The following is a 141550-nucleotide window of genomic DNA, read 5'->3' on the forward strand; positions in this document are numbered from 1 at the left end:
CATCTAAGGCAATAGTGCTCACAGGTGTCTTTGGGACATGTGTCCCTACAGATGAGCTGGGGATGTTCACCTTCCACCTCACTGTCTGTTGCCTGTGCACACTTGTTCAGCTCTGAACACTTAGGAAATACTATGAGTTTCTCTGGAGATCAGGGCCAGAGAGGCCAGTGTGGGGCGGATCCTAGACACAAGATTAGGCCCATGATATAGGGGAAGATAGAGGGGAGGCAGAGAGGTTGAAACACCGAGGGCTGACAGAGAGGTGGGAGAGCAGCAGCCCACATGGAAAGACAGCCCCAGGGGAAGATCAAAAGGGACGTTACCCTGGGCCCAGAGAGGAGGGTTTTACTTCGTTGAAAATGAAACACACTCCAGGAGAGCATTCTAAATACCCTTGACTCTCCCATTACTGTAGCCGAGTTGCGTACTGTCAGTTTGTTTGGGATATTCTCTACTCCTTGAAGGTGGGGACTCTGGGAGATGACAGAAAAGCTGAGTTCTCCCAGGGCAGCCAGACATTTGGACAAGTGGCTTATGAGTAAAGCCACTCCTTACCCTTGTATGCTAGGAATTCACTCTTGGATTAATCCCACATGAATTTACTGAATTCCTGAGCAGAGAACAATGAACCCAGTCATTTGTGATGAAGCCACAGAAGGGATCACTGGGACTCCTGCCAGCCAAGTCTATCTGGGGCTGGACTTGAGTGATGAATTGGGGCTCGGAAGACTTCTATTTCATGGATTCTGCATTTGTTTTGTTTGTTTATGGGTGTATCAGTCCGTTTTCATGCTGCTGATAAAGACATACCCAAGACTGGGCAATTTTCAAAAGAAAGAGGTTTATTGGACTCACAGTTCCATGTGGCTTGGGTGGTCTCTCAATCATGGTGGAAGGTGAAAGGCACGTCTCACTTGGTGGCAGACAAGAGAAGAGAATGAGGAAGAAGTGAAAGAAGAAACCCTTTAAAAAACCATCAGATCTCATGATACTTATTTACTACCATGAGTACAGTATGGGGGAAACTGCCCCCATGATTCAGTTATCTCCCACTGGGTCCCTCCCACAACATGTGGGAATTATGGGAGTACAATTCAAGATGAGATTTGAGTGGGGACAGGGAGTCAAACCATATCAAGGGGCTTTGCCTTTTTAAATAGTTTTCTATATAATTCTCTGGAAATAATTCTCTGGAAATTCTAGCCTTAGCTCAGCTAAACCAATGAGGAAATAGGTATAGTCTACACTTGGTCTGGGGCCCCTAGAGGGCAGAATGGGCAGAGGCCAGGCATGAAAGTGATGGTAGCCATCCCAGAGTACCAGGACAGAGGTCAGGTGAGGAGCTGGGACCATTAGCCCTGGCTGGCCTGGAGTCTTTTGCTACACCTCCTGGGTTTGTACCTCCATGCTTTGGATGTTTATACCTCCATGCTTTGTACCTCTGGATGCTTTGTCCAATGGCTGGCAACAGCCCAGAGGGTTGGAACTGGACATAACAGAATGCTGAGTGGTCGTCAAGGACCCCCAGACTCTCTCTGCCTTCAGCGAGACCATCCCTCTCCCAGGCAACACAAGGCTCCCCTATCTCCCATCTGGGATTGGCCACCTTGTCTAAATCCAGGTACATGTGCTGAGTCCTGATGCCTCTGTATCCAGAAGGAAGCTGGGCACAGGGCAGTGCTGAGGCAAAGGAAGGGGGCTGGTGCTGACACCAAAGGGACAGGGAAAGGAGCACATTCATTTGTTCCTATACGACTGAGAGATTTCCCCTGTGGCCCTCCTTCCTATATCCTTGGCCCCTGCGGTGGCAGTTCTTCCCTAACTCCCCTTGACTATACTTGACTTTAGCCCCTAAATATTCCTCTGCACCCCGTTAATAAAATCCAAATTGCCCAAACAATGGCTGATAATCTGCAATACAGTTTCTCCCTCTTCCCAGAGCCATTCTTGACCAATTACTCCTGAAACTAGCTGAACTTGGCTGACCCCCTCTCCTGCTAAAGCCTAGTAGGAAATTCTTCTCTCCTGCCCCAAGTGAGAAGGGAATAAAGGCTCTGCCAACAGTGCTCTGGAAGATTTTCTTCTGCAACGGACTCTGCTGACATGGTGGGTGCAGCATTGCTGTGAGGGTCCATGACTGGCCCTGCTGGCTTCCTTGGGATAACATGGCCCAATCCTGGAGACAGTGTTCTATCTATCCCAAGAAAAATATCCAGGGGGAGAGGGTGGGTGGAAAACATGAAGAGAGAGAAAGGGGAGATCCTTCTGGAACTCTTAGAGGGATCTGAAAGATGTCAGGGAGGGCAATTCTAGAATCGTGGGAGATGGGCCTGCAGTACCACATCCAGGAGCTGCCCAGGATCCTCTCGCAGCTTCCCACCGCTGTGCCCTCACCAGCCCTCTTTAGCCATCCGTACGGAGGTGGCTTCATCTTCAGCATATTGTGCCCGTGTCTCAAGCAAGCGCGCCTTACTCAGTGCCACCATTTTTCTGTAGAGCTGCCCAACATCTGTGTCATTTTCTCTCCTACCTTCTACCTTGGTAAGGCATCTGAAAAAACAAGGGGTTCCCTATTAACTACTGCTTCCTGTTCTTGCTTTCCCTGAATGGAATCCAAGCTTATCTGCACAGAGGAAGAGTGTGCCAAGGCCAAGGTCCTATCAAAGGGACTCTGTTCCCTGAGTTAAACATTGGTCCTTTGTTACCTCCCTGCCTGGATGCTTCCAGAGGTGGGAGGCCTCCTAGAGCCTCCAGTTTCGGTTTGAGGCCTCTCAGTGCAATGGTTCAGGAAAAAGGAAAGGCCCAATTAATGGGCAAGAAAAAACCCAGGGACAGGTTGATGTGATGCATTTGCTCAGGGCTTCCTGCCCGGGAATGAAGGATTTTACATTTTCCTTCCTCCCTTGTACACCGAAGCCTGTTGAAGAATGCTTTCCCCCTGCTTCCCAGATTAAGCACACCATCCTTCAAAATGGAGTTCAACATCCTTTGCTTTCCATCAGCTTCCTTTGATCAGCTACTTCAGCACTCTATTCCTCATCCCCTCAGCGATTATGCAGCCATCTGCAGTGCGTTCATTTGCCCTCGTCTTTCCGTGGCGTTTCTTCTGCGTGCTCACCTCTGGCACTGGAATGCTTTCCAAGGGCGCAATGCCTGTCTTCTCCATTTGACTGAGAGCTCCCTTCTTTTCTACTCAAAGCCTGAATACACAGCACACCCTGTTCTTTAAATGTTTGCTACACACTGATTCTAGCCAAGCCTCTCCCAAGGGTAGTGTTTGAAAGGTCTCTGTGCAGGAGATATTAACTCAGCAAAAGGAAGAGAAGTTAGAAAGTTAGAGAGGCAACTCCCACTTTCTCTCTCTCTCTTTTCTTTTGCTCTCTCACTTTCAGGATTGGAATAAGTAGCATGCTATTTCACATATATATATTTCACCGATAGTTCTGCCTTGGCTATAGTAAATGATAGAAAATGAGTTTGGTTGGATTCCTCCAAGCCCCGAAGGCTATTGCCTGTTGCAGTAAGGAGGAAGGGTTTTTGAACCTAATTAACCACCTCCTCTCCTGACATCCCAACTCCTGTTACTGAGAAGTGAACACGTGGGAGGAAGAGTTTACCCTCGGCCCGTATACTGCTGTCCAAGCCCCAGACTAGTTTAACACTGACTCCACCGAGGAAGGACAGCCTGTGCCCAAATGCAGGCCCCTCTACATTCCTTTGGGTCCTTTCTCCATTTCCCACGTTTTCTACTAGGTACAAAACTCCCACATATCCTCAGCATTTCACAGAGTGTGCCTTCTACCTCCCATCCTGATTGAAACACACCTCCCCAGCCCTCCCACCCCACCTATGTCAAGGAGCTGGGCTGACACTGGAAGGCAGTGTCAGCTCTCCCTACCCCAGGCCATTCCAGAACATGCCTTTTCTGCCCCTGTAAGTGTAGCACTGCTCCTCAGTGCTTTGAGAGAGTATCCTAGAGTTCCTTTTGAGCATCCTTCAGGTACTGCCAGCTCTCTCAAGTATTGACTGGATACTGGAGTGGTTCTCACAGGTTCGGGGAATTAGCAAGGATGCGGCAAGAGCTGTAGGTTAGCTTAATCAGGCAAAAACTGGGGCAATTGTTCAGAGCAATTACTTTCTGTTGGGGATGTTTTCATATAGTAGCTATAGAATGGTGGATGAGGCAGCCCTGGTTGAAGGACCAGGGACTGAGATAACTTTGCACTCCTCTGAACCTGAATCAACTCAACCTTCCTTTTTCTGAACCTGCACTTTCCTGAAGAACACATAGCTGTCTTTGACCTCACTGGGGCTCTCAGCATCACCACATATTTTTTCTGTCATTGTTCCAAATTAACTTTATTTCTCATCCCTTCCCACAATGACTCTTCTGTACCTTCTCTTATTAAGCTCCTTACCCTACCCTACTCTCCTTGCTTTCACGCTGCCTCCAAATTAAAAGGGAAGATGCAATCTATTAGGAGGGAACTTCCTCCATTTCCCACCCTTTTCCCACAAAGGTTTGTTTTTTGTGTTTTTTTTACATCTCTCCATCCTTTCCTTCCTTTTGTCTTTTTGTTTTAATTTTTTTCTTTTTTTTTTTTTTTGAGATGGAGTCTCACTCTTTCACCCAGGCTGCAGTGCAGTTGTACGTCTCAGCTCACTGAAACCTCTACTCCCTGGGTTCAGGCAATTCTCCTGTCTCAGCCTCCCCAGTAGCTGGGATTACAGGTGTGTGCTACCATGCCCAGCTAATTTTTGTGTTTTTAGTATAGATGGGGTTTTGCCATGTTGGCCAGACTGGTCTCAAACTCCTGACCTCAGGTGAACTGCCCGCCTCAGCCTCCCAAAGTGCTGGGATTACAGGCGTGAGTCACTGCGCCCGGCCCATCCTTTCCTTCTCCTCCCCTGACCTGGAAAAGTTGCTGACCCTCTTTCCCCAGAAGAATTTATTCTTGTTCATTAGATCTCGTCTCCTCTACTTTTCCTTAGGAGCCTTCCTCTATATGATCACTTTTCCTATGTATTTAATTTTTTCTCTATGGACGCTTTCCTTCTAACATATAGTCATGCTCGAATCTATTCCATCTTAAAGCAAACAATAAAAAAAAACCCTTCTGTACTCTTGATCACATTTTTTTATTCAATTTCCCTAGCTTTCTTCCCTAGCTAAGCTATAAAGGGAGGGAAGTAGATTTAACTACACTCACTGTCTTCACTTCCGTTGACTCTACAACTGGCTAAAGTTGGTTTTCACACTCGGTTCTTCTCTGAAATTGTTTTTGCTGAAATTATTAGCGACCTCTTAATTTCAAAATCCAATAGAAATGTTTTAGTGCCATCATATTTGATGTGTCTGGAGTACTTGGTATTGTTGACCAGGTTCTTTTCTAGAAACTCTTTTTTCCCCTTAGCTTTCAAAATCTCTCTCTGAATAGTGGTGAGTACTATGCAGAGAATTCAAGAGTGGTACTTCATAGTACCACATAGGAAAGATCAAGTGTCATCTTTAGCTTGATCATTCAGCAAAGGCCTCTCAGAAAATCTGAAATTTAATCTAAAACGTAAAGGATGAGAAGGAACTAGCTACGTAAAGACGAGGAGAAAAGAACTCCAGGAGAAGGAACAGCCAAGGTAGAGTCCCAGAGCTGGGACAAGCTTGATGCATTTAAAGGAGAACATGAAGACAGATCTGAGAAGGGGGCACAGGAGAGAGCCCTGAGGCCCAAGAGGATGAGAAGGCAAAAGATCCTGAGGAGGAGTACACAGTACCCAGGAGTCAGTGTTTCAAAATGAAGGGAGTCGTCAATTGTGTCAAATGTGCAGAGAAATAAAGTAAATGCGAGTAAAGCAGACTACTGGATCTGCCAACATGGATGTCATTGGTAACTCTGACAACATGGTCTTGGGGGCATGGAGGGGAAAGATGCTTGGTTGAAGCGGGAGGAGGAGTGAGGTTCAGGTGAGAAAGGAGAGGTTGTGTTTATTTCAAGGGACATTTCCAGAGGGGAGCAGAGAGATGGCTAGGGTGCTAGAGCAGTGCTGTCCAACACCAGAGCCACTTGCCTAATTAAAAAATGTAAGTTTATGTTAATTAAAATTAAATAAAATTAGACATTTAGTTCTTTGTCACACTAGCCAAATATCAAGTGCTTGAGGGCCACATGTGAGGAGCAGCTACTCAATTGGGCAGAGCAGATAGAGCATAGTTTTATCATTGCTGAAATTTCTGATGGACAACTCTGCTCTAGAAGATGTGGGGTTAAGGAAGGTTTTAATTTTGTTGTTGTTGTTGTTAATTTTTTAATTTGAGAGATACTAGACAGAACAGTGATCAAGTAGAAATTGGGGGTGCAGTTTTCTCATTGGACTTCTCTTTATTTACCTCCCTTTAGATGTCAGTGTGCCCCAGAGATCCATCCATGAGCTCTGTTCTTCTTATTCTACCCATCCTCCCTAGACAGCCTTATCCATGCTCATGATCGACTGTCACCTACATTTAGTGGCTCTGTTATCGCTTCTCCCCCATGAACTGCAGACCCGCAGTCTACCTGCCAGGGGCCATGTCAACTTAGAAGTCCCACAGCAACCTCAAACTCCGTATGCCCCAAACCAAACCTCCCTTCTTCCTGGTCCTACCCCTATAGCACATTCATGAATTCTGTCTACTTGTTCAGACCAGCAATGTGGGCATCATTTTGAGCTCCTCTTTCTCCTTTAGTCTTTACATCCAGTCAGTCACTAAGCTGCTGGTTGGTTTGTGGGCACATTTAGAATTGTGCACCACCTCCATCTTCACTGATTTATTTAAATTCTCACTTGGACTGTTGGGAGCATTGTGGATTAGCTAGCAGAAGACTCACATCCACCCCCTTCTCCCAGGCTGGCCTCTATTAGAGAGGACAAGACAGGCTTTCTTACAGCCAGAGATGGCTTGTGACGTAATTCTGGTCAATGAGACAGAAAAGAAAGTCTGTTCAGAAGTTTCTGGGAAAGACTTTGCTTTCTTATTTAAAAAGACAGATATGGATGCTCCCAGTATTTTTTCCCTTCTTAATCCTTTGAATGCCAGCAATATGACTGGAGCCACCATCTCGCAATTGCAGAAGGAAGGCAAAGAGAATTCCTGTGCCTCTGCCCTGAACAATGCCCATAGCCACCTACCCTCATATTTCCCAGTATGGGAGAAAAAGATAAATCCCCTTTTATTTAAGCCACAGAGGGTTCTGTTACTTGCAGCCAAAAGCATCTTTGACTGATAAAGGCTTCTAGCTCGTTTCTTTGTTGTAGTATCATTGCAGTATGTTCCATTATCCACAGCCTTGGCCAGAGCCTTTACAAAATGCAATTTTGACCTTGCTACTTCCCTGCTTTAAATCTCCCATTGACTCTCCACTGCTCACAGGATAGAGATCAGACTGTTTTGCATGGCACATAGGCCCTCCACAGTCTCCTGTTGCCTGCTCCTCTGGCCTCATCCCTGGGCACTGTACATCACAGACAGTTCTCCAGATACACCACACTTCTTTGTGCTTTCTTGGCACATGCTGTTTCCTCTGTCTGGAACACCTCTTCTTTCCAGGTCTTTCCCCTCCTCTCTTAGATCCCTACCCTCTATGGTTCTATATCTTTATATCTTGAATATAATCATACCTTATTGTCTCTCTTGCTAGACTATGAGCTCCTTCATTTTCTGGGTATGTCTTATTTATCTTTGTTTTCCTAATATTGGATAGAGGGTTTGAACTCAGGAAACTGAGAAACGAATGAGTGTGCTGAACCAGGGGCCGTGATTCTGTCTCTAGTTTTACTTATTGTAACCCCATGAGCTCTCTGAAACTCATGTTCCTCATGTGTAAAACATGGGTAATTCTATCTTTGTTGTTTGCGGTGTCAGTGAAATTGTTTTTATATGGCAGATTTGTAATAGCAAAACAGCACTGGCCTTGCTGAGAGGTCAACCCAAGTTCAAATCCATGACTCCAATAATTACTAACTTATGAACTTGGGCAAGTTGAGTAAACTGTCTGTGTCTTGGTTCCCTAATTGACAGAGAGTTAGATAGAAATGTGTGGGGCTGTTATGAAGCTTACTTGAGATACTGAACATGAGAATTCTTGGTTCTAAGAGGGACTCAATAAATGTTTAGTTGAAGTGGACATGAAAAGAGGGGATCTTCAGTCTTGATAAGATCCTACTTGGGATGCCCAGTTCCTGGACAAGAGCTGTGGTCCCCATGCTGCTGGGCAGCCAAAGCCCAAACCTGTGCCTGCCTCCTTTCACTGTGCAGACAGTAGGCACCATGCCAGCAGCTCCATGCAGAGCTGCACTGGGTCTCCGTCCCTAGGTTGGAGGAATAAGAAGAGTCACGACCATCTGCACAGCACTGAAAAGATTTCCTGATGCGTCCATAAATATATATCTCATGTACGTCTTGAGCATTCAGCAAAGGCTTCTCAGAAAATCTGAAATTTAATCTGAGACTTAAAGGATGAGAAGGAACTAGCTATGTAAAGATGAGGAGCGGAGAACTCCAGCAGAAGGAACAGCCAAGGTAGAGTCTCAGAGCTGGGACCAGCTTGATGCTTTTAATAAGAGAACATGAAGACAGATCCTTCAGGAGCCCCTGCCTAAAGGACGGGGGCAGGAGAGTCACTCAAAGAGGAGATGACAAATATTTCCTCAGATCCAAGCAACTGAACAGAGCCAGGAACTAATCCAAAGGAGGCCTTCACAGAGTCCTGCCTACCCACTAAAGCAGAGTGTGGCAGGGTTGGTGTGAGCTGGAGGAGGTGTTGATGTTGCAAGTCAACTTGTGCTGTAGCCTCAGTCCTACTTTCAGGCATGAAGGCCCAGGAGGTAGAGAGCGCTGTACTCTCAACATGTCCAAACACAGACCCATGCAGGGGACCCCCAGATCTGAGCCTCTCGCCATGGTCTATGTCTCAGTGAGTGGTATTAGTATCCATCCAATCACGAAGGAATGAAACCAAAACATGACTCATGACCTCACCCTCTTCCTCACCCTCAGTAATAGGTCCACCAAATCATGTCAGTGATGAACATCTTCAAACCTTCTTTCTTTTCTTCTTTCTGCCACCACCACAGCTGCACAGTGCCACACTGCCTCCCTCCCAGACTACAGCAGTAGCTTTCTAACTGTTCCCTTCACACCCATCCCAGCCTGTCTCAGTCCCCTCCCAACCCAGCCACCAGAATGATCTTTCCATCTGTAGAGATGTACAGAGTTTGGCGCAGCAACTCTCTTCACGTAAGAGGAATTTTTTGAAAAGTCTCTGGGGGTTGACGCTTAGATCCTAAGAGCCCTCAAGTGTCGGGTGGAGGTGAGAAGGATTTGCTGGTTGTGCTATAAGTTGGAAAAGAAAAAGAAAGGGTGGAAGGGGAGGTGATGTGAGGCCATGTGGTTGTGATAGGTCCCCCAGCATCCCCCACACTGACCTTCAGTAAAAAACTCAGAAAATAACAAAATGCTTAACGAAACCTGATTTCCCATGGGAATCAGTGAAAGGCCTGGGCTTTGGGTCTAGACCAATAGTGAGCGGAGACAGAGACAGTGGCTTAGGGATGGCAGAGTGTGGATTGGGAAGGAGGCAGGTGTGGGGAGGCTCCGAAGCAGCACACACAGATGCAGATAGGACAGAACTGTAGGAGGCTCTTAAAACTGGAGGAGGGCTTTGACTGTTTCAGTTCTGAGGAATCTAGGTGCAGGCCAAGATTAACCAGTCCTGATGGGGGTCCCAGTTGGCATCTGAATTACACGTCTATATGATAATAATATGAATAGACACCATTTATTCAGCAGTGTGCTATGGTTTTTTTTATATGTAGTATCTCATTTGATTCTATTTTCATAAAAACTGCAAGGGGTAAGTATTATTATTGCCTTACTTTACGAGGTTCCATCCTGTTATAATCTAAGTTCGTTTTCTCTCCATTTTTAAGATAAACAATAACTGTAGGGCGGCATAAAGTTCCCTGAACCACACAACAAAGAAAGTTAAAAGATGCAAAAGGTAATCACCGAAAAGGAAACTGAAGTGCAGAGACCCTGGCAGCCTGGCTCCTGAGCCTATGCTCTTGGCCACTGTATGTTCTCAATCTCTCTTCCCTCCCCTCCTCTTCCCTCCTTTCTTATCTTCTTCCATCTATCCACTCATCCATCCATCCATCCATCAAGCCTCCATCCATCTATCCAACTATATTTCTGACCATATCTCTCTCTATATATACATAGTTGGAGGTAGATATAGATATAGATATAGATATAGATATAGATATAGATATAGCTATCTAAGTTGACATGCCAGAGGCCATGTCAGCTTAGAAGTCCCACAGCAACCTCAAACTCAGTATGCCCCAAACCGAACCTCCCGTCTTCCTGGTCCTACATGTATATATATATACATATATATATATGTGTGTGTGTTTATTTCTGACCATAGATATAGATAGGTAGATAGAAAGAAAGGAAGAAACATATGTATCTCCAACTATAGAGATAATTCCTCTTTAGGTGGGAGGTTGAATTACAGAACCTAAAAGTTTCCTTTCCGTTCTCAAGTTCTCTGAGGTTTAGTTTATTTTAGACTATATTTTGATTATTTTTGGCAGGTGTTTATCTTCCTAACTTGTTTGGATTTACCGAAACATACATTTCAGGGCTAGCATGGATCTAGGAGAAAGACCAAGTCCCTCATGTTGAGAGTGAGAAGAAGTGACCCACTAAATCTCACCTGGTCCAGGCCTCTGCCTGTTTCACATTATTTTGAATTCTGGATACGTGGCAAGTGGTGATAAGGACAACAATCCAACTAGGTAATGAGTAAGAGAGAGTGACAGCCTGGAATTAGAGTGTAATCTGTTTTTACCACATGTGTATGCTAACAGTCAGTGATGATTGTGACAGTGGTCATGACTCCAGCAATTCACAGGTCCCTACACCTGAAGAGATTTAGAGACCTCATCCAATGTACTTCTTGCCTCCTGATAACTAATGCCTGATTCATTCCAGAGATGAACAAATTTAAAAGAACGTGCTATTTAAAATAAAAAAAAGGAATTTTAAAACCTTTTCTAGCTTTTATTTCTTTCTGAGGAGTTCCCTCCTGTTATATGCTTATTTTTTTTACCTTCATTTTAAAAATAAATAACTGTAGAACAGCATATAGTTCTCTGAACCACACAGCAAAAGAAAGTAAAAGGAAGCAAAAAGAAGCTTGCTCTATGGTCATGGGCAGTAAGAGACTGATGATACAGGAGAAGTTGGATTTGAGGATATGAAAGCTGGAAACAGCTGGTTCAGGCTGCACCGGAACACACACATTACACCCATGCCAATTGCTGTCTTTTCAAACTCCAGGAAGCCTGGCATGGGTGAAGCTGAGTCACGTGGAGGCTGTGCCGAAGCCTGGTTGTGCCGTAAGTTTTGTGTGCAGCAGGCTCTATCTTTCTCTCAGAAGTGAGTTGGGTGAGCCCTTGGTATCCAACCCTCCCTACAGTCACCTCCTTTGAGAAGAAAAAAATAAGACCCAGAAGGTAGTATTATCATTTATTGAGTAGCTACACTGTGGCCAGAACTAAGCTTTACATGTTTTATATCACTTATTTATCTCAACAATCTTGAAAGGGTGGTATTATTTTCCCCGTCTTATAGGTGAAGACTCTGAGGTTCAGAAAGTTAAAGTGATATCGCCAGGGTTCCTGACTGGTAAGTGATGGAGGCTGAATTTGAGCCAGATCTATATGCTCCATCATCACTCTCCTGGGGAAAAGAGCCTAGATGTGTTCTATCTGCATTCCTGCTTAGATTCTGCATGACTTCTCCTGTCCATCCCCTTGGCCCCCTCTCCTCTAGTCCATGAGATTACAGCTTTGCACACTGACAGGAGGGTCCTTCCTTCTTAGCCTACACATACAACCAGGTGTCAAAGGATGGAAGGGTTCATCTCACACACTCACAGACCATGTAGACTATTCAATCTACACCTCCAGCTCGAACTCAGAACATTGACAGGAACCTGCTCTTCAATCTTTCACCTCCCCTTTCTCCATGAAACGAACGTCAACATTCACACAGCAGCCCATCCCCAGCCTACAGGGCGGCCCCTGCCAGATCATGCTTCCCACTGTGGAAGAAGGCATGTACGAGTGAGTGGGCTCATCGGTTGACCTCTGTGTGAGATGGCACGTGGTCCTACCCTGCAGAGTCAGAGCACAGAATTCCAAGTGTAGCACAGGTGTGGCAATTCAGAAGAGCAGCTGTCAACACATCTGAGGGCACAGACCCCCCTATCATGCCAGGCTGGGAGAGGCCACTCCTGTATTTGGCAGGTGGCTTGTGCCCAGTGGCATCAAGGCTATGGCAGGGTATAGCAGAGATCTAAGGCCAAGTGGAAGTAGAGCTGTCGCTTTGATTTTGAAAATCAAATGAATGGCCTTTACAAACTTCCACCCACAATTCTTTGAAAAGGGATGAGTAACTCTGACCCTACTCTTACCTCCCTCCCCATCAATTCAAGCTGAATTAAGAGAAATCCTATGTGGATACACAGATACAATGACCTCAGCTCTGTCTAGCACCACTTTCAGGGAGGCGGATGTCCTCACTGGGCCCTCTTGCATCTCTTCAAAATGGGAATGACCAAGTTTGGATTTATTATTCTATTCTTGAATCCCAAAGACCATCCTAAGAGCAAAATATGCTCCTTGAAGGATGAGGATGTGGAGAAGCACGGTATCTTTAAAAAACAAGGGAAGGGAGTCTCAGATTAAGAAAACTGGAGAAATGGGCATGTCAGTAGGATGAGGATGCCTAGTGGCAGGTGCAGGATGTCTGTGACTTTGTCGTGTGTGGGAGAAATGACCTTTCTCAGGATGTGGGAATATAATAGGCTGTACTCCTGATGACCTTGACCATCCTAATCACACTTGTGTGATGCCAGGGCCCCAGGTTCCACCCAAGTTTTACTTTATAGCTATTCCCAAGTTTCCCTATTAATCAAGAAAATTAATGAATAAGGAATAAGGTGATCATTCTTCAGGTTATGGGTTGAAATAGACACAGAAATCAACTCAGCTGAATATAGCATGTGGAATCAGTCCTCCAGAAGGCAGCTTTCTCTCTTTCTGGGGGTGTATAATAAGACATAACTTGGCCGGTTGTGGGAGTCCTCATCAGCCGTGACAGACCAAGTCCTCACCCATGGCCAGGAATGAGGCACAGGCTTTTGGATGTGCGTGTATGAGCAAACGTACACAGAAACCGCCACACCCACACCTCACATACCATGACAGGGTGGAGTATTTGTTGTCCTTATGTTAACCTTGTCACCGTTTTCAGAAATTCTGGGCTTTGATGGTGCTGCGTCCATCAGGACACAGTCCAGAAATTCTCAGCAGCCTTAAAAGGCACCTTTCCAGCAACATTCCCTTCATCTGCCCCTCACATCTGGGCATCCTGGACTCCAAGCAGTTCACAACCATAAGTAAGATTTACTTCCTAAGGGGAAGCAGGAGTCATGTCTGGCCATGTCTCACCTCCAAGCTTGTATTTGCAAGCCCACACCACCCACCCATAATACCCTCTTTCGGCATTTGCTCAAGCTGCACAACTTGGTCACGGAATTTGAGGGGAGAGGTGTTCTGGTTAATGATGAGTTACCATATAGCTATCTTCCAAAGATAAAATTAAAAGCCACAGCAATAACTATTAGTTTGAACAATATTTAATCTCTGATGCTTCAGAAGGCACTTTGAGATCTTGAAGGGCCTTAGGGTTGAGTCTTTGATGGTGACTATGGCTCCTTAGGGTGCTGTGTGGATGTACAAGAGCACTGGCTAAGGAGAGGTGGCAGCATGCAACAAGGGTAAGAACCTCAGCTCTTTCCCTAAATGGCAGGCTGACCCGGGGTTAGTCACTTCCCTTCCCCAGCAGCACTGCGTCAGAGCTTCTCTGAGGCCCCTCTTACCTCTGATATTCTATTAAGACTGGCAGAGGATGTATTGTGTGGGTTTTCTATCACTGGAACTGAGAAAAATTTAAAACTACCTGCATCAGCACAGAGAAGATCTGAAACGGTTCTTGGGTGTTTATAAAGCCCGTGGGCTGGGCTCCCATCTTGATGTCAGCCCAGCCCTGGGGTCAGTGCAGACTGAGATACGGAGCAGGAAAGCAGGAAGAACGGGAGTAGCAGAGTCAGGGACGACAGCACAGTTGGTGATTGAATTTATCAAGCCTGTGGAGAAGGACTCTCCCTGGTGGAGGTAGTGGCATAAATATGTGGTCACTTATCCTGCCTTCTCAGACCAACAAGAGCTGTTCTGCTATCAATCAACCGAGAGATTGGGTTACAGGGACGTATCCTGTCTTTGGGACTGGTGATACTGAGAGGGCAGTGGGTGAAGAGATAACGAATCAGCTCCTCTTAGCCCAGGCCTTGTCCAGAAGGCTGGAACTGAGAGAGGGATCTGGCAAGGTATGAGCCAGTCTCCATCCACTGTAGGGATTCCAGGAGGCCCATATTTCATGTGACCCTGCATTTGCTGGATGTGACTTTTTTTCAAGTCATTGACACGTCCATTGTCTCATTTGACTTTTTGTCTCAGGCATGGCCAGCCCCTTCACTCAGCTCTCACTAGGCTGGACTCTACCCAATGTAAGAAAACATCTAACAAGAGCAAAATTCTGAACAGTGACTCATTGTGTTATATCAATAGCTTCAGTGATGTATCCAGCGGCCCCCCCTCCACACACACACCAAACACACACACACACACCCTCTTGTGGAGATCACCTTCAGAATGATCCACATGGGAACTCAATGGCACAACACTGAATATAAATGTATGCTTGGACTCAAATCTCTCCCTCCCATTCATCTTGAGCCCTGAGTTGCGTGGTGGCAAAGGCTCCCAAGTGGAGCATGTGTCTCTTCTTGTTCAGCCAGGACAGGGTCTGTACTGGTCGCAGAGTCTACTCCTTCAACAGTCCCAGCTTCTTCAGGGCCTCCCTTCTGTGTTCATTGGGGACACCCTTTGGGGAGATCTTGACACTGACACAGGGGGGGCGAGGAAGCTTGTCACGGCTCTGTCCTTGGTAGGACAGGCGCTTGGAGCTCTGCTCCTGCTCCAGGTCAGCCAGCTTGCCTACCTGGATACCTGCAAAATCTTTCCCCGTGCCCAGGGAGGCCGGGCGGGGCCGAGAATTACGTAAGACACTGGGCGAGATCTTGTCCAAGAAGGAGCCCTTTCCCAGAGAAGTGCTGGTTTTGGGGCTGGCATCTTTCTCAGTTGAAAGGTAGCTGCTCAGTCCCACGCCTGAGCGCTCCAGAGTGTTGGACTTGAAGTTCATCTGTCTCAGGCCAGGGGTGTTGCTCTCCTGGAGAGTCAGCCCTGACTCTGGCTTCGGTGGAGTCAGGGCACTGTTTGCCCTTGGGGCCTTAGGGATAGAAATTGGCATAGATTTGCTAGCTGCAACATTGCCTGGAGCTGGAGACTTCATTGGCAAAGGTCCCTGAGCTGGACCTGGAGCTGGAGCCGGAGCTTGAGCCAGAGCCTTCCCAGCAGCAGGAATAGCTGCTGAGGCCTGGGCTGGAGCTGCAGGCTGAGCCAGACCTGGAGCTGGGGACAGATGCTGGGCCCGTGTCTCCTTGGGTCTGATGGAGCTGGTGGGCTTACTTAAGTGGAGTCCAGGCTCATCTTGATCCTGGGGTAGCCCCAGCTTCTCTAGAGCTTCTTTACGTGCTTTTCTCTGCTCTTGCAGTGAACAGGAGATCAGGCCAGAATCTCCAGGGGCAGCCTCAGTGTGGCGGGACAGCCAGTGCTGGGGGTCACTGTGGAAACTGCTTCGGCTGCTCTTCAGAACAATATTAGGTGGCAGCTTCCGGGGCTTAGGGGTTGTGAGGGGAGCTAGTCGGCTGTTTGGGTCCTCCCCTGATGAGAGGGGAGCATCTTCAGCTCTTGCATTCTGAGGCAACCCTGCAGGAGGAGGCTGGGGTTGTGTGTACCTGGTTGAGACTGTTTCCTTGGCTTTTTGGGACATGGCTTCTGAAGGAGTCTGCTCTCTTTCCTGGGAGCTGGATGGTGTGTGGAGCTGGGGTGTGTGGCCCTGCTGTCCTGGCCCCTCGGGCAGGCTGGCTTCCCTACACTGCTCTGGCTGGGTGTCCCGGAAAGCTTCTGGCGGAGGGATGAGCACCACGTCCAAGTCAAGGGCAGCCTCCTGGGGGCTGGCAGGTGCCTGCCTGGGTTGGCTGCTCTGGCTGACCTGTTCTTTCTCAGGCTCTGGCGCAAGCCTCCCCGGTTCTCCAGGGTTGTGACTGCTAGCCTGGGTGGTGCTTTTCCTGAAGTTCTGGCTTCTGGCAATGTGGATATTCCTAGGGAGGCTGTAGGAGCCAGACCTGAGGCCTAGGCCCTGGGGCTCAGGAGGGTGGGATGAGCTGGACTCAGTTACTGTCCTTGGCGTTCGTCCTTGCTGAGTGATGGTCTCCTCTGGACCTCCTGTGAGGGTCAGAAAGAACATAAAAGAGTGGACAGAAAAAGAGTGGACAGAGGTGAGGGCCCTGCTGCAGAGGGGAAAGCAATGACTTCCTGAACTCTGATCCCAAACTAGCAATGAATGGGTTTTATTTTGCCTTGTTTTCTTTGCTTTTACAAGAGCAGCACTTTTGTCTGGATATCATTTAGACTAATAGATCAGTAATAGCAGATCCAGGGCCAGGCGCAGTGTCTCATGCCTGTAATCCCAGCACTTTGGGAGGCCAAAGCAAGTGGATCATTTGAGCCCAAGAGTTCGAGACCAACCAGGGCAACATAAGAGACCCCCATTTCTACAAATAATAATAGCATATCTTTTTTTGACTGAGAATTAATTTTTCATGATGGGCGGCAAGAGAGTGACCCCTGATTGCTCTAAGTTATTGACTTGACCTCTCCCCAGTTTTCTACAGAGGCACCAGGGTTGGAGATAAATTTGGGACAGTTCCTTCTAGCTATTTTGGGCCTCCCAGATAACTGAGCCCAATGCAAGCCTCTGAATAAGTGATTTGCTCTTGATTCAACCAGGCTTCTGCCTTCTACTTGCACTTTCTATGAGCATGTGGATAATTCTGTAATAGCCATAGTGTCCCCACACCAGAAAGTGACTCCTTTCCTTCCAGTGAGCTAGGCAGGTACATCAGGCCCCCTGGGCCAGTGAATCAGCCTCATGGAGCAGGAAAGCCCTACGTCCCCATTTATAGCTCTAGCTCCAGGGAAGGTCTAACTACTTGTTAATAAATATTTGCTAAATGAAACAACACAAAACTGCAGCCCCAATACCAGCGGGACTGTCCTCAGGAGTAAAAGGTTTCTCACACCCTGGGACATGTGGCCCCACAGTCATGGCCACACTTGTGTGTTGTTTTGTTCCCCTTCTGCTGAGCCTGAATACCACTGGCTTTCCACGCTCTCTAACGAGGGCCTTGAGGTACTTCCCACTGCAGCTGGGGAGCCCTTCCTTCTCCTTATCTCTCCTACCCTTGTCCTCTGTGTCACCCAGATTAGCTCTCTAGACTGACTCAGTCTCTCCAGAGCCAACCACCCAGCCCTCCCTGACTCCCTCCCCCGCCTCTGCGGTCATATCTCTTTAGAATTTTTCCACAGGAGAATGGGAGCTGGTCAAACCCCTTTCCCTTCTAGAGCTCTGATACTTCATAGACAGACATAGGAAGCTGGCTTGCCAGGGGTCCCTCCTTCCCTCCAGGGACAAGGCTCTGTTCTAGCCAGGAGAGTGGTGAGGAGTGTGGCTACACCTTCTTCTGCCTGTGACCCTTGGGGTAGAGGGCAGGCGAGGTAGAAAGTGGCCGGAGGGGACATATTGATTTTCTGGGTTTTGCTGGGGTTCCACCCCAGAGGGTCTGCCTTACCCCGGGGAGTGGGTTGGGTTATGGGCAGTGCTCGGAAACCTCTGGGAGTTGTGGCTGGCTCAGACTCGTCAGTGGACAGTCCGCTGTCAGCCTCCGTGTCCAGTGAGCCAATGGTCTCCTCCAGGAAGAGCAGACACTCCTTCTCTTCAGTGGACAGGAAGTCGTAGCTGCTATCACTCTGTTGGGTTTGGGGTTGGGGGCGGGGGCGGGGAGGCGGGGGGGAGGGCGAGAAGAAGAACAGGAGAGGGAGAGAGAGCTGTGAGAAAGCGCTCCCTCCGCAGAAACTGGCGGGGCCTGAGAACCACCCTGCAGAGAGGAAGGAATGCTGAAGAGCTGGAAACCTTTCCCTCCTGCTACTCTGCAAAGCTGCTGGAGTTGCCTCCTGAAACTGTAGGCACCAGGGAGGGCAGAGTCTGTCAGGAGGCTGGCCCACTAGCGCCCAGCTCTGGAGCTGGGCAGGCACATGGCAGGGGCCTTTCTTTTGCTCAGTCCTGGCTTGAATGCTTAGGGGCACAGATTAGAAGCAGTCCCAAGTTTCAATGTTTGACAGCCTTTGTCAAACATCTCACTTTGAGCACCTCTGATTTAGCTCCAAATAAGAAGTGCAACATAACAATTTGACCTGAAACTTCAGTGGTATTGCTTTTAACTTTTAAAAGTACTTCTGCATACTTGATCTGGTATGTCAAGGGCAGTATGAGGAAAAGCAGGAAATGAAGCCAGCTATGAGCTGCCAGGCCAGTAGGAACTGTGGCATGACTGGCCACAGATAAATGTACTAAATGATTTGTACTTGACTTTGAAATGCATTCCATACGGGAATTTTTCCCCTTGTACATTTACTTTCTTGATGACATTTGGCTCTGGCTAATGTTCAAGTAAGTGTGCATTTCTAAAGCAAATATTAACTTAAAGGGGGAGGTTGGTGGAGAAACTGGATGGTATGGGAGGAGGGAAAAGCAGCTTAGTATTAAATATTAAGTAGATCTTAAAGTAGATCATATTCATTATGAGAGAGTACATAGAGGTTTTTGGAAGAAAATAATAATGGTCATCTCAGACAGTTACTGTCTATGTTGTATGGGGCTAGAAGTTTGCTGGAATAGTTGCTCTTCCACAGAGGAGGTTGAAGGGAAAACAAAAGGGCAAATTGGAATATAAGAAATTTGGGCCAAGTCTCTTCTTGGCATCTCCAGCCCTTTTCCTAATATTTGGGACACTTCAGAGTTGTATATTCTTCAGGCCCACTCAGATGGCCAGGAAAGATTTTGAGACAGCTCTAAAAATATCCTGGAGGGAGGGGAGAGGGTTGCAGAATAACCCTTCCATTTGCCTCTGGAACTTCCTTTCGCATGTGGGCCTACATGTTAAAGCAAGCCCCAAATATAGCCCCTGGAAGCTCTGAAGCTGACGCCAAGAGTTTCTTGAAGAAAAATATCTTTATTGTCCTCTTCCTCCTAAAATAGCCTTGCCAAGGATAAGCTGACTCTGAGTTTCTCCTTCATGAATGATTCACTTTGAAAACCTTTAATCCCTGTCACATTCTGTGTCCAATGCTATGTGACTATTCACGTTGGCCTCAGCCTAAAAGACATAGAAAGACGTCTCCACAGCCCCATTATCTAGGGTCAAAATGAAATTTGTATGATTGTCTGCACTTTGGATTTGTGCATGTGTGTTTCTTTCTCTACTCTATTTTTACATATCAAAATCCACTGGTTGTCTTAAACATCTTGACATTCAGTAGACACCCTTAAATTTTCAAATACCTCTATAGGATACAATGCAAAAAAGCATAAATTCTCTATGATTCTTATGTATGTGACAAGCATGAACAACAAATGTTTGCGTCTGGATGCAGCACAGATTTACTCTTTCACACCAGCCTCACAACAACTGAGATTTAAATTCATGCCCAGAAAAATTACAGTTTATTAAATGCCACTCACAAGTAGCTAAACACAGTGACTTTGGAAGATTCTCAGTCTCTGCTCCTAGAAAGGCTGATTCTTTTCTATATAGAGGCATATGCTAGGTGCTTTACCTGTATCACATTTACTCCCCACAAATTGAATTGGGTATGAACACTAAGTATCCCATTTGAAAACTGAGGAGGCTAAAGCTTAGAGAAATTAAGTAATTTGCCCAAGGTCATACAGCTTATAAGTAGAGAACTTAAATCTGTTTGGTTCCAGAACCTAGGCTCCTAATTACCTATTTTCTTTGATCTTTGTAAGAGACTAAAGTAATGCTGCTCATTGCAGAGAACTTCAATAATCCATGTGCTACAAGAATCTATGTTCTGGTTTCCACCATGACCTCAGATTACAGGCCTACTCTCTCTGCTCAACCCAACCCCCAACCTAATGAAAATCGGCGGAAAAAGTCTCATTTGCCCAGTTGCTCTCTAAGGTCGTCCCATCCTATTCTCTATAGAGCCAGGGCTGACTCAGGCAGAAAGCACCCACTGGTGTTGTGAATCACTCCCCAACAATGAAAGAGAAGGTGCAGTGAGCCAGGATGGGTGGCAGGAAAGGATAGGGCAGGGCAGGGCAGGGCAGGTGTGCAGAGAGCAGACCAGGTTGCGGGAGGGAGAGTATTACGTACAGATCCAGAGCGGGTGGAGGTGCTGCTCATCATGCTGTCACAGCTGCCGACACGGGTCACGGGTTCTGAGCCAGTCCCCGCTGGCCACAGCTCCCTCTCGGGCATCACCCGAAACAAGGTGCAGGGATGGCAAAGGGGGCTTCTAGAGGGGAAGCGAGGGGAAGTGAACAATGTCCCAAGCCGGGCCTGAAAAGAGAAGAATCAAAGCCACACATGAGCCGAGGCTTCGGCAAGGCTCTGCCCAGGCCCTGGGCGGCATGGCGGGAAGGACACCAAGCAAGCAGAGAGCTGGAAGGGGGGCATGAACAGCCACTGCCCGACACCCCCGGCCTGCATGGAAGGACCCTGAAGCTGGCTTAAATACATGCAGAAGGACAGACTTAGTTGGTGGAGAGGCAGTCTAGTCAGAAAGAAGCTTCTACTACTTCTCTTACATTTTTCTCTGAACCAAGGAGCTTAATCTACATTTTCATTACTATAAGCAATAAATATTACAGGCGTCAATACCTTGGGTTCTGGAGTTAGTTGGGTCTGGGCTCAAATCCCAGTTTAGCCATTTACAGTTATGTGACTTGGGGCAAATTACTCTGAGTCTGTTTTTCCTCATTAAATAATGTTAGTATAAGGATTAAATGAGAGAACAGTTAGCACAGTTTAGTTGGTAGTAAATACCCTAAGACCTCATGAGTCAATAATTAACTATTATTGTTCTTGTAACAAGAAAAAGACAAGATCTATCTAGGATCAAACTAAATTGAAACAAGAGAAACAGGATCTCAGAAAAGAAGGGTTCTGGTTTGATGGGAGACTGTAGACTTGAGAGAAGAAACAGGTCCCTTAATAATACCTACCTCATGGGGTTATTGTGAGAACGTTTAAAACACTTTGCACAGAGCAAATTGTCACCTGCTATCACAGTCAATATCATCAACATCATCACAACCACCGCTACGATACCCATCTTTAACTCCCTAGCCTGGAGGCATGAACAGGGCACCTGCAGTGGTTGACACAAACCTATTTTCTTTCTAGTGAATCTCTTTCTTTCTAGTGCCTCTGTTGTTGCACACATTCCCAATGAGATTCCCTAGCCTATGTCAAATGAACAAGAGAAATGTCCCATGTAGCTTCCTCCCAACTCTAATTCCTTAGGGAAAAAAAGTTTCAATGTCATTGTAACAATAGTAGTAGCAAAGGAAGGCAGTGCCATCTTCCCTCTGAAAGTCCCAAGGATTTTGATGTGGCTGTTTGTGGGAAATACTCCACTGGAGATGGCAGGCCAGAAGTGAGTCTGCTATGTTAAAATGAAATTCTAAAAGAATTAAGATGAAAAGACAGTTCCAAGATCAAACAGAGAGTTGGAGGAGAGCCAGAATTAGAATAAAGTTTGTCTGATTCTAAATCCATATTTTCCTTATAATGCCATCCTATATTTTCTTTCATCTTTCCAACCCTCCCAACACTAGGTAAAATGTCCTAGAAGAAAACGTGATCTATTTGAGATCTGGAGGCTTGGGCTTTGGATGCCAGGGCAGATGTCCTCTTGGCCTCTGGTAATAATTGCTTCCAGTGCCAAAGTCAAGTTTGGGCTGGGTTGGGTGAGTCAGCTTTCCATCCCTATAGAGCTGGCAAGTATGGAGCCCCAAGGAGCTCCTCTTCTGCTTGGGAGGAGTCTCTTAAAAGGGGCAGGTATGGAGGGGCAGAACACTGGGGGGAAAACAGGAGAGATCCCTAGTGAGCCAGACATCTGGTTCATAGGGGTCCAGATCCTCCTAGGAGATAAGGAGGGGACTGGAGGGGCAGAGACACCAAAGAAGCCCAATGATAAATAAATGTGGGGTGAGGAAGCTCTTAGGGTTTCTTCATGAGGTTAGCTCCCCAATACCCAGAAGCTCAAAGAAACAGGAACATGAGAAATCATGTGGATGAAGTTCAGTCATCTCAGCTACCCACTCCATGAATGATGCCCAAGTTCAGGGAGGACTAACCCATTCCTAACATTGTGTAGGGTTGAGGCCACTATAGCAAAGGAGCTCCATCTCTGTGAGTCTAGGCACACAGAAAACACTCAAAAAATGCCGAATGAATGAACTTGCCATCTGTTCTAGGGTCTATTAGGTTGAGCTTTTGGAAGGCTTCTTCTTGGTTTCTAACCTATAACTGTCAGCTTTTACTTAAATACTTAATTTCCTGGATAATATATGGCTCAGTGAAATTTGGGCAATGTTTTCAGTTAAACTAACATTTATGAGCACCTAATAATAGGCGCTGGTGTTACAAAACTGTATAAGACAAAGGCATTGTTGTCAAAAAGTCAATGTAGATCTAAGGGTCTAGTTTTGGGCTCCAATTTTCTTCTCTGTAAAATCAGGGCAGTAAATATTTAAAGTGACTCACTGTAATTAACATCATATTCTCTATGAATGGGTGAGCAGATGCTGCCTCTTACTTTCAGAGAAAATTACTACCCTTGTGCTTCTAAGTATGCTTTAGACTTTACAGAGGTTTTCTAGTCTCTCTTTCCTACCAGGGAAGCTTATCACACTTTTGTTTCAGAACCTAGGATGTCTTCAAGTAGCTGGAAGAGATAAAAGTGGTAGGAAAAGCACTGCTTCACAAGAACACAGCATGCCATAGCTTGCAAAGTACTCTCAGATATGCTAATTCGATCTTCAGCATAAACTGGAAACATAGGCAGGATGTGACGTTTTCTTCATTTTACGGGTGAGAAAGTTATGGCTCTTACCACTAGCCCTTCCTAAGGGAAACAGGGAATGACCTATACATGCATATACAGGGCAGCCCTCCACAGGGCATTTCAGGGACTATCTGGATGCAAGAGGGGCATGCCCCCGAGAATGGTTACTAGCCACCCCTGACTAAAATACTAAAAGCCTTAAAACCCCCTTCTCCTTCTACTTCATACCTTAAACCCTGCAAATCATCTGCTTCAGCTTTATACTTCCAGACCAGTGTATTGCCCCAACAGCAGATATTTCTACAGTAAAGAAATGACACCAACTGCCAAGGAAGATCATGTCTTTAGGGATTACATAATCCCTGCACAGAGGAATCTGAACCTGAAACCAAAGCTGAGCGAGGCGCTGTCACCTCATCTCCATACCTAGTTTTCTGACCTAAAGAATCTTAATGGTGAAAGCTGCATTTCCTTTCACCGACTTCACAACCTTGAACCTTGGGGCTCTTTCAGGGCAGCCATCGAAACCCTGATAAGAAGACTGAGAAACAAACAAAACACTCAAGGTGAGAGTTTGGTATCTTAACCCTTGACCTCTTTGGGAACTTAACGGGAGGAGGGAATGGGTTAAGAAATATGCAGCACCTATAGTCAGGGCCACCCATCCAAAGACACATTAAATATTAACTACACCACTGACTAAAATACTAAATACTGCCAAGCCTTGGAGGAGAGGAAATAAAGAACAGTTCAAGTTCTGGCATCTGGAGATGGTGGGGTGGGGAGAGGGCTCCAGCTCCATTCCAGGTTGGCTTGTCTGTACCTTCTAATCAGACCCAGGTCCCTCTCATCCTCCTCCCACGAACCCCCCACATGTCCTCCAAGAGCTTTGCCTCTCTGCCTACTAGTCAAAGAGGTTTCCTGTCTTTCAATCCAGGTGTCTTTGCTTCTTGTTGACTACCCAGAAATGTGCCTTGGGCTGGAAAATATCCTAAGAAAAATAGCAGAATGACTAAAACTTGCACAGTTTGCATATCTGTCTCCATGAACACATGGGCAAGTTTCTGTGTGTGTTTAGGCAACATTATCATCTTCCCTTTCACCAGTGTGTTTGAGGGAAGGAGCAGGTAGAAATACCCTCTGCATAGCAGAGCTTTGTTAGACACTGCCAGTGGTCTTTATTCCTAAATTCACCATCTAGGGCAGCCCTCAGTCTGTGAGTGTGGGGTGTTGGCTCTGTGGTGTGAGGTGAGCTCAAGCCTAAATCTCCAGTTGCCAGGACTGGAAAACCCATATATTCACTCAGGGCTGCGTGTGCCAGGCCCTTGAGCCTGGCACTGAGGGCTTCCCACTTCCCTCTTCTCTGCAGCAGGAGGAAAAGAGTCAAAGTTAGGGACCAAAGGGTTAAACCCCCCAAGATGGATAATGGAGAGGCAACTTGCTACTCTGACTCGACTCCTACATCTGCCTTCCTTCTGCAGGTAAATCTGCCACACAAACTGCCAACTGGGACACCTGCAGGAAAACAAACAAAGCCACCACCCTGGTCTGCTTCTCTGTCTGTGGACTCTGCCACACTACCTTGGCTTGAGCCCCACTTGGAACTCTAACTAGACTTGACATGCAGCCACGAAATATTCATGTGGGTGAGGCTCGGCACAGCCAGGTAGCTTTCTGTTTGCCAGTCTCTGTGTCTATTAACAGGCTGAGTCAGAAAGTTAATTGAGTAGAATCCAAATAAACTTGACTTTGCAGCTAGATTATCCATGGGTTTTCCAAAGATGAGCTGGTAGCTGAAGTTTTCTCCATGTGCCCCAACCTCATATCCCTTTACAAACAACCTAGTACAGCTCATGCCTAACACACCTGTACACAGAGAGCTCCATTATCACATGAGCATGATCAAACACACACACACATTGCACCCATTATTTAAATAAAGATCGACACCGAGTTGGTAAAGCCACGGGAGAATTTCCTGTTACAGTCGCTATGGAAAACCAAGATACTCTCCCCCATTTTGACTCCCTCTATTTCAACTGTTCTTTTCTAAAATCACAACTCAATTTCAATTGTTCAGAGATGGAAATTTCCAAAACAAATCTATTTTCTTTTTCTTGTTGTTTGCACAATATGCCTATCCAACCTAAAGGGATAAATGAAAAAGAAGGTGCCTCCCAGCCCCAGTCTCCACAAAAACACTACAATCTCAAGTTGCTACCAACCTGATCTGATCCCAGAATGGACTCAGAGAATTGAGGAACAGAGAGGAAATCTCCCTAGCTGGGGTATAGAGGGACACCTCCCCTCCCCTGTAGCTCTGATTTCCCATGAAACCCCTTCCTATTGCTATAGGATAAGCAATAGTTGGTTAGTGATTAACTCACCTCCACTGGGTTGGGGGCTGAAGAGAGAAAAGAAATACCCTTTTGTTTCAAAGGGCAGAGATGGAGACAGAGGCTGCTTCCCCTGCCTCCTACTGTTTTCTTCTCCTTTTGAGCTCCTCCTGACTTACCTAGATAGGTAAATGCTTCATCTGTGCTGCCTGGCCCCCACCCTGCCACTGACTCAGCCAATCCTAGCCTCCCCTCCCTACCTCTCATTCCAGCTGTTTCCTCAGGGAGGGAATGGGAGGGGAATGAGCAGGGTGGTGCTGTTCCCTCTTAGCCAATCATCTCCTACCCTCCCCTTTCCTGTTTAGAGCTAATAAAGAGCTCTTTAAAAAAGGAGGGCTGGAAGGAGGAGGAGCCGGTTTGGGCTGAGACTGGAAGGACAGGTGGCAGGGAGGGAGTAGGCAGAGATAGTATATATATTTAATGTTGATATAAAGGAACGCAGACAGTCCTCTGGGCAGTGTGCTTTTCCATAGGTCTATGTGAAACAGGTTTTTCATCTAGAACTACCTTCTTCCGCTTGGAGCTTAGTTTTCCCCTGAATTCTCTAGGCTAAACTCATTTGTGTTCAGTTTTGCTGCTAGCTTTTCTAGATGTTGAAAGTCACTTTCTTCCCCAAGCCTAATCCTAGCTCATAAGCCTAGCAATTCCATTCATGTCCACTGAAGAAGGTGTCCCCAGGCTAGGGATGCTGTAGTTGGGCCAGTCTCGCCCCAGTGCTTGCCAACAATCTCCTTGGCCTAATTTATTTCTGGGGGAAATAAAACCATTCATCCCCTAAGAGGTCCGTGTCCTGATGAAAGAGTGACTGGACAGCTTGAAAGGAGAGAGCATGCACTCTGTCATTTGGTCCTCTGCTCTCTTTTGGCTGTTCATGGAAGGTGGCAATACATATTATGAAATAAAAACAAAACAAACTACCAACCAGTTTAGCAACTCTTGTCTCCTTTCATGGACTGATACTTGGCATTCGTAGGGAGAAGAGAGTAGGTAGAAGAATCTACTATTTTTGGGAAGAAATTTCCCACCAGGTACAGAGACCACTCTTAACAGATATGATTTTTGCCTGGAAGCTGGTTTTTCCTACAGGTAGATTATCCTTGATAGGTATCAGGATTTGAGGTATTCCACTTACTAGCATTAAAAGGTCAGGGAGAAAATTTAAAATCAATGTACACAATAATTGCCAAAATGTATTAAGCTCTTGCTATTTGCTAGGTATTGTGCTGAGCATTTTCATGTATCTTTTAATTTAGTCTTTAACTTAAAAAAGTAGGCATTTGTTAATATCTAAATTTTACAGGGAGGTTAAAAATCTTTTTCAAGGCCATGTAGCTAGGAAGAGGCAGGGCAGAGATTTTAATTCAGGCAGTATAACATCAAGGTTGCTATGAATCAGCATAATGCCAATCCGCCTCTATTTTGGAAGGAATCTCAAGTGGGAATCATGAAATACACAGATAATTTGCAAGTGTAATTCTAGCTATTAGATTCGTCCTTTTCTGTTTCATTTCCTACTTAAAGCTATTAATATGTTTTATAACAAGACGACACATGGCTTTCATCTTTTCTCTTTCTGTGATCATGGTTGGATAGGAAATAAAAAGGGCAGTGATCCTGGGGCCAAGGTAAAGATGAAGTGGAGCAGGACTAATGGATAGGAAGGAGGTTGGAGGAAGCCTGGGATAACCCAGTACCCTATCAGCAGCCTATGGATATCACAGCTGAATGAGCACTTCGGGCTATGACCTCTTTCCCTGGTGTGTCATTCAAACATATATGATGTCATAATACTAACAAAACAGGAAGGGCATCTCCAAATCAGCAGTTCAGTGCAACCAGAGTCACACCCATGGATGAAGTCAATGAAGTTGATCCAGCTCCATAGGTGTGTGATTTGAACATTTGCTAAAAAAATGAATTGACTTATGAGAATTAACTTCCAAGAGGATAGTAGGCAACAGTCTTATTTGTGAACAGACACAGTTTTTCAGTTATAATAAAATTAGGATAACTAGGAGGAACCCCTATCTTTTACCAGGTAGAAGCAGGGACATAGACAAAAATCATCTTTCCCTTCCTCCCTTTCCTCTCAAAAACTTTTTCTTTTTGTAAATTATGAAATATTTCAGATACACTGACATAACAAACATAACCGTACCTAACATCCAGTTCAGGAAATAAAACATAAACATCACAGTCGAAGTTACTTACAAGCCTTGAGCCTCCCCTCCCTGCAAACACATATATGTCCTAGCTGAAATAAATCACTATTTCAAATTTTCTTTTTTCCATTCTCCATGTACTTAAATGTTTTCCCTGGAATTCATATTGTTTTTGCTTTGTTTTATTTTTGCTTAGAAATATACCAAGTCTCTAACATTCCAAGAGAGTTGGAAAGGAGGCCTGGACTACAGAAAAGGGAGGATTTCCAAAGTCAGTCAAAAGCCTGAAAGAATAAGACTTCCTGGTTGATATAGGTCATCATTTGAGGGGGTATGTGTGTCATTGCTCTTAGTATGTAAATGCCTGTTTGATGACCAGACTCTGTGGAAACTAATTACAGCCCAGCTCACCTGACTCATCTGTTCTCTCCTTCTCCATTCTTGCATGCTGTTGTGGTCATCTCTTTGACTGTCAGAGGCTAGTTTATGATTTCCTTTCTCAGTACAACCTCCCCACTTAGGCACCTCCCTTCCCTCTAAGTGCACATGCAAGGTGTGTTAGTCCATTTGCATTGCTATAAAGGAATACCTGAGACCTAGTAATTTATAAAGAAAAGAGGTTTGGCTGGCATGGTGGCTCATGCCTGTAATTCCAGCACTTTGGATGGCCAAGGCAGGGGGATTGCTTGAGCTCAGGAGTTGGAGACCAGCCTGGGCAACATGGCAAAACCCTGTCTCTACTAAAAGTACAAAAATTAGCCAGGTATGGCAGTGCGCACCTGCAGTCCCAGGTGCTCGTGGGGTGAGGCGAAAGGATGGCTTGAGACCGGGAGATCAAGGCTGCAGTGAGCCATGATTATGACACTGCACTCCAGCCTTGGTGACAGAGCAAGACCCTGTCTTAAAAACAAACAAACAAACAAACAAAAAAAACAAAAAAAGAAAAGAGGTTTGTTTTGCTCATGATTCTACAGGCTGTACAGGCATGGTGCTAGCATCTGCTAAGCTTCTGGTAAGAGTCTCAGGAAGCTTACAATCGTAACAGCAGGCAAAGGGAGAGCAGGCAGTGTCACACGGTGAGACAGGGAGCAAGAGAGAGGAAGGAGGTGCTAACATGCGTACTCAGTATACATTTATTAATATTTATTTTATTTGCTATAATGACTCATTATTAACAATAGACAGGGCCATGGAACATACACTTATCACATAGTACGTTAGTCTGTTTGCATTGGTGTAAAGGAATACCTGAGACCTAGTAATTGATACGGAAAAGGGGTTTGGCTGGGCATGATCTCATGTGAGAACTTAGAACTTACTCATTACAAAAGGACAGCACCAAGACATTCATGAGGGATCTGCCCCCATGACCCAAACGCCTCCCACTAGGTCCACCTCCAACTTTGGAGGTCACATTTCAACATGAGATTTGGAGGGGACAGAACATTCACACTATATCACATGGCAAAAACTCTAAGCATGGCAGACTGAATAGACTGTAACCACTTGTCTCCTACCTGCTGGTGTCTTGGTTCCCAGAAATGTCACATTTAATGGTTGACTCCACATGTCAGCATTTCCTGCTCTTGCTTTTGATTTGGTGTTACTGGATTCCTTTGAGTCACTAACATCTTTATGTTGATCGCATAACAGGCAGATTAGTACCACTATAACTTCATGAGTAACAACCTCAAATGGGTACTTTATACTTCAGGCAATTACTACTTTTCTCTAGGAAGCTGGATTTCCCATTTTCTGAGACCACTCTTTTTCTCTCTCCATAAACTGTCTACCTCTCTTTCACTCCATTTTCATATAACAACTTTGTCACCAATTTTGAAAGCTTCAGTATGACAACAGTAGTCAAGAGGCAGGAATGCCACATTCCCATCCCCAAATTTACAAACCTAACTTCCTCTGCACCCATTTTCTTCTTTTTTCCTGTCAGTACAACAACAACAAAAACCATGTTTTTCCTATAAAATCCTGTCATCCATTGTGTGTGCTCTGAATCTCATTTCACCAACTCTATCCCTGTAACCTTCTCTCCTGCATCATCATTTTGACCTTTCTCCTAAAATAATTCCCATCAGCTTTTTAAAATCTGCTGTCAGTTACCACACATCCAACTGCTTGTTAACTAATTTGTTAAAAATTACTTGAAAGTTAGCAGCTCACTAACTTCCGAAATGTTGTTGCTATTATTTACCCCACTATCTCTTTGTCCTTGAGTGTAATTCCATTACTATCATTTTACTGAAGTTTTGGGAGAGTGGAGGTTAGTGAATATGTTCAACTTGTTATCTTTAACCAGACATCCCTATTTACTCTTCAACTCATTTCTATCTGGCTACTTTCTCCTTGACTCCCCTAAAACAGCTCATGCTAAGGTCATCAATGAACTCCAGTTTGCCAAATCCTATAGACTGTTTGAATTCTTCTCTATCTTGTCTTTCTATAACATCCAACACAGCTGGCCACTTTCAGTTTTTTTAAAAAACTATTTTCTCTTGAATTCCATGACATAAAGTTCTCTTGCTTCTCTAATCTCTCCTGAACCCTCAGTTATCCTTGGTGGCTCTTTCTTCAACTAACTTTTAAATGCTAGTTCTTCTTCCCTTACCTGGCTCCTTAAATGTTGGGAGTTACTTGCAGCTTGGTGCTGAGTCTTCCTCCCTATATACACTCTCTCTACCTTCTCTCTTCCATCCACACAGCTTTTATCTATAGGTCAACAAGTCCAAAATTTAGGTCTTTGTCTTTAGATATATCTTTTGAACTTCAGACCTGTAGATGCCTACATGATCTCTGCTTTCACATGATTCACAAACATCTCAAACTTAACATGTCTTAACTCTTTTCTTCTCTATTCTCTCCAAATACTTCCCCCCTTCATCTTCCATGAATCAGTAAATGTCACTTTTTCCTACCAGTTGATTGAGTAAATATTATTCCACATCACCAATTCTTGGAGATCCTATCTCTAAATTATATATTACATCTATCCTCTTCTCTTGACATCTACATGGCCCAAGCCATCATCCACTTATTAGCTGTTTGTCCTTGAGGCAGTTTAAACTTTATAATTCTCAGTAATCATATCTATAAAATAGAGATGATAATAATAGCACATAACTTATAGAGTTATTGTAAAGATTACATGAGATAATACATGAAGAGTGCTGAGTATACTGTGAGCACTCAGTAAATGCTAACTATGATAATGCTCACCGTCATCACTTCCATATGTTACTGTAGTAGCCTCCTCCTCACTGGTACTCCACTTCCACTCCGCCCTCTTCAATCTCTTCTCCACAGGGCAGTTACAGTAAATTTTGAGGAACATCAATCTGATGCCTTCCTTAAAATGCTTGAATATCCTCCCAATGATCTTAGGATAACTTTATTCCTTTACAGGAATAAACTTCATTGACTTTATTCATTCACATGTTCATTCATTCAACTATATATCGAATGTCTATTGTAGATCCAGCCCCTTATTAGGTGTTAGGAATACAGCAATAACAAAAGTCACAACTAGTTCCTGCCCTTGTGGAGTTTACAAAGTAATTATGAGCACAAACATAAAATAAGCAAATAAAGCCTGTTAAATATGAATTCGAGGAAATGCTTAATATAGCTTATAGATGCTGCAAATCTGGATCCTTGCCTGCTTCTAATACTTTATTTCATGTCCCCTTCTCCTGTTTATCATACTGTGACCAGACTGGTCTGAAAAATATTTCATTTCCTTCTGCAACATCATGTTTGCAAATGCTGTACCCTCTATTTGAAATGATTTTATTTTTCAACTGATTAGTTCTTATTCATGCTTCAGATTTCAGCTTAAATGTCATCTTCTCAAAGTCTTTCCCAGATTCACCAATTTTAATTCGATTCTCCCACCCAATTATTCTTTTCATAGCATCTGTATTTATTTTTCACATCAGACAGGTAATGTGCTGATGTCATAACAAGGTTTGAGAGAGTCATCACATCCCACACATAAGTGCAAAACCCCAATCATCACACTTATGAACTACAAAAGGATCTCATAGCACTTGTATTTTTATTTCTTTGTAGTGTTGTTTTTTCTTTCCCTCCAAATTATACCCACCACCTAGGGAAGTTCCTGGTATGACATTAGCATTCAGAAATGTTTATTAAATGAATTAATATTATTGCAATCTTGAGGTATTTGACACCATATTTTGCAATAAGTAAAAGCTCAATGAGGATTTGTTAAACCATTTAACAATTTTCCGAGATAAGTTATTACCTTAGCTTTTCCTAGCCAAATTCAAGATCATTTTCTTGATCTTCATTGTAAGAGTAAGAAAAACAAGGCTAGATCTTTGGATGTTAAAGGATGAACCTAATGAGAGGGTAACTTTGGCAGTATGTCAACATAATGCAAAATCTGCTCCTTAGTTTTGTAGGTTTAAAAACTCAAATTGATCAATGTACTCCATAATATTAACACTCTAGGAGAGGTAATTCAATCCAATAAAATTCATTAGAGAAAGAGTTATCAACCCCAATACAAAACAGTTAAGTCATAGTGGAAGAAAGTTTGGAATTCCAGTAACTGTAAAATTTTGTCCATAATTAGGAATAGTAATTTTATGAAATGTCCTACATAACAGACTCTAAAAATAGATTCTTATTCCATAAAAAGGACATTTCCATTTAATTCAATATAAATATCCGACAGAATGGAAATGAACTGTGTTAGAAAAATATTTATGGTTACTTGATAAAGTGACTTTTCCTATTGGACAGTTCTAAATAAACCCTGACAAATTCTTACGAAACCCTTCTTTCCTCCATTGTTGACAGAAAAATTATTACATCATTTGTTTCATACCTGATATTTCCAAGATTACATGTTTTAAAAAAAAACCCCACGCTTTTATGGTAGTTGTTTCTTGATTATCTTAGGAAAGGTGCTGCTGAGGACTTCCACTTCCAGGAATGCTGGACTGGGTAATTCAGACAAACTCTCCTGCTGTTTGCAGTGTAGAGCCAAAAAGATAGTGAAGAATTTGGCAGGCACTAAGGACACAGGCCTGGATCAAGGTGAGGATAGGTCTGGTGTGTTGTGTCCAACATTTGAGGCCAGCCACTTTTCCTCTGGAGACATTTGTCTGTTCCAAAATGGGTGGCTGAGATGCTGAGAGGCTGAGTGGTACTTCTGACAGCTTAAGAGAACAAGGAGAACAGGCATCAGAGTTCAGGGTCCACCAATTAATGTGCTCTAGTGAGCCACACTCACTGCAGGTTGGGACCTCAGAGAGCTGCACCATAGGAGTGAGCATGACCTCTTCCAGCACTGGCGTGGGGACTAGCTGTGTTGGACTTACAAGTTATGGTGATGTCTATACACTCAGTGAGATAGGTAAGGGTTATTGGGAATAATTTTGTCTACATTTTGTACTTAACTTCGGTATTGATTTCAAACCTGACTCCTGAGTCAGCAGCAACTCCAAACAACTCCAGATTAATAGCTTTTCGGCTTATTGCAGTGATTCAACAGGGCCATCTTTAGGGTTTTAGAACATGGCCAAGTCATTATGACATCTGCTCCAATACCTCAAGATTCACTAATGAAGTCCTCCAAGTGAATACAGAGAAATGCCACAGGAATAAGATCAGAAAACTTCACTTCGTGTATGGAAGGAATTCTAGGTCAGAAGGGCAGAGAAGTTAAAAGAGTGGCAGCTACTAAAGCAAAGAGAGAGAAGGCTATTCATTCTTTGAGAGCTATTAATAGTTTCTTAGGAATTCTTGAATTCATTTTATGAGGAAATCATAAAAGTTTCAGTGGGCTTAGGGGAATATGTTTGTGTCTTGTTTTCGTCTGGTAAACATCCTCAAAATTTATAAACAAAATAGAGACAAAGACAATCCAAGTCAAAACAAAATAGAAAATATATTTGAAATGCCTGCTTTTCTGTTCTTGAATGTCTCATTCAGGCTTAAAGATATAAGATAAGCATAGATACTTACCATCCAGTAAGTATACACTTTGCCAAATACATGTCCTGCTTTGTAGCCTTCGCCACATAACTAAGAGCACAAGCCACTCTTTTTCTAAGCTCTAATGGGATGGTAAAGAGGACAGAAAAAAACTACGTTTTACTTTTTGTAGTTATAACTAGCATTTAAAACAGATTTTTTTTTTTTTTTTTTTTTTGAGACAAGAGTCTCGCTCTGTCGCCTAGGCTGGAGTGCAGTGGCGCTATCTCGGCTCACTGCAAGCTCCGCCTCCCAGGTTCACGCCATTCTCCTGCCTCAACCTCCCAAGTAGCTGGGACTACAGGCGCCCGCCACCACGCCCGGCTACTTTTTGTATTTTTAGTAGAGACAGGGTTTCACCGTGTTAGCCAGGATGGTCTCGATCTCCTGACCTCGTGATCTGCCCTGCCTCGGCCTCCCAAAAAGCTGGGATTACAGGCATGAGCCACCGCGCCTGGCCAGATTTTTTTTTTTTTTTAATTATACTTTAAGTTCTGGGATACATGTGCAGAACGTGCAGTTTTGTTACATAGGTATACATGTGCCATGGTGGTTTGCTGCACCCATGAACCCGTCATCTACATTAGGTATTTCTCCTAATGCTATCCCTCCTCTTACACCCCACCCCACTGACAGGCCCCAATGTGTGATGTTCCCTTCCCTGTGCCCATATGTTCTCATTGTTCAACTCCCACTTATGAGTGAGAACATGCAGTGTTTGGTTTTCTGTTCCTGTGTTAGTTTGCTGAGAATGATGGTTTCCAGCTTCATCCATGTCCCTGCAAAGGACGTGAACTCATTCTTTTCTATGGCTGCATAGTATTCCATGGTGTATATGTGCCACATTTCTTTATCCAATCTATCATTGATGGGCGTTTGGGTTGGTTCCAAGTCTTTGCTATTGTGAACAGTGCTGCAATAAACATATGTGTGCATGTGTCTTTATAGCAGAATGATTTAAATCCTTTTGGTATATACTCAGTAATGGGATTGTTGGGTCAAATGGTATTTCTAGTTCTAGATCCTTGAGGAATCGCCACACTGTTTTCCACAATGGTTGAACTAATTTACACTCCCACCAACAGTGTAACACGTGCCTATTTCTCCACATTCTCTCTAGCATCTGTAAAACAGATTTTAAGATGATAGGGACCTAATGACTTCTAGCACTATTTCTCATGCAAAAGACTACCTCCATTACTAATGTATTTTGATAGCTTTCATTTTCATTCTTGTTAGGTTTTTAATGTAAGTTTACTTTGCAACAATATCTATCCTTTTTTAGTCTGAGTTCTTTCCTCTAGGGCCTCAGAGAATAAATCTAATTCATCTTTTATACATGTCCCAAAATTTGAAGTTAGCTAACATGTCAATCTCTTCTTTTCCCCCTCATTTCTTCAGCCTCCAAGACGGCCATCAAACCTGTTTTTCACCACATTTTACAGGTAAAACCCACATCCAAACCTCCAATGCAACATGACCAACATTAAGACTATTGCGGCCAGGCGCAGTGGCTCACGTCTGTAATTCCAGCACTTGGGGAGGCTGAGGCGGGCAGTTCACGAGGTCAGGAGATCAAGACCATCCTGGCTAACGTGGTGAAACCCCATTCCTACTAAAAATACGAAAAATTAGCTGGGCGTGGTGGTGGGCGCCTGTAGTCCCAGCTACTTGGGAGGCTGAGGCCAGAGAATGGTGTGAACCTGGCAGGCGGAGCTTGCAGTGAGCCGAGATCACCCCACTACGCTGCAGCCTGGGCGACACAGCAACACTCTGTCTCACAAAAAAAAAAAAAAAAAAAAAAAAAAAAAAAAGACTATTGCTTCCTTTTTCCTGCTCTTTCAAGTATTAAAATGCAGCTATTTTTGCAACCTAAGCCATAGTACTCTATTCGGATCAGAATTAGAATTAAGTACCATTGCTTCGTCTTTTGTCAAACCAACTATAAAGCCAGGTTTTCCCTCATGCTGAACTCACATAATGGATTGTTTAGAATTCAAGGGCAGGACTTCACATTTAGGAATATTCAACGTTAGGATTTTTTGGCTTGTTGAGATTTTTGAATTGTCATTCATTGTTCTACAAATCTTCTCTGGATTTACATTATCTGTAAACTTAATAACTGTAAGTGGTGAGTGAAAATGAATTGCATGAGGCTAAGGACATAAAACTGGTATAAGCCATAAGAGATCTCTCGCAAGTTGATTAATGGTTCATTTAAACCACCATGGTGATAGCCACGATTCCCAAACTTTTTTTTTTTTTTTTAAATCATGCATCAGAATCGCCTGGTGGGCTTACTAAAATTGATTGTTGGGTCTCACCAATTTCTGATGTCCTTCTGAGCACTTGCATTTCTAACAAGTTCCCAGGTAATGTGATGACCAACTTTGGGAAGCATTGCTTTATGGGCACAATTAATCATTCAATAAGCTTCCATCACACAACCCAACCGATTCTTTATGAACCTTGTAATGTGAAGTTTGGCTTGACTTATTCTTATGTTGGATGTACACTGACCCCCAGAAATATATTTTATGCTGCTGTACAAACTGATTAGATATTATTATACTTCCACGTCCATAATTTTAAAGCTTTCAATGAGAAAGAATGGGTTAAATAGTTTAGTTTAGTTAGGGAACCTGAACTCTGGCCAATTGTAATAGCCACAGGGTTGCTTCAAATACATGTTTAAATGTTGACATTGCCAAAGATGAAATAAACCCTCCTATAGTGATGTTGCTGTTTTCAAACAGATCTAAGTTCACAAAGATTGCAGTCTATTAGAAAATAAATATTAAGCCTTTCCACACTGACAACTTGTCAGCAACAAATATTGAATTACAACTTGTAGGATTGGATTTAGAAAAAAATTTAGTCAATGAATGGGAATTTCAACCTTTCGTTAAGGAGAAATACCTTAGTTTCTCCTGTCTCATTCATTGAGTCCGCCTAAAGGGTGATATTTGGCAGATTTTGGTACCTTAGTTAAAGATTCGGTAAGCTTTTGATAATATGTATATTGAGTAAAATAGCCGTTCAGTGGCCATATCTGCCCTGATCCCAAAATATACTCAAACAACGTTTTCACTTCATTTATTCCTTTGAAACAAGTCACTTAATACAGCATTTAGATATTTAAAGTCATACACCTCATAAATAAAATCAATGCATCTTAATGACAATGGCAAAATCACATAAGAGTTGTAGAAAATGAAGTTAGACATCTTCCAGGTAGCAGCAGTGTATTACTTCAAAAAATGCTGGCAAATAGGCAAAACATTTTTAAAACAAGAAAACACTGTCCATCTGCATTAAGAAAAAATATTTTCTTATGCTGTTTTGCCCATCCCTACTTTTTCAAGTCATATTCTAAAGCTCTAATTTGACGGTCTTTACTTGTGGTTTTCTTTTTGCGTTAGGAACCTCTGTCTCTACTGCATTAATACAGAAACTATAGGAATATTGTTGTTCTCTAACCCTTTTCACAAACTATTCATATTCATTCTGTATTTAGGCTGAATTCAAATTTTTTTCAAGGAAAAATACTATTCTGCTAAGTACATATTTCCTGTAAACAGCTGGAGTCCTGAATGGCACCAATGTGACTGGAAAACTGACAAAAATTAGGTCCCCTGGTCCTTTAAGTAACTTACGGGCTAATTACATAGCCTATACCAGTTTATAAAGTAGACTCATGTAATCATATTAGAAATTCTGAGCCTAAGATGATCCTTTCTGTTTACCTACAACTTAATCAAATTATATCTTCACCATTCCTAAACTCCTATATGTTGGTTAGTACTTTTAAAAACATATGTATAAAAGGGCATCATGGCAAAATGCTTATAATTCATGGTTTCATACTTTAATGATAAGCTTTTTCACCTATGGCCATGCTACATTCTATGACAAGAAATGGGGAAGAAGGGTTGAGTTGACACAAAGGCATTGCTTTAAAAATGTTTGGAAAAGGGTAATTCATGACTAGGAATGCATCTATTTGACAATCTCTTCTTTATCAGTGGTACTTTGTCTTCTTGGCCCTTTTCTCCCTTCACTCTACCATGAGGGGGTTACCAACCTCCTTTAAATGTGTATGAATCAAGACCTAAATCAGCACCCTACAATTCAACATCAATAATAATTTTAAGTCAAACATTCAAAGCACTGTAAGCAAAATGCTAGATAATTTTGAGAAAAATAAACACTCTCCCACAACCAGGGACACTTAATATTCTTTTTATGTGGAATGAAATGTGCTGAAATACTGTAACATAAGAAAACAGCTTTAGTTTATAAACTAGCTTATTCAAATCAAGTGTTTCACTTTGGACTTAAAATGATGCCACTTGTATATGACACGTTTAAGGCCTCTGACTCAAAAATCAGCTTCCTTATAAGTCTGCTTGGAAACAAGTTTTAAGGATCGAATCTTTTAGAAATTATCAGTCATCTCTGCACTACAAGGACAAATTTGAATACTGCATTGTATAATAATACAAGATATTCACATAATAATAAGTAACATTTTTAATGCTAGGGCACAGACCATGCTCCTAATAGTTACTGAAATTGAGTTCTACTGTTATCAAAACACCAGAATGTTGTGCCAATAGATACACTCTACACTGATGGCAATCTTTGATTAAGAAGAGCTGATGGTTAGTAGCTCAAGAATTGTACTTTAATGTCCTTAATTAGATCCCTAGAGGGCCAACATGTAAACTTTTATTCCATATATATTTTTTAAAGTGCTGCAAACAAATGTGTCTCCACACATGAAAGAACATAATTCTTAGTATGTTTAGGAAGGCCACCTGATTTGTCAAAAAAAAAAAAAAATCACTCTTGCTTAATCTTGCATACTTCCCATTCCATTTTTTTTCCCAAAAAGATGTAAGAAAACTATGTTTAGCTTAGGGCAACTTGCAACACCCACGTTTTAATCCCTCCACAGAAGGAATAAACTAGAGAAGCAAGTTAGGCATGGGCATTTAGGGACACAGACAAATTAGATAGATAACATAATGTTAGTTAATTCCTCATTATTATTTTGCTGGGACTTCATGGAATAATCAAGCGGCATGACTACATTAGTTGTTAAAAACAGGGTCAAACTGACCAGCAGTCAAGCGTCAAGGGTACCACTTGACTATGCTAATTTCATGGGAAACAATGAAGAAATCAACCATGAACCATTAGCAAAAGATGGAACACACTAATGTCTTCACTTGGCTAACACATCACAAAATTTCCAGGTATGTTAAATTTTAGCTTCTGAAATCACTTTATTCAGGAGTGAATCTTCATAGTACTACACCTGACCTTTAATCCAAAGAAAAGTAAGAGAAAGGAAGAAGGGTGGGGTGGGAAAGTGAGGTCTTTATTCACTTTGCCACTAATATAAACTGTCATTTTAATTTTTAAAAAAATTCCTCTATGGCAGGCAAAAACTCAATGAATAGGAAAGATTTCATTCTGCTCTAGTACAAAACTTAAGACATTTAATCCTCCTGAAAGTTGTAAGTCCATAGATTTTCAAAATTCCCAAGATGAGAATTTACTCCCTTTAATAACTAATTCCAAGAGTTTAATAAGCACAGTAAAAAATGAAAAAACAAACAAACAAAAAGCAAACCCCTGTAAATTCTGTGAGGCTTAAAAGCTTGAGTTTAGAATGAGCAAAGGTTTAGGTTTTTAATCCTCAATAATTAAATCAGATGGTCCACAAATAAAGCTTCACCTTGAATTTTCCAGGATCAGAACACTAAAGTACTAGTGCTAAATTTCAGCAGACTAAAGAGTCATTTTTGAAAGGAATTTGACAGAGTATCAGTGTCCAACCGGTAAATGGACAACCTAGATAACAGATAAAATACAATGAAATAAGATCCCCTGAATAAATACTTGACACTTAATATGTAAACAAAGCCCTTACAATGAAGGGGTTTAATTCTGTAAAATATCAGTGTTCTATTCCTTTCCATTTGTTAAATTTACCCACTGTAGAAAATATATACTGAATATAAAGTGACAGAAACTTATGTTGGAACATATCAAAACATATGACAGAAACATATCAAAACATGCCTGGCACAGTATAAATTACTCAATAAATATTTGTTGCACGAATAAACTTCTAGATCTAAAGCTGTAGTAAGCAAATGTCAACTCTGTGTCCTGAAGTAGCAAAGAAAGGAAGGCAAGCTTTCTGAGTAATGATGCATAAAGCTCAATTTGATAATTGTTATCTAGTGGTATATTCTTAATTTACAGTTTTAAATTTAGTATTTTCTGGGAGAAGTAAAAAAGATACAAAACCAAAACCATCCAGATCAGATGAGAGTCAGGTGTGGAGAGATTTTCAATCCCATTAATTTGAACACATTATGATTGCCAAACATTAAGTATCATAAGCTCATCAGTGCTATTTTTAAGGCTCAGTAAAATAGAAAACTAAACACTTTTAAGTTATGCTGACCATAACAGCTTATATTGTCTAAAATAACTATGCACACAAAAGGTACTCAAGAAATGTCATCTGACAATTTCAAACAAACTTTGTGAATTGTTCCTTAAAAGTTCTTTTCTCTTATATTGTTCAAATGTTCCTTAATTTTATATGGCCACCTTCACCAAGTGAAAGTGCTAAAAATAAATGTCAATTTTAAAACATTTGCTAGGCAGATATGCTGAAAAAGATCCAAGTGCTTTAAAGTATACCACTGAATTTCTAAGTGAGATACTTAATAAAAAAGAGACCAAAATAACAAAACTTCACATTAAGCCTCTTCACATTATGTGAGATAATACATAACAAATTATAATTTAGCATCCCTGATCAGAATAATTAAGAAAAGAGGTAGAAAACTTTTATCTGGAAGATCTTGTAGTGAAGCTAAGTTTTAGAGGGTGTGCCTTGCGGATTAGTCCACTAAGCAAATGGCTACACATCTAGTACTAGGAAGAAGCAGAATTCTGAGAAAGCTGCATAAGGCAAGGATTTACAATTTTTTCTATTTTGGAAGTGAAACTAGTTCATTCAACAGTATTACTCCAATTGCTTTAAAACTTCAAAAATCAAAGTAAAAGATTGCAGATAAGCAAAGTGCTAATTTGCAGAAATGTGAAATTATTTAAAATAACTTTAGTGGAGGGATAAGGCTAGCACAAAAGCAAACACTCTTTAGGTGTGCAAAAAATCTTACAAAAACCAACCCAAAGCAGAGCATTATTACTTGAAAAAAATTTTTTGGAGGAAGTGCTCTTAACAAAAAGCTGAGAAAATTAAATTCCCCCCGATAAACTTTACGCAAATGAAGAAAAAACTGAGGACTCGAATTTCAAGGAATTTCAATTAAAAAAGTACCCTGCTTAACTTTAAAATGTTATCCAATGTGACAAAGACCAATACATGAATTGCATTAAAACACGAGGCCAACGGTCTTTTAAAGCTTCAGGAAGCTGCTCAGGCACCTATTCCCTCATACATTCTACGTTTTATATGCTAGAGATCTTAAACAGGGCACAATCAGTTCCTGTTTTGTGATAACATTCTCAAGGATGAGACTCATCCCTGTAAAAATTGCTTGTGATGTACTTATCAGTGGTTAAGCACACATTTATAATGTCTACCAAATTGCAATATAAAATCAGTTTGGACAATTCTGAGTATCTTCATTTGATGAATCAATTCATAATTTAGAAACTTAACTCATTCAGAGTTTTTAAAAAGACTCAGTTACTGGAGACACTGTGGTAAATGTCCAGTGGACTCACAGGAGGCCTTCCACATTACCCAAAATGTGATGCTTTCTTCTACAAGTTAAAGCTGCTGGGTGCTAGTTTATAATACTCAATCTCAATCGTATGCCCAGTGGACTCACAGGAGGCCTTCCACATTACCCAAAATGTGATGCTTTCTTCTACAAGTTAAAGCTGCTGGGTGCTAGTTTATAATACTCAATCTCAACCTTCAGGTCAGTGTCAGTAGGTGGCAAGGATCACCTATTCTGTCACTCCAGCAGAAAGAGGCATGTATGTACAGTTTACCACTGTAGACACACATCTGTAAACTTGCACACTAATTTTAATCTTAACAAGGAATTTCAGTGTCTTAGTGGTTTTAAGTTAAAAGGATGGTTCAAGCATTGTATCCTTTGTTCTTTAGGGTTACCATAGCTTATTGGAAAACCCAGAGCCTTCTGGATGTGTGAGGTAGTAGGCTTCAACCCTCATTCATGCATAGGTCACACTTCTCCAAAGTTGGTATGGCCTGTCTCCTTGGCATGTTCCCTTGCTTCTGCTTGTCCAGTTAATCCTTTCTGACATACCATGCATCTCAGGGTGAAGCGGTTGACATCAGTAAACTGTCTCCTTCTTCTAGCTTCATCTGCTAATTCCAGTGCTTGTACAAGAACAATATCATCATTAGAGGAGAAAATGGTCAGAGGAGGTGTATCTGGATCAGGGAAGTTACGCTGAAGTGGATCATAGTGGATGCCATCATAAATAAGCAGAACCCTTTTGGTATATCCTGCATCTTCCCCAAAACGATCAATTCTTACTGTCTGTGTATCCACTACACATATTTCACATTGGTAAAACTTGGACAAAATCGATATCTCTATTGCTCCTCCCCAAGTGTCATCCCTTTTGATCCAGTCACAGTACTCTTGATTTGTTTTTCCCAGTATTGCCTCACTATAGAAGTCTGGATCGCTTGCTACAATTTGTGCTATGAGGCGTCTCATCTCAGGGGCACAAGCTGGATTCAAGACTCCTCCTTCGACGACATAGTACACACTAGTAAAGAGGCAAGAGTTGTCTGCTGGGACCACGGTTCTGGTAAGCACAGGCAAAGTTTCCCTGACGTAACTAGAAGCACCACGTTTAGTAAATGCAGGTGAACTTCTGGGCCTGGTTTGGTCTTCTTCAATGATCAGCATGTCACCTGTTAAAAATAAAACAAATCCCGATCTGCAAAGAAATTACAGAAGAAACCGAGTGTTCTCTAGCCAAGTCTGTAAATTACAAACTGAAGGAGTTAAAGCATAAACTGGGGTTACTAAGGAGAATACAGTTTTGCAAGTAAGTTACCAGTAAGAATCTTTGTTCACTGAATTTTCATAAAGATGAAAAAAGAACAAAAAACACTTGAGGTTGCATCCCAATTTAGTGAAGGGGTCTGGAGTAAACAACTTCAAGCTTACCTAAAAAGATACATTTCAAAAACAAAATTTCCTTTCCTTATACAGTATTTTACAGAAGGTGCTCACTACAGAGTAGGCCGCTAGGGGGTTCTCCTTCTCCGGAAACTTATCTACTCTAGAGTGTTTACAACATCCTTGATACAGCAACTGAAAGCTTTTAATTATAAACACTGATGTTCAAGTTTTGATATGGCACAGAAATAACTGCTGCTGGTTAGAAATTGAAAGAGCTTTCAGTGGGTGTTTTAAAAGCTAACTCGAAAATGAGTATGCCTGTCAAACGAAGTATCTACGAAGGGGACTGCAAAAATGAATCAAGAAAAAAAAAATCCTGCACCCTTGAGATCTCATCGGTGATATAGGGAAAAAGAGACATAAGGACAGAGAAAATAGGCCCTACTTTATATTTTTGTGGACGCCGAGGGAAAACAAAATGGGATAGTTTCAAAGCCGACCAGAAAGCGGAATGGGGAAGGGGGTCTTCAAGGCTTTGGGTTCCCTTTCAACCCTGTGTCAAGACAAGGAGTTGCTAGACACTTGCCCTGGCCCCCGTCAGCATTCTCTGTTCTTTGATCTATCCTCGCCCCTGGCCTCAAAGCCCCCCCGCCGACTCACAGCCACCTTGCCTTGACTGGTGTTTTGTTCTCTCTCACGCCCCTCTCCATCCTCCCGGGACTTTCCCTGGCCCCAGCCCTGATTCCTTACCAGATTGGATGGGCAAGTCTTCCAGAATGGTATCCCCATTGCTGAGATCCAGGCACTCGGGAGGGTATCCGACGAGGATTCGCTGACCGCCGGGGGCGATCCCGGTGATGGCGGCAATTTGGCCCTGGAGTTCCCGCACCCGGGTCCGGCTGGACAGCCCCTGCAAAACATGGGTGCCGTCCTTGGCCTTGCAGCGGAGCCGCCACATCGTGTCGGTCCGGCTGCCCACAGGCCAGGCACCCGCGGGGCCAGCTTTGGTCCCGGCAGCCTGTTGGGAGACGCCGCCGGGGAAACCAGGCGCCGGGTGGACTCCAAAATGGCGACCTTTAGCGGGGCCAAACATCGCGAGAAGTTGCGGGTGGTTGCAGTTATCGCGACGCTTCGGTGCGGCTTCTGCCTTAGTACCTTAGCAAGCGCGAACTCTTTTAAAGTGACAACTGATTTTTCCCCCACCCTCAGAACGAAGATGTAAACCTCCGTATTCCTAAAGGACAACGGGTCTTGCTACCTATAGAGCGAGTGAGGTGCCCTCCGCGTGGGTAGCATATATGCTCAAGAAAAGAGGGCGGGGGAAGGAGTTCCTGAATGAAGGTCTGGAGATTGGAATGTGACCTTGCACTTAGTGAGGTCGGAAATTATTAAATTGGGGCTTCCACACTACACCCAGACTACACCAGGAGAAACAGAATCATAGTTCACAACGCAAACGAATGCCAGGAATGGTCAGTGAGTCAAAGGACCAGTCAAAAACAATCACACTTGTGACTAGACTCGTGGCTGCATTAAACATTGACTCATTGGGGTTCCAGGGGCCAAAAGACTGGCCTTTCTGCCTCCCTGGGACTGTGCTTGAAAACGTCTATTTGCCACTTCAGAAAGCACAGTATGAGGTCAGCATCTGGGCCCAGGGCAGCTGCCTCATTCAGGTGGTGGCAGTGTAAGGAGGAGTCGTGTAACGCGTGTCATCAGATTCCAGTTCAGTTCCTGGGCATACAAATATGAAGACTTCATTCCTGCCTTCATTGTAACAAGTATTCATTGCAGTTGGGAGACAGGGTGGGGTGTGAGACACACAGCCACTGAATTTCAAAGCAACGTGATAATGCTAGATTATCTGTACCTTTTCAAACGTGTATGCCTAGAACCCAGGACTGTGCCTCGCAAATAAAAAGTGTTCAACAAATACTGGCTGAATGAATAAAGACAGAGTTGTATAGACATAGAGAGGGCAACTAGAGCACTCTGGGAGTTGTAAAAAGCCTTAAAGAGGAGATAACTGTTTGAACTTTTGGAAGAATTAGTTTAATTCCCAGGCGAAGGAGGAATAAAGACATCCCTGAATTTATATCTCTCTTTTCCAAGAAATCCATACTCATTGTTCTTTATCCAGCCGGGATTCAGACAGCAAGTCCCACTTGCCAAGAGTGGGTTTATCAAGCATCAAACGGGCCCGCTGGGGCAACTATGAAAAGTGTAGTTCACTTGGTGCAAACTCACCTCCACTGTAAAAGACTTTGCTTCTGAATAAATTATATGTAATGTTTCCATCTTTTCACATCTTTCATGACTCAATTTTTTTTTGCTGGTGCAATTTTCCTCCTTGGTTCTTCAAGACGACTGCAACGGATGATACAGCCTGGGTTAGGGGGTAGGTAGGAGGGAAGGTAGGAGTGGTTAGAAGTCCACCGGGGTGGCCGGGCGCAGTGGCTCACACCTGTAATCCCAGCACTTTGGGAGGCCGAGGCGGGTGAATCACCCGAGGTCAGAAGTTCGAGACCAGCCTCATCAATATGGAGAAACCCCGTCTCTACTAAAAATACAAAATTAGCTGGGCGTGGTGGTCCATGCCTTTAATTCTAGATACTGGGAGGCAGGAGAATCGCTTGAACACGGGAGGCAAAAGTTGCGGTGCCAAGGTCGTGCCATTGCACTCCAGCCTGGGCAACAAGAGCAAAACTCCATCTCAAAAAACAAAAACCAAACCAAACCAAAACAAAAAAAACTCCAATGGGGTGTATGGGTGGGTCCAGGGAAGCTTCTGGTTCAACGATGAGAGTGGTTGATTTTCTTAGGTCACAGCGTCTGACCTGTGGAGCCGGGTATGTATACACCCTAAGGCATAATTAGCTCAAGTGTTGTGGTAGTTTATTCTAGCAAAAACATCTTTAAAGCTTACGTTCCCATTTATGGATCTAATGAGGTTCTGCTGGGATTCAGGAATGAGAGCGTTAATCTTTGCAGCATTTTCTCGTCACCCGGCACACCCGCTCTCAAGACGCCTACCGAATAGTCTACTCTCGCGAGAGTCAGAAAAAAGTCAAGCTTTTTATTAACACCGCCCCCAGCCCTATTAGTTACCAAGCAACAGTGCCACCAGGCTCCTCGGCGCTGGGAAACTCAGGAGCTTGTGATCTCTCTGGTTCCGACTTCCAGCCGCCTTCCCGAGCCAGTTAGGCGATTGCGACCCTGCCCCGCCCCCTGGGTCCTGCAGGCGCCCGATTGGTGGATGATTCTCTCCAGGTGAGGACCTACGCGCGAGGGGGCGGGGCCAGACGGGCTCACATGATTTGCCGGCGACTGTAGCGCCGGTCCCGGCCACAAGCTGTCGGCTCGGTTCGGTCGCGTTACAGGGCAGGCGCCGGGGCCAAGGCAGGGAGGGATCTTAGGAGAGATCGTAGGGTGAGCCACAGCTGCGCAGCCCCGGGTAGGGTCTAGCGGGGCGGGATGTGGGGGCTGCGTGCCCCCGGATGAAGTGCGGGGAGAGGTGCTGGTCCCCAGGCATGGCAGGCAGCGCGGACGTTCTGGGACCGGGAGCCACAGTCTGTGTTTGGGTTGGAGGATTTGTGTGGTCAGTAAAGGAATCGTGTAAGGCTCTTGAAGGCGCAGGATCTTCCGTCCTCACCAGCCCCCTGTTGTCTGAATTGGGGGCATGAGCTCAGGACTTTCCCACTCCAGTTTGAATCAGGGCTTACCCCTCTTCCTGAGGTGACCTTGGGGAAGTCATTTACCACCTCAGCGCTCCGGCGTTCTTTAGACTGAGTCCCGGGGGTAACTAGGGAGAGGGTGCGGAGCAGGGCTTGAGAATGCACTAGAGGAGAAATGACGACGTGCTAGGGCTGTCTTGGGGTCCAGTTACTGTTTTTCCTTCAGGGAATATGTTCGAGATTTTCCCACGTCCCTCACTTTTTTCTTTTCTTTCTTTCTTTTTCATTTTTCATTTTTTTTTTTTTTTTTTTTGACAGAGTCTCGCTCTGTCGCTAGGCTGGAGTGCAGTGGCGGGATCTTGGCTCACTGCAACCTCCGCCTCCCGGGTTCAAGCGATTCTCCTGCCTCAGCCTCCCGAGTAGCTGGGACTACAGGCGCGCACCACCAGGCCCGGCTAATTTTTGTATTTTTAGTAGAGACGAGGTTTCACCATGTTGGCCAGGATGGTCTCTATCTCTTGACCTCTTGATCCGCCCGCCTCAGCCTCCCCAAGTGTTGGAATTCCAGGAGTGAGCCACCGTGCCCGGCCTCACTGTTTGCAAAACTGAGTCCTACCGTTAGATTGGAGTTAATTTCCTGGTAATGTACTTCGTCTATACATAACCCACCCCACCCCAACTGCTGCCACTACTCTGCCCAGATTCTTAAAACTAGAATCTGAGGTCATGAAACCTTGAGCAGGACACTTAATTCGATGAATCTCAAATTTTCAATCTGTAAAATGAGAAGAAATAATGGTGGCAAAATCTGCCTAATTACAAGATTATTGTTAGGACTGAAGAAGATAACGTCTGTAAATGTAGACTCGTAAGTCAGAAGATAAATGTAAGGTTCTAGTGCAACTCTTTTTATAGGTGAGGAAACAGAGGGCTAGAGAAGTAGCTGCTAACTGGGAGAAACAGGACTGAACCTGCCTCTTGGCCCAGGGTGTTTTTACTTATACCACACGGATCCAATGCACTGACTTTTTTTAAGTTATGTCTTCTTTCTTCCCCTTCCCTTTTTTACATTCTACTTCTCTGTTTCAGACATCTGAAGAGCTGCCATGTCTGGGGCATCTTCCTCAGAACAGAACAACAACAGCTATGAAACCAAAACCCCAAATCTTCGAATGTCAGAGAAGAAATGTTGTGAGTTCTGGCAGAGAGGAGGGACTGCTCTCTCTCAGCATTTTATCTTGGGAATATAGTTATAATCCTGGACTCTGCTGCTTGGTGGGAGTGATAAATAATTATTTGACATGGAAATTTAATGCAAAGTCTCCAGGGTAGAATGTCCTGTCTAAAACAAGTAGACTTAGTGAAATGTCTGTTCTTGGGGCTTGACTACTGGTGTAGTCCAGCAGTTTCTTACTGCTTTCTTAAACTGAATCTCTGTCTCCTGGGATGTTTGCACACTGGCTTGCTGATGGAAGTTAGAACTAACATTATTGTACACACAATGAGTAAGGCACAGTTGCAGGTGCAGGAATTACTTGGAGCTGGTAATGTTACCAGCTTTATCTGTTGGGCTAAGTTTTGGGAGAGTGCTGCTCATTGTAGAAATTGCAGATGGGAGCCAGTGCTGCTTGGTTTCCTTCCTACAGGCCTGAGGGGAATGAGCCCTGACACTTGGCTTCTCACAGTGTCTTGGGCATCTTACTTTCTCACAGGTTTAGCCTTTGTACTTTGTAAACTATTTTCCCTATAGGTTCATTTTTTTGAGGACAGCTTTCACATGAGCATTTTCATTTCTATGCCTGTCTTTTAGATAGAAACAGCAGGAGGGTTTGCGAGGAGATGAAGCATCATTTCCTGTCCCCAAGCATCTGTATTTCTAAGCATCATAGGCTGCATAGCTTCCCAAAAGATCTGGGACTCTGTTCCCCACATATTTTGGGGAACTTCAAGGAATGCTAACTCTTGCCTCTGCTTCTGGATGGCACCATTCCTGCAGAATCCTGTCAGTCAGTTCTTCTCACTTCAGTGGTTATATATATATATATATATATAGCCAGTTAGTCAAGGAATATATATATCTCAGCAGGTGGAAACAGCCGACCAGCATGAGACCAGGAATTATCTCATGTTCAAAGCTTTTCCCAGAGCCTCGACCTTGATGTCATGCCCTTGTCAGTTTCATGATTGACAATGATAATCTCTCTTCACCTAGCACCCATGGAGCCTGCTGGACAGAAGCAGCTGGCTGGATGTGATACTGGGGTTGGCAGAGTTAGGGTCTACAATTAGGGTCTCTTTTCTCTGCCAGGGCAAGAAGCCAGGTGCTAAGGGCAGAATACCCCATGAGAGATAACTAGTATAGCATGATGTTTGAGTATAGCCTCTGGAGTCAGACTGCCTGAGTTTGAATCCCGGGTTTATGACTTCTTAGCTCTTGAACAAGTTGCTTGTTCTCTCCATGCCTCAGTTTACTCCTTTTAAAAGTGGGAATACTAACAGTGTCTCCCCCAAGAGTGATGTGAGGATTAAATGACTAAATGTAGGAAGGCGCTTAGAAGAGTGTTGGGCATATATCTAATGTGTGTTATTTTTCACAGGTGACTCAATCTGCCTGTTGTATTTATTCCTGAAATGTTTATATTGAATCATACTCAAATGCTGTATTGGAAGCTCACTATTTAAAAGAGGGCTGTGAATAATTATTTTTTCAGTAAAAAATGTTTTCTTCTCTTATTTGACAATATTGTAACCCAGATTTGGGGATCTAGGATGCACCTCTTACAGGGAGGTACACTAATGTTACTAGGGTGCTTGATCCAAAAGAGAGCTGGGGCTGGGGGGCAGGATCGATAATTGTGGGAGTCTCTGACTACACGATGCCATGTGTCAGTCCTTCTAGCTTTGCTTTTTTCTCCATGGTAGGAATCTCTTCTACCTGCTTTCCTAACTCTTCTGTAGTTCCTTTGCCTTGAGGGCTTTCAAGTCAGGGAAGCAGTAATCCCTGGTTTCTTTCCTGTCTTCTAGACTCTAATTCCTGCTCTGGGCTCTAATCTCTTTTTTTCCATACTCTAGTTTCTCTAAATGCCTTTTTCTTCTCTAAGAAGAAGAAGGTGTCCTAAAGCCACTGTGATTTATTTACCCTATTCTCTCCTCACGTCACAGTCGGGCTGTGAGACTGTTGCAGACATAGTCAAAGGAGAAAATAAAGTTATGAGTATATGTGTTAACTTACTTCCTTTTCCTCTGCTATAGAGCTGTACTTTGGAGCTGGTTCACCTGGCAGCTTAGTGTTCACATCAGCGGCTGCTTTATTAATAGCTTAACCGTTGTTCCCTTGCTGCTCATTACACCTGTGTTGGCTAACTTTGACTCCGGGAAGTGACTGGGCTTGAGGATTTCAGGGCTGAAGAATGACTTTAGGGAGCCAAAACCTCCGAAGGAGCATTACTGGGACTTCAACTGCTCCAGGGATGGGGCGAAGAGGGGCTACTGGCCGAGGTGCCTTTACGGTGCTCAGAGGACTGGTTTCAGGGCTTATGAAAGCAGAAATGGAGGGCCGGGTGTGGTGGCTCACGCCTGTAATCCCAGCACTTTGGGAGGCCGAGGAGGGTGGATCATGAGGTCAGGAGATCAAGACCATCCTGGCTAACATGGTGAAACCCCGTCTCTACTAAAAATACAAAAAAACTACAAAAAAAAAAAAAAAAAAAAAAAAAACTAGCCGGGCATGGTGGCGGGCGCCTGTAGTCCCAGCTACTCGGGAAGCTGAGGCAGGAGAATGGCTTGAACCCGGGAGGCGGAGCTTGCAGTGAGCCGAGATCGCGCCACTGCACTACAGCCTGGGTGACAAAGTGAGACTCCATCTCAGGGGGAAAAAAAAAAAGCAGAAATGGAGAAATCTACATGCTTTTTTTTTTTCTTTTTAATTTTTTTTTTTGAGTAGTTCTGGAACAGACAAATTCTTCCATGTACCTTTCCCTAAATACAAAAGCAATGTATGTTCATAAAAAATTCAAACTACAGAAAGGATTTAGAAAGCGAAAAGTAAAAGACTCCTGTTTCTTCCAAATTTGATTCTTTTAGACATCTTATTCTGGTATATCCTATTAATAAAGGTAGGTTCATATTGTTCATATTCTGTTCAGCTGCCATTTCCTTTTTTATTTTTTTAAATAAGTTACTGTCTTGTGGACATCCTTTTAATGTTGATAAATGCAGATTTACCTCATTCTGCATTGTATGGATATGCCAGCTTTCCACGGATAGGTATTTAAATTGTTTCCAGTTTTTCATCATCACAAAGAGTGCTGCAGTGACCATTCTTACACGTACACCTTTGCACATTTGTGACAGCAACTTTTCCTACAGAAATAATAGAAAAGATAGACACATTGGAAATGTTCATCAGTATTACTAATTTGCTCTCCTAAGAAGTTCTATATTGTAAGCTGTTTTCAATATTTTAAGATATTTGATGGAAATTGGGCAGCATCAACTATAGCCATAGTGGTTAACTGAAACATCAGCTTTCTTAGTGTTTGACCGTAGTTATACGAACTTGGTTATTTCATGCCTGTCAACTGGCAGGAGATAATCAGCAGTTCTGACTTCTGATGAATAAAGATAAAATGTCACTAATGAAACATGCTTTATGGGCAGCATATTTCTAAATATTAGGCCTCTTTAGAGCCAATAAAAGAAGACGTCCTGGGTCCTGAAAAGGCTGGGAACCATTGCTCTCCTAGACCATCCTTCAGGATTAGAATGGAGAGCAAGTTGTGTTTACCGTGAGGGAACCTTTGTCAAGTGCTGACATGAGGCACAGGAGCTGGCAGCTGGGACTGAATGGGCAGTCATGAGATCAGGAGACTGGTCAGAACCCTGACCTTGACTGTCTATTGTGGGACCATGGGCAAAGCTCTTAATTTCTCCAGGCTTGAGTTTTTCCATTTACACGAGGGAAGTTATCAAGTCCTCATTTTTTTTGTAAATCTTTTTTTTAAAATACATTTATTTATTTATTTTGAGACCGGGTTATGAGACTGGCTAATTTTTATATTTTTAGTAGAGATAGTGTTTCACCATGTTGCCAAGGCTGGTCTCAAACTCCTGGGTTCAGGCGATCCACCCAACTTGGCCTCCCAAAGTGAGGATTACAGGCATAAGCCACTGCGCCCAGCCTCAAGTCTTCATTTTATCTAAGCAAGTTTATGAAAGGAAAATGAGTTTAAGTTTAAGAAAAGGAGTTGAACCTGGCTTAAAGAAGGTGGAAGAGAATTTCAGGATTGAAACAGTTTTCCATTGTCTATCAAGAGATGGGTTACATTGTCTCTGAAATTAATCAGGTGGCAGTGGCAGGTGGTTTTGTTTTTTAACAGGCAGGACAGAATGTTCCTACTTTTGCCAGTGTGGTAATTTGAGATAGGAAGTGTGGTTTAGTTTTGTACTCCAGAAAATGAGAAGCCCTGGTTGTAGCAGGTGTGCTTAAGTGTATTCTGGACAGAGGCGAGAGGTGCGTTGCTGGAGGGCTCTTGGGAGGTCCCAGTGGATGCAGTTTTTTGTTGTTGTTGTTCTTAGCATTCTCTGTCCACATGGGTAAACAAGAGCAGCTGGTTCCCTGGTTGCCTTCAGAGCAGCTCCCAAGTATCAGTTCATTTTAAACTTTAGGGAGGGTAATAGGACCTTCGGGGGAAGTGCCTAATGGGCTGGAAGGTGCGGACAAAGCAGGCCTAGAAGTGCAGGTAATGAGCCAAATCATGGGGGATTGAGAGCAGGCATTGAGCCGAGCTGGAGAAAGTGAAGACTCAGGGGATTTTACTACTTAAACCTGAGACAGCTGATCCCATGCAGAGGCTATCTGCTTGTTAGGGGCCAGTGATCAGGGATTAATGCCAGCTGAGGCTTCAGGGTACAGTTTGCTTGCCTTTAAGCTCCCTATTTGAACACAGATGAAAATCACTTATGTTGCTCCTTTACCTACCTTGGAGGGGCTCCTGCTGAGACTCAGGAATTTTCCATGTGTGCAGTGGGTAAAGGACTAAAAGCCAAGCCCTCTGACCCCAGGTCTGGGCCTCCATTTCTCCCTCCTCACCACTAGGGTCACTCTGAGTACTTCTTGCCAAACACCCTTAGGAAACTTTTCCTTCCGAGGGTGGTTCTCTACCTGGGCCCCTCCTCCCACTTCTCCATTGAGATCTTTCTACATTTATTTCTCAAAAAATGAAAGTCATATTTCCCATCCAAGTACCTCCATTTTACAGAACTGTTTCTTAATCTTACAAGGTCCCTTAGTACCAGGCAGAGGGGCAGCCGCAACTTGCAGGGCACCTTCTGGGAAGCAGTGGTGGGAAGTGGGAGGTGAAGGTGTTTCTTCCTTTTTCCCCCATCCTGTGCAGGGCCTTCCCTCATTGGAGCCGGCAGAGCCTGAGCTATCCCAGATGACCTCAGTGTGGTTTTTGGCCCCGGGACAGTGGCTGGCAGCAGTTCAGGTCCTTCTCCCACCTCTCCTCTGCAGCAAGATGGGCCGGGAGGAGCCAGCCCCTGTGAGCAAAGTGATGAGGAACCTCTTTTTATGGAGAAAAGCTGCAAGGAAGCACAAGATCTGTGTTCTAGTGCCAGCTGTACCCTTGACTCATTATGTGTCCCTAGACAAGTCACCTGTCCCCTGAACATGTAGTTTGCCCTGCCTGTCCAGTGAGACTTATCTCTGCAAATGAGCATTCCTGAAGTAAGTTAATTTACTAAGGAAGGGTAGACTGAGGACTGTTAATGCTTCTCAATTGTCTTGCTTTTACGTGGGCCATGGTGGCAGATTGGCCCTGATGCCCTTTGTGGGCTGGCTCTACCCTGAAGCTTCCTGAGGTCTATTCAGAATGTGTATCAAGTAAGCTTTGCCAACTCAATCTCACTATGGTTTAGAAATTCTGGCTTAAAGAGGAGCTCATGACCTGAGTGAAAAGGCCAAAACAGCTTGAGGCAGGGCTTTTTGCAGTGGGCAAGCTAATTCTTGCCCATGGTTCTGAAGGGATGAGTGGGATCCTGGAGACAGAAACTCTGTTGGACCTATTATAGGAGCCAGCTCAGTTCTGCACTGGTAGAATCTCCAAGCATTAGACCTTCCTTCACAGCTCTGTCATTTTTATATTTCTAGGCATTCTTATGTTAAGGATGATGTCATTGTTACTTTTCTTTCTTTCTTTCTTTTTTTGAGACGAAGTCTTGCTCTGTCGCCCAGGCTGGAGTGCAGTGACGGGATCATGGCTCACTGCAACCTTGAACTCCTGAGCTCAAGCAATCCTCCTGAGTAGCTGGGACTATAGGTGCACACTCCCACATCTGGCTAAGTTAAATATATATATCTATATATCTATATATCTATATATATCTATATCTTAAATATTATATATTTAAGATATATATAAATATCTTAAATATATATATTTTATATATATCTTTATATATATCTTTATATATCTTTATATATATCTTTATATATATCTATATATCTTTATATATATCTTTATATATATCTTTATATATATTTATATATATCTTTATATATATATATATATATATATATATATATATATATTTTAAGAGACAAGGGTCTCTCTATGTTGCCCAGGCTTATCTTGAACTCCTGGCCTCAAGTGATCCTCCCACCTCATTCTCCCAAATTGATGGGATTACAGGCATGAGCTGTCATGTCTGGCTGCAGCATGGTTATTTTCTTTCTTAGCCTTGCTACTTTTTTCCTCTTTCCACCTTGGGTACTGCAGTGAAGACCTCAGACATGTGGGAAAGACGTATCTTGGTTTGGGCATTTTCTGGAAGCCTGCATAACCTTTTAACTCTATTTCAGGAGGCCTGCCTGATATCTCCTTATTTGTCTTCCCAGACTTGCTGAACCTTTGCTCCACAGGTTTATGAAGATAAAATGAGATTATGACTATGAAGTTCGTAGCTCAGTGTATAAACCTTACTAGACCCCAGCGGGGCTGGGCGCCTCACGCCTGTAATCCCAGCACTTTGGGAGGCTGAGGTGGGTGGATCATGAGGTCAAGAAATTGAGACCATCCTGGCCAACATGGTGAAACCCCATCTCTACTGAAAATACAAAAATTAGCTGGGCATGGTGGAGGGCGCCTGTAGTCCCAGGTATTCGGAAGGCTGAGGCGGGAGAATCACTTGAACCTGGGAGGCGGAGGTTGCAATGAGCTGAGATCACGCCACTGTACTCCAGCCTGGTGACAGAGTGAGACTCCGTCTCAAAAAAACAAACACCAAAAAACCTTACTAGGACTCTAGTCATTTCGTTTTATTTTGTTTCATTTCCTTCTAGCATGGGCCTCCTACATGACCAACTCCCCGACTCTGATCGTTATGATTGGTTTGCCAGCCCGGGGTAAAACCTACGTGTCCAAGAAACTAACACGCTACCTCAACTGGATTGGAGTCCCCACCAAAGGTAAGTGTGGCTCATTCCCTAGGAAAGACAATTATTAGTTCCTGGGCCTCACAGGTCTCTGGGAGACTTATTCTTCCTGGCATCAATGCTATAGGGTGCTTTTGGCAGAAATAGCAGTTGCTTTCTGGTTTACTGGAGTTATTCTCTATTCCCAGACTTGTCTCCTCCTGGCGTGGGTGGATTGGCCTAGTTTTGAGGGAATGCCTTTGATAGGACTGTTAAGATTTAGATGAGCATAGGGCTGTACCTTTTCAGAAGCCTTACATGGACATCATCTTATATAACCCTAGCAGTGTCTCTGTGAAATAGACAGAGTGGCTGAGGAAATTGAAACCTCAGACAGCTTAAGACTTGTCCAAGGTCTAGAAAGTCAGGGCTTGAACCCAACTCTTTTGACTCTTAATCTGATATTGTTCCCAACCTACCATGCTGCCGCTTTTTTCATCCCCTTGGTCACTCCGACATTAGGCCAAGAAACAAGTCCCATTTGGTGGGGCCATCATATTATTTTGCTGCTGAAGGATTTGGGTGTCTTCTACAGTGTTTAATCTTGGGGTGTATCGGCGTGAAGCAGTCAAGTCCTATAAGTCCTACGACTTCTTTCGGCATGACAATGAGGAGGCCATGAAGATCCGCAAGTGAGTCTTGTTTAAGGCCTGATCTCCAGGTCAGCTCTTTCTTGGCCGTCATGAGACTTGGTGTGACAGGGCTTGGTTTCATCTCAGTAAATATCTTAAGGGGAAGTTAAATGGAAGTTATCTGATGGGCAAGTGACCTTGGGCTTGGGTGGTCAGAAGAACAGGGCTCAGGGTGATTGATACCTGTGTGCTTGTAGGAGAAGTCTAAAGAGGGCTAAGATCTGTGCATTGGGGCAGGGGCAGGAAGGGGTTATAGGATGGTGTGAAAACCCTCAGTGAGAAAGTTGAAAGATCTAGTTAGAGAAAGGTTTTGAACAGTGGGAAACTAAGTGGGCAGGGATGTGACTTCTGTAGCCACCCGAATGTTTGTGTCTCTGACTGTTTGAGCTTAGCTCTCCTTGCTGGTTTCATTTGCTCTTATGGCAGACAGTGTGCTCTGGTGGCGCTGGAAGATGTTAAGGCGTATCTCACTGAGGAGAATGGTCAGATTGCGGTAAGCTTTATCTGCTGCTTCTTCTTTCTGGTCCCCACCCTTGCAGCAGCCTGGCTACCCAGCCCCACCTTGAGTCTGCCCTGGTGGGGTTCTGTTTCTCTGTTCCTGCTCATTTACCTTGTGTACTTTCTTCACAGGTGTTTGATGCCACCAATACAACCCGGGAGAGGAGGGACATGATTTTGAACTTTGCTGAACAGAATTCCTTCAAGGTAGGATCTGACTCCATGTTGGAGGAAAAGGGATGAGTAGAGGTGGGGAGTCAGGCTACAGGCATGGATCTCTCACTCTAGTGGGTGAGGACAGGATGGGATATCTGAATCTCTTCTCTCAGAGCATTCCCCCAGTCCTTGAGTGTTTTCATTCAGGTCCTTTCTCAGACTGTTAGCCTGTATGTTTGAGGCCCAGGGGCTGTGGTAAGAGCTATGAGGAGGACTTGAGGGCCACTTTCATGAAGAAAATCCTGGGAGATGTGGTGGCTGGGTGGGGTAGATGAGCATGTGCTCTTAATTAACAGCCTGGCATTTTTGACTTGCTTATCACTGCCTTCTCTCCATGGCCAGGTATTCTTTGTGGAATCCGTCTGTGATGATCCTGATGTCATTGCTGCCAATATTCTGGTTGGTGACACCCCTACATATCATCTCCTCTTCACCTTTTGTGCTGTGTGTGTTGTGGGGTGTGTGTGTGTGTGTGTGTGTGTGTGTTGTTGGGGAGGGGTGTTTTCGTAATGAAAGAGAGAAATAGACATGTTTAACATCACAAAGAGATCTTTTCTATCTGCCAGAGCCCCATCTGGTACTTCTACACTCTTCTCTTGGGAGAGGAAACTGAGGCTTTAAGGAATCAAGTAAGAATTAGCTGTTGAATTGAAACCAGGGTTTAGGTTGTAGGATTCTTGGCCCTGTGCTCTAGGTATTATCTGGATGTTGAGACCTAGATGTTGGAATAGATCAGCCGGGCACGGTGGCTCATGCTTGTAGGCTCAGCACTTTGGGAGGCCGAGGCAAGTGGATTGCTTGAACCCAGAAGGATCACCTTAGCCTGGGAGGTTGAGGCCACAGTGAGCCGTGATTGTGCCACTGCAGTCCAGTCTTGGTGACAGAGTGAGAACATGTCCAGGGAGGTTGAGGCTGCAGTGAGCCATGATTGTGCCACTGCAGTCCAGTCTTGGTAACAGAGTGAGAACATGTCTCAAAAAAGAAAAAAAAAAAAGAATAGATCAGACTCTTCGTTTCAGGACTTACCTACAGGAAGGTTATCTCCCCAGCAATTGTCCAAAGTTCTCGTCAGTGTTCTATACATTGAGCTCCTTATTCCCTGTGGGGTCACAATGTAAGCCAGTCCCCATTGGATGGGTTGTGCTCTGCTGGACCGAGTAGATATCTGAACATGGTCTTATGCAGGTGCTCTCCCAGCCGTAGGAACTTGGGATCATCTGAGGAAGAGCCATCTGGTCCCAAGTCAGGCACTGGGGTCATGCACCCTATTCTGAGTGGTAATAGGGAAACATTGGAGCCTGTTCTGTTTTCTCAGGAAAGTACATAAAGGGATTGGGGCCCAGGAGCAGCTTTGGCTGCGTGACTGCCTCTGTCCTTCAGCCAAGTGCAGGCACATGACTCCCCAGTTGTCTTAACTTTTTTGGTTGCCAGGGTCACAGGACGGGGCGGGGCGGGGCGGGGGGTACTCAATGAGTGGAGTGCCAATGTTCCAGTGAAAGGCGACATTTATGGACTTCTTTTTCTTTTTTTTAGCAGTGGCTATTTGTAGGAGGACTGTTACGGGCAGACCTCTGATGAGGCCTTTACTGGTTCCTATGATTTCAGGAGGTTAAGGTATCAAGCCCTGACTATCCTGAAAGGAACAGAGAGAACGTGATGGAGGACTTCCTGAAGAGAATTGAATGCTACAAAGTTACCTACCGACCTCTTGACCCAGACAACTATGACAAGTAAGGTTTAAGGCCATGGTTTGAAGGGCCCAAGGCAAAGGTCTCATCTGGGAAAATAACCTTTCTCCCTGAGTTCTCTAACTTCCTTCTGATAATCTAGATCTACAGTGTTAACATCATCCCAGAGAAATAAGGTATGGATTTGTGGCTTTTATGTGGATTGCATCTTGTACATGAAAAATTGAAGTGGTTGGTTTTGTTTTGTTTTGAGACAGGGTCTCACTCTGTCACCCAGGCTGGAGTGCAGTGGCAAAATCAGGGCCCACTGCAACTGCTGCCCCCGGGGCTCAGGTGATCCTCCCACCTCAGCCTCCTGAGTAGCTGGGACCACAGGTGTGCGCCACCATGCCCGGCTATTTTTTTTTTTTTTTAGTAAAGATAGAGTTTCCCCATGTTGGCCAGGCTGGTCTTGAACTCCTGAGCTCAAGTAATCCACCCGCCTCGGCCTCCCAAAGTGCTGGGATTACAGGTATGAGTCACTGCGCCTGGCTGGAAGTGTTTTTTATCATCAATTTTTTCTCTCCAGTCTCTAGAGCATGATTTCCTCAATCTCAGTATTATTGGCACTTTGAACTGGGTAATTCTTTGTTGTAGGACCTGTCCTGTGCATTGTAGGATGTTCAGCAGCTTCCCTGGGCTTTGCCCACTAGATGCCAGTAACACCTCCAACCTGTGACAACCAAAATGTCTCCAGACATGTCAGAGGTTCCCCGGGGGGCACAGTTATCCCTGGTTGAGAATCACTGCTCCATATCTGAATGGGGGTGTTGTAGGATACCCTTTGGAGATGTGTCATCAGTTTTTAAAGTTTATATATATTATATGATATTTTACATATATTAATGCTTGTGTGTATATCATGCATATTATAGCATAACATATATATTACATATTGCATATTTTTATATCTATCTCTCTCTATATATAACATGCAAAGCCCTCAAGAACATGCCTGACTCAGAGAAATGTCTGATCAATGCCAGCTGTTGTTACTATGGAAGCATTTGTTGGCAGTATGGTGTAGACTATAGATTAACTTGTCATGTGTGAGGTATATGAGCCATAACAAAACCAAGTCTATGTTGAAGAAAGATGGTGTACACATGGAAATCTGCAAGAATGTGGCCTCATGAAAGAGCATGCATTCAGGGCAGTTAACAGCTCTATTCACATAATACAGACCTGCAGCCAAGCAAATGGCACATTTAATGTGCATGGCACACTTAATACAGTGGTCTGTTTAATGTTTTGAGCCTTTCAGTTCCTTCAAGTGGGTTTCCCAGAATCCCCTTAATTCAGAGGCTGAAAACCACCTCTAGATATGGCATAAAAGTATTCTTCAGTTGGAACAAAGTCCCACCTAGAAAAACATACAGAAGATCTACATATATATACATGTGTATGTTTGTATATGTTATCTCTGGTAGTAGGGTGATGCGTGATTTGCATCCTTCCATCATTTTTTCTGATTTTTTGATTTAAAATAAGCACTTATGACTTTTTTTTTGAGATGGAGTCTCTCGCTCTTGTTGCCCAGGCTGGAGTGCAGTGGCACGATCTCGGCTCACTGCAACCTCCCCCTTCCTGGGTTCAAGCAATTCTCCTGCCTCAGCCTCCTGAGTAGCTGGGATTACAGGCACCCGCCACCACGCCCGGCTAATTTTTTTATTTTTAGTAGAGATGGGGATTCACCATGTTGGCCAGGCTGTTCTCAAACTCCTGATCTCCTGATCTACCCACCTTGGCCTCCCAAAGTGCTAGGATTACAGGCATGAGCTACCGCATCCAGCCACACTTATGACTTTTATAAAGAGAACAATCTCATGTTGGCCTCAAAGCAAGCAATGTCTGAAAGTGTCTTTGAGAGAAGCATGATTAGGTAGATGCAGGGAGTATATAGACATTTCTGTCTGTGCTTCTGCTGCCTCTTCCCTTCCCCTCGTTGCTCGTCGTGCCATATTCTGGCCAGGTCTTAACTGCCTCAAAAGGGGCCTATTCTTCTCACCAAATTTTGGGCTTAGCAAAATCTTCAGGTCACCTAGTCTAGCCCCTGATGGGAAGGCTGAATTCTGTTTATCCTATTTATCTACATTACTTGTCACACTACAGGCACTGAGGAAATGGTACAAACTTACTAGAAGTTCAGGAAATTGTACTTCATCTTGGTTTTAAGGAGTAATTAATCTCCTACCATTTGGTTCCATAAACGTGGGTGTGACAGAGGAGGGGAGGAAGAGCAGCTGTGAGCCTGCAAGTCCCTGTAGAAATCCTTTTCCCTCTGATTCTTATTCTCAGATCTTCTTACCTAGGGAATTTTTTTTTTCCTTTCCTGTCCCAGGGATCTTTCTTTCATCAAGGTGATAAACGTGGGCCAGCGATTTTTAGTCAACAGAGTCCAGGACTACATCCAGAGCAAGATAGTCTACTACCTCATGAATATCCACGTCCAGCCTCGCACCATTTACCTTTGCCGGCATGGAGAAAGCGAGTTCAATCTCTTGGGGAAGATTGGGGGTGACTCTGGCCTCTCGGTGCGGGGAAAGCAGGTGAGTAATTATTCAGCACACTGGATTTTCTAGGCTTAGAGTTAGAAGGGCATGACTGAGGTCATATATTTTATCTCCTTACTTAAATCCCATTTGGACGTAGGCTGTGGTTTCATAGTCAGGCAAGTGCTCAAGGTGTGTTCTTGCTCACTGCGTCTAGCTCTGTGTTAAAGAGTAGATAACTTTGACCCATTTCTGCTGTGATCATTCAACCATCAGATATTCATTGGGCACAACTTGTGTACTTAGCAATGTACAGGGTGCTCCAGTTAAAGTTCATTTCCTTTTGGGTTTATATTAACTATGTAGCACCTTATGGATTTTGACCATGGTTATGCACGTTGTCCCTTACAGACCAAGTTAGCAGGCTTTGTGTATGTGTGTGTTGAGTGTGTGTGTGTGTGTGTGTGTCTGTGTGTTTTCTTTTTACCCTTAATTTTCATTTTTAAACCCCAGTTTGCCCAAGCTCTAAGGAAATTTCTGGAGGAACAGGAAATAACAGACCTCAAAGTGTGGACAAGCCAGTTGAAGAGGACCATACAGACTGCTGAATCTCTCGGGGTGCCCTATGAGCAGTGGAAGATTCTGAATGAGATTGATGCTGTGAGTAGGAAGCTCTGAAGGCCCAGAAAAGCCAACAAGAGTTCAGGCAGGAACTCTCAGAAGTCACTATTTAGACAGTTTTATCTAGGAAACTACAACCAACAAGTAAAAACTCTGAGGAAGCTGACTCTATGGCCAGCCCGGGGGATCAGGGAGGACAATTGTACCCCTAATCAGGGGTTTCCTGCCTGATTCAGTACCTGTGCCAATCATGGGACCCAAACCAATTTTTGAGCCAGCCTTTCTGGCACCTGGGGAAAGTAGGGCTAACAAGGACTCATTTTGTTCCTTTGTATATTTGCCTCCTGGGAAAAATAAATAGCTAACAACCCACTTCTTTGCTTTCTGCTTAGATCATTTGGTCAGCTATTCAGGAAAAGTTTTTCCCAAAATTTCTCTTGGCTTTCTCTCTTCTTGAGTACAAAAGTAGACATTTCTTTCTTTTTTTTTTTTTGTGACACGGAGTCTCGCTCTGTGGCCCAGGCTGGAGTGCAGTGGCGTGATCCTGGCTCACTGCAACCTCTGCCTCCTGGGTTCAAGCAATTCTCTCCCTCAGCCTCCCGAGTAGCTGGGATTATAGGCACCTGCCACCACGCCTGGCTAATTTTTGTAGTTTTAGGGGAGATGGGGTTTCACCATCTTGGCCAGGCTGGTCTTGAACTCCTGACCTTGTGATCCACCCGCCTTGGCCACCCAAAGTGTTGGGATTACAGGCATGAGCCACCGTGCCCGGCCGACATTTCTTTTTCTTTCCTTCCTTCTACCCTTTTATTTTTCATGCAAGGTCTCCAGTCCCTTCAGTTTCCCTCCTTCTCTGCTTCCTGTTCCTTTTAGCCTCTTGACTTTCTTGACCTGTAAGTTCCCCCCAGTAGTAGGAGAATGTGGTAGCTTGAGCTAGAGAAGTTGCCTCTTTCCGGCAGTGGTCCTCACCCGGTGAGTCACAGACACTCTGTGACACTCTGGTCACAGGCAGCTGCAATACATGAAAGGACCCAGCACAGTGCCTGGCACGTACTAAGAAACTAGCATTCTTCAATGTCATCTTCCTTATTTGGGATGGGGCTGGTGTGGTACAGTCTATCTCTTCAAGCCAGCTTCAAGTGGCTTTTTGCAGGGTGTGTGTGAAGAGATGACCTATGCAGAGATTGAGAAACGGTACCCAGAAGAGTTTGCACTTCGAGATCAAGAGAAGTATCTGTATCGATATCCTGGTGGGGAGGTAAGACGCCCCTGTCATGTAAAGTGACTGCCTAGACCCTTGCTGAGTGTTTAACTTTAATTTGGGGGAAGGATTGAATGTGATTTGGAGGGTCTAGGCATCATTTATCTTCCTTCCCTTGGGTCATTTTGGTTTCATTCAGCTTAGACAATCGAATGCCTCATTAATTGTTAAGATTCCCAGGGATAAGGGTGACAAGGCATCCTCTGTTCAGTATGTTTTAGAATCAACACAATCATTTTTACTTCTTTTTTTCCTTGTACTCTCTCAATCCCACCCCCACATAAGTAAGTGGAGTCACCAAGTAAATATATGGGATAGGAATTATTTCCCTGTCATCTTGAGTGTTTTAGGCTATTTCCTTGTCTAAGTGGCTTCCATACTCTAGGGATGTGTGAGGCAAAAGTAAATAAAACTGAATGGCAGAGGTACAGGAAACCCCTAGGAGTCTCTTGTCTCACTGCCTGTATTAATCTGTGGGAAGAAAAAACACACACACACAGGTTGAACTCACACTTCCTCTTCTTAACCTGTAGTTTTCTTGGTCTAAATATTGCTTTTGAAAGATCTGAGTTTTCTCAAGAGATACCAGGGCTGGGGGCAGTTAGCAGGTGATGTAAACTCACTGAGCCTCCAGGAGGAAAGCCAGCTGAGGAAGAAGAAGTGGCCCTTAGTCTCCAAGGTCCAGCCACTGACTTGGCTGCCAGCTTGCACCTGGGCTCCTGCCAGCCTGCCCCATTTCCCTCCACAGTCATACCAGGACCTGGTGCAGCGGCTGGAGCCTGTCATCATGGAGCTGGAACGTCAGGGCAATGTCCTCGTCATCTCCCACCAGGCTGTCATGCGCTGCCTCCTGGCCTACTTCTTGGATAAGGGCGCAGGTGCCTTTGAGGGAGGGGCTGGGAGACACATCCAGTGGGAGAGGGCTGGACTTGCAGTGGCACCAGGATTCCTGGGAAACAGACCTCCCTGTCTCCACTCAAATTAGAGTACTTTCTCCAGACAGCAGTGTGGGGCTCCCAGCAGCCACTGAGTCAATGACTTGCTGAGTTCACTCTGCTGCTACGAAAGCTTCCAATGGAGAGTGGCTGCTGCTGGTGCTCCTTGATCCTGCCTGGCTCAAGGGCCAGTGTCATGCTGACACTCCTGGCAGCATCAGGACAGTGGTTGAATATTCCCAGCCTGCCACGCTGCCTACTAGGAGGGTGGTATCTTAGGAGCAGCAGTTGTTTCTGGGTAAGGGCAGTAAGAAGGTGCCGTTGCCTTCTTCCATACTTCGCTTCCCGATCTTCGGGAGCTCCTGGGAAGCCTGCATTGTGGATGCTGAGCTCAGCATCCTGAGCTGCTTGGAAGCTGTTGTGGTCAGACCTTATTGGCCTTTGCTGTACCCAGGTGACCCCCTTCCATTGGGCTCTCTGGCTACAATACTTCCTGTTTTTGCCTGCGTGGAAGGATCTAAGATGGCCTTATTTCCTTCCTTAGCCACTCAGAAGGTTGGGTGGCTTTGTGGTCTGGGGTTTAAGGGAGGAGTTGTACAACTCTAAGAGGTGGTCAAAGTAAGGGAAACTCATTATGAGCTCTGTAGATTCTTTCTTCCACTAACTTGACCTTACTCCATAATACTAAGAGACTTCCCTCGCCTGGTCTTTCTGTTTTCAGATGAGCTACCATACTTGAGATGCCCTCTCCATACCATCTTCAAACTTACTCCTGTGGCCTATGGTAACTATGCACATAGGGGCTGGCAGGAGCTGGGAATTGAGGAAGGTCAGAATTTTCTCTGAAGTTTGTCTAGAGTTCAGCTTCATTATCCCTATATACCAGGGAAGCTCCATCAGTGCCTTCTGTTTTGAAAGGGATGTATGCATGACTGTGTGTATTGCAGAATGCGTACATTCCTTTGTGGTATACTTTCCCATAACTAAGGAATTTTCCATTGAACCTTTTTCTTTAAGTCCTCTCTTTCCTCTGTTTTCTCAGGGTGCAAAGTGGAAACAATTAAACTTAACGTGGAGGCTGTGAACACGCACCGTGACAAGCCAACTGTAAGTATTTTCCCACGATGAACACACCAGTTTCCCTGCCACCTTGAGTCTCTGAAGCTTTGACATCAAGAGACTGGGGTTTCTTTTATGTACAAAAGGGAAACAGATTCAGAACTTACGTCCAAATGTAGTTTGCTACGTCTGAAACTGATGTTGGAATTATTTTTTTTTTAAATTAGTACCCCTTTCATGAGTCTTAACCTTGAATGTTGGCTCCTGGAAATCCAATTAAATATGGAAAGTGTTTGGCTGAAGTGAAATGCAAATTACTACCCCCCTCCAACCCCAAGTGTCCCTTTAGAAAGCAGAGTCCAGAGGAGCCTATAAGGTGGGGGTCAAGAGGTGTAGGTTTGTTCCTAGGTCTGTCACTGGTAATCTGTGTGGTCTTCAATAAGCCCCTTCCTTTCTTTGGGTCTTTTTCCTGCTTTGGAATGTTATGCTCAAGGAGCTTCTCCCTTTTAGCCCCCTGATGCTAGGAGGCCAGGCCATGGGCCATGCCCTGTGAGGGACCCTGTGTGCAGAGGAGCAGGAGTGAGGGAAGCTGTTGTGGTTACAAGCGCATTATTAACCTGTATGAGTGAGCTTTTGGCTTGGCTTTCATTTGTGTGGTGTCACTCCATTTCCAATCAGAACAACTTCCCCAAGAACCAAACCCCTGTAAGGATGAGAAGGAACAGCTTTACGCCTCTGTCCAGTTCGAATACAATAAGGCGTCCAAGAAATTACAGTGTTGGGAGCCGGCCCCTCAAGCCCCTCAGCCCTCTCCGTGCCCAGGACATGCAAGAAGGGGCCGACTAGCCGAAGACCCAAGTCAGCATTCCGGTGGTGTAACTGTGTGTTTCCCTCCAGCCCTGGCCTCCTGCCCTTGTCACTAATCACCAAGGAGTCATTAACTTCCTCCCTCTATGCCCACCCCTGACACTTCACCATTAATCTTAACACAGAACATGAGGTTATGTGTTTATAGGACAACTTAAGCTGTTCTTCAGTTTGAAACATCTTTTCACCCAGGGGCAAGTTAGCAAATTGAGTCTTTTAGGACAGATTCTCAGATGGGATGATCTGGAGGAGGAGGAAAAAGATACACTCCCTTGGGGCTGAGCATGCCCCACACTCTTGGATCTTCTCTCTGTTCCCTGGTGTCTTCACTAATGTCCTCATGTTGGTGAAGTGTTGGGGGATGGAGGGCGGGTGAGCAGTCGGGGGACAAAAAGTCTATTTTTCCTTCACTTTTGTCTCTTCAATGTGTGTTTTCCTCACACTCCTTACTTGACTGCTTTCTTCCCCCACTTTCATGTCCCCTCTGGATTGTCCAGTGTAATGCATGGCATTGTGGTGTCTGTCTAGGAAGGAAGGGGTGATTGACAAGAGACAAGTCTGGCCCAGTTAATGCTTTCTGCAGTGGGTCTAAATGGATCTGGACTGGAGGAGTCTTTCCTTTCCTTTCTCCCTTCCTCTCCAGCCAGGTCCTGTAAGGGCCAGCCCAGACTACAGGACATCCACAGAATATTCTGGAGCTTGCAAGTAGACATAGGGTGAGAGTTCTTGCCTCCTTTCATGAGAAACAGTTCTAAGTCTTCGATGCCCTGGGAGAATCTGGCTCTGAGCATGTGGGAAATGTCTTGGTTTTTATTTTTAATTTAGAGTCAGGCCTGGGTCTTTTGAGGTCTGCAGAGTGGGGTTTAGGAGAGTAGGGTGGGCTCTAGCTCTTGCAGGGCTCTTAGAGAGCAGTCATGTCTTTTCTCCCATGACTCTCAGGTTCTTTGCCAATCACAGCAACTTTTCCTGCCAAAGCCAGTATCCTCTGGGGCTGTTTAGAAGGGCAGTTAGATTCAGGAGTCACCACTGATGTTTGAGTTGCTCAAGGCAAGAGGCAGAGAAGAGTTCACTAAAACTGCTTATTTTTGAATAATTTCAGCACACTGTCCTTAAGAAGAAAGAAACATCAAAACAAAATAGTTTTTACATGACCATTTTTTTCCCAAATGTGGAAAAGCTTGATGATGAATTTAATCTCTCTCATTGGAGTATTCTTTTGTTCATAAAGAGAAACTATCTCATCTTGATGTCCAGAGAAGTCCTTGGAACCCTGTGGGATCTAGCTCGTAACTGTTTGTATTTCTCTATTCACTTCTGTCATTTCATTTTCTTTGTAGGGTTAAACAGAAAATGTTTAGGGAAGAAATTCTTAGCCCCTTGATGACCATGATGGCTTATTCTCTTTCCCAATTTTGCATGCAAAATGTACGAATATATGTATGTTTTTCTGAGAGGCAAGTTTAGGGTTCTCATGGGATTTTAAAAAGAGATAGGTGACTCCCCACCTTAAAGTTATCTGCTGGTCTTTTAGAGGTAACCAGTGAGAAGGAGTTAGCTATTTTCCAAGGGTGTTTTCATTTGGTAATGGAAGACTTTTTGCTGTGGTTCTCATCCAGGAGTATTCCTTAGAATTGCCTTTAGGATTGTTGAATCATAAACATGCCTGTGTCCACCTTATGCTTAATACTGACTCAGAATCTCTGGGATCTGGGTCTGGACATGCATGTATTTAAGTAGCTTCCCGGATGATTCTGATTCATAGCTCGGGTTAAGAACTCCACCTTAGGAAGTTAGGTGGAAAAATACTGGATAGTAGTTTCTCAGACAAAAGTGTCAGCCTAGGAATTCTGAATTCCTCATAGTCCTGAAAGGACAGTTCTTTGGGTTTGATGTTTGAGCAGATCATAATGTTAAATGATATAACCCCCTGGAAGGCAGGCTGCTGTGTTTTAGAGGGTTATTCTAGGTTCTAGTCCCATCTTTAACCCTTTACATTGCTGAGTGATGTGGAACAAATCACTGAATTAAATAATTGTCTCTAGAGAGCAGCTGGGGATTTTAAGCACCCTGGAGAGAGGTGCAGACCCTGCCAGGATGATAAAGGTTGTCATCACTGGCAACTGACTCCTGACCCCGGGTCCTTTACTCGTATGTCCCAAGTAGGATACCATAGGCAGCTTCTAAAGGCTGCTTACCTAGATTCTTCTCAAAATTGTGTCCAAGATGTTAAGTAACCTGCTATTCCTGTTTAGTGGTTACATAACATGTACTTAGTGTCTTTGTGGAGCTTTGGGCTGGTAGGGGCAGGGATAGGGGAAAGCTAAACAGAAGTAGAAGAAAAGGTCCTTGTCCAGAGGAAGGTTATTTTAAGAGACAGGACATGTAATTTATAACAAATGGACATTTGCAATATAGCAACAGTCTGAGTCTAGAAGTGTTCAACCATCACATCGCTTCTCCTGACTTTTCTGTTGTCCTATGGCTATGAGACTACAGGGGTTGGGGGATGGGGATGCCCCCACCACCACCAGTGTGAGAATGAGATATGGTTGGGGAGGCGTGTTTGGCACTTTTACAAGGTTGCATTGTCCACATTTGCTTGGATGGTGGCATCTGTAGCCCAAATGGGCATTCAGTCTTTTCTTCTGCTGTGAGGTAAGAGTAATTCAGACCTAATGAATGAGAAGAGGGAGCACTTTGATCCACAGACTTTGGATTAACACTGTACCCACTCTTAGCAAAAGGGGACTTCTCTAACAAGCTAGCATTGTGTTAACCTGTCATTAACCCAGCATTAGAGACAGGTCACTGGGATGTTCATTCTGGCTCTCAGCCTGCTGTTATTTCCCCACTCTCACCTGTGCTAGTTCGCTTTCTCCAGAAGAGGAGCTGAGGTGGTCTTATCCTCAGATAGGACATGAGAAATTGGAATTTGGCAAGCAAGGGCTTCAGCATCCTTTAGTTTCTAAAGCAAGATCCCTTCAGAGAAGTCTAGCAGGAAGAAGCCAGGAGAATGTAGAATGGAAAAGAGCTCTTACTCCAAATTTTAGAGAAGTTTCAGCTCTACTTCTCATCTTTTCTCTCCTGGTCTTACTTGAATGCATGTTGGTAATCTGTATACATTACTATGACTGTGTCTATCACAAGTCCTACAAAATAAAAATGGACTTAAAAGTACTCTCTGCTGAGGCTGTAAGTTTTGTTTTGTGAGAAATAGGTAAAGACATTAGCATTTAATCTACTGGAATAAGCTGGTTGCTGTGGCTTATACCTGTAGTCCCAGATACTTGGGAGGCTGAGGCAGGAGAATCACTTGAGACCAGCCTGGGCAATATAGTGAGACCTCACCTCTAAAAAAGTTTTTTATAAATTTACTTGTCTAAAGTGGGGAAAGGGAAATTATTCTGTTTTCTTATTCTTGCTTCAAGACTATGACAGATTTGAAAGAGAATTCTAAAGCAGATTTAGAGAACCTGCTTCTCTTCTTATCTCCTAATCCCTAAATTGTAATTTAGCTCTTATCTGTATTGTTGTTTTGTTTTGGTAAAGGGATGATTTTTACATTGAGTTTTAAAGTAGAATAAGAAAAGCTTCTAAAAACTTGCATTGTGCTAGGGATCTGCCCTATATCTTTGCCTCTGGTGTTTCGTTGTTGTTGTTATTGTTTGTTTGTTTCCAAAGAAGTTGGAGTTAAGGACACAATATATTTGTACCCCTAGACTGAATGGGTGAGTATTCCATATGAGGATCTGGGTAATCCTCTTTGCAACCCACATTTGGTCTTCAGAGACACTGGCATTTTGAAGAAACATATGATATAGCTGTTTGGAAATAAATTCATCTATGTTACTTTTTTTTTCTTTTTTTTTTTTTTTTATGAGCAGGAGATCTTAATTGACAGAAACTCATTGGTGGTTGGAGTGGCCAATGGGCACGGGAAAAAGTATCCAGTAATCAGAAGAATTGTATCTGGGTTATGTAATCTTATGCACATTCCATTGTCTTTGCCAAGCCCAGAAGCCATGTTGTGTTCATTGTTAAGAAATTTGATAGATTTACCCAGCTTTTCTATGTATTTTGACTTATTGAAAATATGTAACAACTGAGTCGGGTTGCAGCACTGGTGGGGTAGAATCGACTTTCCCTGAAGGTGACACAGATGTCAGAATTGTGTCCAGGGATTTAATTTAGACCCATACTGTCCAGGAGACTGTCTCTAGTTGGATCTCTGTGCTGACTGACTGACAGACAGACTTTAGTGTCTGTGTGCTGACTGACAGACTCTAGTAGTGTCTATATGTTGACCAACTGGTAGACCAGGAGGATCTGTGTGCTGATTGACTCTAGTAGGATCTGTTTGTCACTGACAGACTGTAGTAGTGTCTGTGTGCTGACTGATAGATAGACTATAGTAAAATTTGGGTGTTGCCTGACTAACGGTCTAGGGTCTGTAAGCTGACAGTCTGCCTGCTTTCTGATTGTATCCATTGAAGTGTATGTACATTATGGTAATTCTCTGTCTATTAAATGTGTCTAACAAAGGAAGGAATTAAGCACTCCACGTGTTTTCTTTATAGGGGAGTTCTGTACACTATGATTTTAAATAGATATTTCTTATATAGTAGTGGCCAAATTCTCATTATTTTGTACAAGATAAAGGTTATGCATCACTTTTATGGTATTTTGTGAACTCAGCTAAGGGAATGCCTGTTCAGAGCCTGGAGTTGTTACCTTTACTTGAAGTCATCTCATCCAGTCCCCTGCTTTAGGGCAGGACTTCAGTTCCACTGTTCATTTCTGAAGCTTCTGTGTCCCCAGCTTACCCTGTTCTGAAATGTTGTATTCCATTGGACAGGGCTGCTATTTTTAGTCAGCCATGCATTTGGATTTTACACTTAATCTAGTAAGTAAAAATGAGAAGAAAATTTGGCATTTAAAAATTGATTTTAAGGGTTGGCAAAAGTATTTTTTCCAGTAAGCCTTTCACTGGATATCTGTGACCAATGTTTACCTACGCAATGTTTTTGTATCTGAATTGCTTATGTACGTTTTTTATTATATTGACCTAACAAGAAGATCAACTTATGCTGGTATGGTGATGGTTTTGCTATGGCAAAATCAAAGGGCTGATCATACATGGTGCCCTTTGGGAAGGGGGATGGTGTGGGGCTGAGCACCTCTGGGTTGAATGGGAATGGGTCAGATTGGGAAGCCTAGGAAGAGAGTTCTACTGTAGATTTCCTAGGCACTGCTCTGTTGAAATAGGAACATAAGTCTTTAGCAACATTCTGATTTAATCGGGTGACACTGATAACAAAGTATGCCACTCAGATCCATTTAAAGTGTGCATAACTGTATTTGAAATGTGTTTTTGTGTGCGTGTGTGTAGAATGGGTAAATAAAATTGTTGAGTAACTTGAACCTATCAGAAGGCTTCTGGGTTTTTTGTTTAGTATTTTCAGTTGTGTTTCCCATCCCTTCCCCACCCCTAAAACTTTGCCTCATGCTGCACAAGGATTCAGACTCAGACAAGCCAACAGAAGTTCGCACTGTAATTGAAGACCATGGTGTAGCCGTGGCTCTCTTCTGCCACCTTCTGGGGAAGATAGGAAGAACATTATGGAAAGCACATGAACTTCAATAGTTGTGTGTTCCTGTTGGCACTTATGCAAGAATTAAGAAACAATTACATTTCACTGCACTGTGCAGTAATTCCCATTAGCAACATGTAACTCATATTATGTATTATAAAGAAAACTTTTGGAGATTTTTTAGCACTTGGTGGACTGTTGTTCCTAAAATGTGATTTGCCCATTTCTAAAGAGATTATGGTCAAGGGTATAAAACAGCATTTAATTTTTTTTGAGACAGGAAATACAGATGGGATTGTTTTACCATTCGCATGCCTTATTCCTTGTTACCTTAACAAAGACCAGAAGCTCATTAGAAATGCAGAATCCCAGGCCCCATCCCAGACCTCCGGAGTCAGAATCCTCATTTTACTAGGACGACCAGGTGATTCATATGCACATTTAACATTTGAGAAGCACTGTTCTAGGGGAAAAATTTCCCACAAGGTAAAATGTTAGATGCCAGTTAATGGGAAGAAGTTGATCTGCTCTGATGACTGGTTTCAGAATGGACTCGTATAACTAAAATAGTAGGGACCCTCCTCAGAAGCCAAGTAGCCCCTGACTACAGTGTCACTTTATTGGCATGGTCTTTTGGCTGACATAGCCTACACGATTTCCTTCTACCAGAGGGATCCTGACTGCTCCTGCTTCATATCTTGGGTATGTAGCTTATGGTCCAGGTCTGAAAGGAGTGCCTGGTCCAATATGGTCACGAGGTCAGCTCCTCAGGGAAAGAAGACCATGACTACGCCATTCGGGTAGTCAAGGTGTGTGTGTAGGCACACCAGTGTGTTCATGCATGTGTATGGATGTGGGGATGGGGAGGTTGAGGGAGGAGGGAAGGTAGGGGAAGGATTCTGTTCTACTTTTATGTTCGCTGCTTGGCAGTGCTGTAATAGCTTTGTGTCTCTTCCTCTCTGGCTCGTAGGCAGCAGAGACCACACTGGCTGTGCGCAGACGCCCCTCCGCAGCGTCCCTCATGTTGCCTTGCTAATGATGTGGATGTTCAGGCCTCACCTCTCCAAACGACTGGGATCTACTGAAAAGCTTGGGATGTCAGCTTCACAGAGGCTAGAACAGGAAGTTAAGTGGGAACTGGACTTTGGGGGCCACCAAAACGAGGCCTGGAGAAACGTCACCATATTTCCTCCCCTCCTGCCTAATGGGAATATCAGTTACACTGAAAAATTTAACTTCCCTGTGCCTCAAAACATTTAGCAACCTGAACCAGTGACTTTTTGTCATCTCTGTGCTGAGTTTGGTCCAAGTTGGTCAATCTCATTCTGTATAGGCATTTAACATCCTACCTGTGACTGTCTGCATCCTTTGCTGGCTCTTTTTTGCCCAAAGTGCAAATGCACTTCTTCAGATTTACTTTTCAAGTGAGAAGGTAAGAGCTGGTCTCTGCCACTGTTCCAGGCGAGCAGGCTAGAGTCTAATATACTTATGCTAGCAGTTACCATTTGCCACATTGGAAGCAAGAGACAAATCACCAGGTGAATGGAGGGTCTTCTGAGAAATTCAGTCCCTAAAACATCTTCTCTGCCTTGATAGAAGAACAGTGTCAGTGGCAACCTTTTCATTTAGAGAAGTTTTTCTTGTTCCAGGCCCTTCAGGACAGGATCTGACTGCAAGACTCCCCAAAATGGGTACCCATCTTCTAAGTTCCCTTTTGTAGCTACTGTACTTTTGACTTGATGCATGTGCCTCTCATGCATCAAGATGGGGCTGATGTGGTTCTCCTGGGTGGTTGGGAATGTGGACTAGACAGAAAAGTAGAGTGCCATTTATATCACGTGAGTAAGTCAAGAAAGCTCCTTGAGAATCAGCCCGATCAGGGAGTGTTTTGGCTTCAGAACAGGTGGAAGGAGACACGCCCCTCTGTGGGCTCTGTCACCATGATACAGTCCTTGAGAGAGCTGTGGCTGTGACTTGGAGGGCAGTAGTCTCCTGATACCTGCCTCTTGGCCACTGGTCACTATTGTGGTCACTGATCTCTCATATAAAAGTGAGGGTGGCGGGGTCATGGACCAGCGCCTCAGTGCATTAGTCATTCGCTTTTCCTTACAGACAAATCAGATAACTCTTCCCCAGTGATTGTCAAATGTATGAATGTATCTCTGTAAATGTGGTTTTGACATGTCACTGTTACTGAAGGAGAGTATGGAATCCCCACAGGATATTATATCTTGCAAGGAAAGTCTATTTTTTAAAGAATAGTATGTTTTTAGCTTTACTTTTCTTTCTTTTCCTTTTCACTCAAATGCTCACTTGCTGGGCAAAAGGGTGAGTAGCAAGAAAAGTAATGATATGTAGCTTTTCTCAAATGGTTCTTTTATACTGTGGATGATACAGGACTCTGTTACCTAAGATGTGATAAGCTGGGCTGCAGGCGGTTCAGCATCCAGCAACTAGGAGCTGCTTTTCTACGTACAAAGCTGCCTTCAGGAAGGCTCCTTACCCTGTAGCAGATGATTTTCATCTGGCTGCCTACCGCATGCTGTACTATAATGATTTAGTTGTGATATGGATTTCTCTCTGCATCGAAAACTGTCTTTTGATGATCAGACAATGTTTATATTTAGTTATTTATTCTATCCATGTAAGGCATTTTTGAGTTTTCTTGTCACTGTTTGCATGTATTTAATCAGAATGTAATATAATTTATGTTGTCAGGTTTTTTTTTGTTTGTTTGTTTGGGGTTTTTTTTGTAGAAATTTAGGTAGTTAGAGCTTTTAAGTCTAATGTCATATTAACTTAAGTTAAATTTCCAGAACGTAGATATCTGTCTTCTGTAAAAGGAAAATAACGATGTTAAGGGACAGTGAATTTTTTTTGAATACTTTGTTTCTCATTGATTTTTATTGTAAGTGTAAACCAAGAGATGCATTTCTCTGGAGAAGTGTTTATCTCCTGGATTAATAAAATCATGCTAAAATATGCGAGTAATATGTATTGCTTTTGTAATAAGAACATAAAATAAAATTATTTTTAATTAAAAATGCAATTAATTTTTAAGATAACACACGAAAAGATAACATTTGGTACATTATATGTATGCAAAATATTAATAACATTGTCTAAAATGTGTTTGAAACTAGCTTCTTTAAGATGATTTTCAAATTATTAGATTATATGTATATTTCCAACTAGTGATTTTAACCAGTTCAAGTTTCATCAGCATTTCAAAATGATATCAGTAAGATTGTGACTACCATGCATTACTGACGTCCTAGAGTTTCATTTATTTATTTAACAAATATTTAGTGACTACCCATTAGTTGCCAGGCAATGACTAAAACAAAGTCCCTGACCTTTGTTTAGAGTTTATTATTGGAAAGGAAAGGTTAACAGCAGGTTTGTAACCTAACGCATCTCTTTCTACTGGGGATGCTTTCCCCCTCATGAATGACCTTCACCAAATAATGTTGGATAATGGTTACATAATGTATATGATAAAGTAACTTGGAACAATCTTTTGGGGTCAGCAGCAATAGAGATAAAATGAAACATTCATAATAACAACAGAGGATTTCCAAATTCTTTAAGTTCAAGGGTTCTTCTGATAGAATGAAAATGACTTATGAATTCTCCAATTTGAAAACAGGTGAGAGACAGTGGTTATGTGTACTGATGAATACATTGAGCTTTAATAATCTAGCTGGTGGGCTGACAGTAATGAGGATGTGGTGTCAAGGTTTAATTTCCTTGGAAATATCTCCAGGCACTTCTGCAAGTGTTCTCTAATTCAGCCATCAAGTCATCATTTGTAAAAGGCTGGGGTGTCTGGAATCATTCTCTGGGTTTTACAGAGAGGTAAATGAGCACCATTACTGAGTCACACACCTCAACACTCGTGATTTTTATAAAGCCAATAATATCTCAGAACAAGGTAAATGTTAAGACCCAACAGACACATGCCACACTGTTTTAAAATGTTGCTGGTAACTTAGCAAAGATACCAGCATTAGAAAATGATTACTCAGCGAGTACTTCAGTGTTGGGTGATGGTCATTATTTGCCTTTCTCCTGTAGGTTTCATCATTACACCATTTCTTAAACTTCTCCAGGGTCTTCACTTAGGACTCACTGTGAGGAGCATCAACCTTCAGGTTCACTAGCTTGCCCTGGCTATTTATTTTTCATTTTTGTAGAAATAGGGTCTCACTATGTTGCCCAAGCTGGTTTTGAACTCGGCAGGAGGTGATGAGCCCATGGGCACTTCCTGTGGCGTCTGACAATGGCCCATCACCAAGGTTTATGGTCTCTAGAAGTATTTTGCACCATCCAACCTTCATTCATTCTCTTGAACTCATTTGAGAATTTGACATGCTAAGGACTCTCTACCCAGAAAAAGGTTGACACATAGGTTTTGCATACAGTTTAGGGAGGTCATGACCTGAAACCCATTCTTGGACCTCAGGGTAGGAAACAGGAGCTACGTAATACTGTCCATACTCTCTTGTCCATTTCTCTCCTTTAACATGTAAAAGAAAAAATAATCCAGTGACATGCATTTGATACTATTTAAGCGGAGGAGGGGAATATATGATGTACTGGAATTTTTTTACTGCACACTGGGATATTTAAGAACGTGGTTTTTAATGAGATAGCATCACTGTAATCATGGAGAGTAATATTTTCTTTCTCTTAAAAACATCAAAGCACAGTCTTTCTTCTTTTATTCTCATCAAGCCAATGTCAGCTGCATTCCTTCAGCCCTTTACAAGCAGAACAACTACGCTTCTGAATTCCCAAAGGCATTTAAATGCCTTTTTGATTGTATGCAACACTCTACCTGTGAAAATCAGATTAGATTCTATAGGAGAGTTTCCCTGCAATTAAGCAAAATAATTTCAGAAGCATAGGAACGCTTGGGAAGCAGCACTGTAGCATGGGGTCTACTCTCAACATGTTTAATGCCCTTCACCAAACATCCAGCCTACTTTCAGAGAATAACTTGTTTATCCATTTGGGTTTCCTTCATCACTGATATGTTTGCCTCTTCATTGCCATTCAGTTTTCACTTCCTAGGTTCTCTCCTCTTTCCCCCATTGTCTTTGTAGAATTTATGGATGGGAAGGGAAACTGTGTCAGAGTATGCTTTAATAAAGTCTGTTAAATATTCTTTTCTGAATTTAAATTCCTGAGTCATTTCACTCAAACTCTGTTTCAGATTAGAGTTGGTTTCAGCTGTGGATTTCAGTAAATCTAAAATAACAACTCCAAGGTCACATTGGTTCAGGCTGGTAATCTCAGCTCTTTGGGAGGCTGAAGCGGGAGGATTGCCTGAGGCTAGGAGTTCAAAACCAGCTTGGGCAATATAGTGAGACCCCCCCCCCACCCATCTCTACAAAAATAAAAAATAAATCAGACAGGAATGGTGGTGCACACTTGTAGTCCTACCTACTCGGGAGGCTGAAGTGGGAGAATTGATTGAGCCTGGGAGTTTGATGCTGCAGTGAGCTATGATCATGCTACTGAACTCCAGCCTGGATGACAGAGTGAGACTCGCTCTCTCTCTCTTTCTCTGTCTCTCTCGCTCAAAAAGAACAATGTGTTGGATTCTACTTCATAGAGGAAGGTGGCTACTCCAGTTGCAGAAAACATGTTTACACTCTGGCCAGCAGGAAGGAAGAAGGCAACAGGACATACCAGCTTCTTTTAAGGATATTTCCCTTCTCATGTAACCCATAAATATATACACCTACTGTAAAGTTAAAAATTAAAAAAAGAATATTTCCTAGATTTTGCAAGCACACTTATGCTTATACCTCATTGGTCAAAATGTAGTCAAGTGGCTACATACAGCTTTCATGCAGGCTGGAATATTTTTATTCCAAGTGGCTTTGTGCCAGTTATAATTAGGGTTTAGTTACCAAAGAAGGGTTCAATAGCTATTGAAGAAGTAGCAACCTGCCTTAGTAGGTAATTGAAACATTGTAGCAGGTCTGAAGAGCTATAACAAGGTGAGCAGTAGCCTTTGAGGAGTTAGGCTGCCATTGCTTTGTAAGAGAGGAAAAAATTATTTTTCCTTCTACCCTCCTAGGTTCTCTGCCTGGGACTTTGTAAATTAGACTAACAAAACAGATTGACAAAAGAAACCCAAACAATTTATTAATGTGTGAAGCACACCCCACCTGGGAGGAACCTCATGATGAGTAACTCAAAGGGGAGTTAGAGCTTAGATTTATATAGCATCTTAACAAAAGAGCAATAACTTTGTAGAGAAGTGACAAGACAAAGGAAAAAACGTTAAGTTTCTAGGGCTGCAAATTTTGAGAAGGCAAATACCTGAAAGAAACTAATGGAGAAGGTTTGTGTAGGTCTGTCTTGACACTGACTTCTTTGTGGACATAAATCTCCCTCCGGAGAAAGGACTTACAGCAGTCCTCATTCCTCAGAAGTTTCTGCTTAGAGTCATCTAAGAGATACTCCAGGAAGGCTTCTTTCTGCTTCCATTGCATCTCATTTGCCTGCAGTTCAAAATAATCTTTATGCCAAAGAGGCATATTTTAAGGTGACTTATTCTTGTCCCCTAAAACTTAGAGTAACAATGCATCAACTCTGATCTTGCCACAGTGCAGGTCCATCTAAACTCATAATTAAAGCTTATTCTACAGTGTTTCATGCACAATTTGATTTTTACAAATTCTTTTTAAAATTTACATTCCCATGGAATCTGCCTAAGGCTACTTTTTGCAAAGCTTATAGCTTGCAGTGAACGCCAAGAATGAGTTCTCAGAAAATTCCAGCTGAGCGGGGGAGGGAGCAGCTCTTCTGAGGAGAGTCCGCCCCAATATCTGCCCACCATGTATTCATTGAAAGGGCTTGTTACACCACAAACATCCACCAGATGGCTTTTTGAGGTCGGGTTGTGAGACACCTGTGGCCTTGTCAAAGCACTCAAACCGCATTCTCAGGAGGCTGTTTTCAGCGTTCCTTATCACACACTCCACTCCTTGTCCTGTTTTCAGGGTCAAGGAATTATATTCTCATGCACAAATAACATACACACAGTGCCTCAGCATTTTTCCATGCCCCAACCTCAAATGCCTTGTACATAAGTTTGAGTATGTGGCTGTGCGCCCCCCACACTTTTCTGGCCCAGGTTGTTTTGGTCAGGCATTGGGGAAACATCAACCCAACGTGTAAAAAACATTAAAAGAGCAATTTAAATCTTTTCTGAATTCTCTTGACAAAGACCAAAGGGAATCCATTCATGACACCCTGTAGAACTTCTTAAAATAGTCTTTCCTGAATTCTCTTAAAATCTTACACACACTGCAATGTGTGTGCCCCTTTTATAACTTCCCACAACTCTTCCCCCAGATTGGGCATTGCTGACTTTTATATTTCTACTCTTCCTTCCTCACCTCCTGATCTCTTCCTTTAACTACCATCTGCCCATTTCTTTGTGTTTTGTTGTTATTTGTTTTTTTGAAACAGGTTCTTGCTTTGTTGCCTACACTGGAGTGCAGTGGTGCAATTACAGCTCACTGAAGCCTTGATCTCCTGGACTCAGGTGATCCTCCTGTCTCAGCCTCCCAAGTATCTAGGACTACAGGCACATGCCACCATGCCTGTCTAATATATATAAAATTTTATTTTTTATAGAGATGAGGTCTTGCTATGCTGGTCTTGAACTCCTGTGCTCAAGCCATCCACCTGCCTCGGCCTCCCAAAGTGTTGAGATTACAGGTGTGAACCACTATGCCCAGCTTGCCCATTCCATTGTAAAGCAATGAAGCCAGTCTGAGAACAACAGTTTCACCTGATCTATTACCCCAGTTCTCCAGGAAACGATCTGGCATAGATCCAACTATCTTTTAATGTTCAAAGGAATAGAAGAGCCTGCTAACGCTCATTTATTAATTCGCCTAATTTTGGATACAAATAGTAAAATATATAAGCCTGTAATCTTTATTTACTCTTGTGGTGTAAATATTCACCCATCAGGAGCCCCAGGAGGACCCTGTCCTGGAGCTGAGGGTAAGCCCTGAAGAATATGCAGGCTTGGAAGGGGAGCAGAGGGAGGCAGGAAGGTGGTGAAGGGGGAGGTGTTGGGGAGAGGAGGAGGGAGGCAGAGAGAAGAGGAGAAATTCCTCTGTCTCTGTCTCTCTCTGATTCACTCTGTCAGTGTCTCCTCTGTCTGTCTTTTGTCTCCATCTCTGTCTCTGATGCTCTTGCTCATCCTGTGGGGAGAGAGGGCTGAGGAGGGAAGAGTGGGATTGGGGCGGGGGACAATGGCAGTGCCAGGTGGAGACTTGTCCTTCAGAGTCCCCAGACACCCCTTCCTAAGCATCTCTATCTCTCTGCATCTATCTCTGATTCTGCCTCTCCCCCAAGACCCACCATATTACTCTCTTTCTCTCTCTCAATCACTCTCTGTTTCTTTCTTTAATCTCTAATTCTAAAATCCAAAAACCTTTGAGACAAAGTTTTCTTCTAATTCATTTGACAGAAAAAACCTGACCCAAACTTTGTGATGCTATTTATTGTCTCTATAGAGCCCACTTAGTGTGAATATTTTTGTATTTTTATATTTTATGGAGAAATATTAGTAAGACAATAGTATAAGTGATATGGTTTCTAAAGTCCTATAGTTCTGAATCTGAAGTAAGCCATTAAGATGAAGAATTACTTGCAATTATTTCCTGTAATACATGTTCTATTTTATGTCCATATTTATGTAGGGCTAAACTAGATTTTCCTTCCTTTTTAAAATAATTTATTGTACAAACATTCTGTATATAAATCTATAAAAGATACTGAAGAACATGCATTCCTCAAGAAGTAGAACATGGGGTATGTAAATAAAAATTATTCAAAGCTTAGGATTAGCAAAAAGAGATCACTGGAGTAAATGCTCAATGGATTCCTGGGCATTTTCTAGCAGGCCCTCTGGAGATGATCTCTGACTGACTTTATTTAAAGTTCTTTTAGAACTCTTTAAGCATAGAGGTTAATTTGCAGTAAATTTATAGGAATGCAAATGACTCTTATCTGAGAACAATGCAAATGATTCCTGGTTATAGTAGAGCAAATATATTTTGTCCATTTTGTTTTAATTACTTTCCACCAGGTAGAAAAGCTAATTGCAAATATTACAGTTTGTTACTCTGTAGGATATTAACCAGTTTTGTATCTATTGGAAAGGTCACTTCAGAATGCTTTTGACTGACTGACTATATGCATTCCTATTCCTCAAATTCTTCTTTGAACCAGTTGTAGCATCTGAATGTTTCCTCATTAATTAATGAGTTGAATTAAATCTTTGATATATATTCATCTTATATTTACTTGTGTCATATTTTTAACTTTTTGAAAATCATGTCTTAGAGGGTGCTTACACTATAGGAATTTGCATATTAGTTAAGAAAAGATAAGACATAAAAAATCATAAGGCAGCATGTGATAAATGGCAAGTGATCATATGGATTTTGGGGGCTGTGGTAGAGTTTCTGGATGACAGTTTTTTTCATTTATTTCTGCATTACTTTCATTCATTTAACAGACAACTGCTTTGCAATATGAAGCACCGTGGAAGGGAATACAAATACAAATCAGACACAAACCCTGTCCTGGAGTTAGCAGTTTCCTGTGGGAATAAAGGGGAGGAAAAAAACACCTTTCCTCTACCATATTGTATTCAGTGGCTGGGACCTGCAAATTAGACTAAGACAGATTAACAGGAGAGAAAATTCTATTTATACATGTAACTTGAGTACATGTGGGAAAACTCAGTGATAAGTAATTCAAAAAGTTGGTTAGAATTGGGGCTTATACATCATCTTAATAGGTGAAGGTGGGGAGAAGAAAGGCACTTACAAGAAAACAGATTATTGGCCGGGTGCGGTGGCTCATGCCTATAATCCCAGCACTTTGGGAGGCCAAGGCGGGTGGATCATTTGAGGTCAGGAGTTCAAGACCAGTTTGGCCAACATGGTGAAACCCCATCTCTACTAAAAATACAAAAATTAGCCAGGCGTGGTAGCGCATGCCTGTAATCTCAGCTACTCGGGAGACTGAGGCACAAGAATGGCCTGAACCTGGCAGGTGGAGGTTGCAGTGAGCCAAGATCATGCCAAGACACCATCTCAAACAAAAAAGAAAACAGATTATTTTTTGGAAAGGCAAGTGGGTTTTCAGGGGAAAAGTAGGAAATTAGAAAGTTTTGTGATAATGTTTGTGTATATAAGTACGAGTGTTCTTTCTGTCTCCTTCAAGGCCATGAAATTTCTCTGGAGAAGGAATTTGAAATATGTTTTACTCATGCTCTCCCCTCCAGGATAGACCTACCCTGAAAAGGAATTTATGGCAACCTTATCTCCAAGGTTGCTGCCTTTAGTCAGATAAGGAAAGCCCCCAAAATCTCTGTTCCTTTCCATATCACTGAATCTCAAATATCTTCAGCTTAAAAGAATCTTAACGCCAAATATTTGGGGGTGGCATATCCTGATTCCTTTCAGGAGAAAGACATAGATTAATCATCACAAACAGTAGTAATGGATGGAGAAGAGAAGAACATTTGCAACCTTACTGTGTCCTTAATGCTTTATTATTCTATTAAAACCTGAAATTTTGTAGGAATTTTTCCCCAGTTTCATAATTACAGCACAGAGAACCAACCAAGGGTTATAGTAGTCACAAGCAAGATGATATGGGATCCCTCAAAACAATTTTACATGCCTTAATTCCTGAGACCAAAGCATTCTCCTCACCTCTCTCTTTACTCATTTGGTTAACTCTGGACTCAGGCCAAATCCTGTCCCTGGAAGAGCCACAAAGTAGGAAGCCTGGGTACAGGCCTGGCAAGCGAGAACAATGTGTCACTGCAGGACTTTGGAGCTCTCAGCTTTGGAGTCAGTTAAGACCAGTTCCTTGCTGGGAAGCCCTAACTCTGGAGGGACAGAGACAGGTAAGGTTAGTTTACTTCCTTGAGCTTTCGTCTTCAGTGCTGCTTACAGCCTTAGGATATCTGGTATTCAGGAAAGGAGGATGAGGTAGCATTCAAAATTGTGTTCTACCTGGGCAAGAACCAGGGATTGACAGCCCGTTCTCTTTCCCCAGTGCTGGCCAGAGTTACAGAAGTTGGACTGTAAACATTGGCAACTATTGACAGAAGTCAAGGTCATGGCAAGACCATTTGGCCCATGTTTGTTGGGGAAGGATAAGCCTGCGTTTCAAAAAGACTGGTCAACTGGATTTGCATTCCCAGAAACCAGGAAATTTCTGAAACTGAGTTTTAAACCTGGCAACTCTTTTACCATCCCTTTGTATTTTTGCAGTTCCTCCCTATACCAGCTTCCTTACAGCTGTTCTGATTTCCTGTCGTAAGATTTTTTCTTTTCATTTTCTCCAGGGAGGGTAAATCAATATAACCTCTTCTCTAGAGAGGAGGTGGTTAGGTTGGTCTTAAGCAGTGTTAGAAGATCTATTTTTTTTCAAACCAGGTGTCTGAGCTGGGTGAATTCCAGCCTGGGGAGAGGACTTTGATCACCAGATGTTTTTTTGGTGTGCGTGCTGTCTTATGGTTGCGTGGCGAGTTTCTGCTTCAGATGGTACGTATGCTTTCCTTCAACTCAGCTTACAGGCATTTGGTGTCCTTTTGCGGTGTTTTGAGGAACTCTGTCTAGGGCTTTAAGGAAGTTTACATTTATAATATCTTTATTCTTCTATTGAAAAATCTCAAATTGGCCTAATGCTCTGCACTCAATAGGAGCTTAGTGTACATTTAATGATAACCCTGATCTCTGAAGTGGGTGGTTACTGTTTTTTTACTTTCCCTTTCTGTTCTGGGAGCAAAAAGAGTACCAATTTCAAAATCCTGGGAGGTCTTACTTGTTATAAACTCCAGGATCGCTATTTGTGTAGGGGACTATTTGTTTAGAAGTGGACAACTTGTGGTTGAATTTGAGTAAAATTCCTGTTATACTTTTGAAAATAAAACTTCGGAATTCCGGCCGGGCGCAGCGGCTCAAGCCTGTAATCCCGGCACTTTGAGAGGCCGAGGTGGGCGGATCACGAGGTCAAGAGATCGAGACCATCCTGGCTAAGACAGTGAAACCCCGTCTCTGCTGAAAATACAAAAAATTAGCTGGGCGTGGTGGCGGGTGCCTGTAGTCCCGGCTACTTGGGAGTAGAATACAGAGTACTTGGGAAGAGCACAGGAATCAGGATCAATAATCCAGCAAAAAGACATGAGAATGGGGAAATCTAATAAGGGTTCTCTGACAGCACATGATATGCCAAGTGAATCTGTTTTCTTTTTTCTTCCAGCAGAGCACTGTCCAGAGCTTCCTCCAGTGGACAATAGCATATTTGTCGCAAAGGAGGTGGAAGGACAGATTCTGGGGACTTACGTTTGTATCAAGGGCTACCACCTGGTAGGAAAGAAGACCCTTTTTTGCAATGCCTCTAAGGAGTGGGATAACACCACTACTGAGTGCCGCTGTAAGTTAGATCTTTCTGTATCTTTGCCCATATTGATATCCTGTTTTACTCCTTCACATCCTACTTCCTATAGGCTGTGGTAAAACTTTATAAGAAAACAAAAATTCTCAATTTCTAGGAGACCTCTTTTAAAGCACTCCAGTGGAGGAGCTTCTCTTGGAAGCTCTATGATCAGATCTTGATCAGTATTAATTCAGTTGAATTAACAGAATCAATTCCCTCTATGGGAAAGAAATAATTTCTTCCAGATATTAGAACTAATTTTTTTTTGCTATAATTTGTTTAACCTTATATTGCTTTAAAAATGTTTATGTTATGGAAAATTTAAAATGTATACAAACGACAGAAGAGTCAAATTCACTCATATAGACTCATCACATAATTTCATCAATTATCCACACATGATAATCTTGTTTCATGTATATCCTCTTTATTATTTTGAAGTAAGTGCATTGTATCATTTTATTTCACCTATCATATAACTTTTGAACTGGGAATAGTTTGTATTCTCAGTTTACCAATGTGATAATTGAGATCCAGCTGACTTGCTCAAGGTCACAAAACTCATTTCTGGTATCCTCTGTGGAGATGGGGAATAATTAATCCATATCCTATTTATTACTATTATTTTTTAAAGAATAGTTGCATTAGTTCTCTTGTATACCTAGAGTAGAGCACACCGATATTATTATCCTTCATTCATATAACCAAACTCATATATCCCTGTGCATTCTCTCCTGTTTTTTTCCATGCCATGGGAAAAAGCACAACAAAATAAAAAATGCTAAGTAAGTGTATATTTGGCTGGTTGAAAGGGAAGGAAATACTTGCTTCAAACATAGTCTCACTATTTTGAGCCATGCTTAATATAACAGTACAATAAACATACGATTGGTAACTTTCAGTTACGTGATTAATTACTTTCAGTTGCCAATTCATGTTGTTCTTGTGCATGACAAAGCTCTTTTGGGCTGTACTTAGGTCAATCTCCTCTTTTTTTCATTCTGCATTGATATGGTAGTACCATGTACTTCACTCAATTAAAAATGTGCAGTATTAACTCTAATTTGCTGTTTTCTCACTGAAGACTGAGGAGGTCTGGCCTTTGCTGTGTTGGGCTTCAGCTTTGCCCTTTCAGCTTATTGCTTATTTTCTTCTTCAGTGGGCCACTGTCCTGATCCTGTGCTGGTGAATGGAGAGTTCAGTTCTTCAGGGCCTGTGAATGTAAGTGACAAAATCACGTTTATGTGCAATGACCACTACATCCTCAAGGGCAGCAATCGGAGCCAGTGTCTAGAGGACCACACCTGGGCACCTCCCTTTCCCATCTGCAAAAGTAGTAAGTACAAGAGAAACCATCAAGGATCCCCAAAATACTGATTAGTAGTCTAAACTTAGACATTTGCCACATCCCTGGGATGCTTTTCTCTTTTTTTGTATCAGAGACAGGCTTAAGATCTAGCAGACAGCCATGAAACAAGTGGAGCTCACAGAACCAAATCTCACCTCAAGAGAATACATTCCATTGCAATGAACAGCATCCAAAGCACACATTTTTCCTTCTCAGATAGGGGTCCTGTCCTACTAGGTGTAATGTAGGGTAGTTTGGAGCATCGACTATTTTATTTCTTAATTTCAAGACAGTGACTTTGTTTGAAAAGTAAACACAAAACGGGAAAAAGATCATAACTCATCTATTGCAAAATTATCTACAAGAGGCTAAAGACCCTCTTTCTATCACTACAATTCATATCTCTCAGAGTTAGTAAATTGGGTGTGTTTATTTCATGACTTTTTCTTATGTTTATACAGACATTTAAAACAAACACACACAAATAAAATATTTAAATTAAATAAGCATTAAATGCCATTTTGTGTGTATGTATATATATAAATATACCTATAGAAAAGGGACTTGCTATACATATTTTTAAATTGCTTTTTTTCATGTAACTATATACATGGCCACTTTCCTACACCAGTCCATGTAGCTCTATTGCCCGCTATTTAATAACTGCATATGTGTATGTCATAATTTATTATATGGCTCCCATATTATTTTAATATTTTTTATATTTGGAACAATGCTGAAATGAATATTTTATACACACACATATTCTTATGTCTACGTTGTTATTTCTTTCTTTCTTTTTTTTTTTTTTTTGAGATGGAGTCTTACTCTATTGCCCAGGCTGGAGTGCAGTGGTGTGATCTCGGCTCACTGCAACCTCTGCTGCCCAGGTTCTAGCGATTCTGCTGCCTCAGCCTCCCGAGTAGCTGGGTTACAGGTGCCTGCCACCACGCCCAGCTAATTTTTGTATTTTTAGTAGAGACGGGGTTTCACCATCTTGGCCAGACTGGTCTTGAACTCCTGATCTCGTGATCCACCCACCTCGGCCTCCTAAAGTGCTGGGATTACAGGCGTGAGCCACCGCACCAGGCTACTACATTGCTATTTCTATAGGATAGATTCCTAAAATGATTGCTGGATCACAGGATGCTATTATTTGCAGAATATACTTCAAATATCCAAGAAAGTCTACTAAAATATTTAATATATACTTGGACACAAAATAAATATTGAAAAAAATCAATGTTTTCATTTTCTATTAATAATTGTTAGTTGAATTTGAAATGTAAAAATAATTCGATTCACAAGATCTATATGAAAATTTACTGAAAGATATAAAATAAGACTTGAATGAAAGAAAAGACATGCATGATCCTGGATGGGCAGACTTACTATTACAGTGCAATGCCTCCCAGGATTTTAAATTCAAAAATATGAAAAAAACATTAATTAAAGAATCTCATCCAGTAGGATACACATCTAACATTGTAAATATTTTTGGGAAAATGATGAATGATGTATACATTTGACTGGATCAAAGGGAAAGGAATACTTGCCGTATTAGATAGTAAAAAATACTACAAAGTTACTATGAGCACAATATGGCAAACTGTAGGTACTACAAATTATATATCATTAAAATAGCAAAGTATAGGTACATATAAGTAGAACAGATTAAGTCAGGAGGAAAAGTCTATTCAATAGTGATGGAATAATTATCTATTTGGAAGAAGACAAAGTTAGGGCTCTAGCTCACACCATATTCATAATACATTCCAAATGGATTTTAAATATATAACTATAGAAAGCAAAATTATTAAATCATTAAAAGAAAACATGAGATAATATATTTATTACATTGGGATGGGGAAAGCCTTCCTAAGCAGTTTCATAAAACTCAGGAAGTCATAAAGGAAGAAAATGGGCAGATTTAATTAAATTTTTAAAAGAAAAACTTCTACATACTAAAAGACATCATATTGAATAAAGTATTTGCAACATATTTGATGGTTAAAGAGTTAATGTTTTTAATAAACAAAGATCCCCTAGAGATCAGTAAGGAAAAAAACAACCCAATAGAAAATAAGCAGTTGGGTAAGGACAGGCAATTCCAAAATAATGGCCCTAAACAGCACTTCTATCTCCTGATTATATGAAAGGATATTGAACATTACAAATGATTATAGAACTGGAAATTAAAATTAGATATACATCTTTTACTGATCAGATTAGCAAAAAATGAAAAGATGGATTTAATTTAATACTATTCATGACCTGAGGAAATAGCCATTTACGTCAGTGAGAGTGTAAAGTGCTATCACTATTTGGATGTATTTTGGCAGTAGCTACTAAAATAATAAAAGCCAGGCGTGGCAGTGCATACCTGCAGTCCCAGCTACTTGGGAAGCTAAGGCAGGAGGATAGCTTGAGTCCAGAAATTTGAGGCCAGCCTAGACAACACAGTGAGGCCTGTCTCTAAAAAAAAAAAAATGAAAAAGAAATAATAAAGACAGGCAGTTTAAGAGCACAAACTATATATGCTCTTACATGAGGGAATTTGGGGTTATTTAAAACTTGCATACATACTATTATATATACAGTTAAATTACATGCATATAATAGCATTTTATGTCATTAGCTTGACACAAGTTTAAAGTATTTCCTTATTTCTTCCAAACATTTTCTGGTTTACTCTCTTTTAATTCAGTAGTTTCTATCCTAGCTCTTAACCACAGGATCCCTGTCTTTTTATGTCACTTCATTATCTAAATCTAGGATGAGCTCCCTAGGTTTCTGAATAAACCAGATTCTTTCTGTTTATTCTGTTTACCACATCATCTCCTTCCGTTCAAAATTGTACTCATAAAAGTTACCAGAACTCTGGTGGACTGGAATCCCCCAAACAACTCCTGGAAATTCTTCTTGCTTTCCTCTATTCAGCCTTTGAGCTCAGTCTCTGAGCTTTAAAAAATTACAGTGTATTAACTGCATAAGTAATATTAATACACCTTTGTTGTAGAAAAATATAGAAAATAAAAGACGAAACCAATTACATACAAGCCATCTAAGGATAAGGGCATTAAGTATTTTGGCATATAACTTTCCATACTTTTTTCCTGTGCTTATGTATGTGTAACCATGATTTACAAAAATAATATTATACATGCTCTTTCATCATCTGCTGTTTTTACTCAACCATTTGTTTAGAAGATTTTTATGTTTCAGTAAATATACACCCACATAATCATTGTTAGCCACTATTTTTGATCGACATGTTTAGTGTCCTGTGGTCTCAGAGCTGACTGGGACCTTAGAGATGATATTATTTAACCTGCTTATCTGATAATATTAGGAAGGAAGCCAAGAGGAGCAAAATGGCTTTAGTGCTACATAGCTAGTGGAAGAGCCAGTATCAAGACTCACAACTCCTAACACGTCATCCTGCTTTCTTTCCACAGTTCCACAGACTCGTCCTCTTCCCTTCCAGCCATGTTCTCCCCTATTTCTTTTTCTTTTGAGACAGAGTCTTGCTCTGTTTCCCAGGCTGGAGTGCAGTGGCAGAATCTTGGCTCACTGCAACCTCCACCTCCCAGGTTCAAGCAGTTCTCATGCCTCAGCCTCCCAAGTAGCTGGGATTACAGGTGCGCACCCACGCTGGGCTAATTTTTGTATTTTTAGTAGAGACTGGGTTTCACCATGTTGGCCAGGCTGGTCTCAAATTCCTGACCTCAGGTGATCCACCCCCTTCAGCCTCCCAAAGTGCTGGGATTACAGGTGTGAGCCACTGCTCCCACCTTCTCCCCTTTTTCTGATACTCTCTTTGATATAGTTTGGATGTGTGTTCCTGCTCAAATCTCATATTGAATTGTAATCTCCAGTGTTGGAGGTGGTGCTTGGTGGGAGGTGACTGGATCATGCGGGTGGATTTCTCATGAATGGTCTAGCACCATCTCCCTAGGTACTGTCCTCATGACAGCGAGTGAGTTCTCATGAGATCTGGTTGTTTAAAAGTGTGTAACGCCTCCTCCCTCTCTCGTTCCTGCACCTGTTATGTGAGATGCCTCCCTCCCCCTTTGCCTTCTGCCATGATTGTAAGTTTTCCGAGGCCTCCCCAGAAGCCGAGCAGATGCCAGCACCATGTTTCCTGTACAGCCTGCAGAACTGTGAGCCAATTAAACCTCTTTTCTTTATAAATTACCCAGTCTCAGGTATTTCTGTATCACAATGTGAGATGGACTAATACACTCATGTTTCACAACTCTTATCCACAGGGGATGTCAGCTTCCACTTGAGCTCACACGCTTCATCTCCTCTCTCAGGGAGTTATTTCTTCAGCCTTCACCTATGGCCCAATTTTTCTTTTCTTGTACATTAACAATTAGCTTCTCTACAACTTAAAATTTCTTTCCTTGAGCTCCTGCTGTCAGATAATACTCCCAAATCCCTACTAACTCAGAAGATGGGCTGGGGGAAAGCTCTTTCCCATGGACAAATATGATTTAGAAGAGAAGGAAATGAATGAAGAACAGGTTTCCAGATCCCGCAGGTGTTGCTGTGAGGATGTCAGGTGCTGGCGCAGGTGTTGCTCTGAGGCTGTCAGGTGCTGGCATAAACAGCTGCAATTAGGGGTGCTGTTCATTGAGCGTGCCTGGCCCTCATAACTATGACTTCTATACTCGTTTCTCTCAGGGGACTGTGACCCTCCTGGGAATCCAGTTCATGGCTATTTTGAAGGAAATAACTTCACCTTAGGATCCACCATTAGTTATTACTGTGAAGACAGGTAAGTGAACACAGCCTGTCAAATGCCAGATCTTGCCCCTTGGCAGCATTGTTTTGGGGAATAACCCAGTCTGTGTCCACCTGGTCATCTGATTTCCTACTGCTGCAGGATTCTAAGCTCATTCTGATTTTGAGAGCTGCTTTGGCCCTCTGCTAGCTCTCCTCAATCCCTAGAAGACAGACTGATCCTACTAAAGTATCCTACTTACCCCAATGCAAGTATCTCTTTTTCCTCTCCGCCAAGACAAGATAAATTATTTAAAATGAATGGATTTGGCTGGGCGTGATGGCTCACACCTGTAATCCCAGCACTTTGGGATGCTAAGGCAGGCGGTTTGCTTGAGGCCAGGAGATCAAGACCAGCCTGGCCAACATGGCAAAACCCTTGTCTCTACTAAAAATACAAAAATTAGCTGGGCGTGGTGGCACACTCCTGTAATCCCAGCTACTCAGGAGGCTGAGGCATGAGAATCGCTTGAACCCAGGAGGCGGAGGTTGCAGTGAGCCTAGATGGCACCACTGCACTTTAACCCAGGTGGAAAAGTGATACTCTGTTTTAAAATAAATAAATAAATAAAATGTATGGGTTTTTTGTTTTTTTGTTGTTGTTATTTTTGAGACAGTGTCTCCCTCTGTCACCCAGGCTGGAGTGCAGTGGTGTACTCATAGCTCACTGCAACCTCTGCCTCCTAGGCTCACGAGATCCTCCCACCTCAGCCTCTCTAATAGCTGGGACTACAGGCATGGGTCACCACGCTTGGCTAATTTTTTAAGGTTTTGTAGAGACAGGGTCTCCCTATGTTGCTCAGGCTGGTCTTGAACTCCTGAGCTCAAGTGATCCTCCCACCTTGGTTTCCCAAAGTCCTGGAAAGTGCTGGAATTACAAACATGAATCACTGTGCCTGGCCTAAAATGTATGTTTTTCTAAAAAAAAAAAAAAAAAAAAATCAGAGAATATAAATACTAAAAAACAAACATAGAAGTGCAGAAATATAAAGACTTAGTGTATAGACCCTTAAAGCCCCCTAATTAACTCAGAGTCATGTGGCCTCACTGGCATTTCGATCTCGTTATATACCTTCAATGCACTTTGCAGGCAACTCTCATATTTTTCTGATGAAAAGCAATTGCTCCTTTTTAGCCCCTTCGCTAAGATTTATTTGCAGGTGTCTCTCATTTTCTACTCCTTTTTAGAGCTTAGATGCCAGATGCCTTTTTAGGTTATTGAATGATAAAGTGCTTCTATCACTCTCCCCACCCAAAACCTGGGTGTGTAAACACCTGATTCAGAATTTCTCACTTCTCTATGTTTTATGGGTTGACTCATCACTTGGGTCCTCTCCTACCTCCAGGAAAATGGTTTTACTTTGAACTGCTTTGTAATACCGAGATAACTTAAGCATGCATTGAGGCTCAAGGGCAGGGAGGTGGATTCCATCACAGCATGAAATACTGAAATACAACTACACAAAACCAGTCTCCATTACCCAATTCAGAAAGTGGAAAAGCTAAGCCTTGTTCTAATTTCTGTTCAGGTACTACTTAGTGGGCGTGCAGGAGCAGCAATGCGTTGATGGGGAGTGGAGCAGTGCACTTCCAGTCTGCAAGTTGATCCAGGAAGCTCCCAAACCAGAGTGTGAGAAGGCACTTGTAAGTAGGAGGCTCATATCTGTCTTGTTCACAGCTGGATCTCCAGGGCCTGGCATCACTCCTGGCATATGCTCAGTATATATCTGTTTAATGTGGGACATTTTGCTTTTGAATGGGTTGGCCTTGGCCTGGCTGTAGAAGGGACTCATAAACTATTAACTCACATTTTTATAAATGGAAGTTGGAAGTTCCCATTCACTACCATCATCACAAATACCTCATGAGACCCTGTTGGTAGAAGTTGTTGTCTCATGTGCCTTATAGAGCAGTGGTTCCCAACCTTTTTGGCACCAGGGATGGGTATCATGGAAGATGACTTTTCCACGGATGGGGGTGGGGAGAGTGGGGATGGTTTGGGGATGATTCAGATGCATTACATTTATTGTGTACTTTATTTCTATTATTATTACATTGTAATATATAATAAAATGATTATATAACTCACCATAATGTAGAATCAGTGGGAGCCCTGAGCTTGTTTTCCTGCAACTAGAGGGTCCCATCTAGTTAGGAGTGATGGGAAACTGACAGATTATCAGGCATTAGATTCTCATCTGGGAGTGTTGGGAAACAGTGACAGATCATCAGGCATTAGATTCTCATCTGGGAGTGATGAGAGACAGTGACAGATCATCACACATTAGAATCTCATCTGGGAATGATGAGAGACAGTGACAGATCATCAGGCATTAGAATCTCATCTGGGAGTGATGGGAGACAGTGACAGATCATCAGGCATTAGATTCTCATCTGGGAGTGATGGGAGACAGTGACAGATCATCAGGCATTAGATTCTCATCTGGGAGTGATGGGAGACAGTGACAGATCATCAGGCATTAGATTCTCATCTGGGAGTGATGGGAGACAGTGACAGATCATCAGGCACTAGATTCTCATCTGGGAGTGATGGGAGACAGTGACAGGTTACCAGGCATTAGACTCTCATAAAGAGGGGTCAACCTAGATCCCTCGCATGAGCAGTTCACAATAGGTTTCACGCTCTTATGAGAATCTAATGCCACCTCTGACCTGACAGGAGGTGGAGCTCAGGCAGCAATGTGAGCAAAGCAGAGTGGCTATAAATACAGCTGAAGCTTTGCTTGCCTGCCCGCTGCTCACTTTCTGCTGTGTGGCCCAGTTCCTAATAGTCCGTGGACCGGTACCGGTCTGTGGCCCTGGGGTTGGGGATCCCTGTTATAGAGCAAAGCACATAAGCACAATGCGTGAGAATTGGAAAAGTCTCTAAAATTCTTCTAGGCTCCAAAACTAAACAAACAACACTGAACAGATCCATTTTCATTGAGATTCTTCTTTTAGTTCATATTTATTACTGGGATAATATTAATAAGTATATTTAAGCCAGAAAATATAAATGATTTGCCATGTTGAAAACCCAAATCTTTACTTAAGCTAGCCTGGTTCTGAGCCCCCATTCAGAGAGCTAACTGCTGCTCACTGGCTTCAGAGTATATAGCTGGGTCTCAGTCCTTATGTTGTAACTTGTGAAAAATTTTCTTTCTTCAGCTTGCCTTTCAGGAGAGTAAGAACCTCTGCGAAGCCATGGAGAACTTTATGCAACAATTAAAGGAAAGTGGCATGACAATGGAGGAGCTAAAATATTCTCTGGAGCTGAAGAAAGCTGAGTTGAAGGCAAAATTGTTGTAACACTACAGCTGAGCAGATGTAATAGAAATAAACCTATGAATAAATTTTCTTCTTGGTTCTGAAATTGGTTTCAGATTTACCTCTTATTGGGCTGAAATTGCCAACAGCAGTTGTATAATGCACCATGTGTGTGTGTGTGTGTGTGTGTGTGTGTGTGTGTGTGTATGTGTGTGTGTGTGTGTGTGTGTGTTGTTCTCAGAATGTGAAAAGGCCAAATGTAGTGGTTGTCTAAGGCCAGAATTAGCAACATATTATTGGAGAATAGAGGGCTTAATTTCCAGTCTGTAAGGAGAATGGAAAACTCTGATCTCAGCCGAGAGAGTAACTCGTATTTTAACATGAGACCATGAATTATGAAACCAAAACTAACCGCAACTTATGAGGCAAAAATTAACCTTCCATTTTGGAAAAGATGCTTAGAATAGTTACATCCTTAAAAATGACCCACTGGGACAGAAGGAGAGCTAGGACCCAAATTCTCCTCCCAGTCTTGCCCACATCTGGCTTACGGAAACAGGTTTCCAAAGCTGCAGGAAAATTGCTTACTGCCTCTTGAATGAAACCTGGTCCTGCATGATAAATTAGAGATGGTGCAACACAAGTGAATATATTTCTTCTCTTTTTTAGAAACAAAAATTTTATATTATTTTTTACTTACAATTCTCCTTTTTTAGAGGGTAGAAGAAATAAGAATCCTAAGGCTTTCAATCAAAATGTCATACTGAGCTGGCATGACAAGCTTCTCCCACCTCTCGTCCTGACTGCTACCTGAAACACGTAGGATATCTAGATAAAGTGCAACCAAAATATATAAGCCAGCTTGAAATAATGGAAAATCGCTAGGTAAAGTTATGAAGGGGAATAAGAGATGGACTCTTGAGTACCCCAGAGTCTACTAATAGGCACAAGACATGTACACACGTAGCATTATTTTAGAGTGGTTAGAATGAACTAAACATTTTCAGACAACAGTGGGCTATGAGAGCTCAGATGAGAGGAGGTTCACTTCTGTCTGGGAGGAGGAGGCAGGAATATTGTCAAGGAAGAAGTCACAGTTATTTGGGCCTTCAAAAGTAAGTGAGAATTAGAGACAAAGATTAAAGAGCTCATTCCAGTTGGAAAGAATATTTGAGAAATGGAGTAAGACAATAATAAGATTTAAAACCAATTTTTTTTTTTGAGATGGAGTTTCGCTCTTGTTGCCCAGGCTAGAGTGCAATGGCGTGATCTCAGCTCACCACAACCTCTGCCTCCTGGGTTCAAGCGATTCTCCTGCCTCTGCCTCCTGAGTAGCTGGGATTACAGGCATGCGCCACCATGCCCGGCTAATTTTGTATTTTTAGTAGAGACGGGGTTTCCCTATGTTGGTCAGGCTGTCTCGAACTCCTGACCTCAGGTGATCTGCCCGCCTCGGCCTCCCAAAGTGCTGGGATTACAAGCATGAGCTACCACGCCTGGCCAATAATAAGATTTTTAACCAAGTAAATTCATTCCTAGGATTAATCTAACTGGAGGAAAATGATTTGAAATTGAAGCTACTTCTTATTTGTACATATTATCTATCTAGGAGGATCTTATGAGCATTTGAAATGTCTACTCTTAGGAAAATTTTGAATAAATTATGGTACTTTAAATGTAATGCAGACCTATATGGTGATAAATATGAGGAAGTAGAAAATCTTAAAAATACAATCTTAAGTAAAAATAGAATATTTAATAACAAGGGCTTATGATTGCATTTATGTAAAACCTTTATTCTTGTGGGAAAGGATTAGACAATAATAGGCACAGATAAAAACATTTGTCTTAGAATATGAAATTATAAGTGTTTATTCTCTTAAAACTTTTTAATGTTGTAAAATGAATTTCTAATAATAATTTTAGAAGGCATTGCACAGAGGCAGAAAAAATGGGATATGTTTAGGAACTTGCACATAGCCTGGACTGGCCTAGATGAAGCATGGAAATTGGTGAGAGAGAAGGTGGCTGGAAAGATAAGTCAAAGCCAGTTTATGGAGGCTTTTGAATGACGTGCTAGAGAATATACACTTGTTTTTGGTAGGCAGAGAATATACATTTGTTTTTTGGCAGTCAGACCATGAAGACATGGAAGCCTTGCAAACAATGAAGTAATAAGGACAGAACATAAAGAAAGATTTCTCTCACAATGTTGGTTGTAGTATTGGTTGATGAGGGAAAAGAACTAAGAGAAACCAACGAAAGGACTCCTACAATAGTCCATATGGGAGGCATTATCAACCTGAACTGGTTTGGTGGCAGCAGAAATGAAAAAGCAGCAGCAGACACGAGAGATATTGAAAACTTGTATCAAAACAACCTGTCAACTAATCAAACATTGAAGGGTGAGGGAGAGGAAGAGTTCAAAAGTGAATCTGAAATTTTATTCCCGAGAACCAGAGGTCAGAAAAAGCTGGGGTCAGAAAGTGAAGCTTGTTGGCCGGAAATGAGAAATTCCTCTTTGGATGTGCTGAGGGTGAAGTGCTTGCAAGATGTCCAGTGGGGGGAAAAAAAAAACAAAACCTAAGAAAGTAAGTCTTGAGTTTCGGAGAGTAATCAGAAATAATAATGTAGTGCTGGCTAGTCTTCTTACTGGTAATAGTTAAAGCTGTGACAGAAGGCAAGATCATTAAAATTGCGAAGATAATTTTTTTAAAAAAAGAAGAGCCTGAGATATATCTATATTTAGGAATGAGAAGGAGGAAGAGAAGGTAACAGTAACTAAGAAAGAGAAATTAGTTAAGTTAAGGGAATCAGGTAAGTTTAGTGTCATGGAAGCCAAAGGAGAAGAGAGTTTCAGAAAGGAAATGATCAGCAGTGACAAAGGCTGCAGACAGATCCTAAGAAATGAATTAAAGATATTTTGGACTTGGACCTAAGGGCGTGCCTCAGAGAGACATGTCAGTAGAAGAGTGGTAGAAGCCAGATGGGAAAGCAACAGGTGGAGTGATGAATGAGAAAGAACAGGCAGGTAGAACAAGTCACACCTTTGAGAAGTTCAGCATCACACTAAAGAAGAAAGGTGGAATTTGAGGTATTGGCAAAATTGAAGGGACATTTCAGGATGAGAGATGCATTGAAAATGAGGCAGGAAAAGAAGAAACAATTCTCCTCGGAATGAGGAGTGAATAGGAGGGAAAATTTGACATTGATGAAGCTAAGGTAGAATGATTTTTAGTAAAGTAGGAGGTAAGAGCATCTGCTGAGAGGGAATGTGACAATTTGGTGACCTGGAGAGAAAAATCTGCAAGAGTCACTGTGGAAAGTAAACGAAAGGACTTCAATACATTGGAAAACGGTACTTTAAAGAAATAGCAGCTTTAAAGGTGATATTTCTTCCAATTTAGTCTCAAGACTGTGCAATCTGGAATCCTCCTCTATCTTCATTCTGGTCAAATCAGTGTCTCACCTTGGTGACCTAGCGCATGGTTTCTTTACATCTAATATCCTTACCACTTTTATCTAATAATTTCTACCTTTTATCCAAATCTCACATCTTCTGTAGAAACTTCCTTGATTAACTCAACCTGTTGTAGTTTAGTTCCTTTTCTGAAACTCTTCTGGGACTTTCAGTATTTATTACAGAAAAAGTGAAGTTCTCAGAAAGAATTGCCTTTTAATAGCAATCTTCTGAGCACACAAATCTTAACCTTGAGGATTAGTAGCTTAATTGGACTATGTAAGTGCTTGTGGTCTTTTTAGATCTATGCGAGAGGAAACATGGCCGGTCCTTCATTGCGTTCTTCTGAGCGCACTGGATAGATCAATTTTTGGAGGCCCTCTGGTGCCTGACATGTAGTAGCAGTTAACATTTGCTGAACTCCAAATACGTTCTAGATAACTCAGCACATAGTGGAAACCCAATGCATGTTTGATAAATTCCCCACCTTTTGTAATTCCTTGGGGTGGGATAGAGACGAGCTCTGGGCAAGAATATCAGTTTTCAAACTCCAGGAAAGCATACTGGACCTAGTGTCATGGAAAGTGGATCATTTTTGCGGAGGCTCTCTGAACCTCGCAGTATCCAAGGTTTCCAGGCTAGCTGGACTGTGTCTTGCCATAACCCTTATGTGTTTATGAAAAGAAAAAAGAATTCTGGCTTCAAATTCAAATTACCTTTCCACTTAGGGGAAATGGTTGGCAGAGGAGAAAATAAACGATTGCGACATGTTACGAAGAATGAGGACTAGCAAAGAGGAAGGAGCTTAGGTAAACAGTGCTGCTTTATTTCTGCTGTTAATCATTCATTGGGCCCGTCAAAAGTTTCTGCCCATCTATTTCCATCAACCGTCCTTGACCAGCCAACCACATGGCTGAAATTCAGGGACTCTTTGGTGGAGCAATTACCAGTCAACTTCAGGGTATTATGATAAACTCTGATCTGGGGAGGAACCAGGACTACATAGATCAAGGCAGTTTTCTTCTTTGAGAAACTATCCCAGATATCATCATAGAGTCTTCTGCTCTTCCTCAACTACCAAAGGTCGGTGGACTACTAAACCCTTGGGGAAGCTTGGAGGAAAGGCTGGTGGTTTGGCCCTTTAAGGAGTGCAGGATTAGAAGGATAAAACAGAGACAAAAGCTTGGAGGTGTTTTCAGCAGAAATCTTTTCAGGAGCACTGTATTAGGGGGATGTAAGACTTGAGACGTACTTTAAACCCTATCTGAACCTCAAGTTTTAAAAATTATAAATGGAGGAATAATATTGCATTCTAATAAAATAAGCTAAAGAAGAAGAGGTGTAAGGTGTTGCTCTTGTTACTGTATCTAAAAGACAGATGTGTTGGTTTGTTGATCTTTCACCACCTTCCCACATCAGAGTTGAGGCAAGGGGTCAATCAGACTTTTCAAAGGGTTCACAGGAAGCTTGCTTTTCTTAGTCTACATTCTGAAAACTGGGGCCATTTCTATTTTGAGATTTGATTAACCACTCCAAATCTCCTCCACCACTGACAGCAAAGATGTTTAGATTTGGTAATAAGGAGGACACTGGCCAGCCTCCAGTTGGTTTCTGAAGCTAGCAGTCTTAGTCGTCCTCATCTTCTTTACTTTCTGAATTTGACGATGCTGATAACCCTTCCTTCTTGAAATTCTCTTCTTCCTTGGTTGGCCAGGATACAGTACCATTCTGGTCCTCATTTTAATTCTTCAACCACTTGTCTCTTTGCTGATTCCTATTCTATCTCTAAATATGGTAACACCAAAAGAATAAAAAGTAGACTACAGAAGAGGCAGAAGCATCAAAGAAGGTTGGCATTAAGCTTAGAGATATGTTTGAATGTAGTATGAGCACAGAATAAAGGGGCTGATAGAAAAATAAAGAGATTTGGCCAGGTACGGTGGCTCACTCCTGTAATCCCAGCACTTTGGGAGGCCGAGGCTGGCGGATCACCTGAGGTCGGGAGTTCGAGACCAGCCTGACCAACATGGAGAACCCCTGTCTCTACTAAAATTACAAAATTAGCCAGGCATGGTGGCACATGTCTGTAATCCCAGCTACTTGGGAGGCTGAGGCAGGAGGATCATTTGAACCAGGGAGGCAGAGGTTGGGGTGAGCTGAGATCGTGCCATTGCACTCTAGTCTGGGCAACAAGAGTGAAACTCCACCTCAAAAAAAAAAAAAAAAGAAAAAAAAAAGAGATTCTAGGAAGGGTGGGGAAAGTGTGGGAGCCAGTTCTTTCTGGAGTTTGTAAGTGATATAATTGAGAGCCCAGGTATAAGGAAGAAGACACTCAGCCCGAGACTGGAGAAAAATACTATCCTTTCACAAGGTATCTGCATTTTAAAAGGGGGAAGTTAGACAAAATAAATATTAACTTAAAAAGTAACTTCTCATGGAAGGAGAAATTTGAGGACTAAAGATTTTTCCAGTGACTCTCAAATTGCACTGCATTGCTAAGTGCTGATATTATTTTTCACAAGGGACCCGCCATGCTGACTAAAGTTCTTGAGTTGGTTCCATTTCTGCAGGAATTTAAAAGGTGAAGTCCTTGAAATATGAAAGTTGGCTAGAGTAGTCTCAGCTTTTCAGTGAGCAGTTACAGAATTGCAGAATTTGTTCATCTAGGTTTAATGTCATTATTTTAGAGATGGAGGGAACTGATATCCAAGAAGCTGATATAGCTTCTTCAAGATCACAGACTTAGACTGTGGTATTGCTGGAACTCCAACTTGTGTCTTCTCAGCTCGCAAGTTCTAGCCTCCATTCCCATACTCTGTGGCCAGCTGGTTTCTGCTGAGGGACCACCAGGAGTAGTTATGGTGAACTGCAAATGCCGTAGTTGGAGAAGAGTTAGGATGCATCCTGATGGTTTGTTAGGGAAGTCTAGTCACTGTATTATCTCTCTTCAAAACTGACAAAGCATTTCACACACATTATTTCATTTGGTCCTCAGTGAGACAGTCATTCTCATTCTAAAGATAAAATTAAATTGACTTTCATTCCTTTTAGATTTATTATTGTTTATTCTGTCTTATTCCTTCCTCCGTGTAAGTTTTTTTTTTTTTTTTGAAACGGAGTCTCGCTTTGTTGCCCAGACTGGAGTGCGGTGGTGCAATCTCTGCTCACTGCAAGCTCCGTCTCCCGGGTTCACAGGCCATTCTCCTGCCTCAGCCTCCCGAGTAGCTGGGACTACAGGCGCCCGCCACCACGCCCAGCTAATTTTTTGTCTTTTTAGTAGAGACAGGGTTTCACCGTGTTAGCCAGGATGGTCTCGACTTCCTGACCTCGTGATCTGCCTGCCTTGGCCTCCCAAAGTGCTGGGATTACAGGCGTGAGCCACTGCACCCGGCCTCCTCTGTGTAAGTTTTAAGCTAGTTAAATTCTGGTGCTCAAATTAGGTCTTTCTAAAGGCAGTGAAAGAAATCTCTGCGAAATAAGGAGGAACTCTTTTCTCTTCCTCTGCATCTGCAAAAAAGCAGATGATAATCTGCGTGATAAAACTGACCTTGCAAATGTTTTTTTTTAACAAAGGAGTCACGGGGTTATATAGACCAATTACAATACCACGTTAGAGATGGAAAGTTGAATAAACACCTTCCTTGTCTTCAAGGAATTCACAATGTATTTCGGGAGGCAAAAGCAAATAGATAGTTAGGATACAAAACAATGCTACAATTAAGGTATTAGCCAAGTACTAGAAGAACAGAAAACACTGGCATTTCATGATGAAGTCAGGCAATGCTTCACCAAGGAGGTGACATTTGATCTGAATAGTGAGTAAAGGAATAGTGAGTAAAGGAGAAGTTGGAGGTAAGAGCATTAATGCATGGGAGACATTAACTGCAAATGCTTGCAGGTGTTTTTTAAAAAAATCCTGGCTTTGTATGGTGGCTCACGCCTATAATTCCAGCACTTTGGGAGGCCGAGGTGGGAGGTTCACTTGAGGCCAGGAGTTCAAGACCAGCTTGAGCAACATAGTGAGACCCCTGTCTTTACAAAAAATTAAAAAATTAGCTGGGTGTGATGGCACGCTCCTGTGGTCCCAGCTACTGGGGAGACTGAGGTGGGAGCATCATTCGAGTCCAGGAGGTTGAGGCTGCAGTGAGCTGTGATTGCACCACTTCACTCCAGCTTGGGTGACACAGAGTGAGACCCTGTCTCAAAAAAGAAATCCAGAATGTTTTTGGGGAAGGGTAAGTGCCTCCTTGAGACTGAAGCATGGTGTTCTAAGTGAGAAATGATGGGAAAACTGGGACAGATAGGGGAACCTATGGAAACTGGGAACCATGAATGTTTTTAAGCAGAGTAACAACACATAAATTGCTTTTTAGGGACATAATGGCATCAACATGGAAGCTGGCTTATAAATGTTTGAAGGCTTTTGCAGTGGTCTAGGGTGAGGGGAAGGGAATTATAGGAACCTAAACCTGGACTATGGAAGTGGAGTGTTGGAGAGAGTGGCAGATTCTGGTGCAGCTGCTATGACCAACTTGATAGGACTTGACGACTCTGAATAGTGCAAGGAGGTGAGACAGAGGAGGCAATAATGACTTGGATTTCTAGTCTGGGAGGCTGGGTGGAGATTGTCACCTTCACTGAGACAGAAAGCACAGATATTAAGTAGTGTTGGAGGAACATAGTGAATTTAGTTTGAAACATGTTAAATTCAAGGTGCCTGGGAGATACAAATGAAGTGATTGGAAATATTGATTTGAACCTTGGGAATTTTAACTTAAATTATTATTATTATTATTATTTGCTTAAATGAGAAATCTAACAGAGTCAAAAAGTTTTAGTTTACTTTCAAGTTTGCAGATAAAGAGGAAAGTGTAATAATTATTTCTGGATTTGGCAAGGAAAACTCACAAGCACTTATAACTTTCAGTAAACAGAAATGTTTATTTAAATATTATTCCAGAAAAAAAAATTCACTAAGATAACCAGTCAGAATTACACTTTTCTGAGGTTAAAATTACTGTCATGTGGCAGAGCAATCTCTAAAATCCAGGAACGACTCCTTTGTTAGAAAAAACATTTGCAAGGTCAGTTTTGTCACGTAGATTATCATCTGCTTTTTTGCAGCTGCAGAGGAAAAGAGTTCCTCCTTATTTTACAGAGATTTATTTCATTGCCTTTAGAAAGACGTAATTTGAGCACCAGAATTTAACTAGTTAGCAACCAGAGTAAAGAAGACAAGCCTGAATAGCTTAAAACTTACACGGAGGAAGGAATAAGACAGAATAAAATAATTATTAACAATTGAATTTATGGAGCATGGAAGTTTTTGCATGAACCAGAGACAATTAGGCCCAGAGGTCTGTGGGTGATTCATTTTATTTATTTATTTATTTTTGAGACGGAGTCTCTCTGTCGCCCAGGCTGGAGTGCAGTGGTGTGATCTCGGATCACTGTAACCTTTGCCTCCCGGGTTCAAGCGATTAACCTGCCTCAGCCTCCTGAGTAGCTGGGATTACAGGCGTGCACCACCACACCCAGCTAATTTTTGTATTTTTAGTAGAGACGGGGTTTCACCATGTTAGTCAGGCCGGTCTTGAACTCCTGACCTCGTGATCTGCCCGCCTCAGCCTCCCAAAGTGCTGGGATTACAGGCGTGAGCTACCGCGTCTGACCTGTGGGTGATTCAGGTATGATGATTAAAGTTATGGATGTGGATGACTTCCTTTCAGGAAGATAGTTGAGGGCAAGGGAAGACAAAGCCCCAGGACAGCCCCAGAGGCCCCAGCATTCCTCTGCTGTGCATGACACATTAGATCTCACTGTACCAAAGGCCACAGTGGAGACCAGATCCAGGGCTTCTAGCCGGAAGTTCAGTGGATGCTCCTCTGCACTGGGGTGTAATTAAAGTCCCTGGTGATGCAACCATTTATTGCAATTTTAAATCATTATGATGACAATGTTTTGACATCCAGGAGTTTGGCTTCTGACAGAGTGACATTCCAATGCCAATTCTATGAAACTCTTCCCTATAATTTCTTTTGAATGTTTACTATGTGCTGTCCACACACCATGCCAAGCCCCTCTCAGAAATTCCGAGATATAATTACAGTTATCCTTCTTATTTTATAATAAAGGAAACTGAGGCTTAGAGGAACTGAGTGTTTTGTCCATGGGACTCGGTTCCCATGTGGTAGAGCCAGGACGCCAACTCACATGTTCTGGGTGTGACTCCAGAGCCCATGCCCAAGGTCTTGGCCACACTGTCCTCCTCTGTCCCCAGCTCTGTGGCCATGGCCTAGGTGTGAGGATGAAGTAAAGGGAGTGAAATAACTTCCTCATCACAGTGTAGGGTCTGCATTTGTCTGTATCTCCTGTCATAACCTGTGGAAGGAGGAGAACCAGTTTTTGCCTACTGCTTCCCTCCTTCACTGTCCTCCCTTGACTAGTTGATGATATGATGACTTCAGTTTAAGAATGGAAGAGCCTAGAGTAAAATTATTTGGGCCAGTTCTCATTAAAATACAGGTGTTTGCCTTGCTTTAAAATCAGGTAAAATCAGTCCTTAACAAAGCATACACTGTAAGGGGAGACACTGATATGGCACAGTACTACTTTTCTTTGGAACACACGTTATCACTAGGAGCTTTTGGATTTAAATTCAATGCACATTTTGTGAGCACTTTAACTTCATGAGGCGCAGGCTAGGTACTATTGTGGGGCAGAAATAAATGGGAGCATACTCTGTCATTTCAAGGATCTTGTGGTTTAGTGGTGAAGGCAGACTTCAGATGTGAGTTACAGACCAAGTCCGAATCAGAGTTATAAATACAAAATTGTACTTGGTATGTGGAGGCTTGCTTGGATAGGAGGGAATGCTGGAGAAGGGACTGGCAGAATGAGTAGGAATTAAAGAGGAAAAAGAGAGAGGGTAGATGATGTGGACAGGAATGGGAGATAGGAAAGTGCTGGGAATGGTAAGGAATTCTGGTTGTCCAGGATAGCTGGAGCCTAAGGGGTCAGACCACAATACCGAAAAGTTAGTCATCAAAGCCAATTGAGTGAATGCCAGTACTTGAAGGATCAGTTCATAGAAATAAATTTGCTGAATTTATCAAAGTATCAATTTATCTAACATTGTTTCAAGAAACATTCATTTTGGAGGCCAGGCATGGTGGCTTATGCCTGTAATCCCAGCACTTTGGGAGGCCGAGGCGGGAGAATTGCTTGAGGCCAGGAGTTTGAGACCAGCCTGGGCAACATAGTAAGATCACATCTCTATTACAATTTTAGAAAAGAAAAAGAAAAAGAAATCATTTTGAGTATTCAATGAGTATAAATATATCCTTTTTGAATGTAGCTAATGAATACATATTTTAGTGGCATTTAAGATATTTTTGTTCAACTTCTTGAAGCTAATGATTTAATCTTATGGTTGTATTTTTGTAAATATAGTCATGAATATTTTTCTGAACATATTCAACATATATATTTTTCTTGTGAATGTAATAACAACTGCAACAATTCCTAGGGGAAATTTCCACTTTCTACTCTTATCCTTTTGATTTTTCATAGTCAATTCTATTTTGCCACCCCACTGGTGTTTTTAATCTCTTTCTTCAATTTCACTGAAATTCAATAAACACAACAAATCTACTCATTGTCAAAAATTGAAGAAACTTTTTCCCATAGTTTTCATAGTTCATAACATATCTTATTGGGTGGGAGAAATTTGTCACATTTTATGAATTTCACAGATGATGAGTGAGGTGGTTTTCATGATATGCAACCTGCCTGGCTCTCAGCTGTCTCCAGCTTCACAAGATTGTGAGGGCAGAGAGGAGCATAGAGTTAGGAAGGAGGATAATGGGAAAAAAGAGGGGGAAACTGAGTAGAAAGGGGAAGTATGAAGTCCCAGAATGTTGGTCCTGGCTCCTCCCAACCTCTCTAGACCACCTGGATTCATTCAGTACAAAGTCTGTGAACACATTTCCAGTAAGTGACTACAACTGGTAAATTGCTCGTTAGGTGAATTTACGTATTGGCAGAATTGCCCCGGTGGGGATGTATAGAGCTCATGGGACAGGACGTGTGTGACATGGGGTTCCCACAGCTGACAACAGGTGGAGGGATGGCTTCATCAGAACTAAGTTTTAGAAAGAGAAGAAGCTTATGTGAGTCTTTACTCAATGAAGAAATTAGACCCCACAAAGAATGAAGGGCACTATAAACTTCCCTTCTCCCACACAGTTTCTCTCCAAGATGTTTCAGTCCCACATTATGTAAGACTGGCCCATATTACTGAGACCAGCTTTATGTTGAGGGACTGAACATTACCTTAGATATACATTACATTACAGTCCTACATTATGTGGGACTGAAACATCTTGGGGAGAAATATTGATTGAAGGGACTCCCTTTACCTAAATGTATATGGGCTTTGTATGAATTATGGATGCACGAGAGCGTCCAACCATCTGGATCTAACAAAGATGTCAAAGTAAAGGATGAAATTCACTATTTTATGGGAGTGAATTTGGTTAACTTCATATATTCCTTTGAAGACAAGGACTATTTCTTTTCTTAATTTTTTATTTTTATAGATTTACAGTACAGAGATTTCTTAAAAAACTAAAAATAGAACTCCCCTTTGATTCCCACTATTGAGTATCTACCCAAAGGAAAGGGACTTTTTCCTAACACAAACTTAGGATATGTTGTGTTCTCCAAAGGGAATGGGAAGTGGTGATGAAGATTAAAAAAAAAAGTCCTTACTAATTTTGCTTTAAACAAGTCTATATAGTCTGATTTAAAAATAAAAGTGCATTTGCCATGTATATTTTTCATATATATATATGTGTGTGTGTGTGTTTATGATCATTTTTCAAAACTGCAAATTGCTTCATGGTTTATTGCCTTTGTCAATAGTTCTCACAAGGAACTCCCAATACTTCTATACGGCGACTCAACTCTTTCTCTCTATCCCATCATTTTCCTGCCTTTTTGTTTTTTTTTTTTTTTTTTATGTTTGTACCTTTCTTTTAAGTCCTCTGTCATTTCTTTGTTAGATCATCTGGCCAATTGCAAGTCTTCTCACTCAACCTCCCTGTTTCTTTCCTCTAATCCCTTTAATTTATCTTGTGCATGTCTGCCATAATGATCTTAAAGCATAATAATTATGTCATTCCTCAGCTTAAAAACAAACATTCACATCAAAAACAAGCACTTTTATTCCCCAAGGAGTAAAGTCTATGAATTTCCTAAACTTGACGTTTACATCCCACTCAGACACATCTGTAAACTGTCCCTTCCCCATCTCAGACATTCAGCCAAATTGGAATATTATCTATTGTTCCCTCAACATGCCCTGCATCCATTCTGCAGTGTCTTCAGTATACCTAGTGCAGATGCAGTCTCCTCTGCAAAGCCCACTCCCTCCCTCCACTTGGAATCAATCTCTCTTCTGAGCTCACAGCTTCTGCAGAGGCCAATCCTTACTGTCTTGTGCTGTAACATTTGTGCTCAGGGGTTTTTTTGTTTTGTTTCCACTCCAGGCTGTCATTTCCTTGAAGACATGGATCCCATAACATTTATTCTAGTGCTTTATGACAAGTTGGAATTCAATGACTATTTATTAAATTGAGTTCTTTCAGCAGAAAAACATCAGCGAAGCAGCAGGCCATGCACCCCCCAAAAACTCCATCTGGGGCTCTTCATAGAAAAAGGAAAATGGCAGCCTGGCCCTTCTCCAGGCTGTGGAAAGTCTCTGATCCAATTCTCTTCCAAATGACCTTGATCGCTGCTCTGTTGCCTGCTGTTCTTGGTGAGTAGTGGGAAACAAGCTCAAATCAGCAACAAACAATGAAGATCATCTGTGCATTCACTTTTAAGGCTAAAAAAAATGATGACTGAGCTTCTAGCAGAGACCCAGCTTCATCAACAAGTGGTTTATTTGACAGGCTAGAACTTAGGGAAATTTGCTTTACACATAAAGGAAATAGTGTTATAGACACTTTCCCCTAGATTTTTATTTCTCCAGGAAAGAATTTCTCTCCCAACCATCTATATGGATGATAATATGGACAGATCTATATTATCTATTACTATGACTAAACAATTTTCACTGTTTGTGGGTTTATTCAGGGGGTGCTTAAAAAGTAAATCAGCCTGGTACTTAATTCTTGCAAAAAAAGCAAAGTTAAGATTTTTATGCTTCAAGGGCTCCATGCTTCTTCCTCCATATCATTCAAAATCAAACAGATGTAAAAAAAATAAATTAAAAATGTTATTTTTACCCATTTCCCAGCCACCCTGTTTCCCTTCCCTGAGGCAACCAAAGTTATATAATGTTATTTGAATACAATAATATGTTTCTGTTGAGGCAACTTGTAGTGACTTCTGACTTTGCACAGATGCATTTGAGTCAGCAGATATGGGGAGTCAGGTTGGTGAAGTTCATGTCTTTCTTCTTTTTCAGATAAATTATCCCATATGTAGCAGAGAAGGGAAAAAAATTCTGCCTTTTATCATTATTGTTTATTGTTATCATTGTCATTATCATTTGTGAACAAATATATATTACTGATCACTCACTAGGTGTATTGAACAGAGAGTATAATAGGAGTTATGATTTTTCTTGACTAGAGATCATTCTTGAAAAGAACGATCCCTGCTCTAAACATCACACTTCAGAAACAATAAGATGCTGTGTCCCAAGGTATAAGTTTTGGTGCTCCTTCTCATTTTGGTGTCCAGGCAATTGTGGTCCTCCACCCACTTTATCATTTGCTGCCCCGATGGATATTACGTTGACTGAGACACGCTTCAAAACTGGAACTACTCTGAAATACACCTGCCTCCCTGGCTACGTCAGATCCCATTCAACTCAGACGCTTACCTGTAATTCTGATGGCGAATGGGTGTATAACACCTTCTGTATCTGTAAGTATCAACATTTATTTTTTTCCTTTGCTTTTCCTATCTTTGGAAAGTTGTCTCAGAAACTAAATTTTCTGAATCTTTAGTCACCAAGAAGACAGTTTGTCAATTACTGATTTCAATGTACATACTTGTGGCATTTTTTGAAAAAGCAAAACAGAAAAATTAGGGGTAGTTAATTGCATTGAAAAATAACTCTGTTCTTTTTTTTTTTTTTTTTTTTTTTTTTGAGACAGAGTCTAGCTCTGTCTCCCAGGCTGGAGTGCAGTGGTGGAATCTTGGCTCCCTGCAACCTCTGCCTCCTGGTTTCAAGTGACTCTCCTGCCTCAGCCTCCTGAGTAGCTGGAATTACAGGCGTGCACCACCACACCTGGTTAATTTTTCTGTTTTAAGTAGATACAGGGTTTCACCATATTGGCTAGACTGGTCTCAAACTCCTGACCTCAAGTGATCTGCCTGCCTCGGCTTCCCAAAGTGCTGATATTACAGGTATGAGCCACTGGGCCTGGTTAGAAGTCTATTCTTTATAAAGTAATCCACCAAACACTTCTTTCAAGAAAAGAACCACAAATTTCATTATGATCTATTGAAAATCAGATTCACTTTTTAAAAAATTATAAAAAAGGTAGGTGGCTAGAAAGAGGCAATGCAGTTTTCAAAAGAACCTCACTCAAAATATTTGCTGTGTTTTGAAGAAAAGTTATAATTCACTGTCAGTTGGGAATGCATTCTGTGATGTTTTCCAATAGCAGGGGTATACAATCAATACTTTCTCTTTTTTGTTCCTTTTGTGACATGCATTTTTTAGTGGCCTAGGTTCTAAGTACATGCCATAGACATAGAATGAAGCAAAGCTCTCCCGTCCCTGGTCAGCTTATTAAGTCCTGGACCACGTGTTCTGCTGCTGCAATTATTTAACTGGTCATTTTTCTCTATTGGTAAAATGTACCAGAAAAAAAGGTGATCAAATTTTGTATTAATTTTGAGGTGAGTCAGGGTTAGAAATAAGTTTGAATCTAAATCTCTCTGTGTTTCTGGAAGCAGAGGTGAACCTTGGTTAATTTCTTTTCTTTTCTAATGCCATATCTGTGAGTACTTGGAAGTACTAATCATCATTTAAATTTTTCTCCCAGACAAACGATGCAGACACCCAGGAGAGTTACGTAATGGGCAAGTAGAGATTAAGACAGATTTATCTTTTGGATCACAAATAGAATTCAGCTGTTCAGAAGGGTGAGTGTGAGGTAATCTATGAACAATTCTTTTATATTTATTTAAAAAATAGCTGAAGTGTTCGTATATTTCAAAATTTAAAATGATGTAAAAAGATAGACGTTGAGAATTCTCATTTCCATCCTATCTCCATACACCACATTCCTTCCCGTCCTCAAGCAAAGATCTATTTTTATTGGTTCGTATATATCTTTCTAGTGTTTCCTTATATAAATACAAGCTAAGAAGTTAGCATATATTCTTATTTTCCCCCCTTTCCTCTAATGAACCTAGTATTGAATCTTGCTTTATTGTTTACTTATCAATGTATACTGGAGATATTTCCATGTTTGCGCATAGAGAGTTTCCTCATTAATTTCTTTTTACAACTGCATAGAATGTTGTTGTGTAGTTGTGTCATGGCTTTGCCGTCCTTGTGATGGATCCATGGATGTTTCTAATCTTTTGCTATTCTGAACAATGCTCTGAAGTATTCTCTTGTATGTGTGTCATTTTATACATATGTAGTTACATCTGCAGGATAGCTTCCTAGAGGAGGCCTTTCTGGCTCAAAGAGTATGTATATTTGAAAATTTGAAAGATATTGTCAGACTGCTTTCCCTAAGGGTTTCATGGTTTTGCAGAGTATGTAAATGTCTGTCTCTCCACAAACTCTCCAACTGTGTTGTCAAACTTTCGAAAACTTGTCAAATTTTTGAATTTTTCCCAATGTAAGAGGTGAAAATAAAATCTCACTATAGTTTCACTGTACATTTCTCTTATTGTCAGGGAGGTTAAGTATAGTTTTATATGTCCAGGGGATGTTTGTATTTATTTGTGCACTAGTTAGCATGTCTGATGCCTGGTTGTTGTTTTTTTTCCTTAACTTGTTGAACTTTTTATTCTTAAGTTTTAGGATGTATACATTTAGACATACACATGAGTCTGTGCATTGCAGGATTTAGGCCTTGATTCTGATATATACTGTAACTTTTCCCACAGTGTGTGTGTGTGTGTGTATATGTGTGTGTGTGTGTGTGTGTGTGTGTGTGTGTGTGTGTGTGTATAATGTTTTTGACTTGGCTATTGGTATTTTTTCCCCTTAAGGAGAAATTATTTGTATTTATGTTGTTAAATTCATCAATTTCCCTTTTAGAAATGGCTTTTGGATTTTATGTCCTAAGGCCTTCCCCAATATAAGGTTTAAAAAAAATCGCCTATATTTCCTCTACTTCTTTTATATTTTCATATTTTTTAATATTCAAAGCTTTAATTTATTTGGAGTTAATATACAGTATACAGTATGAGGTACAGATTTTAGACTATATCTTTTCATATTGCTTTCCTGTTACGCCAACACCACTTATTTAAAAGTTTGCCTTTACTGATTTAAGATGCTCTTTGATATTATATAAAATTCATATACTTATCTAGGTCTATTTCTGGACTTTCTATTCAATGCCCGTATTTTTCCTGTACATTTATGTATGCGTTTCACAGTCATTTAATAATTGAAGCTTTATAATATGTTTTAATAGCCAATATGGGTAGAGCTATCTTATTGCTCTTCTTTTTTGAAGTTTTCCTGACAGTATGTATTTATTTTTCTATAAGAACTTTAAAGTTAGACATATTTTAAAATCAGTGTTAGATTAGTTTTAAAATTAATTTTAGGTGAAGTGCAGTGGCTCACACCTGTAATCCCAGCACTTTGGAAGACCAAGGTGGGAAGATCTCTTGAGTCCAGGAGTTCGAGACCAGCCCGGGCAACACAGGGAGACCTTGTCTCTACAAGAAATTAAAAACATTAGCCGAGTGTGGTAGCACGCACTTCTAGTCCCAGCTATGCAACAGGCTGAGGTGGCAGGATCACTTGAGCCTGGGAGGTCGAGGCTGCAGTGAGCCATGATAGTGCCACTGCACTACAACCTGGGTGACAGGGCAAGACCTCATCTCGAAAAATAAACTGGTAAAATTAACTTTAGGAGAATAGATATTTTATAATGTTGACTCTCTCTAGTTAAGAATATGTTACCGTAGAGAAGGCAAAACTATTCCTCTACCCTCTTAGGGTCTCCACCAGGCCTGAGAATTAAGTTGACATGAAACAGATTAACAGGAGAAAAGCACACAGGTTTTATTTTAACAAGTACATAGGAAACTTCACAGGAAAATGAAGACCCAAAAAGTGGTCTTTGTACAAAGTTTCTTTGTACAGATTTCTCTTGGCCTTGACTCCCTGCCTCTGGTGATAAGAGTGTTCTTTTCCTTCAGGTACAGGGAAGGTATCTTTCCTGTGAGAGTTTCATGTCCTGCCTTCAGGAAGAAAAGGGGAGGTCAGAGTGCCCTTCCTGCATCTTGCTGTGTTTCAAGTGCTTTTAACTCAAAAAACAATCTTTATGCCAAACTGGTCTATTTTGGCATATTCTGCTACCCTTTGCTATGCTTTCCTCAGTTCGTCTTAGTCTTTTTTTCCTTGTTTCTTCATGTGTGTTTCAGCTTTCCTCACATAGATTTTGCATTTCTTGAAGAGTTTAAACCTCTGGCAAAACCAAACAAAAAATGTTTTTGGTATTTTAAATGGATTATTTATCCAATTTGTATTGTAACTAGTTTATCTATCATCTATCTATCATCTATCTGTCTGTCTGTCTGTCTGTCTGTCTGTCTGTCTATCTATCTATATCTATCTATCTATCATCTATCTATCTATCATCTGTCTATCTATCTATCTATCTATCTATCTATCTATCATCTATCTACTATTGATTTCTGCATGTTAGTTTGATATCTCAGCCAACTTTCTAAATTTATTATGCATTAGTTCATTCTCATGCTGCTATGAAGAAATACCCAAGACTGGGTAATTTATAAAGAAAAGAGGTTTAATTTACTCACAGTTCCACATGGCTGGTAAGGCCTCAGGAAACTTACAATCATCGCAGAAGGCAAAGGGGAAGAAAGGCACCTTCTTCACATGGCGGCAGGGAGGAGAAGTGTTGAGTAAAGGGGGAAAAGCCCCTCATAAAACCAACAGACCTCATGAGAAACTCACTCACTATCACGAGAATAGCATTGGGGTAACTGCCCCCATGATTCAATTACTTCCCACTACATTCCTCCCATGACACATGGGGATTATAGGAACTACAATTCAATATGAGTTTTGGGTGGGGACACAGCCAAACCATGTCATATTATTTGTAAAAATTTAAAAAAATTCTTTCAGTTGAATTCTCTTAGGATTATCTGGTTTGTAATCACATCATTTCAATGATTCTTTTACCTCCTACTTCCCAATTTTTAGATTTCCATTTTCTTTTTCTTATCTACTTATGTTAATTATGTCAGTCAGGATTTACCTGGAGAAATAGAACCGCAGGATTTATTGTAGGGACCTGACTTGACATAGGTGTGGGAGATAGTTAAATGGTGTTTACAGGAGGCTGTTCCTTCAATGTCTGTTGCTGTGGCCTGAAGTAAGCAGGGCAGGGACTCAGGAAGGGAAGATAGACATGAACTGAGTGCTTCAAGGACAAACTGGAACCTGCAAAGATGAGCGAGTAAAGCCCACCATTGTAAACTGGAATTCATCTTGTTCTTTCACTGCCCCTTAGCCTTCAACTTCAAAAATGGGTATGTCCTGTAGAAGTTGTCCGTCACAGTGCTAATGTACTTGGATCAGAAGCCAGGGTACATGAAGGAGGAGATCCTGCAGGAGCTGGCTCTGCTGTGGCCTGGTTGAGCCCTCTACTAACAAAGTGATAGAACAGAGAAACAACAGTGCTTGTGAACTGCAGTCACATCCTGTGCTCTGCCCTGACCTTTCTAGCATATGGAGTATGGCTCTACTAATTCACATCTACCGTCTTTTATGGGCCATACTAACTTGGCATTATGTATGGAAGATAATTCTGGGAAACATAATTACAGCTTAGCTAAGTTGACACAACATAAATCTACCACAGCTCACTCCTTGTCAAATGTGATATTTGTATACACTAGTTTTAACCATACTTAGCTTAATTTCCAAATAAAGTCAATAGCAAAGTAATACTCACATTTTACATAATGCAACTATCCCTCATACACCCAAAAACATGGAAATTCTTTTCCTAAAAGAGAATTCCCTTTGAGCTGAGTCATATCTCCCCTTTGATATTCTATAACTTAAATATTGAGATGTAAGGTAAGCCACTACAAACACATCTTATACAGTAGGGGAAGGAAAGGGGTAAAAAGAAACACAATTAATGTAATGTCCATTTATATTAAAATAAGAAAGAAATATTCACAACTTTTATGGTCCTTGTTTATGCAACTGGTCATGTGGTTGTAGCAGATATTTATAACGATGTTTCTGTTACTTATTCCATATTCTCTTTGCCCTCAGCAAGCACTTCATCTGTCGTTGGTTCCTTGCCCAATGGGGTCACCTAAACTTTTATTCTTGAATGGTCTGGGCCATCAGCAGTCCTGCCTGATTTGGGTTATTATAGTTTTTTGTTGATTTTAATTATAGGGCATTGGAGTGTAAGGGGGTGCACCCAGTATGTCTGGGTGCCCTGCATTCCAGACATACTCATCTTTACCATCACTGTGCAGAAGCAATCTAATTTTTCCCTTCATTATCAGGATTAGTCACACCAACCATCAAAGTGGACTCCTTCTTTGCCTTACCTTCACTTGCATGAGGGTCCAGAGTTGACAGGTCTCAACCTCCAAGCTTAATTTAGGGTTTTCAGGTAAAATACAGGATGCCCAGTTAAATTTGATTTTCGGGTAAACAACAAATAATTTTAGTGTATGTTCCATGCAACATTTGGATCACACTTAAACTAAAAAAAGTGTTCATTGTTTACATGAAATTCACATTTAACTAGGCACCCTGTATTTGTATTTGCTAAATCCGGCAACTCTAATTTTTGGAACTCTTGCTGCGTCCCCCAGTAGAAGCATTCTTCCACTGAAGACTTCCAAACTGACTGGGCCAGGTGCAGTGGCTCACGCCTGTAATTCCAACACTTTGAGAGGTTGAGGTGGGAAGATCACCTGAGCCCAGGAGTTCAAGACCAGCCTGAGCAACATAGCGAAACCCATCTCTAAAGAATAAAAAAATTTAAAAAACAGAAAATAAAAGAAATAAAAAGACTTCTAGATTAACCAAGAATGTTACTTATTTTTATGTTTTAAAATTTACAGTTGTTTTATGGCGCATCATGATATACAATCAACTTTCATTAATATTTCAACAGGCACTGGAATGAAGGATTTTCTTTATTAGTAGTATATAGAGTTTGCTATATACACATCAGATTTACTTTCTTTTTTTGAGACAAGTTCTCCCTCTATCACACAGGCTGGAGTGCAGTGGTGCAGTCTTGGCTTACTGTAGCCTGGACTGCCCTGGCTCAAGCAATCCTCTTGCCTCAGCCTTCTGAGTAGCTAGGCCTACAGGCATGTGCCATGATGCCTGGCTAAAGTTCAAACTTTTGTAGAGATGAGGTCTTGTTATGTTGCTCATGCTTGTCTAGAACACCTGGGCTCAATGGATTCTCTTGCCCCGGTCTTCCAAACTGCTGAGATTACAGGCATGAGCCACTGTTCTCAGTCAGATCTACTTTCTTGATAAGTTGTTTTGAATATTTTATTATGCTTGTCTTTATATACCTTAAGCATGAAGATAGGAGTTAAAGTAAATTAATAATTTTATAATTATTTTAACCATTATAAAATAATTTAATGATAATTAGCATATTTTGATTATTTTTCTTGTCTCATATACTTCTGTTTTATTAAAATTGCTGCTACATACATATTTTGCTACATAAAGATTCATAGCTCTTCACTGAAAATCAAAATCTTTAACATATAAAGTACCCATTGTGTGTCATTTAATAATCTTGGTTCTGATGTCCAACTTATGGGATATTAAAATTATTATCTTTGGTTTTCTTTTGAATTTGCTTGGTATAATTTTATGCTGTCTTTTATTTTTAATCTGTCTGAAACACTTTTAGGTTTGTCTCCTGTATATAACAGAGCTGAATTTTCTCCAATTAAAAGCTGTTTTTCTTTCATTAGGAGTTTACATTTATTGATGTGAGTGATACTTATAGACTTGGTTTTATCATATTATTTCATATTTTGTTATATATGTATGTGTATATTTATTTTCTATTAAAAATATATGGTGGTATTTAGGAAGGTTCAAAATTTGTTTCTAGTGGTGACCTATATACATTTAAATTTATATAATATCATTATTCCTCTTTATCTTTAGACAGTTTAAATTGGTTCCTTGTTATAAACAACAATAAACTTATCTTGTATTCTTACCCCTCCTTCACCCCTTCTATCTTCCCTACCAGTAAATTTGTATCATTTGTATTATCTTAGTGTTTATTTTGTATTTAACATTAATGTGAAATATTCATATGTGTCTATGGTTGCTTTCATTCTCAACTTTGCAAATGATCAGGCAATAAGGGAATTTATTTTACCCTCTCTTCCCTGTCTCTATTTTTTCTTAGTTATACTATTTCAGTGCTGTCTGAGCATATAACATTTATATTTCCTTCAGTCACACTTAAAATCACATTTGTTTTTTCTTAGATCTGCATGTACAATGTTTGCTACCATTTTTGTTTATTTTGGCTAAAGTTGCCATTGTCATCTCTTGGTTGGCTGTAGTTTGTCCTATGGTGGTTTCCAAAAAAAAGTCCCAAGTGAAAATTATTCTTTGAGTTCTTGCAGGTTCAGATAATATATCTGAGGCATTGATACCTAGAAGATAATGGGGCTTGATATAGTCCTTGGCTCATCCTTTCTTTTCTTGGATGTCTTATAGGTACTGCTGCACTATCTTTTGCTAGTGAATACTACTGATCTGAAATTTCTTCTCATATGGCTTGATCTTTGTTTGACTATCTAAATTATTATTCTTTATCTTTGAAACCTAATACTTTTACTCTTAGTTGTTTTGGTAGAAATCACTTGGTTTAATTTTTTGCTACTATGTGATGTGCAATTTTAATATGTAGATTGACGTATTGTTTTATTTTAGTAACATTTACTTGAAATATATATATTTTTTGAGTCAAGGTCTCACTCCCTTTGCCCAGGCTGGAGTGCAGTGGCACGATCATAGCTCACTGCAGCCTCAACTTCCTGGGCTCAAGCAATCCTCCCACCTCAGCCTCTCAAGTAGCTGGGACTACAGGAGAGCAGCACCATGCCCAGCTGATTTTTGTATTTTTAATAGAGATGGGGTTTTGTCATATTGGCCAGGCTGGTCTTGAACTCCTGGTCTCAAAGAATTCACCTGCCTCAGCGTCCCAAAGTACTGGTATTACAGGAGTAAGCCACCACACCTGGCCTGAAACAAATTTTTAAAAAGCTATTTTGTTCTACTTGGATTCCTTCTTTAGGTTATCCAATTAAGCCTATGTTGATTCTCTTTTGCTTGTTACCTATATCTATTAGTTTTCTCTTATCTTTTCCGTTTGTTTCATTTTTGTTGATTTTCTCATTTTTATCCTCTGTTTTCCTTATTGTGTATGGCTTCCATAAGGGAAAGTGAAAAGAATCAGAACTAAGATGCTGTTGAAACACTAAGGTGTTCCCATTGAAACAACCAGAAACAATATTTTGCACTTAGTCTCTGGGCTAGGTTGGAAAAACTACATTTTAAAGAAATTTTAAAGTAAAGAAATACTTAATTGTAGTTGTAGTTGAGATATATTTTCTTGAAGTTATTATTCAATAAATTCCACAGGCTCTTAGATTGCTGAAGGTGACATTTGCTTTAGTGTTCTATCACATTGTAAGTTTATTCCTTGATGATGCTACAATTTGATATCATTGATGATTATCAATATCCTTGATGATGCTACAATTTGTAATCATTCATATCTTTTGTTTTTTTCTGTTAGCATAAGATAGAGGGCAGGAAGACGAACTGAGGAAAGAGTAGGACATATCAAGAGCCGTAAAAATGGAAGTGGTGAACTGAAAGCTAATGATGTATGGGAATAAGACACCCACCTGGAAGTCAGAGGAAGCTTCAAGCCAAAGATGGGGAGATTGTGGACTCAGTAATCTAGCTGGTACTCTCACCCAGAGACAACCACAGAACACGCTGAAGCCAGCCTTTTATTGTTGTGCTTGAGCTCTGGATGAACTGCATTCCTGATCCCTAGTAGATGCTCAGTAACAGATTAAGGAATGAGGGTCCAAAGGAAAAAACACACGCATCTCATTGCAGTAATGAAATTTTACTGAATGGAGTGCTTAATGGGAAATGATATCCAAGAACATATGATTTCCTTATTTTAATATTGAGTAACAATTCTATTTGCTCAGACCTCTTTAATTTAATTTAGGGTAGGAGGAATTCCATTAAAATCTTTGATCTATCTTATTCAGATTTTTCTTAATTGGCTCAACCACTAGTCGTTGTGAAGTCCAAGATAGAGGAGTTGGCTGGAGTCATCCTCTCCCACAATGTGAAAGTAAGTAAAGACTCTTCTGACTTGACTATCAATTTAAACTCTGTTAGGTAATAAAGTCCCTGTGCATCTTTACAGGTATGTGTACCTTCCATTAGAATTTGCATGAATTTTAGATTTATCATGATGCCTTCGCTGAGTATTTCTTTCTCTTCACTCACTTACCTCAGTTGTCAAGTGTAAGCCTCCTCCAGACATCAGGAATGGAAGGCACAGCGGTGAAGAAAATTTCTACGCATACGGCTTTTCTGTCACCTACAGCTGTGACCCCCGCTTCTCACTCTTGGGCCATGCCTCCATTTCTTGCACTGTGGAGAATGAAACAATAGGTGTTTGGAGACCAAGCCCTCCTACCTGTGAAAGTAAGTCATAATGATGAATTCTGCATCAAAATGTTTGCTCTCTTTTGTTTAAAAGAGAAAGAAAGGTAAATTTATTGGGGGGCAAATGGAAAATTCAAAGATAAACTAACTATCGCTCTGATGCAATCATTTATTTGGCCACCTGATACTTATTGCATGTTTGTTTAGAATATAAAAGCCATAAAAATGGGAGTGGTGAACTGGGAGCTAACAGTATATGGGAACAAACAGCAACAACATCTCACTGGTTTGGTGAAGTAAAAGTTTATTCTCATTTACACTGAGTTTGTTCCATGTCCAGGAGACTCTCCAGGGCAGCCGTAGTCTGTGTTAGCTTAGCAACTAGCTCAGCAAGCCAGGTTGCTTTGATCTTATGGCACCTCCATTTCAAAATGTGCCTTCACAGTCTCTTCAGTAGACGAAGAGAGAAAGGCCAATTGTGTCCTGGCTAAGAGCTTTGGCCTGGAAGCAACCACATATCACTTTCCATTACAGCCTTTTGTCTCAAACTAGAGAGTAGCCTCAGAGGACTGGGGAATGTAGCCTTGGTCTGTTCAAGAAGCGGAAATGAAAATATAATTTGCACCTATAAGATGAAACACATATGCCTGTAGGGCAAGCAAAACCTGAGTGCCAGAAGGGCAACAGGACAAAGCAAGTGATAATTGAGTCAAAAGATATGTTAGTTAGTGTGCTAGTCTAAGGAATCTTACTTTATATTACTAAGTTTACACAGTATTGCTTACTAACCCACCACAGGACACAATCAGACGAGGGGCACAAAAGAGCAGGATACTGCCAACAGTGCAAAATGCCTGGAGTTAGATCTGCAACAAGTGAAAGCGGCAATAGCTGAGGGCAGAAAAGTGGGCAGGGGCCAGGTTATGAAGGGCCTTGTGTTTCAGTCTCAGGCATTCAGAACAATCATGGAGGGGAGACTTTGAAAGGCTTTAACAAGGGGAATAAATGTGCTGCATTTTAGAAAGATAACTCTGGCTGTGGGACAACAACCTGAAGTGGGACAAAACTTAACTGACAGTCACCTGCTATGGCTTGAATGTGCATCTCCAAACTCATGATAAAACCTAAGACCCAATGTGATCGTTTTAACAGGTGGAACTTTTGGGGAAGTGATTAAGTCATGAGGGATCCACCCTCATGAATGGGATTAGTGCCCTTATAAAAGAGGTTGAAGGGAGAGCGCTAGTCTCTTTTGCCCTTCTGTCTTGTGAGGACAGAGCTTTCATCCCTTCCCCCATGTGAGGACGCAGCAAGAAGGCACCATCTTGAAAGGGGAGAGCAAGCAGACATTGAATCTGATGGTGGCTAGATCTTGAGCTTCCCAGCCTCCAGAACTGTGAGAAAGAAATTTCCATAATTTATAAACTAGTGAAAGTATTTTGTTATAGCAGCAGGAACAGACTAAGACAGCACCTGTGCAACCCTCCAGCCAAAAACTGAAGGTGGCTTCAGCGGTAGCATGGCAGTGGGGCTGGACAGAAGTTAAGGGATTGTAGAGGAATTAAAGTAGCAGAATTGCCAGGACTGGATGACTGCCAGGATGTGGGTGAGGGGTGTGAGATAGGGGGCGGCTTGTTTTCTGCTTGTCGGGGCATGGGTCTCTGATCCCCTGGGCTGCCTCTGCACTATGTAATTACCATGGGCCACGGACCCATAACCAAAATCATCTAGGAAATTAGGCCATTATACTGAAAGTTTTGGGGGCCTTGGAAATATGTTTCTGCTGGGTTATGTATGACTGATTTTTATTGGTAGGGAAGTTGGAGGAGCTATCCACAGTCATCTCGAAGAAGGACCAATGTAATGAAAACTCATTTTAAAAGCTGAAATTATATATTTTATATATATACACACACATACATATGTGTATATATAAATATATATTATATCAAATATAAAAATATATAATATATAATACTATTGGTATAGTGTTATATATTCTATAAGACTATATTATAGAATATATAAAATATATAATAAGTATCATTAACATAATATAAATAATTTCAGCTTTTAAAAGCCTCAGTAAAATGAGTTTCCATTACATTGGTCTTTCTATGAGGTAATTGTGGATAACTTCTTCAACTTCTCCACCAATAAAAACTAGTACTGAAAGGATTACATATATATATATATTATATATACAGATATATATGTATGCGTTTGTGTATGTGTATTCACTTTAAAATGTTTCCCTTGTATCTACTTGACATGCACATTCAACAGGCATTTGTGTTGCACTTGTAACTGGATTAGCAGTGGCAGTAATATCCTTATTACCATCTATCTTTTAAAATCCACTTGTCTTTTCTCATGATTCTTTAGAAATCACCTGTCGCAAGCCAGATGTTTCACATGGGGAAATGGTCTCTGGATTTGGACCCATCTATAATTACAAAGACACTATTGTGTTTAAGTGCCAAAAAGGTTTTGTTCTCAGAGGCAGCAGTGTAATTCATTGTGATGCTGATAGCAAATGGAATCCTTCTCCTCCTGCTTGTGAGCCCAGTAAGTATGGACTGTGACAGAATTTCAATGTTTGGCATCTAAAGGTACCCCGTACTGTTAATACGGGTATACTTGCATGCATAGGCCTACTATGAATTACAGTAAAAATTTACATCTAGATCAATAATTTCCTTTATTTTTTTCTTGTTGGAAAGAAGAATGATTTTAGTGCACTCTGCAAGGTCATATATTGTCACACAAAACTGCCACATACCACAAGACTGTGCACATTCCAACCTTAAAGGGAGGTGTTAACATTGTAGATACTATGGATTTGTATATTTATTTCAATAATTTTATGGAATTTGATAGAAAATTGTCTTATTCTAACAAAATCATTATATTATTATAATTACTTTGAAAGACAAATAATAAATTGTCCTGAGGAAAAATGCCTTTTATAACTTGTACAAAAGTATTGTGTGAACTGGTTATGATTCCAACACTCTGAAGTTATAAACTCGTGGATTATTAAAAATAATGACAATAGTAATAATGATAACTTGGCACTAGACTAGGTGCATAACAAGGATTAACTCAACAAATCCTCCCAACAATTGTGGGCACTATGATTATCCTTATGTTACAGATGAGAAACTGTTCACAGAGGTTAAAAGACTTGCTCAAGGTTATACAACTGGTAAGAGAAGGAAGCCACTGATGCCTTGTGCTCTAAGTTTTGCCCTCACGAAATGTCAAGAACTTCTGGGGATTTCTGGAGCAGTGGTGGAGGAGTTTGGGGAAACCTCTCTCCTGAAGAGGTATCCACCAAGCTGGTCAAAATTAGCAAAGAAAACCATTCAAAGTCTCTGGAGAGTGATCAAAGGGATTACAACAAACCGAGAAGCATTTATTCAGCAAAAATATGGAGACTTGATAGGAACAGTGGGAGGACATTGCATTAGAACTAGGGGCTGCAACAGCTCTACCTTGCGGGAGGATGTTTTCTGTGGGCTCATCCCACAAGTGGCAATTCCCATCTTCTCCAGCTCCCTGGGGTAAAAAAGTTATTTGGGGTGGATTTGGCAGCCAGTGAAAATTACATGACAGTATTTTTCAAAGATCCATGCTGTGGAAGTCGAATATTGAATCGGTGCCAGCAAACATGCATCAGTGTCTGTTCCTTCACCCCCAACTCCGATTATATGGGGAGGATCTAAGTGGGGCAGCTGGTAAGAAGTCAGTCCCCCCTTTTTCATGGCTCTATGTTGCACGAGAACTATTCCAGTTGGCTCAGCAGCCAAGTGGCATCTCCCATCTTCCCCAGCTTCCTAGAATGGAAGAACTATTATGGGTAGGTTGACAGCTATGAATATTGGCAGTTATTATTCTCCCCAGCTCTGCGCTGTGGAATATGTGTACTTGGTGGTGGGCGCAGCTGGGTGGCAGTGCCAGTTCCTACTTCCCCCTTTTCTCTTCTCACAGCTCCTACACCATAAGAAGAACTCTAGTGCAGTGCCTGGGAAAGAATGAGTTTTCTAATTTCCCCCAGCTCCTGATCTATAGGACAGACATTCTTCCAGGGCAGATTTGGAGCAAGCTTCAAAGACTGTAAACACTCTGCCCCTTTCAAGGAACTTTAATTGGATTAGACTGTGAAGCATATTATGCCCCAGGGAGTTGCTGAAAAAAGTAGAACAATCAGATAAAGATTGCTGGAGGCCAATGGTTGTATGTAATACCAACAGAGGTAGACCACCCAAAGTCTCAATGAGAAAGAGACAGTCAAAGAGAAAACCACAGTTATCTCTGGCAGTTAAAAAGACTGTGTACATGCCCAAGTCTGTGCTGTCTGAGGCATGCTGTTAGATGTTGCACACTTTGAAGGAAACAGACTTAACTGAACTAGTCCAATTATGTCACTAAACAAACAAGAAAATGAGGAAACAACAACAGATCCCAAAGGTGGTAAGGGAGAATCAATATCCAAAGTTGCTGCAATGTATTATCTAACATGTTCTGTTTTCAAAAAAAAAATTGTCAGATGTGCAAAGAAACAGGAAAGAGTGACCCATGTAAAGGGAAAAAGCCAACAATAGAAACTGTTTTTGAGGGAGCCCAGAGAATGGACTTAGCAGGAAAGTTCAAAGAATCACAAAGCAGCTATTATAAATATGTCCCAAGAACTAAAGGAAACAATATTTAAAGAATTAAGTAAATGTATTATGACAGTTTTATCAAATAGAAAATATTGATAAAGATAGAAATTATTTTAAAAAGAAATGGAAATTCTAGAGTTGAAAAACACAGTAAGTAAAATGAAAAATTCAAAAGAGGAACTCAACAGTAGATTTGAGTTGGAAAAAGAATCAGTGAATTTGAAGATAAATTGAGATTATGCAATTTGAAGCACAGAGATGAAAAGAATGAGGAAAAATAAATGGCATCAGAGAAATGTGGGACACCATTAAGTGTACCAACATATGTATAATGAGAGTCCCAGAAAGATGAGAGAAAGAGAAAGGAGATAAAAACCTATACAAAGGAAAAATGGCTGAAAATATCACAAATTTGACCAAAAAAAAAAAAAACCCAAACAAAAGAACAAAACAACACATTAATCTACATATCCAAGAAGCTTGTTGAACTCAAGTAGGATATTGCAAAAAGGTCTAGACCTTGAGACATTATAATCAAAATGTTGAAAACCAAGAATGAAGAGAAAATCTTGAAAGCAGCAAGAGAAGAGCAACGCATCATGTACAATGTAACCCCAGTAAGATTAACATCTGATTCCTTATCAGAAAGAATGGAGGCTAGAAAGCAGCTAGATGACACATTCAAAGTGCAGAAAGATAAAAACCTCAACCAAGAATCCAACAACATATTTTGCACTTACATATATTACAAACTGCACAATAAATTTTTATAATTATTGTTTTATATAATTTCATGTTTCATGTCTTTTATAGTAGCTGAGAGAAGAAAGGAGGGCAAGTATATATTTAGAGAGTTTATTATGTTAATCTTCTTATTCTTCATTTCTGGCGCTCTTTATTTCTTCCTGTAGATTCAAGTTACCATCTGGTGTCATTTCTGTACTATAATACAGCTTTGTTCCCTCCTACCTTTCTTGTGATGTTATTGTCAAATATATTGCATTTCTGTATGTTATAGGCTTAATAATGCAATTATATACATATTGTTTTATGCAATTGCTGTTTAAATCAGCTAAGAGAAGGAAGGAGTAGTAATATATATTATACTGTGGTTCAAATTACTGACATAATGACCTCTGCTGATGCTCATTGTTTTACTGTGTGGATTCAAATTACCGTCTGGTGTCAATTGCTTTCAGTCTGAACAATTTCCTTTAGCATTTCTTGTAAGGATAGCCTTCTAGTAACAATCAGATACCACTTCACATCCAGCAGAATGGCTGTAATAAAAAAGATAGACAATAACAAATGTTGGTGAGGATGTGGAAAAATTAGAACTCTCATACACTGCTAATAGGAATGTAAATTGGTGCAACCATTTTGGAAAAGAGTTTTTGCAGTCCTGCTGAAGTTTAACCATGGAGTTACCATATGACTCTAATTACCCTCCTGGGTATCTACCCAAGATAAATGAAAACATATGTCCACACACAAAAATTTTACATGAAGATTCATAGCAGCATTATTCATAATAGCCAAACAACCCAAATGCCCATCAAATGAATAATGAATAAACAAAAAGTGGTTTATCCATAAAATAGATTATATCATTTGGCAATAAAAATGAAAAATAAAAAGTACTAATGTATGCTACAACATGGATGAACCTTGAAAATATTATGCTAACTGAAATAAGCCAGTCACAAAAAGTACATGTATTGTGTGATTCCATTTATTTAAAATGCTCAGATTAGGCAAATCCATAAAGAAAAAAATAGATTAGTGGTTGTCAGGACCTAGGGGGAGGTGGAAATAGGGAGTGACTGATAATGAATATGAGGTTTCTTCTTGGGTTGATAAAAATATTCTGAAATTAGTTAATGGTGATGGTTGCACAACTCTGTATATACTAAAAACCATTGAATTGCACATTCTAAATGGGTGAATTTATTTGTTGTGACTTTAATCTGAATAATGCTGTTAAAAAAGAACTTTTATATTCCATTTCAATAATCATCCAACGTGGTAGATGTTTGCATTATATTTTCATATCATATGAATCAGTAGCATTGGGAAAGAGAGAAGAGGACAAGATCCAAGGCCCAGGCTCAAAAAATGTTTGGAGCTTGGTTTTTTTCTTGCCAAGTCATTCCTGGTATCATCTGGATGAGGGGAACGGCTCCTGTTTATTTTCCCCAATCAATCAGTAAACATAGTTAGATTTGTTTGTGACAGTTTTCCTGCCATGCTTCAGTTCAGAAACTAAAATCTCTGAAATGTAAAGAAGAGGAATGAGAATTAAAATTATTATACTTGGCACAGCACATGGAAACCACTTGGGAGTGCCCTTAGTGAAGAGCCTCTCTGGAGGTGTGCACATTTGAGCGAATGTCCATGTGTGTTTTCTGGTGTGGTTGATACATCAGGCCTTGCAGGCTGGTTCCAGGCTGAATGAACGTATGACCCCCTTTGATAGGACAGGCTTATTGACTGCTGTGGCAGCCCTAGTAATAGCGTCCTTTTGTTCTTCTTCTTCTTCTTTCATGAGTAGATAGTTGTATTAATTTACCAGACATTCCACATGCTTCCTGGGAAACATATCCTAGGCCGACAAAAGAGGATGTGTATGTTGTTGGGACTGTGTTAAGGTACCGCTGTCATCCTGGCTACAAACCCACTACAGATGAGCCTACGACTGTGATTTGTCAGAAAAATTTGAGATGGACCCCATACCAAGGATGTGAGGGTGAGTTTTTGTTTTTTAATATTTTTGTATATTAAATGTCCAGTATGTGCTAGGATTCTCTACCTTAAATGAATATAATTTTATCCCTCACAACAAGTTTAGAATTAAGTTAATTCAACAGATTAGTAAACTGTTAGTGCCAGAAGGGGACCATAAACATGTTACAGTTTGAGGCACTGAGAAATTGTAACCTTTCCTTATCCCAGTTCAGAATCAAATGAGAAGTAGACACAGAAGTCAAACATTATGCAGATTATGTATTAGTTTTCTTACTGGTAAAACTAGAATGGAGAATACAGCTCAACTATTGTCAGAGTCAGGCTTCCTTCATAGCCCTTACCTCCCCAGTATGGGCTTTGGGGTGTTTGGCAGAAGACAAGTTTGTGAAACAGTCATGAGCGTAACCAGCTGCAGGGTGACTTGTGTCTCATGTCTCTTGAACCATGAGATGGCAGGGCTTCCTGATCTGCCTCTAGAAGACAAATCCTGACTCGTGACTGAGCATTCTCACTTCGTAAGGATAGAAAGGAGACTTCCTCCAGTTTCTCTGGTAGGAGACGCACCTCTTTTATTTGTGGAAATGAGTGAGGGACTGAACGACAAGTGGATACTATATTATGAGCCTCAGTGGAACAGACAAGAGAGGAAGAAAATGCTTTCTTCTATCCATCTATCAGAACCTTGCCACTTTAGAGGTGAAGACACTGAGGCCAAGAATACAGGGAATTTTATGCTGCATATCAGAATTTCAACAATCTGTGAAATGCATAAATAATGAAAAGTGGTAGTTTAGATCAACCTGTCAGAAGATTACTTATTTCATATTAAGACTTAACAAAGTTTAATTGCAGTTATTCAGACTCATTTTGGGGAAATAGAATAAAAGATTTTAATAAAAGGACTGAATTAAAAATATACTTAATAAAACTTACCGCCATTACTTAAATAACAAAAAGTATTGCTTATAAATGTTTAAAAACCTCCTTTATAGTTGTATTTAGGCTAGGTGCGGTGGCTCCTACCTATAATCCCAGTACTTTGGGAGGCTGAGGCGGGAGGATTGCTTGAGCCCACGAGTTTGAGACCAGCCTGGGCAATAGAGTGAGACCCTTGTCTCTACAAATAATTTAAAAAATTAGCGGGATGTGGTGGCACACGTCTGTAATCCCAGCTACTCAGGACGCTGAGGTAGGAGGATAACTTGAGGCTAAGAGGCCAAAGCTGCAGTGAGCCGAGATCATGCCACTGCATTCCAGCCTGGATGACAGAGCAGGACCCAGTTGTTTACATTTATTTGATCCCCTATGATCTTATTGATTTAATTATTTAATAAAGAATATTTTTAACCATTTTAAAAGCAGAAGTGAAGTAGTATTTATCCAAGTTATGAAACCTGATCAAATGTGAATTTAGACTCATGACTTACATATTTAAAAGTATTTTCTGCACTGCAAAGCATTTCATAAATATTATTGTTGTTTTAATATCCAAACCATATGATTGCTGAATATTTTTATTATAATTCCTAAACAAATGAGCACTGGAAGTGTTTGAGTATGTCCAAAAGACCCCATTTTAATACTGGTCGAGTTACTGACATGGAGAATGTAATATTTTATTCTGTTTTGATGTTTTCTCTTACATCAGACAATAGCAAGTTTTTTCTTAAAGTATTTCTACTAATGAATAAAAAAATATGTCCCTATAGCAGCTCTTACTGTATTAAAAAATTAAAGAATTTGGCCAGATGTGGTGGCTCACATGTGTGACCCCAGCACTTTGGGAGGCCGAGGTGGGGGGCCACTTGAGGCCAGGAGTTTGAGATCAGCCTGGGTAACATAGTGAGACCCCTTGTCTACCAAAAAATTAAAAACTTAGTGGGTGTGGTGGCACACACCTGTAGTCCCAGCTACTCAGGAGGCTTAGGTGGGAGAATTGCTTGAGCCCAGGAGTTTGAGACTGTAGTGAGCCATAATTGTGCCCTGTACTCCAGCCTAAGTGATAAAGCAAGATCTTGCCATTTAAATGGCTATTTCTCTCAAATTTTGCATCAAAAAAGAAAAATCCTTGAAATAAGCAGTAATTTAAATTTTTTCGTATGCTTTAGCTCTTAGGTGGATATAAACTTTTGAAAACTTTCTTCTTCCTTGTGACTTGAGAAGTATAAGTTAATAGAGAGTTTAATAATGAAGCCATAAGTAAATGGATGTTGTTTGTCATTGCCCTTGAATAATTTTGAAAATTTACATTTTCATATTGGTTAAATTTTTTTAAATATTTTTTATTTTTTAGAGACAAGATCGCACTCTGTTGCCCAGGCTGGTCTCAAACTCCTGGGCTCAAGCAATCCTCCCATTTTGAACTCCCAAAGCACTGGGATTATAGGCATGAGCTACCACACCTGGCTCTTCATATAAGTTTAATCCAACTTTTCATTTTGGAGGCTCCTAATGAAATGCTTAGTTGGAAGGAAATAACTGGATTAGAGGACTTTAGCAAATAAGGGGGGAAAGAGCAGACTTGGAGTGTCTTGGGTCTCCCTTTCTGTTTCCCCAATCTCTCTTCAGTGGTGAGATCGTCCAAAGATGGAAATGAGGTTGTTAGCCATAGAAGCTTCCTCATGGTGATTTTACTAACCATGCACCTCACATTTTATTTTTCAGCGTTATGTTGCCCTGAACCAAAGCTAAATAATGGTGAAATCACTCAACACAGGAAAAGTCGTCCTGCCAATCACTGTGTTTATTTCTATGGAGATGAGATTTCATTTTCATGTCATGAGACCAGTAGGTTTTCAGCTATATGCCAAGGAGATGGCACGTGGAGTCCCCGAACACCATCATGTGGAGACAGTAAGAGTTCATAGAATTATCTTATTCTGGGAGTTTCTTCATATCAGTGTGATGGAGATTATTAAGAGAAGGTTTAAAATTAGGTAAAAAAATTCATATACCTTGCATGATTCTTGGAATGGGTCCAACTTTCTCCTTCTTCCTCATTGTGTGTTCCCTTTCTTTTGGCCTCTTCAGTTTCCTCTTTTCTGAATCAGTGAAAATAGACAACATGTAATAAATAAGCTGGACTTTTCAAGTTATGTGTTTTTGTTTCTTTGTATTATTCTCTTTCTTCCCTTATTTCTGGTCCATATGTCTCAATCTGCAGAAGAAGAACTGTCGAAATCTATTGAATCTGCCTTTCTGAACTTGTTTCCTTCTTCTTCCTCAAACAGCAGCCTTCTGTTACCTCTGAGCCCTCCAGTCAGACCATCACCCAGTGTAGAATGCCTCCTTCTGCTTCTCCAAAAGGCTCAAGTGGGCCAGGCATGGTGGCTCACACCTGTAATCCCAGCACTTTGGGAGGCTGAGGTGGGGAGATCACCTGAGGTCAGGAGTTCAAGACTAGCCTGGCCAATATGGCGAAACCTGGTCTCTGTTAAAAATACAAAAAATTAGCCAGGCATGGTGGCGTGGGCCTGTAGTCCCAGCTACTCAGGAGGCTGAGGCAGGAGAATCACTTGACCTCGGGAGGCGGAGGTTGCAGTGAGCCGAGATCACGCCACTGCATTCCAGCCTGGGCTACAGAGCGAGAATTTGTCCCAAAAAGAAAAAAAAAAGGCTCAAGTGTTAATGCATTCCACCCTCCTCCCTGTGCTTGATATCTCTATCTAGCAATGGTGAGGGCTCATTACCCCTATTAGGAGCCCAAAGTGATCAGGCATTAGTTGCAGCTTATCCATCAATAGGAAAATTCCTATCTCCCACTTGTAGAAATGTTCCCACTTTGCCAACCAGGTCTTTTAAACCTGCAGGTCCCAGAGCTTCAGAGATGTGAAGCACAAATTTCCCAAGTAGGTCACTTAGACTGGTAGCCAATGGGGCCACTCATGCTTCCATCCCCTGGTTCCTGGACCCATGCATTTATTTTACTGGGGACCCAGAGCCATATAAAAGTCGATATGATTCAAAATAAATACAGCATTTTGGAAGATAGTATCCCATCACTGTCAAGCATTGCCTCCCAGCTGGCACTTCAACTGTGCCTTTAATAGGCCATTCAGTGTTTTCACAGGTTGGCAGGTTCTGAATGATGCAGTATGTGATTTGAGTAGTGGATTCCATGAGCATGGTCCCAACAACACACCTTCTTTGCTGTGAGTGGGTTTTCTAGTTGGATGTAGTGGATCCTATGCCAATGCCAATTGTTCAGACACTCTATAACCCTTAAGATGACCGTGCTGACTGAGGTTCTGCAAGGAAGAAAGGCAAACCCATGCCTGCAATATTTGTCTAGTTCTATCAGAATACACTTCTCTTCCTTTCATGGTAGAAGAGGTCCAATGTAGTCAACTTGCTAGGAAGTGGCTTTTTGGTTGCCTCAAGTGATGGTATCATACTAGGGACTTAGCATTGTTGTTGGCACGTTGGAGATTCAGTGACAACAGTGAGCCTTGGTGAGTGGGAGCCCATGCTGTTGGGCCCATGCTTGTCTTCCATGCATGCCACCACAACCACTCTGCTCCTCTTCCTCTTGTGCCAGCACCCATGAGGCCAATAACAGAGAATGGCTTACTTCAACTGGCTGAGACTTTTTTACTTGGTTGTTTAATACCTTTTCTACTGGGGATGCTCTGGTGTTAACACACAAAATAAAGATCTTCACACTTCCTGCCCACTCTCATATGTCCACTTACCTGCTCCTACCCCAGATCTCTTTGTGCCCAATCTTCCAATCTTTCTTCTTACAGGACTAGGACCTTGACCAGACAAGCCATTCATTCCATGCCCTGAATCCTAATTTAGCCTATCCTTAGGCCACTTTCTTTGGGTGCACCATCTATAGCACTTTCTTTCAGGAAGATTACCCCTTACAAATTGTCTTTCAGGACTGACCTTGATTGGGCTGTAATGCAGCTTCCATTCATTTTAGCTTGTACACACCAAAGGAGTGAAGGGCATGCCATTTCAAAATATGCTGAATTGGTATGTTGAATATTTCAAGTGGAAAACATTAGAGGAATTGGAGTTTCAGAAAGGGCTAGCTGTCCTGTCTCTTTTTGCATGCACGAGCCATAAAGATTGCTCTGGGAACAGTACCCTCCCCCTACTAGAGCAAGAAAATCACCCTCATCACCAGAGACTGGGAATTAGGGGCTGCAGTGGACCTGAATACTAAACTTCCCAAAGTAGTTTTTATCTTCCACTAGTTTTACAGCCCCTCCCTATACATCTCTTAGTGACTCTCCTAGAAATTTATTGCTCCTAGCCAAATCCTCTTTGTCCTGTCATTTCTTCTTAAATTTATTGTTCTTTGTTTACAAAGTATAAAATATCTTGCTTTGGCCACTTCTTCAGACTTTACCCTCTTGGGAAGATCCCCATGTATGTATAAAATTTGTGTGCTTTTCCCTTGTTAATCTACCTAGTGTCAATTTGATTTCTAGATCCAGCCGAAGAGCCCACATAAGAGCTAAGGGGATTAGGGGTGGAGGTGATCTCTCACTTCTCTACAACACATACTGTGAACCCAAAATGTCTGAGACAGGTCTCAATCAATTTAGAAAATTTATGTTGCTAAGGTTAAGGACGCGCCTGCGACAGCCTCAGGAGGTCCTGATGACATGTGGCCAAGGTGGTCGGGGTACAGCTTGCTTTTATACATTTTAGGGAGACATAATACATGTAAGATTTATACTGGTTTGATCTGGAAGGGTGGGAGAACTCAAAGTGGTGTCGGGGAAGGAGGAGTGGGGCTGGGCTTCTGGATCATAGGTAGATTTTCTGATTGGTAATTGGTTGAATTATTATCAGAAGAAAGGAATATCTGGTTTATGATAAGGGGTTGTGGAGATATGTTTTGTTTTGTTTTGTTTTGTTTTGTTTTGTTTTGTTTTGTTTTGAGACAGAGTTTCTCCCTGTTGCCTAAGCTGGAGTGCAGTGGTGCGATCTCGGCTCACGGCAACCTCCACCTCCTGGGTTCAAGAGATTCTTGTGCCTCAGCCTCCCGAGTAGCTGGGATTACAGGCACATGCCACTGGGCCCAGCTAATTTTTGTATTTTTAGTAGAGACAGCGTTTCACCATGTTGGCCAGGCTGGTCTTGAACTCCTGACCTGAAGTGATCCGCCCACCTCGGCCTCCCGAAGTGCTGGGGTTACAGGCATGAACCACCGCACTGAGCCATAAATGTTTCTTATTAGATTTAAGATCTGTGTTGGTGTTAATGTTGGAGGGGTATAATGGGGAATGTCCAACCCTCTCTTCCAACATGGCCTGAACAAGATGTTCAGGTTAACTCTGGAATGCCTTGGCCGAGAGGAAGGGTCCATTCAGATGGTTGGGGGACCTTAGAATTTTATTTTTGGTTTACAATACCAAAAATATTTATCTGTGAACCACGTTCAGAGTTTTCCCCATCCGGACAGTTTGGTTATACTGGATAACTGGTATAGCCACAACTGTGAGCTAAAGAAGAGGCACTCCTGCCATAGTGGCTGGGCACAGGTAGGAATTGGGTTTTCTGTTTGTGCAGCTTGCCTGTGCCACCTTTTACTGCCCATGCTCAATCCCAGATGCTCTACTTCCATCTTATAATGAATGGTTGCCTGCTTATAACCTGATGGGTCTGACAGACTTGGCTTATGATGGGTGATTCTGGCTGCATGATCACTTGATGACCCAATGTTGGGAGCTTTCTCTATCAGGACCTGGTAGCATGCCAAGAGTTATATTTCAGAAAGCATACAGTCCTCTACTGCAGTGCATGGCCTTGCTTCAGGATCTCAAGGATCTATGGTGTAACTGTCCTGTTGACATTTACATCTTTTCCTACTACAACCACCTTCAAATACACTAGGTTCTGCTGGGTCCTAAGGCTCAAGCAACAGGATAATTTCACTGCAGACTAGACCTGCTGTTAAGCACTTTCCTAACATGGGCCCCGCTCAAACCTGGCAATCATTTGTCCCCCCTAGCCTATGGGTTGGAGCAGTAACCCCAGTATGAATTATGCTGCCTCTAGAATCTGAAAAGTCCTATTTAGGTGCTGTACTGCATTCTTCAGAGTGGGATGTGCAATTTGCAATAATTTGACTTTAGTTTGGATGGGATATCTTAGTGTTCCCTGAACCTTGGACCTCTGAAAATTGTATTGATGTGGCAAACACCTGACTCTATTTTTTATTGTATTTTTTTACTTTGGAGCATCATCATGCTAATACCTCTTGCTTATCTGGGGGAATTAACATGATGCCATTGATATATTGGATCAATGTCATGTTCTGTGGATATCCAGACGGTCAAGATATATTCAGACTCTATTATGACATGGGCAAGAGGGTTATCATAGCCCAAAACCTGCAAATGTACACTCCTCACACCTTCCATGTATATGCAAACTGTTTCTGCTAGGAAAGGAAAGAAGGGCCTCTGCTGAATCAGTGACCTCGTTTACTTGAAGCCACATTAATCTGCCCTAGCAAAGATACCACATCTGGTGCAATGGCTGCAATAGGAACTAAAATGTGGTGTCTTTTTTTCAGTGGTATACTGTAGTTCTTCAGAATCCTTCTAATTTTTGTAGTAGACAGATAAGAATTTAATGGAAATATCACAGGGATGACCACTCCCATGTCTTTAGCTATTTGAACGGCACTAATTTTCATGTTTCTCTCCCACCCCTGGGAGATATTGTGGTGGTGTTTTTTTCTTTAAATTTACTTTATTTGCCTTGGGGAGAGGGTGAGATGGGTGGACAGTAGCAATTGCTTTCACTTGGTCTTCCTGCATAAGATGGCTCTTACCCCGCAGGTCAAGAACCCAATATAGGGGCTGGGCCAACTACCAATTTTGTCTATTCTGACTATACGTTCAAGGATAAGGTAGATGACCACAAACTGGTCTAATAGGAGAGCTATAATGGTTCCAGGTATCAATGTCAACTCAAGCCCTGTGTGCAATAATTTTTGAATTATTGTACCTCTTTTATCAGTGCAGTTACCTACGTAAATAAACATAGGTCCTCTTGGAGGACTGGCAGATTCATTACTGTGCAAACCTTCCAAGATTTTGTAGCATCTTCACTCCTGGCAACTGGCTTCATCTTCAATTAATGATTACCAGGCTGGAAAACTGTCCTAGGTTTATATATTGGGCAAAGGATTGTGACTTTTTATTGGGCCAAATGCTGTTGGTCCCTTGATCATCCATCCTTAATTTCTTTTGATGGTACAAATAAAGTGTATATTGTTGTTGGCTGCTCATCTGTTTTCACCCCTAAGAATGCTATGGTTTAATCTTCATAACTCTCAGGCACCCCTGGTTGCCTCTCTGACCTTGCAATTCATTATAATGGTTGCATTTATTTAGCTTCTGAGGCATATGAGCAGCTTTCTGACTGCTATGGCTATCAGTGAACCTTTTTCATTAATGACCTTTTTTGTCATCAGCTCCAGCATTTGATGCTGGTTCTCCTCTTTTCAGGGAATTCCTTATAGCTTTGGTAAATATTGTTCCCTCTAGGACTTCCCATGTGGCATAACTACCTGGTGCGTTTTTCAGTGTACACAAATGTCCACTCCAGCATGCTCACTTCCCTGAGTCATTTAATCCCTTCTTATACCATCTGCCATGGCAATCCCAGCATTTCAGTCTGACTTATTGTGGGCCATCAGCTTTTCCATGCTTCCAGGAGCATCTTATTGTAGTACTTATAACTGCCATAGTCCACTGGTATAGTACTTTGTCCGACATTCCTGCTGCTCTGCTTTTTTTTTTTTTTTTAACTTTCTCATGCAGTGTTTGTGGACCTGATAGTGTTCCCTTTCAGAGAGGTGCTCTGCACCATGTCCTCTTGACTATTTCAATGTTCAAGTCACCATATTCATTTATCCAATGAGCTCTTTTCTATAGTTTTTTAAAATGCAATATTTTCTTCTTGGGCATGGATGGACAGTACTGATTGGGGAGCAATGACTCAGAGATTGTGGATGATATAACATCCTTACAGTTTCTCACAGATGCAAATCTCTGCATTTAGCCTGAAAGTGACTAAGTGTACTATGAGTATGATATGACCTAAGGCTGAATTCAACCTTCATGCCAAAATGGCTCCTAAACAATGGAAAGTTGAGTGAACTTGTCAATAAGATGAAGGAAAACCTAAGGGCTATATCTCGAGCCTTTCTATGGTTGCCCAGCTTGAGGCTTACAGGAGGAGAGCAGAAGTGTCTGGGTTTGGCTACGTGCTCTTACAGGCAGCGAGGATAGAAGGACAGAATGAAGCCTCCTACAAACTACATGTATTCTGCAATGTGCTACTTTATACACTTTACAAACTAATGCTCTCTCACTTTTTTGTCTCTCCCTCAAGTTTGCAATTTTCCTCCTAAAATTGCCCATGGGCATTATAAACAATCTAGTTCATACAGCTTTTTCAAAGAAGAGATTATATATGAATGTGATAAAGGCTACATTCTGGTCGGACAGGCGAAACTCTCCTGCAGTTATTCACACTGGTCAGCTCCAGCCCCTCAATGTAAAGGTAACTCCAGCTTCCTTTTCAGCTCAAGATTAAGTGGGTGGACGTGTCCTGAGAGCACTGAGAGCTAAGTTTCTTCCCTGTCAGAGGCAGCATGAAAACATTTGATTTGATTTATATTAAATAATCAATATATGCAAATGGTACCCAATGCAAAAACTACAAAGGGCACACACAAACATTAATCTCCTCCATTTCTTTCTCCCAATCACAAAATTCAGCCTTCTTGGGGCAGCCCATACCAGGTTTCTTGTATATTTCCAGAAATATTCTAAAAGTATCACATTTTATCTTAGTGTACCTGTGGCCTGTGGCAAAGTTTCCATAGAAACTTGCTCTAGTATGAATATAGGCTCCCCTGAGTGAATTCTAAATATCATGAGTGACAGTTATTTCCACCAGAGTCTCGTGCAGGGCATGCACCACCTGCTATGATATAGATGGTGTGTGTTGGTGTGAGGGGTCAGGGAGGGTGAAGGGGGACTCGTAGTTTGCAGCAGTTGTGGGGACAGGAGGAGTTGAGATCAGGTCTGATTTTTACATGAATAGAAGTTTGCTGTCAACATGCATGACTTTGCTGTCAAAAACTTCAGTATTTATTTGCCATCATTGTTTCTTTTGTACACAGGAGAATAATAGTCAAGAAGGAAATTTTTTTTATTATACTTTAAGTTCTGGATGACATGTACAGAACATGCAGTTTTGTTACAAAAGTATACATGTGCCCTGGTGGTTTGCTGCACCCATCAACCTGTCACCTACATTAGGTATTTCTCCTAATGTTATCTCTCCCCTTGCCCCCCACCCCCCGACAGGCCCCAGTGTGTGATGTTCCCCTCCCTGTGTCCATGTGTTCTCATTGTTCAACTCCCACTTATGAGTGAGAACATGCAGTGTTTGGTTTTCTGATCTTGTGATAGCTTGCTGAGAATGATGGTTTCCAGCTTCATCCATGTCCCTGCAAAGGACATGAACTCATTCTTTTTTGTGGCTGCATAGTATTCCATGGTGTATATGTGCCACAGTTTCTTAATCCAGTCTATCATTGATGGACATTTGGGTTGGTTCCAAGTCTTTGCTATTGTGAATAGTGCTGCAATAAACATACGTGTGCATGTGTCTTTATCATAGAATGATTTATAATCCTTTGGGTATATGCCCAGTAATGGGATTGCTGGGTCAAATGGTAATTCTAGTTCTAGATCCTTGAGAAATTGCCACACTGTTTTCCACAATGGTTGAACTAATTTACACTCCACCAACAGTGTAAAAGCATTCCTATTTTTCCACAACCTCTCCAGCATCTGTTGTTTCCTGACTTTTTAATGATCACCATCCTAACTGGTGTGAGATGTTATCTCATTGTGGTTTTGATTTGCATTTCTCTAATGACCAGTGATGATGAGTATTTTTTCATAGGTCTGTTGGCTGCATAAATGTCTGCAAGAAGGAAATTTTTATACTTAGAATCTTGCAGCAATCAAAACTGTGAGTGACAGTTACCTCGTTAGTTGGGATTCTGGGGTCACATACCTTCTTTTAGAAATATCCTGTCATGGAAACAACATGCTGGAGAGGATGTGGAGAAATAGGAACACTTTTACACTGTTGGTGGGAGTGTAAATTAGTTCAACCATTGTGGAAGACAGTGTGGCGATTCCTCAAGGATCTAGAACTAAAATACGATTTGACCCAGCAATCCCATTACTGGGTATATATGCAAAGGATTATAAATCATTCTACTATAAAGACACATGCACATGTATGTTTATTGCAGCACTATTCACAGTAGCAAAGACTTGAGACCAACCCAAATGCCCATCAATGATAGACTGGATAAAGAAAATGTGGCACATATACACCATGGAATACTGTGCAGCCATAAAAAAGAATGAGTTCATGTCCTTTTCAGGGACATGGATGAAGCTGGAAACCATTATTCTCAGCAAACTAATGCAGGAACAGAAAACCAAACACCACATGTTCTCACTCATAGGTGGGAGCTGAAAAATGAGAACACATGGACACAGGGAGGGGAACATCACACACTGGGGCCTGTCAGGGGGTGGGGGGCAAGGGGAGGGATAGCATTAGGAGAAATACCTAATGTAGATGATGGGTTGATGGGTGCAGTAAACCACCATGGCACATGCATACCTATGTAACAAACCTGTAGATTCTGCACATGTATCCCAGAACTTAAAGTATAATAAAAAAAGAAATATGTTGTCATATTATATGAAAATGTTATTACTTTGAGCAAGTGTCTTAATGTATCTCAGCTGTCTCTTAGATAAAATGGGAATAATAACAGTGCTCATTTCATAGGGCTGCCAGGAGACTTAAATGATAGCAACATAAAGTGCCTAGCAGAAGTCTGATAGGTAGTCATACTCAATAAAATGCTAATATGAATGTTTTCAAATGAAGAGAAAGATAGAACAATTAGCAGAACTAAATACAGTTCATTCTTATTATCCGAGACTGTTATCATGTCCTTCTTCATAGATTTACAGATTTCTTAAAAATATGTTTCCATTACAGCTCTGTGTCGGAAACCAGAATTAGTGAATGGAAGGTTGTCTGTGGATAAGGATCAGTATGTTGAGCCTGAAAATGTCACCATCCAATGTGATTCTGGCTATGGTGTGGTTGGTCCCCAAAGTATCACTTGCTCTGGGAACAGAACCTGGTACCCAGAGGTGCCCAAGTGTGAGTGGGTAAGTGGCACAATTCAAGGAAGTTCTGTGCTGTCGACCCCTAAAAATGGTGGCATCCCCCAGAGCTCTGTACCACTCAACAATGGTGAAATCTGACTTGTCAGGATTCATTTCTGAGCCACTCCCACTCAAAGAAACTCTTTTTGTCTTGAAGCATTCTGGTAAGTTAGGGGTGGCAAGTTCTCCTGTTCTCACTTGAGAACAGGAAAAACTGAGCCCTTACAGAGCAGGGTTTCATAGACCCAGTAGTACTGATTTCTAGCCTAACTTTTGCTAAGCTATATAATATATTGTTGTTCCATTTCTGGATGGTCAGCAAAAACAGCCTCTGTTACCATGGGGGCCTTCTGGACAGCTGTCTCAGAACAGATCCATGTTCCCCTGGGGAAGACTGTGGTGGGACCCAAGTGATTTCTTGTTTTCCCAGCCTCAACCACCAGTCTGAGGTTGGTCTTGGTTCAATCCTGTAGTCCTTCCACTGTCAGGATCCACCCTCCTTTATGATTAGAAGAGAAGCTTCTCAATCACACCCACCACTTATATCTTTTAGGAGACCCCCGAAGGCTGTGAACAAGTGCTCACAGGCAAAAGACTCATGCAGTGTCTCCCAAACCCAGAGGATGTGAAAATGGCCCTGGAGGTATATAAGCTGTCTCTGGAAATTGAACAACTGGAACTACAGAGAGACAGCGCAAGACAATCCACTTTGGATAAAGAACTATAATTTTTCTCAAAAGAAGGAGGAAAAGGTGTCTTGCTGGCTTGCCTCTTGCAATTCAATACAGATCAGTTTAGCAAATCTACTGTCAATTTGGCAGTGATATTCATCATAATAAATATCTAGAAATGATAATTTGCTAAAGTTTAGTGCTTTGAGATTGTGAAATTATTAATCATCCTCTGTGTGGCTCATGTTTTTGCTTTTCAACACACAAAGCACAAATTTTTTTTCGATTAAAAATGTATGTATAAAAAACTATTTTGTCTTTGTGGTCATTTAGGACTCTGTGAAATAAGCGTCCTTAAAAAACCCATAATATAAAGTTAATACATTAATACATTTGTTTTACTGTTTGGGCCACAAATAATAGGTACTTGGGTTTTCTTTTTTTTTTTTTTTTTTTTGAGACAGACTCTCACTCCGTTGCCCAGGTTGGACTGCAGTGGCACAATCTTGGCTCACTGCAACCTCCACCTCCCAGGTTCACACAATTCTCCTGCCTTAGCCTCCTGAGTAGCTGGGATTACAGGTGTGTGCCATCATGCCCAGCTAATTTTTGTATTTTTAGTAGAGACGGGGTTTCACCACTTTGGCCAGGTTGGTCTCGAACTCCTGACCTCAAGTGATCTGCCCACCTTGGCCTCCCAAAGTGCTGGGATTACCGGTGTGAGCCACCATGCCTGGCCATACTTGGGTTCTTATCGTGGACAGACTGCCTTTACTCCACAGTTTCATGTGTGCACAGCACTCATGTCCTCCCTGGTGAGGTTAAATGTCAACACACCCTCAAAGCCTCCCCCATTCTCCCGCTCTGGGGGAGTCACGCCTTCCCCTGAGCCCCTGTGCACGTTGTCTCTTTGACTCATGCCACATCTCCACTATTGCCTTCCATGAAGGAAGTTTGCTTTTGTGTCTGACTTCCTCATTCCAACCCCAGAGAAGGAACTTCGAAAGACAGATGAAGATGAAGCCCACATGTCAGTCCTCTGCATATTCTCAATTCTTCTATCTGATTTGGTCACCATTTTCCTTAATATTAAGTTAAAACAGGTTGAGCAACTGCCCCACACAGGAAGAGATATCCCATATCAAACTTCCTTATATTTCTGGGTACTCTAGGAACTTTTATTCCTTTAAGTCATCACTTTTTCTGACTCTTGCTTCCTGTGCAGTCTCTTTCTCACTCTTATCTCAGCTCCTCTGGCTGTCTTTTCTCTCCCTGCACACAGAACTCTGGCCTTTTGAACATTGGCCTTTTTGGCTTAATTTTCCCAAAATTATGTGAAGGAAATGGCATTATGGCAGGCTTTCACTGAACTTTAGATGTAACAGAGGAGGTGGTGCTGTTGGAGAAACCCACTGCTATAGTTTGAGTGTTTGTACCCTCCAAACTCATGTTGAAAGTAAATCCCCAATGTGGAACTATTGAAAGGTGGGGTTTTTAAGAGGTGACTGGTTCATGGGGGTTCTGTCCTGATGAATGGATTAAACCATTCATAGATGAATATTTTGTGTGCTAATGAGAAGAATGTGTTTTCGCAGCTGTTATCACAGAAGTGGGACTGGTGGCTTTATAAGAAGAGGAAGAGAGACCTGAGTTAGTATGCTCAGCCCCCTTGCCATGTAATGCCCTGTGCCACCTTGGGCCCCTGCAAAGTCCCCACCAAGAAGGTCCTCACCAGATGCTGAGCCGTGGCCTTGGATTTCCCAGCCTTGAGAATTGTAAAAAATAATTTTTTTTGTTTATAAATTACCCAGTTTCAGGTATTCTGTTATAAGCAACAGAAAATAGACTAAGACATCCACTTAACATCAAACGTATCTATCCATGATCTTAAAAGCCATTACCTACTAGGCTACTAGGCATTTCTTGGTTTAATGTTTATTTTTGAATTTCCCCTGATACAAGAATTTGTGAGCAACTAGTTTCCCTGAAAGGTGGTTCCAGAAAACACTGTAAGTGAGTGGGCAGTAAGATGGAGAAGGGAAGAAAGCCCATTAGGGAACATTGTTGAGGGGGTTATTTCATTGCCAACTGGGACTCAATCATGCTGGAAGCATCTGAGAGCATGTAGAACCCAACTCTGAGTTGTCCTCCTCAGGAAAAAGACCTGGGTATTTTTCTGCCTATTCTCTTCTCTCACTGGTGAAGTTTTGCTCCAGTAGCAATGGCTCCCAGACCCAAGGGATCTACACTGTTGGCTGGCTGAGCAGGCTCCAAGGATGGGGCTCACCATCAGTCAGAGAGACATGGGTAGCCAATGACACCTATGGGACCATTTGCACTAACCTCTAGAGTAGGTCAAGGCCATATGGCCAGGATACAGATGAACTCTTCTACAGCTGCCTTTTCTGTATGGTTCCATCTGTTGACTAAGCACAATGGCATCAGACAGTCTCTACTGGCTTACAGAAATATCACTAACTTTTTTGTATTAATGTTGAATCTTGCAACTTTACTGAATTCATTTATCAATTCTAACAGTTTTTTATGGAGTCTTTATGTTTTTCTAAATATAAGATAGTGTCATCTACCAACAGGGACATTTTGACTTCTTCCTTTCCAATCTGAATGCCCTTTTATCGCCTTTTGCTTGTCTAATTGCTCAGACTAGGATTTCCAGTACTATGTTGAATAAAAGTGGTGAAACTTGGCATCTTTGTTTTGTTCTAGATCTTAGAAGAAAGGCTTTCAACTTTTCCCCATTTAGTATGGTATTAGCTATGGGTTTGTGACTTAATGGCCTTTTTTGTTTTTAGGTACTTGGTATAATTTTGATTTCTAAAAATTTGCCGTGACTTGTTTTATGGCCTAACATAATCCTGGAGAATATTTCATGTGGTAATGAGAAAATGTGTTTCTGCAGCTGTTAGATGAAATGTTCCATAAATATCAATTTGTTCCATTTGGTATAGTGTGTAGTGTAACTCCGAAGTTTGTTTGTCAATTTACTGTATGGATTATCTGTTTATTGCTGAAAGTGGGGTGTTCAAATCTTCTAGTGTTATTCTATTGCAGTCAATCTCTCTCTTTAAGTCTATTAATATTTGCTTTATATATTTAGGTGCTCTGGTGTGGAGGATATATACATACACACATACATACACAAACACAATTGTCATATCCCCTTGCCATATTGACTTCTTTATCATTACATTTATTACAAAATAATCTTCTTTTAAAAAATCGTTTTTGATTTGAAGTCTATTTTATCTAAGCATATCTACTCCTGCTTTTTTTGGGTTGTTTCGCATTGGTTACTTTCTTCATCCTTTCACCTTTAGTGTATGCATGTCTTTATAGGTGAAATGAGCTTCTTGAGGACAGCATATAGCTGAGTCTTGTTTTTTAAAATCCATTCTGCCACTCTATGTCTTTTAATAGGATAATTTAACCCATTTACACTCAAGATTATAACTGATAGCTAAAGATGTACTATTATCATTTTGTTGCTTATTTTGTTTTTTTTTTTTTTGAGTCTTTCTTTGTTCCTCCCTTACTCTTTTCCTTCATAGTTAAGTCTTTGTCTCTAGTAGTATCTTTTGATTTCATGCTATTTATTTATTTTTAATTTATTTTTAAATTTTATTTTATTTTAAGTTCTGGGTTACATGTGCAGGACATGCAAGTTTGTTACACATGTAAATGTGTGCCATGGTGGTTTGCTGCACCTATCAACCCATCACCTAGGTATTTTTTTTTCACTGCTAAAATATTTTATTTTAAAATGTACCACAGTGAATGGATGTATCCATACTGGTTTTTATAAATGTACACACGCACATCCATATATTCGACAA

At 41.7% G+C, this 141550-nt stretch overlaps 5 protein-coding genes, 1 long non-coding RNA gene and 1 other non-coding gene across 38 annotated transcripts in view, besides 6 other annotated features; 3 read left to right on the plus strand and 4 right to left on the minus strand.

Annotated features, from left to right (window-relative positions):
* Positions 1-11556: 11556 nt before the first annotated feature.
* Positions 11557-25791, minus strand: C1orf116 (chromosome 1 open reading frame 116). Of its 5 annotated transcripts, none has more exons than XM_006711530.2 (4): positions 25742-25791; positions 20529-20714; positions 17922-18099; positions 11557-16515 (listed from the first exon to the last, which is right to left on the minus strand). In XM_006711530.2, exons 2-4 carry the CDS (start codon positions 20631-20633, stop codon positions 14993-14995), a joined length of 1806 nt encoding a protein of 601 aa, XP_006711593.1. In that variant the 5' UTR covers positions 20634-20714; positions 25742-25791; the 3' UTR covers positions 11557-14992. The 5 variants fall into 5 exon arrangements, with proteins under 5 accessions (XP_006711593.1, NP_076427.2, XP_011508275.1 ...); NM_023938.6 differs by having other exon boundaries at positions 25614-25791; XM_011509973.3 differs by lacking the exon at positions 20529-20714.
* Positions 12582-13781: an enhancer, noted in NCBI's record as "BRD4-independent group 4 enhancer chr1:207192892-207194091 (GRCh37/hg19 assembly coordinates)". NCBI's record gives its function as "activates an origin of replication core promoter dependent on BRD2, P300/CBP, MED14 and CDK7 cofactors, and independent of BRD4, by STARR-seq in HCT116 cells {active_cell/tissue: HCT116}" and the evidence as "EXISTENCE:reporter gene assay evidence [ECO:0000049][PMID:35650434]".
* A 1659-nt stretch (positions 25792-27450) lies between the features above and the next one.
* On the plus strand, positions 27451-74062 carry PFKFB2 (6-phosphofructo-2-kinase/fructose-2,6-biphosphatase 2). 10 transcript variants are annotated; one of them, XM_047422548.1, is made up of 17 exons: positions 27451-27507; positions 27981-28115; positions 35204-35247; positions 47736-47837; positions 54988-55113; positions 55655-55751; positions 56178-56244; positions 56382-56456; positions 56808-56864; positions 58071-58195; positions 60534-60741; positions 61198-61344; positions 62459-62563; positions 63315-63444; positions 64223-64285; positions 64544-64608; positions 65239-70852. In XM_047422548.1, exons 4-17 carry the CDS (start codon positions 47753-47755, stop codon positions 65404-65406), a joined length of 1518 nt encoding a protein of 505 aa, XP_047278504.1. In that variant the 5' UTR covers positions 27451-27507; positions 27981-28115; positions 35204-35247; positions 47736-47752; the 3' UTR covers positions 65407-70852. The 10 variants fall into 10 exon arrangements, with proteins under 10 accessions (XP_047278504.1, XP_047278503.1, XP_024303425.1 ...); XM_047422547.1 differs by lacking the exon at positions 27981-28115; XM_024447657.2 differs by lacking the exons at positions 27451-27507; positions 27981-28115; positions 35204-35247; positions 65239-70852 and adding exons at positions 46075-46242; positions 71989-74062.
* Positions 31729-31835, minus strand: LOC124904826 (small nucleolar RNA U13). Its single transcript, XR_007067422.1, has one exon. It is a non-coding gene; the product is annotated as a small nucleolar RNA U13 (small nucleolar RNA).
* Positions 32559-32853: a silencer, noted in NCBI's record as "tiled region #4428; HepG2 Repressive non-DNase unmatched - State 7:EnhWF, and K562 Repressive DNase matched - State 5:Enh". NCBI's record gives its function as "represses a minimal TATA promoter and a strong SV40 promoter by Sharpr-MPRA in HepG2 and K562 cells {active_cell/tissue: HepG2 | K562}" and the evidence as "EXISTENCE:reporter gene assay evidence [ECO:0000049][PMID:27701403]".
* YOD1 (YOD1 deubiquitinase) lies at positions 36884-46151 on the minus strand. 3 transcript variants are annotated; one of them, XM_047424447.1, is made up of 4 exons: positions 46081-46151; positions 45220-45358; positions 43723-43882; positions 36884-42758 (listed from the first exon to the last, which is right to left on the minus strand). In XM_047424447.1, exons 2-4 carry the CDS (start codon positions 45268-45270, stop codon positions 42055-42057), a joined length of 915 nt encoding a protein of 304 aa, XP_047280403.1. In that variant the 5' UTR covers positions 45271-45358; positions 46081-46151; the 3' UTR covers positions 36884-42054. The 3 variants fall into 3 exon arrangements, with proteins under 3 accessions (XP_047280403.1, NP_001263249.1, NP_061036.3); NM_001276320.2 differs by having other exon boundaries at positions 45899-46151; NM_018566.4 differs by lacking the exons at positions 45220-45358; positions 46081-46151 and having other exon boundaries at positions 43723-44243.
* Positions 43807-44377: an enhancer, noted in NCBI's record as "NANOG-H3K27ac-H3K4me1 hESC enhancer chr1:207224117-207224687 (GRCh37/hg19 assembly coordinates)". NCBI's record gives its function as "activates a minimal SCP1, AML or CMV promoter by ChIP-STARR-seq in primed H9 embryonic stem cells {active_cell/tissue: H9 hESC(primed)}" and the evidence as "EXISTENCE:reporter gene assay evidence [ECO:0000049][PMID:30033119]".
* Positions 45601-46240: an enhancer, noted in NCBI's record as "H3K27ac-H3K4me1 hESC enhancer chr1:207225911-207226550 (GRCh37/hg19 assembly coordinates)". NCBI's record gives its function as "activates a minimal SCP1, AML or CMV promoter by ChIP-STARR-seq in primed H9 embryonic stem cells {active_cell/tissue: H9 hESC(primed)}" and the evidence as "EXISTENCE:reporter gene assay evidence [ECO:0000049][PMID:30033119]".
* Positions 60559-60790: a silencer, noted in NCBI's record as "fragment chr1:207240869-207241100 (GRCh37/hg19 assembly coordinates)". NCBI's record gives its function as "represses an EF-1alpha promoter that drives an FKBP-Casp9 reporter gene in an ReSE screen in HepG2 liver carcinoma cells {active_cell/tissue: HepG2}" and the evidence as "EXISTENCE:reporter gene assay evidence [ECO:0000049][PMID:32094911]".
* Positions 77988-78197: an enhancer, noted in NCBI's record as "active region_2439". NCBI's record gives its function as "activates an Ori minimal core promoter by ATAC-STARR-seq in GM12878 lymphoblastoid cells {active_cell/tissue: GM12878}" and the evidence as "EXISTENCE:reporter gene assay evidence [ECO:0000049][PMID:35858748]".
* On the plus strand, positions 81895-93028 carry C4BPB (complement component 4 binding protein beta). 9 transcript variants are annotated; one of them, XM_005273254.6, is made up of 8 exons: positions 81895-81981; positions 82134-82396; positions 82517-82624; positions 83343-83516; positions 84679-84855; positions 89557-89650; positions 91185-91299; positions 92824-93028. In XM_005273254.6, the coding sequence occupies exons 3-8, from the start codon at positions 82567-82569 to the stop codon at positions 92962-92964; spliced, it is 759 nt and encodes a 252-aa protein (XP_005273311.1). In that variant the 5' UTR covers positions 81895-81981; positions 82134-82396; positions 82517-82566; the 3' UTR covers positions 92965-93028. The 9 variants fall into 9 exon arrangements, with proteins under 9 accessions (XP_005273311.1, XP_024305232.1, XP_047285591.1 ...); XM_024449464.2 differs by having other exon boundaries at positions 83346-83516; XM_047429635.1 differs by having other exon boundaries at positions 82134-82624; positions 83346-83516.
* On the plus strand, positions 97268-138007 carry C4BPA (complement component 4 binding protein alpha). Of its 3 annotated transcripts, none has more exons than XM_005273252.5 (12): positions 97268-97465; positions 105934-106202; positions 107135-107320; positions 108451-108550; positions 116957-117042; positions 117210-117401; positions 119748-119930; positions 124581-124775; positions 127439-127627; positions 134141-134311; positions 136853-137028; positions 137579-138007. In XM_005273252.5, exons 2-12 carry the CDS (start codon positions 106061-106063, stop codon positions 137750-137752), a joined length of 1794 nt encoding a protein of 597 aa, XP_005273309.1. In that variant the 5' UTR covers positions 97268-97465; positions 105934-106060; the 3' UTR covers positions 137753-138007. The 3 variants fall into 3 exon arrangements, with proteins under 3 accessions (XP_005273309.1, XP_005273308.1, NP_000706.1); XM_005273251.3 differs by having other exon boundaries at positions 106033-106202; NM_000715.4 differs by having other exon boundaries at positions 106036-106202.
* Positions 120045-141550, minus strand: part of LOC107985251 (uncharacterized) — a 195120-nt gene continuing 173614 nt past the window's right edge. For 6 of the 7 annotated variants that reach the window (XR_007066838.1, XR_007066837.1, XR_007066840.1 and 3 more), the window contains 2 exons: positions 127729-127815; positions 120045-123309 (listed from right to left, as the gene is read on the minus strand). This is a non-coding gene — a long non-coding RNA (uncharacterized LOC107985251). Of the gene's footprint in view, positions 123310-127728; positions 127816-140039; positions 140123-141550 lie in introns of all 7 variants that reach the window. The other variant, XR_007066843.1, reaches the window with a different exon arrangement.

This window comes from Homo sapiens, chromosome 1 (assembly GCF_000001405.40).
Source record: "Homo sapiens chromosome 1, GRCh38.p14 Primary Assembly".
NCBI classification, from domain to species: Eukaryota; Metazoa; Chordata; class Mammalia; order Primates; family Hominidae; genus Homo; species Homo sapiens.

Coding starts and splice junctions, on each gene's coding strand:
- YOD1 (NM_018566.4), bottom strand. CDS start 44,065: ATGTTTGGCCCCGCTAAAGGTCGCCATTTTGGAGTCCACCCGGCGCCT. Junction 42,759..43,722: donor AGACTTGCCCATCCAATCTG/GTAAGGAATCAG, acceptor TATTTTTAACAG/GTGACATGCTGATCATTGAA.
- C1orf116 (XM_006711530.2), bottom strand. CDS start 20,633: ATGCCCGAGAGGGAGCTGTGGCCAGCGGGGACTGGCTCAGAACCCGTG. Junction 18,100..20,528: donor CCTCCACCCGCTCTGGATCT/GTACGTAATACT, acceptor CAAACCCAACAG/AGTGATAGCAGCTACGACTT. Junction 16,516..17,921: donor AACCCAACCCACTCCCCGGG/GTAAGGCAGACC, acceptor TGACCCTCACAG/GAGGTCCAGAGGAGACCATC.
- C4BPB (XM_005273254.6), top strand. CDS start 82,567: ATGTTTTTTTGGTGTGCGTGCTGTCTTATGGTTGCGTGGCGAGTTTCT. Junction 83,517..84,678: donor CACCACTACTGAGTGCCGCT/GTAAGTTAGATC, acceptor TTTCTTCTTCAG/TGGGCCACTGTCCTGATCCT. Junction 91,300..92,823: donor CAGAGTGTGAGAAGGCACTT/GTAAGTAGGAGG, acceptor TTCTTTCTTCAG/CTTGCCTTTCAGGAGAGTAA.
- C4BPA (XM_005273252.5), top strand. CDS start 106,061: ATGCACCCCCCAAAAACTCCATCTGGGGCTCTTCATAGAAAAAGGAAA. Junction 106,203..107,134: donor TCTGTTGCCTGCTGTTCTTG/GTGAGTAGTGGG, acceptor TTTGGTGTCCAG/GCAATTGTGGTCCTCCACCC. Junction 137,029..137,578: donor AGGTGCCCAAGTGTGAGTGG/GTAAGTGGCACA, acceptor TATATCTTTTAG/GAGACCCCCGAAGGCTGTGA.
- PFKFB2 (XM_047422548.1), top strand. CDS start 47,753: ATGTCTGGGGCATCTTCCTCAGAACAGAACAACAACAGCTATGAAACC. Junction 56,245..56,381: donor AGGAGAATGGTCAGATTGCG/GTAAGCTTTATC, acceptor CTTTCTTCACAG/GTGTTTGATGCCACCAATAC. Junction 64,286..64,543: donor ACTTACTCCTGTGGCCTATG/GTAACTATGCAC, acceptor CTGTTTTCTCAG/GGTGCAAAGTGGAAACAATT.